This window comes from Hydractinia symbiolongicarpus, chromosome 13 (assembly GCF_029227915.1).
Source record: "Hydractinia symbiolongicarpus strain clone_291-10 chromosome 13, HSymV2.1, whole genome shotgun sequence".
NCBI lineage: Eukaryota > Metazoa > Cnidaria > Hydrozoa > Anthoathecata > Hydractiniidae > Hydractinia > Hydractinia symbiolongicarpus.
This window is the reverse complement of record NC_079887.1, coordinates 8,959,332-9,103,510: the sequence shown is the minus strand read 5'-3', so window position 1 is coordinate 9,103,510 and position 144,179 is coordinate 8,959,332. Positions and strand designations below refer to the sequence as shown.

At 34.3% G+C, this 144,179-nt stretch overlaps 12 protein-coding genes across 14 annotated transcripts; 9 read left to right on the top strand and 3 right to left on the bottom strand.

The window, feature by feature from the left end:
- Positions 1–11,216: 11,216 nt before the first annotated feature.
- Positions 11,217–14,070, top strand: LOC130624038 (uncharacterized). Its single transcript, XM_057439605.1, has 2 exons — positions 11,217–11,492; positions 12,412–14,070. The coding sequence occupies exon 2, from the start codon at positions 12,424–12,426 to the stop codon at positions 13,702–13,704; it is 1,281 nt and encodes a 426-aa protein (XP_057295588.1). The 5' UTR covers positions 11,217–11,492; positions 12,412–12,423; the 3' UTR covers positions 13,705–14,070.
- A 6,216-nt stretch (positions 14,071–20,286) lies between these two features.
- On the top strand, positions 20,287–28,554 carry LOC130623590 (uncharacterized). Its single transcript, XM_057439094.1, has 7 exons — positions 20,287–20,519; positions 20,967–21,017; positions 21,180–21,368; positions 21,804–22,060; positions 22,429–22,478; positions 26,296–26,398; positions 27,002–28,554. The coding sequence occupies exons 1-7, from the start codon at positions 20,331–20,333 to the stop codon at positions 27,903–27,905; spliced, it is 1,743 nt and encodes a 580-aa protein (XP_057295077.1). The 5' UTR covers positions 20,287–20,330; the 3' UTR covers positions 27,906–28,554.
- A 3,448-nt stretch (positions 28,555–32,002) lies between these two features.
- Positions 32,003–37,109, top strand: LOC130623843 (malectin-A-like). The gene is made up of 4 exons (XM_057439371.1): positions 32,003–32,433; positions 34,724–34,903; positions 35,490–35,547; positions 36,491–37,109. The coding sequence occupies exons 1-4, from the start codon at positions 32,044–32,046 to the stop codon at positions 36,709–36,711; spliced, it is 849 nt and encodes a 282-aa protein (XP_057295354.1). The 5' UTR covers positions 32,003–32,043; the 3' UTR covers positions 36,712–37,109.
- A 4,403-nt stretch (positions 37,110–41,512) lies between these two features.
- LOC130623866 (uncharacterized) lies at positions 41,513–63,452 on the top strand. The gene is made up of 17 exons (XM_057439398.1): positions 41,513–41,638; positions 46,333–46,635; positions 47,059–47,361; positions 47,567–47,860; positions 48,021–48,329; positions 51,567–51,875; positions 52,396–52,484; positions 52,953–53,017; positions 53,967–54,124; positions 54,872–55,086; positions 56,457–56,645; positions 56,722–57,277; positions 57,906–58,122; positions 58,752–59,017; positions 59,238–59,304; positions 60,428–60,819; positions 61,669–63,452. Exons 1-17 carry the CDS (start codon positions 41,587–41,589, stop codon positions 61,722–61,724), a joined length of 3,840 nt encoding a protein of 1,279 aa, XP_057295381.1. The 5' UTR covers positions 41,513–41,586; the 3' UTR covers positions 61,725–63,452.
- A 19,071-nt stretch (positions 63,453–82,523) lies between these two features.
- On the top strand, positions 82,524–99,679 carry LOC130623737 (uncharacterized). Of its 2 annotated transcripts, none has more exons than XM_057439249.1 (9): positions 82,524–82,631; positions 85,771–86,011; positions 86,904–87,161; positions 91,379–91,540; positions 95,980–96,124; positions 96,765–97,027; positions 97,531–98,305; positions 98,668–98,784; positions 99,244–99,679. In XM_057439249.1, exons 2-9 carry the CDS (start codon positions 85,805–85,807, stop codon positions 99,417–99,419), a joined length of 2,103 nt encoding a protein of 700 aa, XP_057295232.1. In that variant the 5' UTR covers positions 82,524–82,631; positions 85,771–85,804; the 3' UTR covers positions 99,420–99,679. The 2 variants fall into 2 exon arrangements, with proteins under 2 accessions (XP_057295232.1, XP_057295233.1); XM_057439250.1 differs by lacking the exon at positions 82,524–82,631 and adding an exon at positions 85,036–85,158.
- LOC130623738 (uncharacterized) lies at positions 89,333–89,920 on the top strand. The gene has a single exon (XM_057439251.1). The coding sequence runs from the start codon at positions 89,341–89,343 to the stop codon at positions 89,854–89,856; it is 516 nt and encodes a 171-aa protein (XP_057295234.1). The 5' UTR covers positions 89,333–89,340; the 3' UTR covers positions 89,857–89,920.
- Positions 99,680–102,105: 2,426 nt separating the features above from the next.
- LOC130624329 (lipid droplet-associated hydrolase-like) lies at positions 102,106–105,087 on the top strand. Its single transcript, XM_057439916.1, has 2 exons — positions 102,106–102,870; positions 104,124–105,087. The coding sequence occupies exons 1-2, from the start codon at positions 102,357–102,359 to the stop codon at positions 104,969–104,971; spliced, it is 1,362 nt and encodes a 453-aa protein (XP_057295899.1). The 5' UTR covers positions 102,106–102,356; the 3' UTR covers positions 104,972–105,087.
- A 1,751-nt stretch (positions 105,088–106,838) lies between these two features.
- Positions 106,839–110,510, top strand: LOC130624325 (uncharacterized). The gene is made up of 7 exons (XM_057439912.1): positions 106,839–106,947; positions 107,192–107,359; positions 107,484–107,742; positions 108,108–108,254; positions 108,931–109,183; positions 109,484–109,721; positions 110,315–110,510. Exons 1-7 carry the CDS (start codon positions 106,854–106,856, stop codon positions 110,482–110,484), a joined length of 1,329 nt encoding a protein of 442 aa, XP_057295895.1. The 5' UTR covers positions 106,839–106,853; the 3' UTR covers positions 110,485–110,510.
- A 144-nt stretch (positions 110,511–110,654) lies between these two features.
- On the bottom strand, positions 110,655–112,324 carry LOC130624328 (uncharacterized). The gene has a single exon (XM_057439915.1). It carries the CDS (start codon positions 112,141–112,143, stop codon positions 111,430–111,432), a length of 714 nt encoding a protein of 237 aa, XP_057295898.1. The 5' UTR covers positions 112,144–112,324; the 3' UTR covers positions 110,655–111,429.
- A 63-nt stretch (positions 112,325–112,387) lies between these two features.
- On the bottom strand, positions 112,388–118,545 carry LOC130624326 (uncharacterized). The gene is made up of 9 exons (XM_057439913.1): positions 118,235–118,545; positions 116,527–116,602; positions 115,914–115,953; positions 115,225–115,294; positions 114,455–114,525; positions 114,306–114,339; positions 113,570–113,686; positions 113,048–113,153; positions 112,388–112,590 (listed from the first exon to the last, which is right to left on the bottom strand). The coding sequence occupies exons 1-9, from the start codon at positions 118,425–118,427 to the stop codon at positions 112,392–112,394; spliced, it is 906 nt and encodes a 301-aa protein (XP_057295896.1). The 5' UTR covers positions 118,428–118,545; the 3' UTR covers positions 112,388–112,391.
- Positions 118,546–118,560: 15 nt separating this feature from the next.
- Positions 118,561–125,596, top strand: LOC130624327 (protein NipSnap homolog 2-like). The gene is made up of 9 exons (XM_057439914.1): positions 118,561–118,858; positions 121,239–121,284; positions 121,742–121,836; positions 122,556–122,626; positions 123,486–123,626; positions 124,034–124,065; positions 124,515–124,603; positions 124,879–124,962; positions 125,095–125,596. The coding sequence occupies exons 1-9, from the start codon at positions 118,642–118,644 to the stop codon at positions 125,157–125,159; spliced, it is 840 nt and encodes a 279-aa protein (XP_057295897.1). The 5' UTR covers positions 118,561–118,641; the 3' UTR covers positions 125,160–125,596.
- Positions 125,597–126,970: 1,374 nt separating this feature from the next.
- LOC130624323 (oxysterol-binding protein 1-like) lies at positions 126,971–143,759 on the bottom strand. 2 transcript variants are annotated; one of them, XM_057439910.1, is made up of 10 exons: positions 143,436–143,759; positions 141,634–141,878; positions 139,265–139,536; positions 133,727–134,272; positions 132,958–133,101; positions 132,362–132,607; positions 129,246–129,467; positions 129,048–129,143; positions 128,243–128,445; positions 126,971–128,171 (listed from the first exon to the last, which is right to left on the bottom strand). In XM_057439910.1, exons 1-10 carry the CDS (start codon positions 143,555–143,557, stop codon positions 127,796–127,798), a joined length of 2,472 nt encoding a protein of 823 aa, XP_057295893.1. In that variant the 5' UTR covers positions 143,558–143,759; the 3' UTR covers positions 126,971–127,795. The 2 variants fall into 2 exon arrangements, with proteins under 2 accessions (XP_057295893.1, XP_057295894.1); XM_057439911.1 differs by having other exon boundaries at positions 141,676–141,878; positions 143,436–143,757.
- Positions 143,760–144,179: the final 420 nt, after the last annotated feature.

The window sequence follows — 144,179 nt, the reverse complement described above, 5'->3', positions numbered from 1 at the left end:
ATCCTGTTTCGGACTCCTTCTGCAGATACTTTTTCAATTGTTTAGGCTAACATCGACGACCCACTTTTAGCGCTCCTCCTCAGCTACCCCTTTAAAACCTATGACATCATTAACATAAATTATTCAAGCTCTTGTGATATCAGCAAAACATCACGTGGCTACTATATCGTTCATGCGCGTAAGCTATCGCAAGTACAGACGTAGAAACATTGGCGCAGACGTAAGGACTTTTGAAGGTTTCGGATCTCAGGCGTTGAAAGGGCTGTCGTTGATAGGTACATAGGAAAAGTTTCCAGGGTAGTTTCATATCATGTTTGCTCAGATAAAGAAGCATTGAGCGCACCCAGGTCTGCCACTGAGTAAGTTTAACACAAATAGGATCCTGTACTTGGATGTAGACTCTCATAGGTTGAAACTCACAAGAGGATCTGCGTAAATAGAACTATTTGCTTGGATCTCTAGAAGGAAAGCCATCATCAATCTTAAGACAAAGAGTGCTTCAAGTGAATCGTTATCACTGGACTACACCATAAACTGGCCAAGAAAAACGGGCAATGCTGCGTACTTAATGTGATTATGGAGTATCCAGAGGTGCTGCACAATAAACATAATGACCTACCGTTTCTACCAAAGCGCATGAAGATCAGTGGGGTAGAGAAGCTCATACCAAACTTGAAGGAAGAAAGAACTATTGGAATATGAAACCGATAACGAATTAGGAGTAGTAACTTTGGATGGTATCGAAGCCGAATTTTACCGTTTAGCGAGCATCTCATGGGTTTAGATATGGGGAAAACAGGGGTCAAAATGCTTTAGCCTGTATATCATGGACAAGCAATATTCAACCTCTCTAAACTGATCATGTACGACTACGACTATATGAAGCCAAAATATGGAACCACGATTCAACTTTGTTACATGGATACGTACAGCTTTGTGTATCGCATTAGAGCAAAAGATTTCTACAGTGATACAGCTGCAGATGTGGAAAAACGCTATTATACAAGCGCATATAGCAAAGAAGGCGCAAGTCTGTTTCTCACGGGTAAAAACAAAAAGGTTGTGAACTGATCAATTAAGAGTTGGACAGAAAAATTATGAGTTTATAGCACTAAAACGCAAACTGTTTGCATACAAGAGTTACATGGAGCCGGAAAGTAAACAAAATCAAATGGTGAATGGTGTGAAAAAAATCTATCGTTTTTGATGACTACAAACGATTCCTGAAAGATGGTATTGACTATACGCGAGCCAGGTGCTTATTCAGCAGAAGAAGCACCGAATTTGCTCTTAAGGGGTAAACAAGATAGCGCTAAATCCAGCTGATGAAAAGAGGCTTGTTCAGGCGGACCAAATTTGAACACTAGCTCGTGGCCATTATGCTCGAGGAAGAAATGATAGCATACGGATATGAAACAGTTCTGTGTATTGTATAACCCACGAAACTCTTCTCGAAATATGGTAATATGTCTGCTAATCGCCATAGCTCTAGCTTACATATTGTTCTCCTTTGTTCTCTGAGATATCGGAATCTGATAGGAAAGATGAGTGCAATCGCGAAAGTGTTTGGCGATTTCGGTACACTCGCAGAGGCCGTGAATACAATGAAAAAGCCTGTCAATTAACATCAGACTCTAGGAGAGGCCTTGCAGCAAGAACAGGTGCATTGTTTACTGAAGAAGTGTACTGAAGGGTGCCTCTTTAATGTACCAGATAAAGCGATAGAGAAAACTTATGCAGATTTTGTTCCGCGCGGGCTATACGAGAATGGAGAGAAACGACTAAAGCACTTTCTGCGCATGTAATAAGCATTTACGCGAAAGATATGGGCAAATTTGTTAAGCTCGACAGTGTGGAAGGTCTAAAGCAAGACATACAGGACGACCCTATCATCAATGATAATGTAGCATATCTAAGGTCCTTGTGTACTGTGCATTTCGTACATTTTTAGACCCCTTAATACTTACGGGGCATACGCTCAGTCATACGGAATTGTTCAAGAGGAAGGAAGACCCAAAGAAAGAAGATGGAAGACGTAAATGAAAGTGATAACTCGAATAAAGTTGAACAACTATGAAATACTACAAAATCCCGACCAGATCATCAAGAATTTGACAAATGAATAAAAGGCTTGGACTAGGTGAAAGTTGCATTAGATGAGTGTTTTAAATTAGGAGATTGGTTCAATGTCATTGAAGCACAAATGTCGTTTGAGATAATATCTTATCGAGGCGCCTTCCAAAGTTAAATCCTTGACCCTGGATGCAATAGGTTGTTTATTACGAGTATGATCAAGGGGTTGCTGTTATGAGGGTTTAACTTCATAAATTAGTTGTCTAGGAAAAAGATATAAAGGGGGTAGATGAAGAAGAGAAAGTGGGGAATTGTCAAAAGTACCTAAAGGATTGCACGTAAGTTACGATTTGGAGGTCTACGGGCACTATAGAATGGCAACAAGTTTTACGAAGGCGTGCAGCCTTAGTATAGATAATACTAGAAAGATCATTCTAATTTCATCACGTGTGCGAGTTGCAGTTAGGTATGGCAAGTAAGCGCGATCGCCAGCAAAAGTGAATGAGAAAAAGACAAAAATTCATGCAGAAGCCTCTTTCACAAAATTAGCCGGAAGCTCGGCTCATCGGTGCAAGCAACTTGAGGATGACATTTTTAGCATGCGTTGAGTATCATATGAGAAAGAAATAATTGACAAGCTAAAGGAGACTTTGTTAGTACTGTTTACCTTGAAATATGCCCCAGCAGGGAAGAAGATTTTAGGAATCACAAGACCATTCGCCAAAATGGACATGAAAGAAGTATTGATAATGTCAGGGTACTTTGCCGTGGGGAGAGCGGGTTAGAAGTTTACTGTAAAGAATAGGTGAATTCTGACTTCCATTGTGCCTAACAAGTAGGGAAAACATGTCCGGCGAAGTTGTACGTCTACCCCCGAGGCATACACAACGGACATGGAAAGGCTTTGCACGCGCTATAAACCTTCTTTATCTGTAGACAATTTCAGGGTCCAGGGTAATTAACACCAGATGAAATAATGCAGAAAGTGTCCTAATAGTACCAAGGTGTCAAATGAACGCACAAGATGCTAAGCCTTAAAGGGCAGTAGTTTCTTCGAACATGAGGGATATAGGACTCGATGTAAAGACTGCGATGGTGGTATATATGTATATATATTAGTATATATGCGAACATAATAAGATAAGATCCACGTGTTAGAATTGTGGAGGCGTCAGTATCTGTGCATATAACAGGGAAAGAAGTCGATGCCCCATATGCGGCTGTGCTGGACATCTTGCTAAATTTGTTCGAAACCGAACTAGCAAGGGTCTGCAGGGAAATAAGGAAATTAGTTCTCAAGAGTACTTAGGGTGCAATATGGATATGCTTCGAAGACCCATAAAGCGTCCTAGGGATGTCTTGGGACAATCGAGGCGATTGACATATCGATCACAAAATTCCTATCAACTATCTTGAAAACGGCGAGGAATCATTAATCGAGGCAGCAGCCAGAAGGCTGCATTGTACTAATACTTAGTCTATGTGGGAAAGTGAAAACATGATCAAGGGTAACCGCTATACTACAGAATAAGCATGGCTACAATCAGAGTTCTCTTCGCAGGATCAGGCATCAACGCACTTGCGTACTTTAGTACAAATTACCTATTCAGAAAACTTTCAGCGCATGGCGAAAAAGAACGCAAAATGCATGGTGAGGCTGTCAAACAACTACAGGCTGTTTAACAAACACACAGTGAAATAAAGATAGACAAGAAAAACTTGGTTCATTGAAGAAAGTGAACGATAGCGCAAGGCAGGCACAGACTTCTTTAAGCTGAAGGAGAATATGACAAAGTTCTGCATTTTTACGCTTAAGACGACTTCAAAGCTTTACGACTATTACGTTTTTTCTGAAGATCAGAAGAACGGGAGACTTACTTTCGTTGCTGGTTCCTTGGTTCTCCTAGGTTATGCCGTGTACAAGTCCGCCTTCCGTAAGTAGCGAAATATGAGTGCCATGCTAGAGAGCATGGGCATTGTGTTTGGAAACCAAAATATTAGAAACGGTGATTGTGTTGCTGTCTCAGCTGGGCAACGTAAGAGGTAACTTTCTTGCCGACCTTAAGCAATGTATATAGATGGTACCAAATCTTAGTCCTCGAAATTAAGAGAATCAAGAATTTATTGATCGTTTTGAATCCAGATAACGGATATTGCACAGCAGACTGTGCCTTCACACTCAAACATATCGTCCAAGACTCCTGCGCACGAAGAAACATCAGAAGTAGTTAATATGATCAAAAATATCTACAAAGCAGGACCTCCACACTTCCAAAGACCTTCCAATGTGATCACAAATCTGTGTGCAAGTCAGGTGCGGAAAGCTGCTAGAAGGCAAAAGTGTGAAAATAAATCGTTCTATGACCAAATATCATCATGCTGTTACAACGTTTGTTGATCCTTTAAACCAGGTCCTTGCGGAGAGACTATTCAAATCTCGAGTTGCGCAAGATTTGGTTATTGAGGAGACTAGTAATACATGCCGCTGGAGATACGTATAGCATTGCTCTAACTTGTTTGCCTGCTATACAAGCGGTTAAAGTACGCCGGAGTGGGGACTCGAACCTGAAACCTTAAGATTAAAAGTCGAATGCGTTACCACTACACCATCTCTGCTATAGACTGGATCGTATCGTAGCAGAGCTAAAGCGTATTTTATCTAAAAAAGGGTCCGAAACGCAGCTTCGTCTAGAAGAAACTCATTCTGAGAATCATCTTGTATTAATTTGCAAATTTTTGCAAAAATTAGGCTGCCTATCATATTGTGCACAATGTATCCATGGCTTGTTGCTATTATCAATTAGCATTTCCATGACCCCAGCAGGTACGGCGTTGAACAGGGTAAGTTGAGAAGAAGACATCTTTTGTTATATTTACAAGTTTAACTACAATTGTGTATGGAAAGCCCATACAAAAACCTAGACTTTTTTGTTTAATCAGCTAGCTGCAACAGGCGCTGGTATTTGTAGTTCCGACCAAGTTTATAATGTCTTAAACGATTATATTTGACCTCGATACAGCCACGCTCCCTAAGCAAATTCTGCTGAACTCTTGCATTTAAAGTCTCTGTGAGTACCATATTAACTCTTCATAAGGGTATTCTGTAATTATTACCTTACCGTTGTCTTTCTGAGGGTTTTCGTGAGAAAAAGACATTCTTTTGTAATACCCTTGGCGTACCATTGATTATTCTCCTCTGCCCTGGGTATCAACACGGGTCTTGTGGCGTTAGACAAGTGATTCAAAGTGGGCAGTCTACAAACTCGTCTTTCATGTCACCTTAAATTATTGCTATCTGGCTTACTGCTTCCTAGACCATGCAAGTGGCTCAAAATCGTCAGTTCTTCTTGCAGGCATAATAGTATAATCAAACCCACGATCTTTGACCACCACCTAGATCAGTGTACCGGGATCGCTTTAAAGTCGATGGGTCTTCGCCCTAAAAGGTTAATTATCTACAGCAACAACAACTTCACCATCAGGAAGGGGGAATCTGACCAAAATTTTATCCGTATCAAGACCATAAGCGGTTTGTACAGAGTCGAGGATCTGGTGACTATTATCAACAAGCAAGCCAATGGAAAAGGCATGGTCTTTGCGCTTAAGAATGGCCTCTGCTGAGTCATTGTCAGTAATGGATTAAAAGTAGTCATGCACTGACCACTGCAGGAACTTATGGGTCTGCCTGAGCCTCCAGCTTAAAAGATGTTCACAAAGGGAGACTGTGATGGATGGTACATGACCGATCCCTAAACTCGACTACGACTTGTTTGAGCCGAGCTGTATAAGCACGATTGCTTCCTTGGTGGCAAAAAGGCTAAGTTTCTAGCCATTATCTCTGCCAAAGAAACGGTTTGGGGAGATATGCTCACCTGCAATTTCGAGAACCCGATCAACCTTTCAAGATTATGTTAACCGACGAGTATCATAACGATAGAAATGTTGCTTTCACAGCACTTAAAAATGAAGGTGCTTTTAGAGTAAAGATCGAAGAAATTCAGCAGTACCTCAGCAAGGAGATCAAAGAGCGTAATGCACTTGCGAAGAAGTTTAGTTTAGGACGCATGGTACATGGGCAAGATATTGTGATCACGAAATACCGGGAGTTAGCGTCATAACTACTGGCTGCGGCCTGGTGCACTAGCCACAAGGCTTGGCGCGCCGCTGTGTATTGCTTTGGGAGATAAAGCCTTAGCGATTGGAATCAGCCAAGCAGATCTGAGGAATGCATCGAAATAATTGGGAGTAGATGTTGTGTCTTTACCAATAATATATATATATCAAAAATTTTAATCGGTGTTTGTGCATGTGTGTACCAGGTTATATTTGTGTCTAGCTCAATGTTAGTAAGCCAGTTATGTTTGTTGCTTGTAGAAACCATGTTCCATAATCTTTATTTTAGTTCTATTATGTAGTAATTGTTTATTTTTCTATTCATGTTTGTGCAGTCCCTTAGGAAATTCTATGTATCAATATGTGTCATTAGGGAATATTAATTGCTTGATAAGGCTATATATTTTATGGTTTGTGCTTTATTTTTATCACTTTACTTAACTTCTGACCATGAAGCTGTAAGTAGTAAAATGCTTCCATTTTACATGATATAGTGCCTTTAAACTTCACATTCTCAGTGTTTTACAGTGGCAGGCTGGTAAGCTTGTATTGTTTATAATGTTTCTTTGTTTTAAAATAATGTCAAATTTACGTTAATTTTATCTTTCACTTTGTGTTCAGTTTGAACTCAATCAATTAAAATGTTACGAAGACTGCCTTATTAATGTCCTGAATGGTACACATTACAGTAGATGCCCAGAAACATGAAAATATAAGACTAATCGAAGAATTCAAGCTAAAATTATTGACTTAATCTCCAAGGCTATCATGAATGACGTCGTAAACTACTACGAATTAAACCTGGTTATGCATGATAAGCAGCGCTATATGGTGCTAACAGACAAGATGAGACAAAGAGTGAAACGCATCGTGAACAACTTTGATAAAAAGGAGCGTTATGAGATAGACAAAAGCGTAAGGAACAGGTCTTGAAAAAAACTACAATGCAGATGGCTCTCTCCATTTCCTCTTTTGATATCTTTGATCTCCCTTTGATGCATAACATCGCTGCCTCCTGCCTAAGAACGTCTTTGTTTGTTTTGTAGGAATGCATAACCCACAAAACCTTACTTCAATTTGCTCTCATTACCATTATAGCTAATAACATGTTTTCACTTACACTTTTCCATATACTTCTGTGCACAATAGTTTTACCCCTGTCTATAGAGGCTCCCCAATTTGATGATTGATGTACATTTACAAGGTCCCTGGGGTACCTTTTTCTTGTAGAAGTTGGTTTTGATGTTTCCCTCTCACTCTTTCAGTTCAGTATTAATATGTACCTTTTTTCTTTAGATTCGTGTTGCTGAAGCTATGCCCTACCAGCGTCTCTACCTTGGTCCAGATCTGAATAATAATACTGAATATTTAGCCAAAAAACATGGGGTAGTCACCAAGATCTAATAACACGGTCAACGTAAAACCTCGCTATATTGTATTATACCATGGGGTAGATGATTTTGTAGTCTATATCAACAGCGGAAGTGGCTTTTTTAAACAAGATATCCAATCACATATTTATCGTCCTCAGGAAACTAAATTTTAACATTCTTCTTTTATTTTATGTTCTTCAAACTCCAACTAGCCTCGGGTAATATACAGACCTACATCATGGCATACGCAACTGCCCCCGTTATACGTGTTGCATTCCTGATAGCAAATTATTTTACTCATCCACCACAGTCTCCGACCACACTTGCATCGATCATATTCGTAATCGCACTGGTCTGGGAAATGTTCACTCAGCTAGTTGTACAACGTTTTAAGATTTATCCAGATCATGAAACAGTCCGGAACATATGAATTATCGGGATCATGTTTAACAGCCTTGTTGCACACGTCTTGAGAGTTAGACCTATGAAAAACATACTTGAGCAAGGAAGAATCTTCTACAACTGCCTTGTTGCACTGAGGTCTTGAACTCATCTGAGACGCACTTCAGCACATAGGATGAGCATCGACTGCCCTGCTGCATATAACTTTGGTCTTGACCTTATCTGGAACAGCCCTGCTACGCATTTCTGGGTCATAAAATTATCTAGCCCATAATCGAGCACATAGGGCGCAGCCCCAGCCCCTTGGCTGCACGTATATGCTTTAGAGTCCAAGGGTCCACTTGAACCGCCTTGTTGTTCATGTCTTGACTTGTGAGATGATATTACGAGATCATTTATACCTACACAAATCCCCAACTAGCATCGAATTTTCCAATAGGGGCCTTTCCTCTCTCCACTCAATTTCTGTACGATGTGGTTGGATTTCAGCCGGAACCTGTTTTTCGTATCAGCCAATAATATCGTGGATTTTATCGGATTTTTGCGCATGCGTAAGCATTCAACAATCTGTGTTAGACAATGTCAAAGCACTGTTGTCAACATCGATGTGCGCAGGTGTACATTAACGTCTGTACAAAACTTATGATATAGCCGGTGACCACGAAGTCGGTATGTGTTGATGTAGGTGGGGTAAGTGCTTGGAGGCAGCGTGTGTGGGGGGTAAATACTGGAGGAAGAGGGCGTGTTCATGTGTTGTTTAATTTTCCAGAAAACCGACAGCTTTCTTATAACTTTCTTGTCGCAGTATTTTGCATTACCTGAAAAAAAATTATTTGGGAAAGTTACGATTCCCAACAAAAATTGTTCACTAAGTTGATTTTCTTAAATAACTATTTCCCCGACAAATAATATTCCACGACTAATGTGCTTAACTGAAGGGAGTAGTCAACCTCATCGTCAGGTACGGAAGTGTCCCGTCTAAATATCATAGGTGTAGGAAAGAACTAGGGATGAGGTTGGGGATTATTGTGTGGCTATTTTTGTATTACTTCACAACCTTCATCTATTAACCATGAAATGCAAATTTGAAAAATTAATTTAATCAAAAATTTAAAAAAATAAAATATTCCCATGTTGCATACTACCCAGAAATATATTTTCTTCAATGTTGAGCATTCGTTGTGTTCTTGCGATTCTTAGGTTTCAAATGACATTAGGTTATAGGATCTCAAGTATGTAATTTTTTTAAGCCAAATTGATTGTACTGTAGAGAATACTTTTCTTCTCCGGGACTAAACTACAACTTTTTTGAAAAAAATAATACGAAACCGTTTTTAACCATCTTTTTAATTTTCGTGGATTAAGCAATAATGGATTGTATGACCAGCATCATTAATATAGCAGCGAAATCACGATACGTTGAATCAACAAGACAAATATGAAAACAATGTGTTTAAAGTATTAACATAACGTTGAAAAGAGTGACAAATCTTGCCTCGCTTTCCTTTTGGCATGCCGGTTACAGAGAAAAAGCAAATATTATTTTTGCAAACGGGTAAAAGAAATCAGCACATGTATATTTATGTGCTACAACTTTTATTTGGGATCCCCCATCACAGAGTAATTTTATTACTTCATGCGAACAGGCGAATAAGAATGCTCAAGTTAATGGAGCAGTAGTATGCACATATAAAGGAAAAAATGATTAATGTTGCTATTAAGGAATTACCTGCGCCGAAATGTGATATGTTTACTTTCATGCATGCGGAATTTCTTTCGGCAATAAAAAACGAAATATAAACTTGTCATTTAAATGAGTTAACATATATTAACATAACTTTTAAAAATAATGGATTAATTTATCTAATTCAAACTTAATATGAATAGCATATATTAACTTATTTCTTGCCAATTACAATCATCTCGGTTGCCGTATAAGTCCTTATTAGTCACCAGAGCGCGAAAACAATCCTTTTCAAAATGGTAGACAAAAATTATCGCGAAACTACATCCAACATAACAGATGAGCTAGATTCTTAGTTGTATTAAAATAAAATTGAAATTATATATAAAATTTAAATCTCAAAACAAAAAGACGAAAGCTAAGCCGAACTGATATAAGATAAGCTAAATCAAAAACTTGATTGCGATAAAGATTTTTGCACAGACTTGTTTCTTATTCCTCATCACGAAGAGTAAAGACAATAAACTACTTATACCTAAACAAGCCCACGTGATTGTCTTGCCCATTCATTGAAACAAGTGTTTTTCTTACTCATTTTACTGTTGATAATCTGTGATTTTTACAACTAATATATTTGGAACACAGGAGATTGAAAAAGTTGTATCCGTTTGAGCATAACGCTCTCTCCATCGCCGATAATTCACTTTCTCGCCAAGTCCAAGCCAGCTAGTACATCAAATATCTCTTTACCGTAGCACTTACTATTCAAGCTCTGCTCCTTATTCTTTTGTGACGTAGTTTTCGTTAATTTAGAGCTAAGAAAATAGTATTAAAAAAGTTTATGAAAATCCAACAACTTTTCTTGAAGAGCCTCGCTACAATCTCATGGCTTTCTCCAGAGTTCAGGTTATCAAGAACAACTCCTACATAACATTCGTAGCCGCGTGCACAATGAAGAAACTAAATACAAAATCAACATTGACATATCAACGGTAACCGAACGTAAATACAAGTCCCTCGACATGCTTTTAGGTCTGAGAGGTTCAATTAAAAATTTAAGTGCAAAAGTTACTTGCCTATGTTAAAAGTTTTAGATTTTAGTTTCTACATTGCAGGAAAATGGTTTTCAAAGCATTCTTTGTTTGTTTTTCCTTAGTCTAAAACCTTCAAGTTCCACATTGGTAAACCTTTCAAACTAGCTGCTATATATGGAAATGTTCACCATACATCCATGTTCAGCAGATTTTCATTCTCAAATCTTATACTGAAGGTTGAATTGACAACCAATATATCAACGCATTCCACCTCACTAATTGCTGTTATGAAGATTAATCTCTTTGACATCAAAACAGTGTGTCACATCCAAACGCCTATCTGTCTCCATAGCATTGTATTTAGGTTAACATTAAATTTGACTATAATAACCTAGATTAGTGAGAACTGTCTGAGAATTAGTTTCTATCAAATAACATCCCAATAACATTCTGACGGTGAAAACCTCATACACAAACCTCTTTAATTAATAAAAAAAATTATAAAAGAAAAAGACTAGGGATGGAGTGTTTCATATAAACATGAAATATAGTTAAAGTCAACTTTGTACGCAGATCTTTCATTATATGCATAAGTTTTAGATTAATCCCGGTATTCTATATAGAAGCGACATGGGGACAAGGTTTATTTGTATATGAAACTATATCCTGTCGCGCATACGCGTCAGAAATGCCGGGTCAACGGAAAGAAAGATTTTAATCTGATGATATGTAAAACAAAAAATTTGGATTGATACCTGTGCTGTGCAAAAAAACTGATCGTTGTCACTTGGAAAAAACAAGCCTGAGTAGAAGGTTAGTAGTATTCACTTCAACGTTGCGCTTTTAAAACAAAAACAAAACGCTAGTAGAGAGATTTTTTTTAAAGTGAAGAAGAACTACTGTCATTTAAACTCCTTTGTTATGCTTTCAAAGGAAAACAACCACATAGAAAACGGAACGAAAAGTACATTTCTCAACATTAAACAACAAAATATGAGCCTTCCTGGAAGAGAACAATGTACAAAATATCAATCTAGTCGCGATTTAAATGGATGAAACAACTGCACAAATTTATTGTCATTTTCCATGTTTGTCATTTGAGGCTGATCAATAAGATTTATTTATATATAAAAAATTTTATTGAATATGTTTTTATAATTCTCGATATTTACGCCTGCTATTATGAGGCACATACATCAAATTAGTCAGAGAAAGTTTGAAAACGAGGCCTCTAAAATATATCGAATTTTGTAACTACTCTCCATCAGAGATCGGATTCTCATTTCTAAGCACAAATATGTTTTTTCTGCAAAGGAGAGCATTTGACCTGCCCGATAATTGGCTAAATCTTACAATTTATCCCATGGGGTAATTTTGTTTGAAGCTAAGCAATAAAAATAAAGCTAGTTACACACCACAGAAAAAAAGGTTGCAACATAAAACTTGCAGAGAGAAAGGAGAATTGATTTATTTCACTTTCACAGAATACAACTTGATTATGCGACAAAAAACCTTATGACGAAGGTTTTTTTTAATTTTATATGGTGGTGTAAAAATATAATTTGTCTGTGTACACCAAGCCTTAACCTAAACATAACAAATCGGAATATCATTAAATATATTTTATTCACGGTTTACATGAAAAGTGTTATGCGAATCAATCCAAGCAAAGACAAAATTTTCAAAGAACAGAACGAAAAAAATCTAAATAACTTTCATCTTTCTTTTTTAGTTTCGAAAAAAAATGCATATCGTACGCGTGCATCGAAAAAAAGTGGCGCTTACATTGTTACTAACCATGCTTGTCGTAACAGCGATGTTTCAGTCGATACAAATGTCGCTACAAAAGCGAGTTACGAACGTTAGAATCGCTATTAAAGGAATGTCAGATGACACACTGAGAGAAAACGAAATTTTAAAACAACGCAGTGAGTTACATAAACAATCAGTTGAAGTTAGGAACGAAGATGTTACAGACCGCGAGTTTACTTCGCGACAAAAAACCAATTCGTTTACAAAAAATCAAATTGAGTTTAATCAAAGCGTCGACTCAACAACAACGCGGTACAAACTGCTGATATTAACGTTTGGAGGCATGGAACTAACAATGTCATTGGATGCCATAAACAACAACAATGACGTCATTTACTGGCATGAACCAATGAAAATTTGGGCAAGAATACATGAGCGGTGGTCAGGTAGTGACATAAAAATTTACGAAATTGACCCCCTGAGAAATTCTAAGTACTCTGATCGTAACGACAATGTTTATAACAGCACAGCCGAATTTTACAACGAACTTTTCTCATGTCAATTTTCATCAAAAATCGAACCCTTTATTTTCAAAGCTGCTAAGATATGTCCGGACTTGCTCATGCTGTCCGGTGCTATAAGAAAGCTATTGCGGTGTTCTCAACGACAAGCTCAATACACATGCGCAGTGTTTAATATTACGGCAACGAAAATAAACGAAATGTGTAGTATGAAAAAGCACAATGTTATTGTGAAGGAGAGCGAGGAGAGCTTACACAGTCTGCAGATATTATATCAAAATTTAAAAGACAACATCAGGCGTTCATTAAAAGTATTACATTTAGTCCGGGATCCGCGGGCTGTTTTATTCGACTTTTCGCATCATGGTCGTGTACCTACGAATGTTTTTAGAACTGATTTCCGCGAACAAGTGGAATTTGTCTGTAATCGTTTAATTAGCGATCTCGAATTTTGCGAGAAAGAGTTACGTTTTACGAACGAATACGCGTTGTATCGATATGAAGATTTCGAAATGAATTTCCAAAAAATAATTCGTAATGTGTTAAAAATAAAAACATCGTCATATGAGAATAGTCGTGAAACACGAAGAAACTATACAAAACTTAATGCAAACGGGTGGAGAAAAGATATACCAATGCAGTTCTCCGCCTCCGTTGAAAATATTTGTTGGGAAAGTATAACTACTTTACATTACGCATTTGTCGGCTTGCAAGAAGAACACATGCGGGGAAGTGCTCCACTGATAGACTAGCATATGTATGTTAATAAACTTTAATATATTAATTTCTTAGAAAAAAATAGGCAGTGGAGGGGGAACTTGCTCTCCTCCTATGTGAAAAATGTAAGAGAACTTTAAATGTCAAATTTGACTCAAAGAAACAACCAAGACTTATGCACGATTTGCACTGAACAACGATAATTGTTGAATTGTAACTTTCTGCTCCACGATAGAGGTTTTGCGCGCTTCATCGCGAGCGATTTTATTCGTCGTGTTGACACAATTAGGGCAGGTGATTTAACCAGTCACAAAATTTAAAAACACTTTAAAATCTTTATGTTTGATCACAAAGAATCAGAACTTACATACAAAACCATGCGTTTACTGAAAAAATTTGACAGACGAAGGAATTTCAAGGAATATCTCTGAAATGGAGAAAACGCTGCCCATTTTCGGTGGTTTTTTTGTTTTAAGCCGGTTTTCCTTTTGAGATGTTTTTTGTGCGGAATTATTGTTATTAATTATTGTTAAACGTTTTCTCTTTCAATGCATCTGCCATTAATCGATAATTACTGTTAAAAAGAAATTACTACTGCTTTATCGAAGAAAACTGATATGCAACTGGTACGTAAAATGTTTGGGGAGCGCCAGGGAAAGCAACCCTCGGAATGAGGTTGGCAAGAAAAAAAGTGTTGTTTAATATCCTATTTAAGGACCTTCGATTATTCGACGGAGAATAATTTTTTAAAAGCTTCAGAATGGACCCTTCGAGAATGTTTTATCGTGGGTTTTACCTCTAATACACCTTTCCCGAATTTATATTTTGTAAAATATTGCGTGCATGAAAACGAGGCAAATCTTGGTAAACATTATTCGCGTTCATATAAACATGGAGGAAGACAATACTATGAGAGATATTTTGCTTAAAATAATAGAGGAAAATATAGATTTAGTCTTCGATGAAACTGAAGAAAAAGCGTGAGGGAAAACATGGAGGGAATGCCACCGCTCACGATAAAAGAAATTGAAATGCATCGACAAAATAGTGGTAAACAGCACGGTGTGGCAATTATTAAGACTTTGGAGCGTGGCAGAAAGTTTAGGGATGAACTATACATATCTGCTGATAGCATTTTCACATCAACAACTACATTTGCTCCAAGTAAAAACGGAATTTTTAAAGACTTAGTTATGGTGAGCCCTGTAAAAAGTAATGCTGATAAAAAGGTATCCATCTAACGTTATATGATCCTAGAATTAATGATAGTTTGTGTAACATAAATCCAAGAATATTAAAACTGCAAGAAGATATGCTTATGGTTGACAAACGGGTTGGTTTTGCTCATTGTATTGACAGTACACGAAAATGAAAAAACAACATTAAATATGCGAACTTTCTTGTCCGATCTACATTGTCACACCAACTACTACCGTTAGAACATACCATCAAGATTGTTACTAATATTAATATATCAAATACTTCAAATAAATCAAAACATAACAAAACACAACCCTATGGGTTTATTGATGTAAATCCTGTATTAATCCCAAAAGATTGGGGTAAATTAAATCAACATTAGCTACACACACCTAGCTGTTCAGTAAAGTTGTTTATAGTATCATCAATTAGTTTTTCTTTTAACATTGAATTCTCAGTTTTGGTAGTTTCTAATTCATCAGGAGTAAAAAAACCCGGTTGTTCTTCAGTGATCTCAGCAGAATCAGATGAAGAACTTTCATATGTGCTTTCAGAATCTGTTTCGACTACTACTGGAAGGGCTCTTTCTTCGGACTTTTTCTTTTTTGTGTTGTATTATTTTGTTTGAACGTAAATATATATGGCACAGAGCCATTGATTAATGTTTTCCGTTCACAACCAAAACCTAATTTTACACAGTGTACTTCAAAGTGGACTTCGCATACTTTTGTGTTCTTGTTTACTGTGAACACATCACACCTCCCCTTCAACGATATCTTGAAATGATGCTTACCCAATGTTTTCTCAAACTTGGAATCGATGGAAATGAAAACATTCCAATGCCTGTTTAACTCTGGGTTTATTAACAGTAGAACTTTTGCATAACAGTACGCAACAAGAGTTACCAGGTCGAGAGGTCGATATACCTGGATAGATTAAATTATGATAAATTTCTTGCTGACCTTTCTGATTGCTACTCGCCATCACAAATACATATTCTTCTTTTACAAGACAAGTATATTTTTAAATACATTATAAGTAGTTTCGTTAAGAAAAACCTGCAATCCTTTAGAAAAATACACAATAAAAGATCATTTCACAACGCATAAAAGTGTCACACTCGCCAGCTGTATTTTTAATGTTTACAAAGTTTACTAAGAAGTGCCTCGTTTTCATGCGATGATGTAATCGATAATTTAAATTCGGGAAAGGTGTATTAACAAATCTAACTTGAGTGGCAACGTGCTGTTGTCTCTCCAGATAATAGATTGTCTGTTTTATTAGAAAAAGGATATCTAACTACACCGAAGTCAAAAGAAGATTAGTTGTCCAAAGTTTCCAAAGAGTTTTATAATGAATAGAACTTTCCACACTGCTTAGGAGCTCTGGATGGAAAACACATAGTTATGCAAGTTCCAGCTAGAAGTGCTCAACCTATTTTAATTCCAAAAAAACCTATAGCATTGTTTTATTAACAATGTGTAATTCGAAATAAGAGTTTACTTTGTTAGACATTGATGATGCAGGACGTTAAAGTGGTTGAGAGCAACAGCAAACTTGGAAATGTGATTGAAAGCAATTTCCTAGATCTTTCTAATCCTGAAGCATTATCTGGATATGATCAATCAAGTATATTCCTGTATATGTTTGTTGTAAATATAGCTTTTGCTATTCAACCTGATATGATGCGCCCATTTTCAAGAAGAAATAACTAAGCTGAAAGTAATTGAAAATCTGAGTTATAGGATCTCAAGCATCTACAGAAAAACATAATTGCGCTCCGTTGTTTGAACAACTCAAAAGTTACGTGAAACATTGCCGGCCTTTACTCAGCCTCGATCTCAGGGCTTTTTGTCTCTTTTTTGTAAAGGGACGGCGAGCCGGTTATAAAAGAAGATAAAGAGCCCTGGGATCAAGGTTGAACTTTAGGATTATCTATTTCAGCATCCAGGTGTACCAAATTTAACTCAAACCAACGTATCTGTTTTGTTAACATTATCATTCGAACGCCAAGGTTTCTGTATCTGTTTTATTGATGGGATCTCTTTTTGTTTTGAAAAGGTTCAAAAGGGAACGAAAGAACATAGCGAATATGATGGTGATCTCAAAATGTTGATTTGATCATGTAGATAACGCTATGGCAAAATTTATCATAAAATTTTTATTTTTGTCACCTAAGTACCAATTAAACCTTAATTTATTCCAGAATTTAAAAATGATTTTCAGACAAAATTAGAAACAATAAACAGAAAGAAAGCATGCCTTGCAAATGAAGTGGTATTAAAACGCTAAATTCTTCTACCTTGATGCGGTTTTTAGTCAAAATTTGTTTAAAAATCCTGTCTTTTCTTTACAATTTGGCAGACTGGTGATGGTAACGTTAACGATAGAAAGATGGTAACGCTAAAATTTGGTTTCTTATCACCTATATACCGTATTTGGGTCAAAAATGCTTTGTTTTCTACAACAACTGAAATAGTAAAAAACATAGCACGGTATAATAATATAATAATATTTTTTCCCAGTTATATACTTTTTGAAAGTAAAAAAAAAATTTAAAAGGAACTTTGCGGTATAAAGCTTAAAAAGCGGGCGATCAGTGCGGTTCTCTTGTAGACGAAAAAGGATATTTTTATTCGCTATTCAATCGATGCAGACAATAAGCTTCCCGACCTACCTACCTTATTTGTTTACACTTAACTTATTTTTAAATTCGAGCATATATTAAAGTCGTCAAGCAAAACCATCTGTCAAAAAACAATTTCATAACCTCGTAGTGCATACGTTATATCGAATATACGAAAATAGCAAATTAGCATTTTTTATTTATTTTTTATTACTGCTCCTTATAAGGACTGTTTTAATTACTCAGCAAAAATAAACAAGTGCGGACCTACATTTGATGGGTCTTTTCGACTTCCTGTGGTTTTAGTTATCAAGGCAACAGCATGACCGTTTTAAAAGCAAATTTCATTCTAAAAAAAGCAAATAGCAATATTATGAAGCATGGTTCCCACTAGGCGCTAATTAGCGCGAATTAACGTTAAAAATTAGCGCTGAGCATTCACACTACGTGTCTTGAGACTGACGCTGCTAAATTTCTTATTTGCATGTGGACTCAGAAGAAGAAAGAGATATTGTTTTAATGAGTCGTTTTGGAAACTGGTATAAATAAGGGCGTTAGAAAGTTGGAAAAATCCTTCATTTGATAAAAAAGGGTGCTTACTCAGTCCTTTGTGAATATCATACTAAGTTTTCGCAAAACATGACCTCTTTGGTAAAAACATAGAAAAAAGCCGTGACAATACAAATATTTTTTGCGTTTTTAAATATTATAAGTACTATAGTTCATACTTAGTTTTCGCTACAATATTTTGTATGTTCAAACATTTTTATGCGTTGATGGCTGCTGTGATAAATTATTCGTTGCGATTCGCGGACTTATCACAACATATTGATCGCTATGTTTGACTCTACTCGCTAATTATTTTTTATGTTCGAATTTATAAAATCGAAATATCGCTAAACTATTTTCTCGCGAAATTACAGAAAATTCTCCGTTGGCGAAAGATTTTTGCTATCATATCATCTTTTTTTAAATAAATACGACGCGATTGCAAAAACTTTTCCGATCTGGAGAAATTATTTGCGTAAATTCATTGACTCGAAATTTTCTGGTTTATCCTTTTCTCCCCCAGATCAAGGGGTCACAGAAGTAGAGAAATACAACCTCGTGTCCAGGTCGCTTGGCACAGAGACCCATCTATGAAATTGGGAACAATTACAAGCAACCTCGTCCCCAGTTCATGTTAAGCCTAACAAGCCCTGGGGAATTCTTTTTGATGCCTATATGTTTAAAATATATAAAATTAAAGCAACTCCGAATATATGCATGTCTTCTTAAACTTAAAATTAAAGTCAAGAAAAGATAACATGTTCTGGGTACGAGGTCCGCTATAATCAGTTTATAACCCAGTTGTAAAACGGTTTTTACAGGTCTTGCGGCGCGAAAACACAAAAACATTCGAAACTTTTTTATAAGGCACGTAGCTAATCGAGTCGTGGCTGATTTAATTTTAGATGAATTTTTTTGTTTCCCCTTCTCGTATTTTGAAAAACCTAAAAGTGAGAAAGCTAGCCAGCTAAGCTTCCTGAATCTGTTCACTTTTCCTGGCCTGGTTTGTCCTGCTAGGTATAGGTAGCTAGGTAGCCAGCTAGACTTCCTTTTTATATTTTACTCTTACAAAAAAGCTTGTTTCGTGTGGCTTATTGACTTGGTGGTGCAATGTAATGTTTTTATATCTTATAAATGTTTTATTAACTACTTCAAACCTGTTAAACAAATGTCTTTGGTTTTTAAATGGTATATACCACAAATTTGTCATTTGCTAGCTAGCTAACTAATATTTAATGAAGAGAATCCTGTTCACTTCTCTGAGAAAGATCTACTCGAAAAGAAAAAGTCTTCTGTGTGTGTGCAGGCATCACACTTCACCTAGTGCTCGCATCTTTTTGCCTGCCTTATGCGCCGCACTTGTTTAAGCCCAAAGGACTTACTGCGAAAAATGTAAGCATTCAAAAAGGTTTGTATTACTAAAGCTAGAGGGGGGGATGCTTATTTGAATACTTAAGTCAATACCAAATTTATCAGTCTAAATCATTCTAGCTGGTAAATTTCATTGTTTACATTTTCAGCTATTGCTTGACAGGAAAAAAGATGGTGGTGCTAGGTGAAGCAAAGTAATTAACAGTCCATGTCATCACATATGGAGGCATTCTTAGGACTTTAAATGAATTCAAATAAATTAGACGACATCAATCTATATATATACACTTGATAATATGGTTTATAACCTAAACAATGTTTTCGTGAGACGAAATCCTCAGGAAAAACTTCTCCTGCCACGAAAATTCCAGAGCCATAGAGCTTACCAGGGAAAAGTAAACAAATAACAGAATCCATTAAGAAAATGTTAGAAATGCGAATCACATGTTTTCATCAACCGTCACTTATATAATTGGTTATTTCTCTAATGCTTGTTATAAACAAACAAAGAATCAATGGCAGCAATTTTTTACAAACTGACTTGACATTTCCATAATTTAAACCAAATCTCTTTAGTTTTCCTTGATTTTTAATTCTCCTCTTCACAATTCATCTCAATTTTGATCTAAAAACTTTTGATTTGGGAACCATGCACATGCTCGAAATGATATCAACAACACTTGCAAAATGAAAATTTATGAGCACACCTAAAAGCTTCACTAAACACATCAAAATCTTACTGGCAATAATCCTAATTGTAGTATGTATCAAAGAAAGTGCCAAGCTGTGGATTATCCACTGGCTACTAGCTAGTTCTATATTAATCACTGGGTACAGAAATTCCTTAGCCTATTATACATTAGTAAACAAATAAATGTGTATTGCATTCTTTTCATAGATTTTCAACAAATATCAATGCGACCTATCAGAAAAGCAAAGCAAAGAGCAATTGATGAATATTCAGTGCATAAGAGAAGAAGATTGCGTCATGAAGATACAACTCCACAAACCTGCAGCATTTGTTTGGATTTGGTTTCAATTCGAGGCGTTTTAAGTCTCTGTGATCATTGGTATTGTTTTGCATGTATTTATGAGTGGTCCAAGGTATTTATGTTTTTGTATTATTATATGTTGTATATTTTGTTGAATTCAAATGGATAGATGCAATTTGTTATTGTTTATGTCTGAAATAATTTTTCCAAAATGTCTAAATTTAAACTTCTGGTGGGATATGTCACTTTCAATGTTTTTATTACCATCTTTAAAATTATTTAACTTATTTTTCAAAATACATTTTGGGGATGGGTCACAAATAAGATTATGGTCACTTTAGGATGGATATGTACATATATGTATATATCTATATTTTATATGATCATCGATATTTTCTTCATTTCATGGGAGTTTTTTTTTAGATCCTTATTGATGAAAATCAAAAATTGGTTGTTGTTGTTGTTATATTTATATACTCTGTAAAAAGCTATGAACAAAAAGGCAGGTGGGACTTGGTATAAAGCAAATGTTACCAATTCTATATAATAATTTCTTTAGAATACCAACACATGTCCATTATGTAAAGCTAAATTTCGCTGTATCACTAAAGTAAGTACCTGTTGACCATTTTTTAAGCAGTTTGATTTTATTTTATGCTTGAATTTCAAAATGACAGCATCTCTGTAGAAATTACAACACAAAAGTTTGTTTGTCTTTGTTGAAATACATAAGGAGTTCTTCAAAATTCAATTCATTATTGTTTACATTTAGATTCATGTAAATCAGATTGGGTCACCACCACAAAAATTCAGAATAAAGGATAAGGACTTGAGTAATGTAATGTACTATGAAGATGATTTCGAGGTAGCAATGGGTTTAGCTGATGAAAGCGAAGAAAGCGAAAGTGAAGAGGATCACAATGACGCTGATCTAACGTTTTTACCAGAAGTTGAAACAAGGGTATGTAGTATATAGATAGTGATGCTTTGGGCTTTGTTAGATAGTGCACAACATGCAAAGGTGTGTAATTTCAACAATGAGAACAATATCAATATGAAGTTTCTATTATTTCCATCACCTTTGTAAATTGCCTATTCATATATTCCCTCAATTTTTAACCTTTTGTTATTTTACTAAATTACATTTTCATGTATATATGTACAAACACGTAGCTACTTAGAGATCATTGTTATGTACTGATGATGGTGTAAGTCGAAAAGGTTTTACTTTTAATAAAATGAAATATATATTTTTTTAAATACATTTAAACATGGCGAATTTTATTACAATATCAAGTAGATTCTACTGTTGTCATTTGTTATAAAGTATTTTTGCTCCTAATTCATTCATTTTACTTATATTTTATCTATATTTATTTATATAATTCTTTCTCAGTTTGTGTCAAGTCGACCAACATCCTCTCGTTTGCGTCCCTTACATGTAGCCAATCAGTATGCTGGTAGGTTGAGACAGCATTCAATCGGACGAACCAGCAATAATTTATTAATGACGTCAGACGATGAAGAAGGTAGTCTAACAGCACCAGATCCATTAAATGATGAAACAGAGTCATTGTCAGAACTTGTTGAAACAGAACATGTTGGTGTACAAAGAAATGAAGAGTCATTTTCCAGTAACACAGAACAATTTATGTAAGTTATTTGTTTGCCTAAGTGGATAAATGTTCATGTTTCAGTCTGCTAATATTTACGTTAATGAAATATTTTTGTGTATGTATATGAATTAAGAGAATTACAGAGTTACATATACTGCACTAGCAGGACAAAATTTTAAAATCTTAAGATATTGTAAAAGAGTTTCATAAATGTTTGAGATCATGAGAATGTCATATTCTTAGCCTTATCCAATTAGTCACAGCTTCCATTTGCTTTTGTGAGAAGTCAAATTCTTTTAGATTTGTGTGTGCTTTTCTTTTTTGTAGCAAGATCTGCGTTATTTTGGTTGTTTTAGTTATATATATATGAAAACTGTTTTCACGATTTCCTTCATTCCCATATAGGTCACAAGAAGGGAATGGAAATGAGATACCAGTACAACGAAAAAGAAAAAGTGAGTTGTTGTCAAAGTTCTTATAACCTTTCAACTTAGCTTTTATGTCAGTCACTTAATAATTATATACTTGTCAGGTTTAATAATTATTTGTCAGGTTTTACTTTACCATTACCTTCACGATGTTGAATAATCCTAAAACTTCTAATATTTCCCCTGTATGCCTGGCTATTCATTTCCCTTAAAAAACCCTGCAAAATCTTTCAAGAATTTCAATACTTCCACCCCTCCTAAATTTTTAGGTAACGTCCATTTGTCAAAACCAATTTCTGTAATGAATTTTCTTTTCAAGGTCAAAATAAATATGGTCTGCATCAGCTAATGTAGAAACGAATCTGATCAATTCAATTTGTGTTTACCTTGTTCAATTTTCTTTAACATTCTTTTTTCTTGTGATTCTAAATTACACTCTACTAAACCAAATTTTCCTAAAGTTCCTTAAATTTTTGTGTGTGTTTTCCTGCTAATTAAAAAAATTTCCGAAAAAACAGCCAAAATCCTACTGAATTTCCCTAAGAATATCCCTAAAAATTCACAATGATCGAACTACTCTGGATATCTAGGTTAGCCGTATCTAGGTTAACCGTAGAATGATCTCTCTACGACTTAAAAATAACTTTACTCAGGTAGGAAACCCCACATTTACGCTAAAACTGATTTTTGTATTCGTTGTATTTTTGAGCAATACAAAACCTTCGTTCAAAAGTAGCTCACCCAACAACAACGAAATGAGTCGACTAGATAGGAGTTTCTTTTCTATCTCTTCACTTGATGCCTGCAATAGAGTTTCTGAAAGCCAGCTCACTCTCCAATTAAAATTAATGGCTTTATCAAAACTTAAGCCAAGCAGGCACAAGTATTTCTATTTTTTAATCCTCTTGTCAGGGGACATCTGCCTCAACCCAGGTCCTGTTAAGTATCCCTGTTCTTCATGCTTAAAACCTGTGGCAAAAACACACAAAGCACTTTCTTGTGACAAGTGTGGATTATGGGCTCATAAAAAATGTGAGCGTATTTCTGATAAAAAATATCAACAATTTATGAAGACTCCTGAAGATAAACTGTTTTTCGTTTGCAGTCCCTGTCTTTCTCGTAATTTGCCCTTTGCTAATGAGGAGTCATTTGGTGACGAAATTCCGGACAACATCAATATTACTATTGATGAAAACTTTGATTTTGAGGCAATCAGAAATGGGAAGGGCTTAAAAATGGCCCATCTCAACATTAATGGTCTGTCATCCAAACTAGACTATGTTAAACTTCTGCTACATCAAACAAAACTTGATGTAGCACTCTTATAGATTTGATACTTTCTAACAGTTCTTGTATTTCTAAAACTGGTGTCATGGATTTAGGCATCAGTGATCACAATTTAGTTTATGTGATCAGAAAATTCAAAAGGCCAAAATTTGAACCTAAAACATGCAAGGTTCGTAGCTACAAGAACTTCAGTGAAGAGGCTTTTCTGAAGGACCTCAGGAATTTAGACTGGTCATATTTTAATAATTATGATGACCTTGATAAAGCATGTGAGAAACTGAATAAAAATGTTAAAACAGTGGCTGACAAACATGCCCCTTTCAAAACACATAGATTTTCTGGCCGTGTTGAGGCATGGGTCACTGATGAATTAATAATAGCCATCAAAGAAAGAGACTTCTTGAAACGGAAAGCATCAAAAACAAAATCCATCATAGACTGGGAAGCTTTCAAACAAAAAAGGAACCAGGTAATAGGTCTCAAAAATCGACTCAAAAACGAGTACTATAATGACGTTTTGCAGGACTCTCAAAAACGGCCAAAACAACTTTGGAAAACCCTAAAAAAACTGGTTCCTGATAAGTCAGGCAATACTACCTCGATAAAGCGAGTAGTCCAAAACGATGGTACAGAAACTTCTCACCCAAAAGAAATTTCCAACACATTCAATTCATTTTTTGTCAGTGTTGGTGCCAAACTAGCCTCTAAATTTTCTTTTGACACTACTAATGTTAATCCACCTGTTAGCGGACACGATTTTCGGTGGGCTCGTATTGAGACCAAAAGTGTCGAAAAAATAATTAGATCACTAAAACTTAATAAAGCTACAGGCTTGGACGGAATTGGTTCACGACTGCTAAAAGCAGGTTCGTCAGTTTTAAGTATTTATTTATCAAGTCTTTTCAACAAATCTTTATTTACTGGTTATGTACCTAAATGTTGGAAGACTAAAAGGGTCTCGCCTATTTTTAAAAGTGGCAATAAAACAGATCCTACTAATTATCGGCCTATCTCCATTTTGCCAATTCCTATGAAAGTTTTTGAAAAGTTAGTGCATGAGCAAATGTCTCATTTTATTTCTGAGCACAACTTCCTGAATGACAGACAGTCCGGATTTCGAAAACTCTTTTCCACAGAAACTGCAGTAGTCGATGTCTCTGATTTTATTCTTACTGAGCTCGACCAACATAACTTTGTTTGTGCTGTGCTCATTGACCTTAAAAAAGCTTTTGACACTGTTGATCATAAAATTTTGTTAAAAAAACTATGGTGTTTTGGCATCAGAGATGCTGCCTTTGACTGGTTCGAGTCCTACTTAACGGACCGAATGCAGCTGACTCTTGTAAACGACACAGGATCAGATCTGCTTCATGAAGACGCTTTTGGGGTGCCGCAGGGATCTGTGTTGGGGCCCCTGCTCTTTCTTTTGTATATTGATGACTTAAAATCTGTCATCAATTCAAACTACCACCATCTATATGCGGATGATACAATAATTATTTCGTCTCATAAAAACTTGGATACCCTTGTCTCCCAGGTCGAGTTAGAACTTTCGCAAGTCGACCTCTGGCTGAATAATAACAAAATGACTATTAATACGGACAAAACTGAAACAATCTTTTTCGGCAACCACAGCCAGTTAAAAAAAGTTGAGAACAAAACTATCAACTATATGGGTATTCCTTTGAAGAGGAGCGAAAAAGTTAAATATCTTGGGGTAACATTTGATCAAAAAATGCAATGGGAAAAGCACATTAATGACATAAATAGAAAAATACTAATTAAATATTCTAAAATTAGAACCATTGCATCCTGTTTAACACCTCACACAAAAAACCTTTTAATTAATGCACTTGTCATGCCATATTTCAACTACTGCTCCTCGGCATGGGCTTGTGCCACCCAAGGTAGATTGGGAAAACTAGAAAAACGATTAAAATGTGTCCGTACCTTTCTTGGGAAAGAGAGGGAATATTCAATGAATAATTTACTCATCAAAAACGATGCCATATTAGTTTTCAAAGCCATGAATCACATTGCTCCTGATTACATGCGCTCAAAATTCCTTTTGACAAAAAACTGTCATAATCATCAAACAAGAGGAGCTTCAAAAAACAGGTTCACACTTCCCTTGGTCAACACGGAATTTGGCAAAAAAGCCTTCCCATTTAGAGCTGCAAAAGTGTGGAATAATCTTCCAGACCAAGTGACCTGTGATGGAAGTCTGCTTTCGTTTAAGACTTCCATCTCTAATGTATTTGGCAAATTCTAATGGAGATCACTTTTGAATTTTTTAATTTTTGTTTTTTTATTCTTTTTCTTTTCAATTTTCACAGATTATAAATGTTACTATGTTTGATTGAGCTGAGGCAGTCTAAGGTTTATCATTTTTTTGTTTCTTTTTTGTTCTAGTGGCCCCCAGTGGAAACAATCCACTAACTATAGGTTTTTGTGATTTTCTGGGCTAGCCACTTTAAATATTTATTATTATTATTATTATTATTATTATTATTATTATTATTAGCCAGATCGTAAAATTTGATGCATTATTTTATAGGGCGAAAATGTATTACTTTCCAACCAAAACGTCACAGTTCGAAATTCAAGCATCCCATTGCAAATGATTTAGGGTGGATAGACATGAGCCGCAAGTCATCAAGGCATGTCCTTTTTATTGTTTTATTATTTGTTTATTTTTTTGTATTTATTTGGTACAAACTTTTATCCTTTTTTGCTCTCACCTGCTACCAAAAAATATCAGTTGCCATTGGCAACATTTTTAATACTTAAGGAAATGATTTTGCTTGCTTTTAAAAAAAAAAAATTTAAATTTTTTCTACTTATATCTATATATATTTCTTTTTGCGAAATAAAAAGCGTCAATGTTTCTATGGTGTTTGTGTTGTCCTGTCATTTTGTTTAATGAATTATTAATTTTTAAAACTATAATTATTGTTGTTATGAGTATCACCCCACCTGCCACCAAAACCAACACCATATTAACTATAACCATTGCCACAGCCACCACAACAATCACAGTCACCACAACCATCACAGCCACCACAACCATCACAGCCACCACAATCATCACAGCCACCACTACTAACACCATCATGGTCACCATCACCATATAGTTGTTGTTAATATTTCATTATGTGTAATAGTTGATTTTAGAAAATTTTTGTTGACCGTTCAGCGAAAACTTTATACCATACTAAAATAGTCGCCACCTTTTTGAAATAACTCTTTTTTTTATGTTATAGCTCCCGTGATAGCGTCAGTTCGCCTTCAGTAGTTAGCAGTAACATGTCAACCAGGAGTAACTCCCCTGATTTCGCAGCAATACAGACAAGATCGTCTCTGCCACGGTTAGCAAAAAATCGAAATCAACGACGTAAATCTGAACGGTTAAGTTCTCTTGAAAATTCAAAAGAAAAATGTGAGAGAAAGAAATATAGTTTATCAGATTCTGAAGATGACGATGATCTTGGTGGGTACACGACAAGCACAATTCGTCATAAAAACACAATGCCGTCTTTTGTTAGCGACTTTAATGATTCCGCCGTTAAAATTACACGGCGTCGACGTAGGGCAAGACGTTTGTCGTCCGACAGTGAAGGCTTCACTGCGGAAGGGGAAAATGAAGTTGTCGATGAATTGACCACCGTTAAAAGGACCGGATCCAATAAGAGTACCGAAAATTTAAGCAGGAACCATACACTAAATTTGTCGATTGAAGATGAAGGCGTAGACTTTTTCTCTTCTCTGTTTTCTCCTTCGACCGCTTTGACTACACAATCACATAACGTTAAAGTGAGCGCTAGTACGTCATGTAAGACACCACATTGTGTTACTGGGACAGGTACATTTAATTCTCCCGACACGTCTTTGTCATCTCTAACAGATACTGTTTCGCCTTGTATATTCTCACGTGACTTTTGTGTAAACTTAAAACCGAGCAATCATATTCACAGAGACCATAAACAAACAACGCCGCAACGTACCAAAAATTGTGTTTCGCCTGTAGTGAGTAACAGGTTTTTAAGAGCAAGTATAACACCGAACAGAAGCAAGCTAGATATTTCTATGTCACGTAATCCTAGTGTAATTGAAACCACACCAGAAAAAACGAATTTAAAAAGAAAAAGATGGCATTTTAGGCGTTAACAAAGTGCGAAGCGAAAAGATAGTAATTCGAATGTTTGGAAGGTGAGAACGAAAAAGTCGGTATTTTGATGTTGTCGAAGTTTAAACGAAAAAGATGGTATCCTTAACGTTAACGAAATGCGGAACAAAAAAGATGGTGTCGTAGATCTTAGCTACATACCTTCTCGTTTGCTTTATTGGCGCTGCGTTTTGAAAATGTAGATTGATAGTTAAAATTATATAATTTTAATTCACTGTTTTTGAATGTGTATATAATAATTTCTTCGCGGGCCAACAGGCACCTTTTTCAAGCGCGCGCAACAGAAAAAAATTATATAAATAAAAATAAAATGTAAATTGATAACATTTGCTACAATTAAACCCGTAAGATAATCAGTTTTGCTTGCAGTCACTAGATTACAGGATTCTATAAACATTCGCATTACGATGTTTTTACGAATCATACAAAAGTCTTTCCAAATTTCCCTCGATATATATCATGTGCAGAAAGCTTTTTGAATTATTAATTGCTTTGTTAAATTTTTTGCATTTGAGTTTTTCGACGTGCCGTAGTTGGAGCTGAATAATTTTATTTTGGGTCTTTTAATTATATAAAAAAATAATCAGAAAATACTTTGTACAGCTATATTTAAAAATATTTTTTTGATCATTGTTTCTTCCTATTCGGCAAGTAGGGAATCATTCACAAATGACTTGTGTGCTTATGACAAACTTAAATAGTATGGCTTTGTTTTCTCATTATTCTTTTGCAGCAAAGCTTTTAAAAGACCCCTTGCGTTCCTGACCAAAAATTAAGCTTGTTCTCATCAGTTAAAACAGAATTCAATTTATATTCTCTATGCTCGAAAAATTAGCTGGTGTTCTGTGTTTTTGTTTGTTTTCTAATAGTGTAGTGCCTCCTGTAATTAACGCCCATCGTCCATTTTTTGGCAAAAATCAAACGCGGTCCGCCAAATTGGCGTAAAATATTATTTTCCCTTTTTCCACGCCTCCTCAAAACTCCTTAATTCTCCTTCAAAAGTAGATTTTTTAACAACTTTTTCCTTAAATCTTTTTTATTTAGCTTTAAAAACTACTTGGTTTTTCGCATTGGGAAGTGTCAAAAAAATTTTTCCTTACCCTACCGAAATATAAAAATCTCTTTTTTTTTAATGAAAAATCCTTTATCTCAAAAAAGGTTTCAATATGAGTCTACAAATAGATGACAACTTAAATTACTCAGTCGCTTATTTTTTAACATTTTATTACAGTCGACTAATATTCAAGAAAGCCCTGAAATCGTTTTTTCGCTTCTCTTATATTTGTATAGCTTTTTTATATTACTTTTATCATTTTAATAAAAAGAAATCATAGTTCTAAAAAAAATTAAAATTCATCCAAAATTTCTAATTATTTTCTGCGCTTAATTTTTTTCAGATGGGTTTTATATTTTCAATTACCAAGCACAACCTTGATCCCAGCGGGACTATCATTTTTTTGACATGAAGATGACAAGAAACGCTACTGACCCTGGGATCGTGGTTGTACTAAGCGCAGTTAGCTGTTTTAATGATATTCTATTTCGACTTCGCAAGGTTTTGAACACAAGTTAGGTGCTTATTTGTTGTCCGAAAAAATTTAAATTTAAATAAAAACTTTAATTAATTCCCTCAACCTCGCCCCAGGACATCCTGTATCTTTTCGTATCGCGGTCCCGAAAAACGCAAGATGACCAGGGACAACCTCGTCCCCAGGACTTGTTAGGCTTTTATATTTTTATGTTTGCACAACCTGCCTTGTTAGGCCGTCCAAATATAAACAGCCTAGCAAGTCCTTTAGACAAGGTTGGCACAGGAAACAAAGCTGATAGATTCTCATTTGATCTTTTTAAATAGTTTACATTAGGTTATTGCCGATCTTTAGTAAAGATATAAACATGCCGTCCTGTTTCCATCATGGCGTAGAGAAGAGCCTCAGCACAAAATTTAGGACGAAACCAGTTAGAAACTTTAAATCCTATGTCGGAGCGGAGATGGTGTTGTGGTAGCGCATTCGACTTGTAATCATAAGGTTTCAGGTTGGAGTCTCCACTCTGTCTCCCCTCTGGAGTCACACAACTTCATTCAATTCACGAGTGTCAAACTGCGAGTGTTTGATGAAATCGAATTTTTCATTTCCGTCAAAAGGGATACTTTAATAACATTTTTTGCACTCATCGCGGTTATTAAAAATGACTGTTTGATGAAATTCGACTTAAATACGTCAAACAGGCATTAACCCTATTCGGTCCGGGTTTTTTCGAACATACTATGACCGGGGGTGGGGGGGGGTGGATTCCGCCCCCCCTCAATAACTTTTCATAGGATTGATCAAATTGAATCAAACTTGGCACACTTATAGTACGTCATAAAAGGAACAAAATGGCAGCAATAAATTTTTGTTTGCGTCAGCACATTTTCTGTGACGTCATGAGAAGCTTGAAAATTGTTAAAAATACTATCTGCTTAAAATATAATTACTTTTCTTCTAGAGTGAATTTTTACATTCTGTTTGAAGTTTTTAAAAGCTAAATAAATTTTTTTTAACATATCTTCCGGTTTTTACATGGATCGGATAAAAAATTGCCAAAAATTGCCCGAGAATCCGTTTTTTTTCGATTTTCGGGTAAAACCCGATAAAATCGGGAAATCGGATAAGTCACGTGTCAAAATTATTCAAAATGATTCTTCTTGATGAAACAAAGTTGTGTTGCAAGTTTCAAGTTCTAAGGATAATCCTAACAGGAGTTATTATATTTTTCCCATTATAAGGATTTCATAGAGATTTTAGGGGTAGTTTCGAGTAATGGCCAATATCAAAGCCTCTGAAAGGTATGGGACCTAAAAATTTAGCATACAGGTGTCTAATAGATAAATGTTAAAACTCAGTAAGTATCATAGCTATATAGGAAAGCAATCAGGACTTATTAAAAAAAAACCGTCAGGGGGGGGCGGAAGTTTGATGAAAAGTTTGATTTCCATAAAAAGGAAAATGCATAACACGTTCCAGAATGTTCTTTTTTCTCCCAGCTTCACTACACTTAGTACGCATTAAAATGCGTTAACACGCGTTAAACTTAAAACACGACCTCAATACAACGCTAACGCAAAAAATTGGAGATAGGTACCATTACTATATTTGTCAAAATTTCCTAAACGCCAACGATGTTTTTGATGTCAGTAACAGTTCTTATTTATGTAAAAGTAAAGAACTAAACACAATCAGTCAAACAAAACTGTTTGTATATATAACCAATGATCTCAGAACCTATCATTTATTTTTTAGCAAACGCCAAATGCTTTACGCATGCTAAAACTGGTTACACAGTAATGGTGTAATAAAGTTTTGAGAAATTGAAATATTAAATTATATTTATTAATTAAATTAATATATATGTTCAGGGTCTGCGCGTTAAAGCAGGCGTTAAGCAACACCTTGGTGTTTTTGCTTCCATGTGGCGTTAAAACGCGGTAAATTTTTGCTCTCAGGAGATAATTATATTGAGTATTTATTAGCGCACAAGGATGTTTTTATTACAAATAAAATGAAAGCTGTTTTAATACTTTTTAATTTTTTTCGTTGATAAAAACGTCTAATAACATCGATGAGGACATTTCAATATGGATTTTTATTTATGATGCGAATTAAAAAAAATAAAAAAAAGCGGTCAAGGAGCTTAGATTCGTGATTTTTAACAACAAAACAAGAAAATGGAGAATATTACCATCTCCTGGAAAGAATTAATGTATAATCTTTTAAAAACAAATTTTTTTGTCCGCCGTTTTAAAGAAAGATGCTTTTGTAGAAATGGCTTTTGTATGCTCAATTTCTTTAAAAGTGTGTTTGCGCTAACTCCTGTTAAAATATCAAAAACATTAGTCCGCGCGCTAGTTTGAGTTTAAGGCAGGTGCGTTGATTAGTCATCGACGTTTCTATTATATAAAGCCAAGCGTTAAAAAATTAACTTCAATTAGCGCACCACATGCCCAACGCGAATTTAACGTTTTTGTGTTTGTGAGGCGTAAACTGCTCAAGCCGGGCAGGCTACTTTTTGTGTAATTATGAAACAAATATCTACTTTGCTGTACGGTAACGAATCGAAGGAAGAATCACGTTCAAGATGGCGACCTCGTTGCTGGTTTCTTTGTTAGGAAGAGAATGTTCAATTTGTAATTTCTTGCGATTCTATTTGTGCATTTATTTGATTTTTTCGAAATCCTATGTAGAATGTATTGGTGAAGTTGTATATGCTGTTAATTGTGGTGGTACTGGGCCACATACAGATTTAAATGGAGTACATTATCAAACAGATAAATTGTCAATAGGAACAGCTTCTGATTATGGTAAAAGCTTGCAAATAGACAGAGCAGCACCGTCAGATCAAATATTATATCAAACTGAACGCTATCATGTAGCTGATTTTGGATATACGATACCCATTAAGGATGAAGGAAATTTTGTTTTAGTCTTAAAGTTTTCTGAAGTGTACTTTCGTGGATCAAAAATGAAGGTAAAATTTCTCACAGAAAACTAATTATAAAGTAAATTCTATAATCAAGGTGTTGTGCCAGTCCATTCCATAGGCGACATGCAGGGACACTAAGATTATTTATCAAACTAGCTAGGTAGCTGGGGACTGACAACAAAAAAAGCGGATTTTGTACCTGGATGGACAGCGTACATACTAAAAAGGGGAACACCCTAGAACAAGTTAGAACAACCTAAGGACAACCTGGAACAATAAGGACAAGCGAGTCCTATCTGAAAACATTCTAAAAGATCAGGTTGCGTGTACAAAAAAAAATTCAAGCATAAGAAGCGCTGTCATTGTAACATCTGCTGAATGAATAACAAAAAGATATGTCAGTTGGACCGTCGAGGTAGACAACAAAGTTAATTATCTACCTTTAAAGTTTGGCTCCTGTACATAGCGCTTTGCCAAATGTTGAAATGAGTATCGAATGTGTGTTTCCTACATCTCGCTACAAAATGGGTGACCTGGTTTCTATTTTTTTTTTTAAACAACAGGTGTTTTTGAAGGTTTATTTACCCAAAGATAAAATTAGGTATAACTACCAGTTTCACAGAACAGTCAGATAGCTGACAGTAAACAAAGAGAACAACCGGACAACCGGCAGCAAATGAAATGGGAATTCTGTGCGGAATAGCGTAAACGCTCTGTGTTCTGAAAACTGATTTGAATAAAGAAAAAAATTTAATAGTTTTCCTTCTTTGCATTCATTTCAAACATTTTGAATGTGGCGAGACAGAAAGAAGTTGATTTCTTTGATGCAGTGAACTGTATCGTCGTAAGACCAGGGGTTCACTTAAAATGGTAAAATTCAATATAATAAAGAAATGCAATAACTAGCTATCGTTCTAGCTAAATGCTGATATTGGACTTTAGGGGTAAAAATACCTGGACAGTTAATGCTATTGTTGTACTAAACTAAGGGAATCCCCCATAACTTGGCGAGTGGGAAACATGGCGGAAATATTCTTGTTAGAAACCCAGATTTATTTACAGAATCGACATAGAGAGTATTATATTTTGGGTTGTTTTATTTCTTAGCTTGTTCTAGCTTGTTCTCAGGTTGTTCTAGCTTGTTCTAGATTGTTCCAGGTTATTCTAGTTTGTTCTAGGGTGTTACCCTTTTTAGTATGTACAGGATGGACAGACCCCAGAGAAATGCCCCGTATTTTGGGATTTACCATTCCATTCTGGGGTACATTTAAATTTAAAATATTCCGTAGCCCAGGGTGGGAGGGATTTCCTGGGCTGTCTAGAATCACGGTGGGGGCTATATCTGGGGTAAGTATTGTTTGATGAAGATAATTGAACCTTATCATGTAGCTTTCATGTTTATAAAATTTACCATAATTGCTAAATTCAGCTAATCTTTTTTTACATTTTTTACATTATTCCAGCCTAATTTTGAAAATGTAATTGATCACATGATTCATCCACTTGTCAATCATATCGAATTTCAACATATATATATAATGTTTTTGAATAGGTAGTGAATGCTTAAAGCTGTAGTTTACGCTTCTTCAATTATATATGTTTTTTTTTACCCTGGAACGATCTACCAGTGTAAAAGTGGAATTATAATGAAATCCGCAGAAAAGCACTGTAGTAAACTTTAGAATTCGGTGTCTGTCCATCCTTGTGATTTTGTCCATTGAGGGTGTGTAGTCAGTCAACTTGTTGGCAAATTTTCCTTTTTTGTCCCTATTTTATTATAAAAACTTAAAGATATAGATGAGAAAACATCCTGAAAATGTTATTGAGAACTGAAATTTTTTACTGAAATACCAAACTCACCGTAATTTATCTCCACCTATACAGCCACCATTGCAATTCATAGCACGATTTACACAACTATATACTCGCGGCAAAATCAACCACTGCTTCCTGCATACATGTCATCACCCAAAATTCAATCAACAATGGAGAACGTGTAGCTGCATCTCTATTGTAATGCTTTATATAAATATATTAACAAAATTCTGAGTCTGATAAAATAATCAAAGTTTCTGTATTATTCTGTATGAATTGCCAAAACTTTCCAAGTCCTGTAGTAGGAAAACCGATAAAAAATTTTCGAAAAAAAAAGAAAAGATTTCTGGACATCCTTAGCTTTTTTATACAAGTTCAACTTGTGTTTTAGCAAGTGGTTTGTTTCAATCAAACCTTGATGACCCCTGAAGAACATATTTTAAGAAACGTGTGTAGAACATAATGCTCATCGCTAAACCTTTAACCACATGTCTTGTCATCATTTGATTGTTTCCTACAGGTCTTCGATGTGAGATTAAACCACCAACATGTTGTGATAAAAGACCTTGATATATATGATCGTGTTGGATATGGTGTTGCACATGACGAGTATGTGCCCTTCAGTATAAAGCGTGGTGAACTTCAAGTTGGACCACATACATCTCCCTTTCCTGGTACTCTGTATGTGGAATTTGTAAAGGTAGGAAATTTTAAAATTCTATTTAATCGTGTAAAGGCCACAAGAAAAACACCTCTATGTTTGCCTTCGTGAACGAGGGTATCTGATCATTAATTCTCTCTAATTTACGCCAACACGAATACCGACATGCTAACAAGACATGCAGGTAAAAAGTATTTCACATCAGCCATTTTATTTGTCCACGTGAAAGAATTGAGCTGTAAATGACATTTCATTTCATTACATTGATCTTCTTGCATTACGTGTCGGTAGTTAAAGTCTATAGAGTGTCCGACTCAGAGGTCGTGTGTTCGGTCTCCAAATCAAGCAGTTATCTATAGTTGGGCAAAAATGTCAAAAGTTTTAGTAGTTCAAATGGATGCTTTTCTTCTGGAAATAATTGACAGAGTATATCTCACAAAACAAATAAGGCTAACACATAAAATTACATCACTACATATTGAAAAAAAGTGAATTGGCTTGATCTTTTACAAAAGATGAATACTTTACAGATTTGATTAATAAGTTAGGAAATTATGAAGTAGTATACGAGGTAAATACGTGGGTGACTGTATTTATGTTTTTTAGTTCTCCATCTTCTTTTTAGACTTATCATGACAACCCTAAAATAAATGCTATAGTAATATTCAAAGGAAAAGTTGAAGGTGGGTAGATTTCTTTGCAGACTAATTCTTGATCTTCGACTGTTCGTGCTTTTCTGAAAACCCGGCTATCAAGATAGAACTTTCTTACTATGTTTAATCACTTCATATCGATTTATATCGTTTGTTGTTTCATTAAGTCATTCCCACCTGCCAGAGCGCAGGTGATAAGGGTCTTTAGAAGAAATCTATAATGTAAACAACGCCAGATTTTTACTGTTATGTGTTAAGTCAAGAATTAAAAATAAAATTCAAAAAGCGATTTGTAAAGTCACTCGGTTGACGTAAAATTAGCCAGTTTCTCATGATGACTCGCATAAAAATTTTAATTACCCAAAAATCTTTTTAATTAAGTTTTAATTACAAAGTTCATAGAAATGAGATTTGGAATCTGTCCATTCAATTAATTGTGTGAGTCAACTTATCAGTTACCTTATCGGGGAAAAAAGTCGTGCAAAAGTGACTAAATTTTTGGCAAGTGACTTAATTTTTCCCCGACCAAAATTTTCCTTCATTATTTTTACCCTGTCTAGTACTTTTACCCGATTTTTTTATATCTGATTAAGAATTTTCCCCGACGTTTTTTTTAATGCTAAACTTGTTTTCTCATTGTTACCACCTTAATAAATTGGTAGGAAGATTACAAAAAAGGATCGGGGACATAATTGTTTTGGACTAGATTTTTGTACTTATTCTCGTAGTTGTATATGTATCAAACATACATAGATAAATAAAAAAAATTGATTCAAATTTCCTGGGGGTCATCTACAGGTATGTCAAAAATTAGTCAGGGAAAAGTGACTTATTTGAAAAATTAGTAGGGGAAAAGTGACTTCAAAAAAGTGACTTAATTTTTCCCCGACTAAATTTTAACCCGATTGAATTTTCCCCCGACTTTTTTTCCCATGATAAGGCATGACATTTTTGTGCTCTGTATGAATTTCAGATGTGCCCCGCCTTCAACCGTTAGAACAGCATGCAGAAGAACAACAGGAGCGAGACGAGGAGGCAGAAGAGGAAGTCCCAAAAGACAAAAAGAATCGTAAAACATCTGGTCCAAAAGTCCAAGATCCCTACGAATTAGAAGACAATACTTCCTACTTGTACCCAGTCCTCATCGCTTTAGGCTTGTTCATCCCAACCGTTTTATGTCTTTGCAAACTTTAAATAGGGTTGCGTGGTAAGGAATAGTTGTGCGTGGTGGTGCGAATGCGAGTCCTTTGAATTTTTTTTGTTCATATACATACGCCTAGTCAAAACTTTATTTAATTTTTTTAGAATTTTATTATTTTGGGGCTCATCGAGCTTTAATTTGTAGTTGCGATACTGAAAGTTGAATTTAAGGAAATTCGGACTTTAGTAAAATTGTAGTTGAATTTTATGACCCTATTTTTTTTTAAAAATCAAAACTAAACATGGATCGGCTAGGCTTGCGTCTGTTAAAGTGTTTTTTTCCTCTTTACTGAAAATGAGAAGTTGCTTAGCTAAGCATTGTTGAAGTTGAAATTTTGAGTTGTATGTAGTATGTGTAGACTTGTTACCTTGAAATATCAGCATCGAGATAATTAGCTGTTTTTCATTGAAGAAGATCTGGTCAATAGGATTGCAGGCTTCCAACGACTCCTTGATATCCTAAAACGTAAAATTCCTCAAAGAAAAAAGCAAATTAAAAACTTTCCAAAAAAAACTTTGTCAAAATCAATTTTTTAATGGATTTTTGTTTGGAAATTTTATAGAATATAGGTCCACAATATTTATATTCTGCCTCAGCTAGCTCTGAAATGAATAATGGCCAATTTAATTTGTTATCCTTCTTCTTTCTTTCTTTGAACATTATTCCTTCTTATGATAAAAGTTTCAATTTATTCTAATTTATATTTCCCTAAAATCTCTGTATGTGTTCAATAAAAAAACCCAGCTAAAATCCTCCTTCTAAACATCCTAATAAGTTGCAAAATAAGTGGGGACTCTGAATTGTCACGACTTGAACCCCCTTCCCTTAAAACTTTTCAAAATGGAAGATGTTGTTAGAGAAAAACTTCTGAAAAACATACAAAATGAAAGATTTTGGAGAATTTTTAGGAAGTAAGTTTTTTGAATCTATGGTTTTTTTGCTTCGTGATAGGATTATCAACTGCTTTTCCTGTTTTGTTTTTTTACTCCCTAAAATTTCTGTTTTTTTCGTACCACTCCTGGCTAAAGATCTGATAGAACTTGCTTTTAAGGTTTGAGTGACCACCCTGGATTAAATAATATATATTTTATCTTATCTCTGCCCCCTCCGTCATACTATCACGCTGTCGCTGTTGCTGTGACTCTTTTTGTCAGCGTCGTCGTTTTGTTGAATTGACGTAAACTTTTCATTTGTTATGTCCGTTATCATGTAACGATGAATCATGATAGTGTATTGCGACCACACATAACGATATAATTAGCTTTATAATACGAACGTTTTGTATAGTCAAATGAATTAGATGTTGTTAAGCCTTTCCGACATTTACGCTTCGTGATGCGAAACTCCATTACTTGAAATTTGATTTTTATTACAAAAGTTTAGAAACCAGTAAATTAAGGTATTATAACGAAAGCTTACTTCATAAACAATTACAATTAATTAAAGTCGCAAGTCGGTTGTGTCAGTCTTTTATTCTGAATGGTTCACTCATCAGTCCTTTCTAAATATTACATTTTTTGGAAAAATTGACATACTTGGTTTTCCCATGAGAATTTTAACTAGTGGCTACACTCATCAGGATTTGAAAAATCAATTTTCTTGTATTATTGTAAAAAATGTTTTTAAAAAGAAGCGTAGACCATTCTTTTTTTACTAAAGTCACAGCCTCGTCCCTCTCGGAAGTAGCCACAAACCTCTCAAAAGCAGCCTCGTCCCTCTCGAAAGTAGCCTCATGCCATTCGAAAGCAGCCTCGTCCCTCTCGAAAGTAGCCTTATACCTCTCGAAACTCTTCACAATGGGCTTGATTCGAACAAATTTTTTTATGATTCGCTTTCTGACATGACATTTGTCAACGTCCTCCCACTCACAAGCGCCAAATATTTGTGTGCTTATGTAACTTGACGTAAACATCTAACAACACCTTGCGTTTTAGATTGCAGTCGTGAAATTTCACGTACCCAAACTCTGCGGACATTTTTTCCTTCTTGAACGATGATCGTTTGAAAGTCCCCAATTCAGAATATGACTTAATAAACTCCTAATAACTAGAAGACACTTAGCTGAGTTTACAAAATATAAGTTCTGCTTGCCTAGGTCAACCACATAGATCAGGTAAAGCGTAAAACTATTTTTAAGTATCCATAGTTATTATCTGACCGATACAAAAAATGGTTAGCATGACAAAAATCCGATAATTTAATTAATTTACGACTTATTTTAACAGGTCTTTGTATGAAGCCATACTAACCGGTTTTGGAAGCCATTATTAAAATTGTAACGTAAAAACGTAAATAACGTCAAGGGCACAGGCTTCGCAAGATCGGTCTGTACTTTTAACCTCGCGCTTTGTATTTTACATTGCAGCATCAAAATCGGTCAGTATCCGTTGATTATTATCATGATACTTTGACAAAGCTTATAGTCGGTATAAAATGGTCTACTTTTGTACACACGGTTTTAGTAAGAATGTCCACCTTATCTTAGCCATGAATTCATCAAATTCAAAACCAGAAGCATTTATGTAGAGTAACAACAATGACTACCATAACAATCTATAACTATCGGCAGTAATAATAATTTCTTTTAGTTTAATAATTTTCCGTGTTTTTTTTTAAGTTTAGATGTATGTTAGCGTTAATGCATCAAGATTACATTTAATTGTTCATCTATGATTATCTACCCGAAATGTTCTTTTAGGTTTCCTTTGCTAGTACTGGTTTCAAAGAGGGTCATGCAATAGGATGTGCTATCTATGGTAAAAACGAACAAGTATTCCATTTTTCATAATGACAGCCTTAAAATAATAGCGCGTTATGACACGAAAGTATGTCAGCATATTCTTTGCAACTCGCGATACAATGATACAGCAATGTTTTTACTATAAGTAAATTGATCACACAATGCAACAAAAGGTGTTAACAATATTAAATACATAATTGAGAAACTTTTAACTTATTAATTTGGCAACTCTACCAGATAGTAGCAGAGACAATCCATCCACTTCTAATAACAATACAGAGCAATTTATGTATGGGATTAGATAGCGATGTCAAATTAATAAGTCAGCAAGCATAGTTTGATAAATCAATTTGTCATTGTCACCATCAATTTGAAGATCGATGACCAATGTCAATTTAACAACCCGTTTAAAATAGTGACATTTAAGTTATATTTCTTTCTTTGTTTTAAAGCTATTTTTCAGAGTATCTTCGATATTCCTTGCAAGGGCAATATTCCTTGGAAGGAGGTTGTGTAGGTCTGTAATTTATACCTCGTATCCAGCAATATTGCTGGATACGAGGTTGTGCAGGTCACAATATTACCAGGAACGAGTTGTATTTTATCGAGATTAAACACCAATTAAGCAACGATTTTGTCGAATCAAATTTATCTGACTCGACGAAATCTAATATTGCACACAGAAAAATTGGACGTTTTTTTGTTGTCAAATTTGTCGTCAAACACAATCTAAATAGTTGAAAATTTCAACTTTTCAGATTTTGTTTTGAAGAGAATTAACTAATGAAGTATGATATTATTGATTTGAAAATTTGTATGATTTCGAAAGCACGAAAGAAAAAAAAATCTTTTAAGAAATCACAATGACAAAAACAGAAAGTTTAATTGAACTTATGAAAGGGTAAGAAGCGCTATGAAATGTAAAAAATCCTCTGTACGAAGACAGGGATGAGAAAGCAAAGACAATTATCCGCTATTGCGACAAATTAGAATCAAAATCCTCCCATTCAGTTTATGTTGCTTTTTCCTTTTTCAGAAAAACAGCTATCACGATTGCGGGAGCAGCGCGCTTTCTCGCGTAAGAAACCATGTTAATAACAAAAAAAAAAAAAATCGACATTTGATAAAAACTTACACACAAGAATCCAATATGAACTATTAATGAGAAAACTTTAGACAAAACCTGTCAGACAAAATCCGATAATGTAAACGCTGATTTAAATATACTATGCGATTATCAAGAGCGAAGCAAAAAATGACTCAGCTATTTTTTTCTTGGTAATGTTCAAAGCTTTTTTAATTAAAAAATCCGGGTTATTCACGGCAACAACAAATCCCTTCGAGAATAATTATAATGGCAGAGATAGGTTAGGGAACCACAAGGCCTGCTAGCTTTAGTGACAAGGAAATAATTCTGTCGTTATAATCATTTATTCACTTGTAAGTAAATCATATTAAAACTCAGCAAATCTATATTATAATACCTGTATACGTCTGTCCGTCTGTCTATCTGTCACGCAAAATGGTAGCTTAGCTGTGCAAATAGCAAAACACACGCAATGCGGTATAAAAAGGACGGGCAAACCCGTGGATTTTTCCATGGGTTAACACCTAGTATAATTAATTTTTGAATTATTTAAGAAAGGAAAACGTGACCACTCCGACTTTGTGAAGATTTGGTTGGTTGTAATTAGGGCTTTGCTATAAGGTAGATTTAAATATTTGAGATTTGCCCTGACATTTGTCTGCACCTAAGCTTTTGTTTAAGGGAAACTGAATTTGATATCCTCGAAAAAAACTCAGTTCATTAGGCTATGTTCTGTATCTTGTTTCTTTACAACATGCTGCGGTATTAAAAAGTTTAACTCTCGCTTCAAATCACGTGACTATGTCTATTGTTTTATTGCGGGATTTTCGATGTTGACATCAGCATACTGAGACATTCATCGCTATACATGTTTGCATATTACCCATAACGCCTTTGTCTTGTAGTAATTCATTATATTAAATTAGATCTATTTTAAATGACCTATAATTTACTCCTGTTTTTTTAAGTTTATGCAGTAATTTAACTTTTGTCTGTAGGATAAAGACATACGAAGAGAAGTAATACATTTATGAAAAGAAGATGCCAAACTTATTGGTTTTAGTTGCGTTCCTAAAAATTGCAACAACTCAAGGTAATTGTTTTATTTTTGATGCCTAAGGTATCTTTGTTGAACAAATTCCACACCTAATTTACAAATACATGTCGAATTTGTCGGTGATGTATTGAGAGCAGATTACAACAACATATAAAAACGTTCATTCCTTATTTTATTACACCAAACTTGAGCGGTAGATATAACAATTTGTTTTTGTAAACACCTTGTTCTGTTAATCAATGGAGTTTAAGGTATAATCACTTATGTTGCTACTGCTAATGAATCAACATCAAAACTAATCCACAATTTCACCAACTCCTAAGGCATGTCGAATTTAAGGTATTTGGGCATAGTACTATCGTGCATTGGAAGAAGGGATTCAAGTTTTTATGGTGATATAGATCAATAGCCAACTTGTAGTTTTGTGGTAGAGCGCTTGTTCCTATTTCAAGATACTGTGGCCTCAACCGTCTAAAAGAAACTTTACACCTAGAAGACACTTAACTGACTTTACGATATGTAAGTTCTGCTCACCTAGGTCAACGACATAGGTCAGGTCAAGCGTAAATCTATTTTCTAATATCCATAGTTATTATCGTGCTATTTTGAGCAAGCTTATAGCCGGTATAACATAGTCGGTAGTAACGCGCCTTTGTGTGATCCACTGCTATTGAGTGACGACCTACTCGATATCTTTTTTCCGCGTGTTTATCATTTGACGTTCCACAATACCTGTATTATTTGGCGTTTTGAACATTCTAACCCTTAGACGCCACAGGTTTTTTAGGAAACGCTTAAAACTTCTGCTTCACTTTGCCGACTATCTGTTATCATTGTACGCGGGAATAGAGAACCGGAAGGGAAACTGAATTCTAGTTAATATTGAATCCCATTTTGATATCTGAAAGTAGACTAATCACAACTTATGGCTAGTGCATGTTATTCTGACGTAGTTGTGCGTCGTAGGGGACATTGTTTTATTGTATTATTGTTTGGTAAATACTTCAATAAGCGTTCCGGAAATTAGTTAATTCATGATCAACCTCGTTCCCAGGGCATTTTGCCTGGTTGATGAAGTGGATAGCAGCCATTTTTGGCCACTTCGTAGTAACGGCTCAGTGGCCACAAGACCCTAGGGACAAAGTTGCTCATGAATCAATTAATGGAACAAACCTTAGTTAACTTGCGTCATAATATATGCATCAATTTGCTCACAAAAATGGCAGACTTTTGTCACAACAATATTAAAACATATTTATATATCTAAAACATTATTGGTTAAAAATATGTCGGTTAGAAGTGACGAAATATTTTACAGGTGAGGAAATTTTTAACCGACGAAGTGAAAGTCTGACAAAAATTTTTATCCAGCGAATATTTTTACCTAAATTGTTTTTTAATTAAAATTTTGTTGGCTGGAAAACTGTTGGGCATGTACCAAGAGAAATATCCAGGTACATTTACTTCTTTATCAAAAGAAGAAGAAGAAGGAAGTGTCACTGGTGTTTTCAAATCAGTCAATTACAAGCCTTCGCCTATTCCCTCTGGAGGACTTGAGGTTCCATTACTGTTGAACTTTTCATATCCCCAGAAATAGGTTTGAGATCAAATGAAAAAATTCATCGAAGATTTTTATTCATTTGACTTTACGTGAGTAATTCACAATGACCTGAGTTCATCAGTTGAAGAGTGTGATATTGATGTCGACATAACATTGAAAAGTGTGGATGGAGTGGAACAGGTTGCTTAAACACATACTAGTAACGAATTAACAGCGAGAATGGTGGAGGTTATTTTAATAGATGAATGAAGCAGAAAAAAAGAATTGCATTTTTTTCTACTCGATTAAAACATTTCGTCGGTAAAAAATGACGAAATTTAAACCAGGTGACGGAATTTTTAACCGACGAAATATTATAACCAACGAAATAAAAGTCCGACATATTTTTAACCGATAAGGCATTTTGTTAGATATTTTTTTGTTGACATTGTAAATGAGAATGAAGGTTCTTTTTAAGCTTTTTTAAAAAACATGACTTGGCAATTTAGATAGCTAGATGAGAAAAGACATGTAGCTAGCTAGCTATCTTGATAACATGTGCACAGGCAGGTGTAATAACCTGTTATTAAAAAGTATTTGCAAATAAAAGATTCTACTTTAAAAAAACACGTAATTTTCTAGTTTTAGTCGAGCCATCTAAATTGAAACTTCCAATTCTAAACAACTGATGTGAATACAACAAGTTTAAAAATTTGTTGGTCTGTTATGTATAGCTAGCAGTCATATAACACTTGTGCAAAAATTAGCCACACAAATCATATGTAAGCTAGCTGGAAAAATGTCACGTTTTAAAAAAAATTGGGTCTAAAAACACCACATAAAGGATTTACAACTGAAATAAAATTTCTAAAAGACATATCTTGATAATGATCCGAAAAATGTACGAACCAAAGAAAAGAATGAAAGTAACTATCTATACAATATATGACATATTTAGATGATAAAGAAGAAGATTAATCTCTAACCTCTTGGGTCAGGCATTGCATTGCTAAAGCATTTTTTAGTCACAAGTTTTCTAGCTAGTTATTTTTTGCATCTATAATTATTTTACCAGCACAGTAATAAAAATGTGAACTTTTAACCTTTGGATTATGTTTATTAGTAGTGAATATATATCATGCTAAAGCTTCCTGGAAGACATTTGCTAAGTTCACCTAAGAAAGTTGCTAGCTAGGTGATGGGAAGGATCGTAGCCATGTGAGGCCTCAAAGGTTGATAAGGAAGTTGCTCAACATTTATGTTATTTTAAACCTAATTTTAACAAATTGGGTTCCTTATAAAAAATTATTCAGCTAAAACTTTTAGACGTTGAAAACATTTTTTGTTTAGTTTTTCTAGATGCCACAATCTATGACTTATATAAACGAATTGTTAAATTTAAAAGCTAGCCAGCTGACTTGATAGTTATGTTATATATTAGTATATCCCCCAAAATAATAAATAAAATAAAACTTTTAAAAGTAAAGCGCTAAAAACATGAACAACTAAGATCAATCGTCCTTCTCCACATGTGAAAGTGATAAACGATGACTTCATTAATTGTTTTTACTAGCCGCAGAAATTGTAACATGAGACAATTCATGAATTATTTATAGTAACCGATACTAGTTATGAAAAGCAGCTAGCGCCAGGGTCTTTTTAGTGGCTAAGTAAGCGCTAGCGTCTTTGACATCATGAAACAAACCCTTCTTCTTTAAATTTTTAACATTGTCTTTCCAAACAACGAAAACTTTTATTTCGATTTCCAAACCGCCTTGTAATAGAGGAGACCGCTTCACTACCGTGGATTCGACTGTTGACGTAATTTTTGCTTCGTGTGATATCGCATATTCTCAAATTCGCGTTAATTAAATGGATTTTTAAAAACAACCTCGCACAACCGCGTTAATTAAATGCCTTTTTCAAAATAATTTCATTGAACCGCGTTAATTTCATGACCGTTAATTTAATTCGCGTTAATTTCTTGACTTGTTAATTTCACGGAATAAGGTATTTATAATAAACGAATTTTAAGTAATAAATTGCTTACTCCGAAGGTTGAAAATATGTCAGGTAGCCAGTTTACAATATCTACACGTTTGCATAATTTAAATCACTTTAGAAAATTACCTGCTGGCTCAGTTTACTTATAAGTAAACAAAATGGTTTTATGGATAAATTAGTTTTGATGTTCTTTGTTGCATGTCTGTGTTGCATGTTTGTGTGCAGTGGTCTGTATTTAATATATGTCACGTGATATATATATTTAGCACTTTTTGATGTATGATGAAGTGGAAAGAAATGTGATTTCTTACCACACACGTGTTTTTATCAAGTCTACCACTTGCATCATCCAAGTGGAAATTGCCATGTGTTCGTTGTTGTTTTGGTAACATGCATTGTCTTGTAACGAATTTTTGTAAACATTACCCGGAGAAAACGGTTGAGTCATTCTTTGCTTTACCCCTATATAATCGCATATTTTTCCAAGTAACAACGATACTTGATTTTAAGACGATGAGTGAGACGATGCCGAGGAAATAAACGGAGGGGACGTACGCCATGTCTGTCAACCTTACCCCCCCCCCCAACCTCCTCCGCACTGGCGACGGCCCTGTTCCTTTATACTTTATTCCCCATTTTATTATTTTTTCTATGTTCCCGTCAAATAATAAATGTGAATTGCACAATAAAGAGAAAATACAACATGAGAATTACACTTGTTAAAACTGGACAAATAAGCCTCTCAAGCTTTGTAACGAATTTCTCTTTCGAAATGAATTTACGCGTGTGACCTTGGGACGAGAGTGTTGCATTTGTCAATGTTCAATTTTAATGTAACAAGGACTTCTTACTTCCCTTCGCCATTCATTATTCAACCGCTGGTACCATCTTCATGAGAATAGTTAAAGATTTGGTAAAAAAGTGGTTAGATTTCTGGTCCCAAAAAGTATGTACGCAAAACCCTAAAAAGTGATAGTGAATAAACAAGTTGACTTCATATGAAAGAAATTGAAAAGCTGTCTATTAATCTTTCTATATTTTTGAAAAATCTTAAGATTGTGCTCAAGATTTTGACCGAGAAGTTAATTAAGCTAATTTATGCATGCATTACTTACGTAAAAGGGGGGCTTTGAGTTTTCTGTTTTCTGTTTTCGAATATATGAACAATTTTATTGTATTTGTATAGATATCAAATTTTCACCAAGCATTGCAACAATACCAAATCTGGTTAAGACAAAAGCAGTAATCCCGGGGTGCAGATTCACATCAACTGGTAACATTTCAAATGATAACCTGCTGTGGTTCAAAAATGGTACGGCATTTCAAACTCATGTTACAGCATCACCAATCGTTGAAACCAATATATTCTCATTTTCGAATATTGTATTAAAATCAACGTCGTTCCAGGATGAAGGTGTTTACCAATGTGGCATTAAAGTTAATGATACGAGCATCATTTTATCGGATGGAATCCAGTTGGTGGTTAGAGGTAAGCAAAATAAAATTTTATTCCGTTTTTAGGTAGGCTAAAACTATCTCCCCAAGCTTCAAAAAATAAAAACTTCAGCAGATTTTGTTGATACATGGCGTTAGAAGTAGTAATTATAGCTAATAAAGTGAATATAAATGAATTTTTAGGTTCCACACCAATACAAGATGTATATTTGTTTTCTACACTTTTTAATGTTGTTCAAGACATTTTCTTTCATATTATATCACTTAAAAAGTATCCCTGCCTCCCTCGTTTCAGCGCCCTAACAAAAATAGGCGGTTCAGTATAAAACGTCTAAACATTTCAACCAAAATAACACATAGCATATTGCAGACTTTAGGAAACTAGGAAACATTAAGAACTGTGACGTGAATATAAGAATTTGTTTGATACACAATCATATTTTTCATTTGCTTTTAGAAATAGATGTCCGAATAACGTCTGTTCCAGTGGCATTGAAGCGTAAAGATAAAGGATCAATAACCAGCCTATCTGGTTGTGTCTTCACTTCAAGTGTAAGCCTAAAAGGTCATGCCTACTGGTTGGTTAACAATGACGATGAGAGAAAAAAATCCATTGATATATCGCTACTTAATTCAACACATTATGTATTATCGTCCATTGTGTTTTTTGAAGATGGTTTTTATCAATGTCGAGTGTTCGATCCTGAGCGGATGAAAACACCTGTTGATTCTAAAAACGCTACTACCATAAATATGGAAGGTAGGAAGTTTTATAGTTATTTTTTCCTTAACTGTTTTCAAAGAGTTTTTGACCATACCGTTTTACTCTAACCTTCTACTCTAAAGCTATAACCTCTAGTAAAAGCTGGAGGTCACACATTTGGAGATGATTATTGTGCAGCAGTGACTGCTAATAAAGGTTCAGGGCACCACTACAAAATCTACGCTTTGGCACTTTGTTTTAGCAAACATTGGAAATCCAACTGTATCTGTGCTGCCTATCTATGCTGGCGACGCCCTCGATCTTATTGGCTGTGTATATAACCACACACCAGGTGTTAACCTTCAAAGTTACTGGCTGGTAAACGGTGTGAATACCAGTTACGCTTCTAACACACATGGATCGCAATTTCAAATTCGTTCTTTAAAAATTCCTGTTACCAGTTTAAATGACCGTGGACGTTATCAATGTGCTATCTATTCAAAACAATGGATGAAAAAACCGATGTTATCTGATGTTATTAATGTTGATTTTAAAGGTAGGTGATGTTGAGGAAAAGCATCACAAACTAGTTCGGTTATTGCTTTCTCAGTTTCTTGTGTGCTTGTTTGTATGTTCGTTATTTGTTTGTTTGTTTTTTGTTTACTTAGCAGCAGAACTGTCTCTTATAACACAATTTGTTTCTCCTTTCATTTTAGCAATTACAGTCATTATAACAAGGCATCCAAAAGTTCTCACTGCAAACAAAGCCAACACTGTCTATGTAACTGGCTGTTCATATACTTCAACTCGAAGGTTAACAAAACCTTCATACTGGTTGCTTAACGGCAAACCGCTTGAACAAAGTATAAAAACTGTTGATGAGTTAGTTCAAAACGAATACGTCATGCCCTCTCTTCGTATTAATAGCTATAACATGAGTGGTATTTTCCAATGCGTGATATTCGACAGCGATTTAATGTCAAAGGAGGAAATTTCTGATGCCACTGTCGAGGTCGTTCTTGAAGGTATGCTTGAATTCTGTATATCACTAGAGTGGTATTTTTTTCTCGTGGCAAATAAAGTTCTTAAAAATTAGGGATCATTCAATAGTTACGATGGATGGGTGGGGAATGATCATTTTTGTTACTAAATGTTATTAAAACTGAGAAAGAGGGGTGGAGGGTGGGGGCAGAGCATATTGTTATGTAGCAGAGAATTTTTTGGTGGTACTAGATTTGTTACCATGCGTTACACGACGGGTGGGAGTGGTTTAAAATGGCGAATTTGGGTGTTACGTAATTATTGAATGCCCCCTTACCTTGCTGGACTAAGCACCCAGATGCTTACTTAAAGTTTCACTTTTCTAGAGGGGGTAAATCAAAAGGGGCTCCTTTAAAAATATCTCATTCTTCTGTTATGTTAAAGCTTTCTTTTAAGGAAGCTATAATGGCTGTAAAATATAAAAACAGAAGATAAGTAAAACTGAAATCATCATCATCATCATTATCATCATCATCATCATCATCATCATCATCATCATCATCATCATCATCATCATCATCATCATCATCATCATCATCATCATCATCATCATCATCATCATCATCATCATCATCATCATCATCATCATCATCATCATCATCATCATCATCATCATCATCATCATCATCATCATCATCATCATCATCATCATCATCATCATCATGATTACCATTCGTGCTTAGAAATATACCGTTTAAAATTGACAAAAGATTTTTCATTTCGTACAACCAAGTTCAGTGTATTGAACAATTGTGCACCATAGTAGCTCGTAGTCTTTCGGCCAGCTTCTGTTCTAACTTTTGGTAACCTTATCTGCGACTTGTTACCTCTCGTGTTGATATTATGATTCACCAGCTCGTATTGAATATAGCTAACGTTATCAATTTTATGGTGGATCTTGAAAACATCTGTGACAGCTTTTCTTTTACATTCGTTTTCAATAAGAATCGAATGTTTTCCAGTATAAAGAATGAAAGTGTTAGCACGATTATGAAGTCCTTTAAATTTCATTTTCCAATAATTACTTTGGTTGCAATATAAAGGATAACAGTAGTGAAATATTGGTTTGATCAACACGTTATATATGGAATTAGCTACTACAGGAGAAGTCTGATGTCGTAATTTCTTCAATAAGTATATACGAGAGCAAATCTTCTTATACACCTTGCTGTAGTGTTCGTTCAGGTTCAGATGAAAATCTAACGTTATACCAAGATATTCGTAACTATCAGACTGGTTGATGGTAGTAGATAAAATTTCAACATTACAATAATCCACATTTGACAATCTATTTTCATACATAACAAATTCGTTTTTTCCTTTTTTCATGTTGAGAATAAGATAATTATCTCTAATCCAAGATTGTACAACAGCAGCTTCTTTGTTAATAACGGATACAATGTGACGTTCGTTTTTATGACAGTAGTACAACACTGTGTCATCAGCGTATTTCAAAATAAAGCAGTTCTTTAATTGAAAATGCAAATCATTAGAAGAATGATGAACAAAAGAGGGCCAAGAATGGATGCCTGTGGAACACCATGAGTGATACTCTCCGTTCTAGAACTGGTATTTTCAAAATTTACTGATTGGGATCTATTGAATAAATAGTCACTTATCCATGATAGCTCATTCTCTGTTATACTGTAGTATGGTAATTTGCGAAGTAAACATGAATGGTTCACGGTGTCAAATGCTTTAGGAAAGTCCATATAAAGTACTCCAGTCTTGTTTCCTTTGTCCATGTTATTACGTATATGGTTGACTAGGTTGGTAACAGCATGCTGTGTGGATCTTTTCTTACGGAAGCCATATTGATAAGAACTGAAGAGGCCGTTCGATTCAAAGTACTGTGATAGTTGATCAAAGGCGATTTTTTCAACTACTTTCGATATCACGTTGAGGACGGATATTGGACGATAATTTGAGAGCAAATGTTTTGCTTCTGACTTGTATATAGGTGTTACTTTGGCAGTCTTTTCGATCGTTGGAAAAATTCCAGATTCGAAACTGTGATTAATCAAAAATGATAGCGGTGCTGCTAGTTCATCAGCTGTATCCTTTTATAAGTAAAGCTGGGAGATCGTCTATACCGGAAGCTTTTGATGAATTAATTTCCTTCAACACTTTGATCGTCTCTGAAATTTCAACATGATGGAATTTGAATGATAAATGTTGTGGATTATAGTTAGCTAGATAAAAGGATCCATCAAATGGCAACCATTCGTGATAGATGGGATGGAATTTACAAGTGTAGATCCTACTGTTGCAAAAAAGTAGCAGAATCCATCAGCTATTAGTTTCTTATCTGTGATAGTTTCATTTCCAATTCAAAATGATCTAGGTGCACTTTCATTGTTTTTTACAGGATGCGACTTTATGATTTGCTTCCAGAAGTTTTCGGGCTGGTACCGTTCTCCCGAAAAAGTGAGCGGATGTAATTTGCTTTTGCTTGTCGAATGTGATACGACACGAGATTTCGCACTCTTCTGTAACTTGATCAGTCATTTACACTATTTGTACGTTTTGCACAACGGAGATAATAATCACGAGTGTTCATTTTCGTTTTATTATCTCTCTACATCCAAGGATTCTGCATACCTCGAACTTGTACTTAATACCGAATTTCTTAAAAACATGAAATTCATACTGTAGATGATTTTGAGAAGTTGGCTGTTTTTGAGCAAAAGGTTAATTTTTTTCTCATTTCTAAATATTCGAATTAGCGCCTCTTTGGCTCTAGTAGTATATTCAGATAACGGCCCTTACACGCCTATTTCAGCGGTGCCTCATAAAACAAAATCGCAAAAATGGGTAATCGTCTATTTAAGAGAGGCGCTTTTTCGAGGGTGGGCGTTAATCGAGGCTGGGCGCTTAATCGAGCATTTACGGTAGTGACAGTTTTTTTGTTACCTTCTCTGATGAATTTAAGTACTGTGGTTTATTGTGTTTCTGTTGTTAATATTAGTAAATTCAATGAACTGCTATGTTGTCTAAAAAATTACGAAAAGGTACCAATCGATTCGCAAAAGTAATTGTTGGAAACAAATCTTGAAATTGTTTATTCCCGAAAAAACCCTTCTTGAAATATCTCAAAATGGCTGATTCACGAATGTTAAACTGTAAAGAAAAAAGCATTAAGTACAATACTTTTACCATGCACAAAATAAGGAATATTTTATTACGATGGTTTTCTAATATAACATGTTTCGTTCTTATAGAGCCACATATTCAAACAAATATATCAACAGTGAAAATACCCACAAGAAATAACGAATCACTATTTATCGAAGGATTCACAATATTTTCTTCGATACCGCATGACAATCTGCAAGCTTACTGGTTAAAAAATGGCGTCCATAAAATAAAAAGCGAACTTTTTGCGTTACCACAACAAAATTTGTTTAAACTTTCGCCCATAAATGAGAGTGCATTTAGCTATGACAATCAAGGCTTTTATCAAGCTGTAGTCGAAATTTCTGGTTATCCACGAAACATCACTTCACAGATTATTGATGTACAACTCAAAGGTAATGAGTCCATATTAGCTACTGTCTGTCTGTCTGTCTGTCTGTCTGTCTGTCTGTCTGTCTGTCTGTCTGTCTGTCTGTCTGTCTGTCTGTCTGTCTGTCTGTCTGCCTGTCTGTCTGTCTGTCTGTCTGTCTGTCTGTCTGTCTGTCTGTCTGTCTGTCTGTCTGTCTGTCTGTCTGTCTGTCTGTCTGTCTGTCTGTCTGTCTGTCTGTCTGTCTGTCTGTCTGTCTGTCTGTCTGTCTGTCTGTCTGTCTGTCTGTCTGTCTGTCTGTCTGTCTGTCTGTCTGTCTGTCTGTCTGTCTGTCTGTCTGTCTGTCTGTCTGTCTGTCTGTCTGTCTGTCTGTCTGTCTGTCTGTCTGTCTGTCTGTCTGTCTGTCTGTCTGTCTGTCTGTCTGTCTGTCTGTCTGTCTGTCTGTCTGTCTGTCTGTCTGTCTGTCTGTCTGTCTGTCTGTCTGTCTGTCTGTCTGTCTGTCTGTCTGTCTGTCTGTTATAAGAAAATTTACCTCATTTTCTACAAAGATGTCTCTCACACTGTTGTCACTCTTCTGATTGACGATACATTCAACAACGTGAATTCATCCGCAGAAAAACGTCGAATCGAAAATAAAGTAAGAGCATTTTATTTTAAATAAAGAAAGTGAATTTTAATATGACCTAAAAAACGAATGCTATAATGGAGATTATTGCCATAGAAATTAGGCACCAGCAAGCAACTCTCATGTTACAAATTAATAACTTATGCACTAATATATTTAACTAATAAACAAATTTTAATGAAATTACTATAAAATTAAAAAACTGGATAATGGATAATCACTTGGTAGATAGGAGGCTGACTAAAGTACTTCAGAACCTTTGGTGACTCACTGAGTGACTGTAAATTTTATTAAATATGTTGCGCAGAAATCACAACGCAGCAATTTTGCTGAATGATGTTGCATTTGCACAGATGTGGCGACACAATATATATTTCGGGCGATAGTAACAAAATTAAAGTTGTTACCATCGCCTGTAAAAATTGTCTCGTGTCCCCGTGGATTTAAAGCTACACTTCTTCAAAACAACGTTTTTTTCAGATCAAGTTATTGTTACCAAAAGCAGATAAACATGAAGATGTGGTTGTAAGCGTCACCCAACTAAGGTATGCTGTATATAGCAATTATGTCCCACAGATGATTAATGCAACATTTCATTCTCAATATAGTGTGCGGAATATGATCCGTGTAGATACATAACATTCAAAGTTGTATTAAATATTATGACTTATATTCGCCTTTATTAACTGATCACAACTTTCAACCGGTTTGTGCGGGAAATACGCTGCGCTGTTTGGATGAAAAGTCTTCACTACAGCCTTTATACAGCACGGTATAACTTTTAACCTCACTGCAAACTAAATTCTTGCTATCAATGTAAACAAACAGCTTCGTTAGAGAATTGGTAACATAGCTAGCTACATATAGCTAGACCTAAAAATCAAAGTTACAATAACTGCAATATCTCGAATCACTTCGCCAGAAAAACAGCAAGAAATGTGAATATTTTGAAAAAATTCACTGCGTTTTTTATGGAAACATTTATCAGCGCAATGAGCAACAAACACAATGGCGTCAAGTTTGTGTTGTAGACTTTTCTTTTCGGTTATTTAATGTTTTGTTTTTAAAATCAATCAATGAAATAAAAATCGAACGTTTTCTTTTTTAAACAAAACCTGGTTTTTACAACCTTGTCAAAATTAAATCTTTAGAAAATAATTTTGGTTGCTACGAACCCAAGCAAAATAGCTAGCAGTTAATAAATACAAATTAAACTGTTTTATTTATCTCTTCCAAGAAATATTACCCTCGGTCATAACAACCTCACAAGCTCGGACTATACTTTTGACCTAGGGAAATGTTGTTATAGATAGGCAAAACAGTTTATATTGTATTGGTGCATGCAATGTTTTTCTTTGTTGTTTGTTTAAGACTAAATAAGAAAAGAAACCCTTGATAATAAGGCTATTCTAGCGCAGCTGCTGGGGCAGTCAAAGTCTAAAATAAAATGTGATTCGTAATTGTTTCAACGCGGATCTCTTTTTTTATTTTCAGTCCAACGCAGCAAGATAAAGTCGAACTTGTGTGTCGCATACTGTATACAAACATATCTCCAGTGAAGCGTTTAATACTCTGTGATGCATTTGGTGATAAAATAAACGTGGGAACGCTGAAAGAGATAAAAGTTACAACGGTGGAACTTCAAAGTTTAGGTAAATGTTAGGGGTGTTAAGCTCTAGAATGTCAAATAATCATTTCTTTCTGTGATCAAATTGAAAAAAAACGTATGGAAAGAGAAAATCTTTTGATTTTGACAGCTCGACAATTCTTGGTCAAGTCACTTGCATTTTTGCAGAAATAAAAGGTGAAGAGAAATAGTGAAATTAGTGATTGTCATCGGCAAAAAACATTTTTTTTGCATCACAAAATAGTATTTAGGTCAATGTATGGAGATTTTTCTCACAACAGTTTGATCTGGTCTAGATATTGAACGTAATTTCTAAAGCTACCTTAAGGGTAGGGACTAGAAATTTTCGCGAAATATATTTTTGCAAATCGTGTTCAAGAGAATAGCAATTTTAGCGGAAGTTATTTTTGCGAAGGGCAGAAAGATTATTTCACGGAAGATATTTCACGATTCAAATAAAATACATTTATTTTGTCGTTGAAGTTAAATGAGAATTCCTTTTAAAGTGCTTCAACCCTACCCACTTAGTGCTATTATTCAACATTGTGCTTGTTATTAAAGTATAAACAGAACTTTTGGTTGACCAAATTTAGAATTTTCAAATTTGTCGTTATCTTAACATTTTTTCAATTTGAAAAAAAAAATTCAGAAAAAAGAAATTAATTTTTATGAATTGAAAATTTCACTTAAATTTTGTTGAAGATATTTTCGCTAATCTCCAGCTTTAAAAAATTCTTTTTTTCTTTTCTACTGCTGAATGCGTTTATTTCAGATTGCTGTCCATCAAGTAATAATGATGTCTTATACGAAAACAATAAAACGTTGGTTGGTACTTTTGCACTCTTCAAGTGTAAACACAATCTAACAAATACCATATACAGGACATGTATGCCAAGTCTTCAGTTTGGTCCAAGATGGTCAGATGTAGATATGAGCAAATGCTTATCAGCAAGAGCTGTCAGTCAGGAGTTGCAAGACTTACAAAATGTGAGCGCACCTGGGTGATATCGACTTTAATTAAGCTGGATTTTCACTGAAACAAATTTTGTGGCAGGAAATTTGTGTAACAAAATTTCTGTAACAAAATTTCTGAAGCTAAGTTGGTTGATTCGGTTTTTTGTCTCACTTCCGAAAGAAATTTAGAATCCTTTCAAATTGCCTGGCACACAGCAAGAAAAATTTTTGTCAGAGAAACAAAATACCTTGTTAAAATGTTTAATTTTTTGTTGTTGTACATAACACTTTAGGACTACTTATCCTTCTCAGAACGTCAACATAATCTTCATGCTGGAACAACCATATTACCTAAATGACATAAATTTTAGCAGGAATTAAATTTTGCGATTTCGCAAATTTTTGCGCTTTGAGAAATGCTTTAGTTGACACTTTTGCCATTTGCGAATTTTTTTCAGTTTCGTTATAGAGAAAGTAAGTTCTCGCGAGATTATTTTTTTTCAAGAACCTTGTTTAAGCAAAATTTGAGAACAATAAGTCATTGTGTTTGTGAAAATTTACTAATTTTTGACACGGCCTGCCATGACAGTTTGTTTATATATCTTAGTAACAGAAAAAGTATTTTCTTTCGCTAAAATTTCGCAAGCTAACGTACTGTCCGAGAGTTCTCGCGTTAATGCCAGAGATGACGATTCCTGATGAATCTGATTGAGACAGAAACCTTGGTGTTGATAAAGGACAAAGTGCCTTCAACTATTTGTTGCATAACTGTAAACTTACGCTATACGCTACACGCTTTTCCTTATATAAAAATATGCTTTTTAAGAATCAACTTTGCCCTGTACATAAAAGAAAGTTCTAGATAAATAAATTGCATATATTAGCAATTCATAAACAAAAGAGACAATAAACTATTGCTCAATTAGAATGTTTGAAGTAATTCTCCAATGATCGAAAATCTTCGTGGAACGTGCATTAGCTAGCGAGATATATTTTCAAAATGTTCACACCATGATCTAGCATTTGTTAAACAAGCCTGGAATTTAAGGTTAAAAACAATAATTCTATTCTTTAGAAAACAACAGAAAATGATGACCACCTTGGATATAAAATTTGATATTCTTATAAAAAAGTGTGTAGAATAAAAACATTAAACATGCTAAATTATGTAATAGAAATTAGCAATTCGCGAAAATAAATTCTCGCAAAATTTGTTATTACAAATTATCCATTTGCGAAATTTAATACCTGCGAAAATATATTCCAATAGGGCAACGTTTTTTTTTTCGTAATGGGATTTTATTATTACATCTAGTGTTCCCATACTTTAGGTGACCCAGCATAATTTTTCTTACCATTGGGAATTGTTTCTATTCTAAATAACGTTACTATTCTCTGTTTAGGTTAAAATTTGTGGTGCAAAAAACGAAACAAATTGTCTTAGTGCTGCAGAAGTTTCCAAAAACCTGACGCGTACCGTTACCAACTCAGATTCTAAACGTGTAAATTCAAAAGAAGTGTCAGCAATAGGTGACGTCATCTCAAATATTGTCACTGAATTGCAGACATTGAATGCAAGCAGTCAAAAAGAGGTAATTTCTTTGTGTTACACTTTTAAAATTTAGCAAGATATAGTATATTTAAACTCTTTACTACCATTTTCATTAGGTTTTGAATGATATTGTTAATATCGCAGACAGCTTAATCGATGTAGAACCACGTACATTGGTGCAATCTCAAAGAAACCATAACACGTCAACTTCTATTTTAAACAGTTTGGACATTTTAGCTGAAACAATAAGCGATATATCAAATGCATCCAACATAGCCATCAACATTTCCACCAAAAATGTCGGATTCAGTGTTGTCAAAAGTACCAGGACTAATATTACCATACAATCGAGAGAAAGAAATGGGACTATGGATGTTGTTATTGGTGACACAACGCAAAAATTGGGCAAATTGTTGGTGACTATTGCTATTCCAGAGGAAGCATTTAAAGAGGAAGAAGGAATGGTATATTCCTATTCCTTCAAAAAAAATAGTTTCTTCTTGCGAGAAAAGAAAAACAACAAATTAATCGTGCAAAGTGTAATATTGTCAGCGTCTATAAGAAACACTAAAGTAGATAACTTGATAACACCAGTGGAGTTGAAATTTAAAAAGATAAAATTGCCTTCCCATGATGGAAATCATTCGTGTCAATTTTGGGATTTTAACAAAGGTTATATGTTTTTTCTTTAAATGTCCCTGTCGTTTCTTTAAAATTATAAGCCGAAAGTAACTGCATGTATCTTAGTTGTGTTTGTGTAAGCAATGTTTGTTATATACATTAATAAAAGCGCATGAGTAAGACTTTTTTAAAGTTTACAACTCTTGTTACATTCGTGGACAAAATTAATAAAGAAAAGGATGTTCTTCCGTCATTTTTCGCCAAAACTCGCTACTTTTGCGCATACTTAGGTCAGGTAGACAGCGTTGAAAATTTGTTATTGGCATTATATGACACAGCCGCACAACGAAAGAATCTACGTCGGGGGTTACAGATGTCGCAAAATTTGTGAAAATGGCCATGCTGACGTTAGTTTAGGCTATTTTAAGAGCGTGAATAATAAATATTAAATAACCGGAGCCCTGTGTCCGTTGTGAACATTTCTAAGTTTAAAATGCGCAACTCTAATAAAGAAATAACCAATTTAATAACTTGTGGCGCCGAAATTCGAAATTATCTCTCCTATTTTATTATATTTTGTCCATGCTTATTGAGCTAACTGTAAGTGTTTAAAACACCAGCTTTATTGCTTTATGTTTAAAAACAAAATCATTTACAACTTAATTGAGCCTCAATATAGGTACGGCTGGTGACTGGTCTTCTGTCGGATGCCGGTTGGTAAGTAAAGATCGGATTTACATCACCTGCTTGTGTGACCATCTAACAAATTTTGCGCTTTTACTCGATGTTGGTCAATCTGGTTACAATCCTGTTGAGTTACAAATTATCACATGGATCGGCTGTGGATTATCATTAGCTGGATTAATGCTTACAGTAATGATATACATGTTCTTTAGGTAATTTGATTTTTTTTAAAAAAATAACTTGGTGTGGATACAACATACAATACAATACGTTATTTCTTATCAGGCTTGCGATAGGTCGTAGCTTTGTACACATGCGCAATTACTTTTAACACATGCGCAATAGCTTCGTACACCTGCGCAATTACTTTTTAAACATGGACAATAACTTTTTACACATGCGCTATAGCTTTTTACACATGCGCAATAGTTTCATTTACCGGTAAATCGTGTTTACATAAATATTATGAGCGTTAAACAAAACTAGCACCGAAATGAATTCCATTTCGCCCAAAATCATGTAAACATTTATAAAGGCTAGACAAGAGACTGAAGTGAAATTTTCATTTCGCCCTTGAAATTTTAATTTAAGGAGCGAAGTCATGTACAGGCTGCCTCGATTTATTTGTCCTATTCTCTTTTTTATAATACAAAATATTTTCGAGGCCCTGGCTGTGGCATATTTCGCAGGTATTTAGTTCAGGAATTTTACAGAAATAGGGACACTATTAGCGTTTTTCTGGTTCTGTTATTCCTCAAATTTGGTATCCAAATTGTCTCCTAAAAAGACACAAAGAGACTTTGTTGTTTTAATTTCAACATTGTCAATTGTGTTTCTTTAGAGAATTACGCAAAAAACTCCCACCGAGAATACTAATCTGCCTTTGCATCTCAATGATGGCTTTGCTAACCACATTTCTCATCGGTGCGGAACGAACATCCTCACGAGTTGGCTGTCAAGTCGTGGCAGCACTACTTCAATATTTCATGCTCACAACTTTTTGCTGGATGTTTGTTGAAGGAATTAACTTATATAGATGCTTCGTTAAAGTTTTTGTTGACGCGTCAAAAAAGAAGTTTATTTACAAAGCTAGTCTATTTGCATGGGGTAAGACTAAAAGAAATTTCAACAAACGTAGACTAGATGTTTGAGTTCCTGTTTGTAATGCATTAAGAAGAATGTGTTTAATTTTCACTTAAAACTTACCTTTGGCATTACAAGCGAGTAGGCAGTGGATGTGAATGTCAACACATGTTTTTATAATTCGTCATTCTTTGCCCACATTTATTAGCGGTGAGGTACCTTTCTTTAATTTGATTTTTTATAGGATTACCAGTTATGGTAGTTGTTGTAACAGTAGGTATTGAACCTAACAATCTTGGAAACGACAGAATGTAAGTCTAACGTAATTAATCTGATTGAATAAACATGCATAACGCAATTTTTTTAAAACGATGAAGAATTCTTATCTGAACCTACTACAGTAATTATATATTATTTAATTAAGGAATACTTTGTGTTCTGCCCTAAAACATCTTATTAGAAAAATTGGGCACAATTTCTTCGAGAACAAGTGTTTTAAGCAATAGTTAGCTTAAAGTGAGTAGATAAAAAAAGAGAAAAAAGAGCAAATAAACAAGTAACATCATCAGCTTCTGATACTTGAGTTTTATCCACCACAACAGAGTTTCATACACCACAACAGAGGTTCATACACCACAACAAAATTTTATACACCACAACAGCGTTTCCTACACCACAACAGAGTTTCATACACCACAACACAGTTGCATACACCACAACAGAGTTGCATGCACCACAACAGAGTTTCATACACCACAACAACATTTTATACACCACAACAGATTTTCATACACCATAACAGAGGTTCACACGCCACAACAGAGTTTCATACACCACAACAAAATTTTATACACCACAACAGAGTTTCATACACCATAACAGAGGTTTATACACCACAACAGAATTTCATACACCACAACAGCGTTTTATGCACCATAATAGAGTTTCATACACCACAACAGAGTTTTATACACCACAACAGAGTTTTATACACCATAATAGAGTTTCATACACAACAACAGAGTTTTATACACCACAACAGAGTTTTATACACCATAATAGAGTTTCATACACCACAACAGAGTTTCATACACCACAACAGAGTTTTATACACCATAATAGAATTCCATGCACCACAACAGAGTTTTATACAGCACAGCAAACATGATTAAACAGAACTTTGATTTCAATCGATGCACCAGCTTGACAAGCAAACACGTGAATTTTGTTGTTCTAAGCAGATAAACAACAATCAACATCAAACCTCAGCCAAAAGTTTGAGTTCCCTGTAAAAAAAACATGTAGACACAAAGATTTGACAGCGTCAATTTTTACGTTCCCCTTACAAGTTGTTTCCGCCTTATTTATTTTATTTTCAGTTTGGAGACAAAACCACAGCTTGTTATAATGTCTTCCCATATGTTTATTTTTAAGATGCATTATTCATGGTTATTCATTCTACTTTGGTGTACTACTCCCTATCTGTCTAATACTGCTGGTCAATACAGGACTTTTGATCTGTGTTATTTTTAAATTGTCATATGGAAAAGCAGGACAAGGAAAGCCAGGAAAGACGAAAATCGCGCTACTTGGTCAAGCAAAGGTGGCTCTCATGTGTATCATACTTGTGGGTGTAGCGTGGGCGTTTGGAGTGGTGGCTGTTGGAAAGGCAACGCCCTTTTTCCAATGGTTGTTCTGCATCTTTAATTCCTTCCAAGGATTTTGCATATTCGTGTTTTATACAATCAAAAACACAGCAGCAAGAAGAGAAATACGAAAATTCATCAACATCAAAATTTTGAGACCTTGGTCTAAAGCCTGCCAAGGTACGAAGTTAAAGTATTTGTTTTAAAACAAAAATCGGGACATCGGACTAGTAGTAAGGTTTTTGAGGTCTTTTTACTAGAAAACGTTTCTAAAGTAGTTTAATTTTAATATCTTTAAGATATCAAAAACCGGGCTTTGACACAACAAAAATTTTGATGAGAGTTAATGAGGGACTTTTACAAAAGATATTTTTTGGTTGTTATTTTATTTACTACTTACGTTATGAAAACAACATTTAATTTTCGATTGCTCACATAAGCGATGGCTGTATAAGAAATTTCATGCTTAGGCTTGTCCGCCATTGGAAATCAAACGTTTCCTTCAGTATGGCTATTACTCAGTTGTTTCGTGGTTAATTTTTTTTTGAAAAAATTGAGTGTCATGTGGCTTATAAAATGTTAGTAAGACAGTGTAGTGTAAACTAGACATAAAAAAGTTACATCTCACGCTTTATAGAAGTCATCTCCACAAACACAAGACAGTATATCACTTTCTGCAAACTAAAGTAACCTATTATTTTTCAGTAATCATTGAAAAATGTTAGTGCATGACTGCCGTAAAGTCCACAAAAACCAGCCTTTGTTTTTCTTAACTTTTTAAAGGCTAAACACAACACCTTTTTATACACACAAGAATCTTCGTCTTGTTGTCTTATATATCACCATTTTCCTGTGGGAAAGCTATTTCACTGAACGTTTTTCAAGTAAATATATTCTCTTTAAACTCATCTGGATAATAATAAGAAAAGGGGAAGCCTTTTTTTATCAAGGGGTGACAAATTAAAAACCAATTGTTGTATGTTTCTTCCAGTAACAGTAATGGTATAGTTATTTGTTTACATTTCATAGGACCTAAGGACAGAGATAGGAGCCGTACAATCACCAGCACACGGGTCACATCGTAATCAACATAACGGAATATCGATAACAACAATGTGGATTTGGTTAAAGGAAACATATTGTGATCCAACATGGGACAGACAGACAGATCGATCAATTATTTTTCAATGATGTGTAAAAAAGGAGAGTACGGAATAACCATCCTCCATCTCCCATACTATTAATTTTAAATAAAGTTAAAGAAAGGTGTTTTCAGATCATTTGTACCACCCATCCAAAAAAAATTAAGAGCGTTTCATGACATTTTATAAATCTTTATTTGACGAGCTGAAGTAGAGCTCTTTGATTAAGCTTTGGATACTATTACTCATTGACTTTCTAAACACATCTGTGCGTTTTAAGGCGTGAGTATACAAAAAAAATGTGATATTTTAAAATGCTTTTAATTCACCAAAACTTTATTTTGATATATTATTGTATATAATTTTAGAAAGCCTATCTGATTACCTATATATGGTATAAAATTATTAAGAAAAAATAAAATTTAAAGGTTTAATAGACACGAAAAAAAAATGACCCCTCTCCTATCAATCTTTTTTACAAAACTACTAATTTCTCAAGTTTGCTGTTTGCTTTTTTGTGATCACAAGACATTGATCTAAAAACTCTTTTTTAATTTCCTAATGTTTTTAACTTTTGGAGTTATTTAGTATTAAAATTTTTCCACAATTTTTAACCTCTAATTGTCAAAAAACTCGTCATAACTCGCGTTCTAAGAATTAAAGAAAGCGTTTTTAGATCAAACATTCCTCTCCACGCTAAGCGTGCTCTCCATCCCACATCCTTTATAGTTTTGTAAAAGAGATTTAAAACCTAAGTGATACTCTCTTAAAAACGCTGTGAAAAAGAGAACAGGTTTTTTTCACATCTTCTGCTTATGCTGCACGTGTTCGCTCACATTCGCAATTATACACAGTTGAGTATGGGTAAAACAAAAACAAACTCTAGAAAAAAAATCATCTTTTCGACTAGTGCTAGCTTGGGGATCGGCAGTAGACACCTTTTGCTTTAATCTTCTTTTAGTTGGCGAGTCAAATATTTTTGTTTTGGATTTTCTTCTTTTTTTTGATGATATAAAAGCTTTATAACGATTTATGACGATTTTTATTCGCTGTTAAATTATAAAATGGTTTTGCCATGTATTTCACAGTAAAATATATTCAACTTCGGAAGGCAAAAAAGAAAATATCCTTATGGGAAATAGGAGAAAAACTTTAAAAGAATCTTTTAACTACACACGAATATCATTTTCGTCTTTGAGTCGGCTATCATTTATAACCTTGAACATACTTGAGTAGTAAAAATTAATACCCAAGATGATTACGCGTGAACAAATATTTGATCTTTATCGCATAACAAAAAAATAATTTATAAAAAAAGTAATTTTTTTTTTTTTTTTTTGGGGGGGGGATAATAATCTATCTTAAATACATTTTTTAAAAATATTCTTTAAGCCCAGATCTTTTTCTATCTAACCACTGAAAATTTTTTTTTTTAAAAAAACCCCATTTTTTTCGTATACTCACGCCTTAAGAATTGATTGTACTATTGCGGACGTATTAATTATGTACATTATTTTCGTAGTTTTTGTATTTTTTTAACAGTTAGATCACATTTTTAAAATATACTAGATAAATCTTATTAATAATATTTTTGTAAGGCAGAACATAAAATTTAATGTTAGCCTCCATGATGTAAGTTAAAAACATTATTACATTGCAACATTATCTTTTTTTTTTTTATAATTGTTCGATGAGAGTGGAGTGTGTATTGTCGTAGTTGTTTTTACGTCCACCGGTTAAAAAATTAAAAATTGAAAAATGGCGATTTTAAGGATACGGAAAACCCCCTCAGACACATACACAGTATATTTAAAATATCTCCTCTGCTCGCTGTAACAAATATATATTCTGAAAGCTAAATAAATTCTCTAGAGTGATGATAAAATCTATATAACAATACGCCAGTTCAGTGTGTCTGCAACAGGCAAAGTGGATGTGTTTATTTTCCTTTGATATTACCGAAAAATGCATGTCTAATATGTTAAAATTTCTGAGTTCTAAGATCTATACCACGAAGGTAACGGGTATACCAGTTTCTGAAAACTTTTGTGCTTTTGCGGGTCTTTGCTGACGTCAGTTAATTTTTTAAACCTTTATATCTTCTTAGGCGTTCGTCGAAAACAAATGATCCTATACCTTATTTTGATCAACGTTTCAACCTCTACACAATACACGCAACGAATAAACTAAATTTCGCCAATATTGTTTTAAATCTGCACTGCTGACGTCAGCAAAGCACTTAAAACAACTTATCTTTTCCATTATGCCTTTGCCTAAGTGGATTTTTCCACGGGCCTTATCGACTAAAAAAGTATTAAAAAAATTCTGATTATTTTCACAAGCTTTCTCTAATAAAGTTTACAAACAATCGCGATTGTTTCAGCGATAGTTAATCAAAGTTTATTCATTCATACATCACCAAAAAGCATTTTTAAATAGTGGTATAAAAATAATTTGAAACTTTTTAACTCGTGAAAAGTACAGAGACATTTTTGAAACACACCCTGTCTTCAAGAACGTGACTTCATTTACAAAACTACTTCGTTTCCAAACTTCATTGGATGTTCTATAGAATCGTGAGATGTATGTAAAAACGATCTTTTAATTATTTTCCACAAAGTCCCTGTTTTTGATTTATTTTTCGTCTTTAAGATATAATATCTAGAGAATCGTTGATTTTTTGAAAATGAAAAAAGTCGCTTTTAGATGAACACGTTGGCTACAGCACGGTAGCACTCTCCTTTGTAGATCTTCTGTACTTTTGTAAAAGAAATTTGAAATGTAATAGATGGTATACGAAAAAACCAACACTACGAAAAAGTGTTTTAAAGATTTTTTAAAATATCACACCTTTCAAGCATACTCATAATGATGGTGATACTTTCACACTTCCGAAGCGATGAATATTCAGAAGGTTGTCCTTTTAAATTTTATTATTCGCAAAGACGTGACTGAGAATACCATAGAAATAGAACTTTCTAAGTCGTTTATTCTTCTGTGAGTTGCAGAAACAGAACAGGATGGCATACATTTTTAGAAATGAAAGTGTTTTTTTTTTAAGATGTAATGGTCATTTTCTTTCGAAAAGGAAATATAATTTATTTTTAAAAATTATACTCAAGAGGATGATAAAACATTCATTTCTAACTCTTATTCAATTTAAGGTGTGAAAGACCGATCAGAAAAAAAGTTAGTTATTTGGATAAAGTCAATATTCCCCTTCGAAAAATAAATAGTTTCACCATTGGGAAGATCGTCGTTTTTGATACAATAAAAGGTATACCTTAAATAAAATACAGGAAAATGCTTGTTGTTACACTGTCCAGTTAAAATATCACTCAGCCATTTAATTTTGCAGAATAAGTTTTCATGACAGTAATAAAAGGTGTAGCTAGCTACCTAACTGCATTTAGCATAATAATTTTGTTGTACCTAGCTAAAAACTGCATTTGGCTACTTTCACTTTTTGCCAGAGATAGCTATGAAGACCTAGCCACAACCAAAACATAAAAAAATATTTATATACCAAACTGAATAAAAACATCAAAGAATGGAAATGAATAAGGCTACCTATAGCTTCCTAGCAGAATGCTGCCTTGAAATCTGAAAATTGGTTTGCTTAAGATTTATACATTGCTAGAAAACGTGACAATATATTCATCTTAACATGTAAAAACTTCAAAATAAATATTCCCATAGATACAAAGTATTTAGAAGAGAAAAAAGTCAAAAGGAGACTTACTAACGGGACAACATCACCCCCAAACTAAAATGGCGAGCATGTTTCCGCTGTTTATCAGATTCTGGCGTGATTCCGAAATTATGCTGCGTGCAACCGAAAAAGAGGGGGACTGTAAAAATCGGCCCCCGCGATAATTTTCCGAAAAATGTTGCACGCAATAATTTTGAACAGAATACGGCTATTATTATAGAGACTAGCCGGGAAAGCCGGCGTCGAAACACCGGGGTAAGCCACAAGTAACTGTGTTAACTGACGTTGAACACCCGAATTACTGATTAATAACCGTCAACTGTGCAACACATTCAGGCAAGTATGTAATAAATCAAGTGAAGCGCACACAATTTATGGTGTTTCCGGTGTAATAAATTTTGCAAAAAATAACTTTCAACATTTTAAGCTGAAATAAAAACACAGATTAAAATCTGTTGTTAACTCATCACAGCAGTAACAATTATATATTCAATATAATTTTTTAAAAACACACGAAACAGCCCGTTGTTTACACTGGACTGAGCGCTTTGTACAGATACACTGTGTCGCACAGAAGTATAGGTGTAACACCATTTTTCAAAATTATTTATCGCAACTTTGGTTTTAAAAGAAATCAGTTAACAGCCTGGCGTTAACACAGGGGTTAGTTAAAAGTTGGCTACACAGCAAATTATATTTTGCAGAATAAATCTTTACAACAGTAGCTGTAGCAAGCCACCTGACTGTATTTAGCTAGCATAATTATTATTTTTTAGTTAGAGGTAGCTAAAGAGCTCATTAGATAGCCACAACACAAAATACGAATGAATAATAGTATACCAAACTGAATAAAAACGTCAAAAGAACAGGAATAAGTAAAGATAAGTTAGCTAGCTAGCTAGCTCGCCAAGCCAAATCAAAATTTACGTTCCTTGCCAAACTCTTAAAATCGATGATTTAAGATTTGTACGTTTAAAAACGTAAAAATATATGTGCCTTAACATGTGAAAACAAATACTATAAAATTAAAAAGCTTAGGGCAGATAAAAAGGTCAAACAGATTTCCAAACTTGGCACCCTCACTTTCAAACTGAAATGGTCTCCGTAGCATGTTGTTTATCCGCTTCTGACGTGATTCCGAAATTATTCCGAAATTAAGCTGCGTCCAACCGAAAAAAGGAGGTCCGTAAAAATCGGGGCCCGCGCTATTTCTCCGAAAAAGCTGCGCGCAACCATTTTGAAGAGACAGAATACGGCTATTATTAAAGAGACTAGTCGATAAGGCTCGTGGAAAAATCCACTTAGGCAGGATAACAGAGAAAAACAACCGCCATTTAAATTTTGATGACGTCAGCAGAGACATGACAGAACACAAAATTTTTTTTTTCAGAAATGTGTATGCCTGCCTTCATCGCATAGATCTTGAAACGTTGATCAAGAGGGTAATAGGATCGTGTACTTGTGACAAACGGATGCAGAGATATTAGGGTTTAAAGGTTTTTTTATGACGTCGATAACCCGACCATTCCGAAACGGATTTGGTGACCTAGGTTTGGAAAGCTTACCCAAATTGGTCCCAGGTAGTCCCTAGTTACCCACGCAGGAGATGACGTCAGTTATTTCCACCCGTTTCCAAGTTATTTAGCCTTAAATTTAAAAGTGCAATGCAATGGCTTCACTAATCTTTATATTCTTTCCTTTGACGTCAATATTGCTCTAACGTCAAAGTTTGCTAATTTACAAAACAAATTTATAGGCGATGTTTTATAGACTTTATCAAAGAAATTTTATCCACTTTGCAAAAGTCACAGACAGAACTGGCGTATTATTATATAGACTAGTCGATAAAGCCCGTGGAAATATCAACTGAGGCAGGATAAAAATGAAAAAGAAGCGTTATTTGAATTTTGATGACGTCAGCAACCCATCCACACAAAATAAATTAGAACCTTGTTTTTACGTTGCCTTTATTGTGTAGACCTCTTAAAGCGCTGATCAAGAAAATGTGTATAATCACGTGCTTTTGATGAATGGTTAATGAGATTTACGGGTTTAAAAAATTTGCTGACGTCAGCAAAGTGCCTAATAAAAAAACAGAAAATTATTTTTTCGAAATTTGTATACCCGTTGCCTTCATGTTATAGCTCTTGAAACGCTGATCAAGAAAGTGTATAGGATCATGTACTTTTGACCAACTTTTACTACGGAAATATTGTGGTTTAAAGGTTTTTTGATGACGTCATAAACCCGTTCATTCCGAAACGGATTTAGGGACCCAGGTTTGGAAACTTACCAAAATTGGTCCCAGGTGGTCCCTAGTTACCCACGCGGTGAAAAAGCATTGACGTCACCAACTCGTTTCAAAGTTATTTGGCCTCAAAATTTTAGGTGCACTGTAATGGCTTCATTAATTTAGTATAGGATATTGGCGTTAAAGTAGTGTTATTTTCGTCGCGCCTTAACGTCAAAAAATTTAACACATTAGACATAACTTTTTCGACAACATCAAAGGAAAATGAAGTCATCCACTTTGCCTGTTACAAACAGACACAGTCTCTGTATTATTATAAGAGACTAGTCGATAAGGCCCGTGGAGAAGTCTACTTATTCAGAAGGATGATGGAAAAAATAGGTTGTTTTAGATTTTTGCTGACGTCAGCAGTGCATATACAAAAAAAATTGCCGAAATTTAGTTTGTTTCCTGTAATGTACAGAGATTGAAACGCTGATGAGAAAAATATATATCATCATGTGCTGTTGACGAACGGTTAGGAATATATAAAGGTTTAAAAGTTTTGCTGACGTCAGCAATGGCCCGTCAAAACCTTAAAATTTTTTTTAAAAAATTTGTATACCTGCTGCCTTCATCGTATAAATCTTAAAACGCTGAGCAACAAAATGTATAGGATCATGTACTTGTGTCAAACGGATGCAGAGATATTAGAATTTAAATTACGTCATTAACCCGTCCATTCCGAAACGGATTCGGTGACCCGGGTTTGAAAAACTTACCCAAATTGGTCCCAGGTGGTCCCTAGTTACCCACGCAGGAGATGACGTCAGTTATTTCCACCCGTTTCCAAGTTATTTAGCCTTAAATTTAAAAATGCAATACAATGGCTTCACTAATCTTAATAATTTCCGTTGACGTCAATATTGCTCTAACGTCAAAGTTTGCTAATTTACAGAACAATTATATAGGCGATGTTTTATAGACTTTATCAAAGAAATTTTATCCACTTTGCAAAAGTCACAGACAGAACTGGCGTATTATTATATAGAAGTCGATAAAGTCCGTGGAATAATCTTAGATCTTGAAAAGCTAATCAAAAAAATGTATAGGATATCATGTACTTTTGACAAATGGATGCAGAGATATTAGGGTTTAAAAGTTTTTGATGACACAGACAGACAGACAGACAGACAGACAGACAGACAGAACTGACGTATTATTATAGAGATTGTAGCTGCCTTTTTCACAATTTTTTTGCACCATTTCAAGGAAATTCTTCTTGTAGTTTGTCGTCTTATTAGTTAAGTGTGTGTAACGGACGAAACGTGACAGACGGACGGACGGACAAAAAAGTCACTTTTAAGTTATTCTTATCGACATCTCAGCGATTTTAGCTCATTTTATACCCACTTGTATCTGTTATCCATCTCTATCTTTTATGAAACCATAATTCAAATAGTTGTGACAGAAATCAAGGAAACAATAATACTGTCCGTCCGTCACGATTTTCGGAAATTTCAAGAAAGATATAAATTACAATGATATAAATGTGGGAATCACATTTAAGAGCTTCGTTATTGAAAATATATATATATTTATTATATACCCGTAAGCAAAAACAGCCATTGAATAAATAATCGTATTCCACCCGTATTATTCAATGCTTGTGACGTAACAATAGTTTTGACAAAACATTCGTAAACGCATGTTTTGATTTTATCCTTTCCGCCTCATTAATTTTTATCGTAATTAACTGTGATTGGTTGTTTCTTAGTGGTCCGTTTTAAAAAAGAAATGAACTCTTTGTCTCTTTGTACCGTGTCGATTTCAACAACATTTCGAAAACATGTCGATTTCACAAAAAAATGTTTCGATCTACACTATAAAATGAAACGAAAACAAAACAAACACAAAACAAAATAAGTAATATTAATTAAAACAATCTCTTTTGGGTATATAATAAAACATATATACAATAGGTAAACATAGGTTATTGGATTTATTAACCCTCGGTGATATTATATTCAACTCCGCTGCGCGTCGTTGAATATAACTCACCTCGGGTTAATAAATCTCAATAACCTATGTTTACCTATTGTATATCTACTTAATATCCAGTAGTATTTGAGACGGTATACCGCTCCAAAAACCTCGATAGCATTAGATATATGTTTTTGGACTCAGCAAAAAAAAGTAAATTTTCGATCCAATAAAGAAAAGGTAAAATATGCTCTTCGGTCGTAACAAAACCATTTTCTTTTAGTCCTAAATTCGGTGCAATTTGTTACAGTGAAATTAGTAATAAAAAATGTTAATTTAGGGTGATATTATTCGAGTCCGTCCGTCACGAATTTACCTGATACTATCAATACTAAAATTTTAATCATGTCAATATTAAAGTACATGGAACAAGGACAAGAGAAAAATTATATTTTTTTATAAAAGCAATCTTCTTGAAACCACTGATGACAAAGATGTCATTCCATCCATTCTTCACTTTTGCTGTTAACACCGCGGCATTTGAGCGCAAGTGTCACTCGGGTTAGGATTCAATAGTAATTTTAAATGACCACACACATCTGGGTCGCCATCCTTCTTGTACCATTGTTCATGGAAAGGTGATTCGTCGGTCGTGGTATATAAAAACTGTAATTTACAAACACCATCTCCATTGAACGACCGCTCTATCATGTGGATCTCTGCAGTTCTTGAAATCTTTGGCGCATTGGCGACATTCTTCGGTTCTGTTAGCACTATTTCTACAAGCATTCACAGCCATGTAATTCCATTTAAGATTGAATTTGCAAAATGTTTCGCATCTCTGATATTACCCTTCTCAGATTTAAAATCGCGAAAAGCACAGTGCTTGATGGTCCCACATATGCCATCCATTGGGCCCTTGCCGCGATGACGTCGTTGTAGTACCAAAAAATATTGTGTTCAGTGGCGAATTGCGACAGGAGGCATAAAACGAATATTGATCTAAACTGTCCTGCACACCCATCGCTCCAAATATGCAAGGTCAACGAATCCAGTAAACATGGGTATTTTTCGCGAATACAAGACAGTACACGCAACTAACACGACAGAGCTGCAATTCTCCAAAAGTCACTTGCTTCAGATGGGACTGTTATATTTTCATTAACAGAATTTTCTTCTATATTTAGGTAGTAGCAAGCGGTAAAGACAGAAAAACACTGCTGCCCAAAATAAGCACTTTGGATTTAGTTTTGATAAGTGTTTGCGTAGTTTTCGCTATTATTAACTTGAATTAGAATCATAGATGTGACGTTTCAAATTTTAATGTGAAAATTAAAACGAGAAGATATTTCTTTAGCATTAACTGCAAACTTTTGAACTCTATCGTTGACTTTCTTCTATTCATTAAATACTACGTTCTTCGTGTCAAACTCTTCAATGCATAATATTTCATCGACTTGTTCAGTTATGTCACACACATGACATTCTGAAGGCATGCGCCTTTCTTCAGCAGAGTTGCAAGCAAATCTTTTAACCATATCATGGGGAAAGGTTGGTATTTGTGAATCTTTTGGAAACCACTGACTGTACCCTTTCATAAAATAAACCGCATTTTCGCATATTTCACACAGGCAGATCGCATGCGGAATGTTCTTATTGAAAATGTATTTTATATTAAGTTTTAATAGCCCTTGTTAATAGCCCACACTAGAACCATATTTAAAAATTTGTATGTAGCCGATTCTTTAGTAATCTAGAGACATAAAATATTAAAACTTGATTTAGAAAAGAATGCATGAAGGTTTTTTACTAGCTCAATGACGAAGCTCTGCAACACAACCGGATATTTCTAAAAGGGTCTTTGCTAGAAAGCCAAATCACTAACAACTCTTTTGCAGCTAGAAGGATTGCTCTACGTTACAGCCAAGTGACGTAGTGTACAGATTAGTTGGTATGTAAGATTTAAGAGACCTATTTCCATACCCTATTTCGTCCCACGGAATATACACACCAAAATGCCGAATAACATGAAAACGAGATTAGTTATGAGCCAATTCAAAAGTATATGCTTTTAACCTAGCTTACTGTTAGTCAGTTGGAAACATTTCAGCAGTTTCAGTCATTCCTTTCAGAAAAAATAATTGTAAACTGTCTTGAAAACTTTACGTGTAACCGATTTAAAAAATTGTACTTTTCGTTTATATAAAGTAAAAACATCAGGTACAAAAGCAGCCCTGATTCTTTGCACCTATGCTATATACTGTCGCATAGTAAACAGTTTAACCCCATCTGAGGCCCCAGTAACGTCCACAGAGGATAATTGTAATACTTATGGCATAATCAAGGGTAAGTGTGCAAACGTGCCATGGAGTCAAGACCTTAGAATAACGCCCCCTTTTACGATTATTCACCTTTATGCTTCCTTGTTACAAGTTAAATACAAACGACTTAAACCGCTTCAATTTTTTCAGAAAGGGTTTAATTCAAGACAATAAATATTGCATAACAGCATCGAACTTTTACATAGCATGCAGGAGTACAATAGAACCATCGTGAAAGTTAAAATCAATGTTTTAGATTACATTTATATAACAACTCATTGTTAATTTTGACAACACTGTTCTGTAACAAACAGATTTTATTAGAAAGTTGCTTAATTTTCATTTACACATCCTCCTGAAGAATATAAATATTGACTAAAATATTTTGTGTTTAATGGACACATGAGTATGAATGATCATTAAGCGTATCAAACTCGTTATCTTCTACAGCATAAAAAGGATCATGGACAAAGGAAAAATCAGTCTGGGTTCCAACATCAACAGAAAAATATTCCATCTTCTCTGAAGCGTAAATGGCGAAGACGTGTATTTTTGTTTACAGAACATCCATTTCTACCATCATGTCGCTTAATCAAATTACACCACACCTTTTTCCCGGGATTATTTAAGGAAAATTTTAAAAAATGAAACGGAGTTTTTTTCTTTGTTGCTATAATAAAAGTGCTACCACATCCAAAGGCTGCACACTTAAAACCACGGAAACTTTTCTTTTTTTTTTGTTACACTCTTACCACTACTAGCAGCACTGACTTCTCCTCTGTTCATGGTTTTTTTAAATATCCAAATGTTCACAAAAAGTATTTCGGGAAAATGATAGTTCCACTTCCTTTTTTGCCGTAAAGTTCTCTCAGAATATTTGAGCACAGAACTTTAGCACCATAAAACTTATTATTTAGGGAAATGAGGAGTATGAAATGGTTAACACAATTGCGATGGTTTAATATAAACATTTTTCTTGAAAACTCTTTTTATTGTCGACCAACACAAAGACAGCAATGCATTGCACCAGGGGCCGATTCAGACGTTTTTCAGACTTAGTCCAAATATTGCTAAATTTTGCAAGTTGGGGTCTGTAAGCCCCCCCAGGTGGGGTCAGAATCTTTCGCTAATTAAGCTTTGCGGGTACAAAAATCGCCGAAAATTGGCTTCCGATTTATCTATTTATTAATAAAATTGACCAAAAGAAACGCTAAGCTATAACAAAATCTCCTAAGGACATCTTTTATAAGAATCAAATCTCCGTCTTACACGTCTTATTTTAGATAGATAAGACCACTAAAATAAACAGGGATTAACTACAATAAAGTGAGACAATTGTGAATATATTTCATTATTTATAAACTCTTGCTGTTTCTGCCAATATCAGGCTTCATCAGCATGACTAGGTGAATCAAATGATCACACCAGCCATGGACAGCAAATTAAAACACAATAATAACAAAAACAATAAGGGTATGGAAAGATCAGGATAATGAAGATGAAATATACATACATGTGATATGATACAAACACACCTCAACCTCAACTTATTCATAGGGCTAAACTCAAGTTTCGTTTGAACTTTAAAAGAAGAATTAAGAAGGGCTTTTTACTGCTTTTTGCATGCTGAAATAGGAAAATGCAACTTTCAGTTAAAAAAGTTGCAACCTGGAACAAGGGGAACGTAATGATTTGGCTTGAAGTCTACATCAGATTGGAATAAAAGGAAGGATGCAAGAAAATTTCTATGAATGTCAAGATTTTCAAAACATCAACAAGAGAATGATCACCTATACCAATACCAACAATGCTGAGCTGTACAGACAGTCTCCTGATGGATTGGATCTAAGAATAATATTTTTTACCATGACCTTTCACTCAACAAACTTTGTTTTCTAATAGCCATTCAAAGAGTTGTTTATTTTCATCACCAACCTTACTTATCCAGATGTCAAGTTCTTGCTTCTAATAACAACACAAATATTAATTGAGAAAGAACTCCTCCACAATGCTGAAAATTCTGTTCAAAGCTCATATTACAAAAACAATTAGCCAGCTAGCTAGCTAGCTATAGCTAATTAAATCTTTTTGTATTTGTTTTTAATAGTTTATTGTAAAAAGCTCTTCCTCAACCAGCTTTTCGTAGCAAATATACTGAAAACCTTTAAATAAATACAAGGTGTGTTGGAGAGTAAAAAACATACTTCTCACCTTAAAACAATAATTCCTTTATCTTCACACCTCGCCTCAGATGGAATGTATACATATGCACCTGAATTCCGATGAAGACTTTTACCAACCAAGGGATAAATATCCCCAGACAACAAAAATGTCCGAGATTAAAAGTTCTTTTTGAATTTTATGAACAGATTCAACATTATCACACTTTAAATCAGTAAGCACCCGCGCCAACATGTCTGCAGTAGCCACAATAGTACGTAAAGAATCCAAGCCAAAAGCGTGAGTTTTTGACTAATCCTGACGGATGGCAGTTCAAACTATAGCCTAACAGGTTATAAGTAACCATGCAGTACGGAACCTAAATTTCCTACAGCGGCTGCGGGCCACATATTGTACACATAGAGTGTGAAAATTACGTCACGATTTTGACGTCACATGCCCCTTAGGTGAGATGATGAGGATTGCGGGCCATAGCTATTTGATTTTTGACTGACTAAGTGACTGATTAGTCAAAATGGATCAGTCAAAATCCATAAGCTATAATTTGCAACCCTCTCAGTCTATATGGTAGCAACGTCACAACTTTGACGTCAACATCCCCATAGGCGAAATGGAGAGGGCTGTGAACCATGGCTTTTTGCCGTAAATAAATTACAATCCGATTTTTTAACGCACTCTGTCTGCAACACCTGGATCGTCTACATTATTCGCTTTGCTAACATTTTTGCGACTTATCAGACTAACCCTGGATCCGCGCCTGCCGCACATACATTGAATACCAGCGGTGCTATCAAATTTTCAGTCCCCATGATAAAAATTACCTCAGGACAAGTTTCACATGCATAGGACCAGGATTTGTTTCAATATCATCGCTGCATATTAAATGCAGCTGGGCAATGTATAAGCAAATACAGTATGGGAAAGAAATACTTAAACAGGGTATTGAGTTGCAAGTCGTCTGTGAGCTTCAGAAATATATTTGAATGTCAGTTTTTACAAGATCTGAACACAGCTGGAAGGACTAGCGTGAATTTACTACTTGCAAATTGCTTTAAAATCAGCCCTTGAAATAAAAATTCTGATGGTTTTCAGGCTCAGAAATGATAGCAAACAACTATATAATAAAAGTAGCCAGGAAACCCGGCGTCGGGATGAGCCACAAGTAACTGTTGTTGAACGCCCTAATGAGCGCTTAAAAAGAACTGCAAACTGTGCGACACAGTCAGGTGGAGCGCTTTAGTACAGGTATGCAGTATGTCGTAAATCAAGTGATGCGCACACACCATTATAGTGTTGCGACTGTAACATATTTTTCAAAAAATAATTTTCCTGCAACAAAGGCTGAAATAAAAACACAGGTTACAACCGTTGTGACTCTGTCATAGGAAAAGCTATTGGTCAATATTATTATTTTTTTGCGGAATAAGTTTTTGTAAAAGTTAAAAAATTAATTGTGACACCGGATTGAGCGCTTAGTACAGTTAAATGTTACACAGGTGTATAGGGATAATACCCTTTTGAAAAAAAACTTTCTTGCAGACTCTATTTAAATGAAAACACAAGAAACAGTCCTTCGCTTCTTGCACAGCGCTAATCGGTTAGCCCAGGTAAACATTGTTGGACATTCGAACAGGCGTGATTCCTAAGAAAGTTTAAAAATTAATTGTCACAGTGGGCGTAACAGCCTCTTCAAAAAACAGGCTATTGTTAACACTGAGCTGATCGCTTAGTACAGTTAAACAGACTTAAACAGTACCCTTCTCCAAAAAAACTTTATCACAACTTCGGTTTAAATGACAACACAAGAAACAGCCTGTGGTTACCCCTCCAGCTAAAGCAATTGTTCAGCCATTTTATTTGCAAAAAAAAAAATTAAGAAAATACTTAAAGATGTATAGCTACCTAGCTAAACTGCATTTAGCCTAAGATTTATTGCTGAGAATACTGCAATATTGATAGCCAAACTGAATTTTTGAATCACTTTTTAGGTAAATATATGAGATAGCTAAATGGCTATATCCTCAACATAAGAATAAATGTTGGGTTGGAGAAAAACCTCTTATATCAAACAAAATTAGTAAAAAGTAAGGCTATTAGCTAGTAGCCTTACTTTTTCAAAATATTCGTTCCTAGCCAAAAATCCTAAAACTGGTGCGTTTAAGATCTGCACCTAGCTAAAAAACATGACAATATATTTATCTTCACATTTTAGAACATAAAAAAAAACAAATATTACAAATATAAAAACCTTATAGAAGATAAAAAGGTGAAACAGACTTAGAAACAACACTGACCACCATTACTTTTTAAAAACTAAAATGGCCATCATGTTTCTTCGTTGGCATGTCTAGGCCGCGAAAGTCTTGATTGGTTTTTCAATGAATCAGGCGTTTTGATTGGTACACATGTGCGAGTGGTCAAAACAAAGTCAGTTAAACTGTCAGTAAAACCATCCTATTTGTTCTCTGTGGCTCCCGGGCGGAATCGGCGATTAAGGTCACGGGGGTAAATTTTTATTAAAAACTAGTCGATAAGGCCCGTGGAAAAATCCACTTAGGCAGGATAACAGAGAAAAACAACCGTCATTTAAATTTTGATGACGTCAGCAGAGACATGTCAGAACACAAAATGTTTTTTTTCAGAAATGTGTATGCCTGTTGCCTTCATCGTATAGATCTTGAAACGCTGAGCAAGAAAATGTATAGGATTATGTACTTTTGACGAACGGTTGCAGAGATATTAGGGTTTAAAGGTTTTTTAATGACGTCATCAACCCGTCTATTCCGAAACGACTTTGAGGACCCAGGTTTGGGAAAATAACCCAAATTTGCCCTAGGTGGTCCCTAGTTACCCACGCAGTGAAAAATCATTGACATCACCCCTCGTTTCCAAGTTATTTGCCCTTAAAGTATTAAGTGCACTGTAATGGCTTCATTAATTTAATATAGGATATTGACGTTAAAGTAGTGTTATTGACGTCGCGCCGTAAAGTCAGAAAATTTAGCATATTAGACATGCATTTTTCGGCAACATCAAAGGAAAATGAACACATCCACTTTGCCTGTCACAGACACACAGACAGACACACTTAGCGTATTATTATATAGACTAGTCGATAAAGCCCGTGGAAAAATCCACTTAGGCAGGAGGACAATGAAGAGGAAAAGATAAAACTAAAATATCAAACTACAGGCCTGTCAGTGTTTTAAATGTTTTTTCTAAATTTTACGAAAGGGTTATGAAAGAACAAATAACCGCTTATATGGAATCAAAATTGTCGACCTTTCTCTCCGCCTATAGGAAATGCTATAGTACCCAACAAGTACTAATTCGCTTAATAGAGGAATGGAAGAGTAAACTTGATAAGAATTATGTGGTGGGTGCGATCTTGATGGATCTTTCAAAAGCTTTTGACTGTGTACCACATGACTTACTAATTGCGAAACTAGCTGCTTATGGATTTGACAATAAGTCTCTTCAATTCATTCTATCTTATCTTACTGATAGAGAGCAAGCCACTCGAATAAATGGGATCTATAGTCTATTTCAAATTATCTTATCTGGTGTACCACAAGGTTCTATTTTGGGACCTATCATATTCAATATATTTATAAATGATTTGTTTCTTTTTATAGAAAAATATAAGCTACATAATTACGCTGATGATAACACAATATCCAACTTCTCAAATTCTATTCCTAATTTGATAAATACTTTAGAAAACGAAGCTAAAGCTGCCCTCTCCTGGTTAAAAGAGAATAAAATGATTGCAAACCCTGAAAAGTTTCACTCGATAATTCTGACAAAGAATAAGGCAGATAATTTAGGTCTAAAATTTAATATAGGAAATAAAACTATTGAAAGTGAAAATTACGTGAAATTACTAGGTGTGACTATAGACAATAAATTAAATTTTGACAGACACGTTAGTGATTTGTGTCGCAAAGCATCAGCCCAACTAAATGCCTTATTTCGATTTAGAAGTTTCTTATCCTTTCAAGCAAAATATATTTTAGTTCAAAGTTTTATCTACGCAAATTTCAATTATTGTTCCCTTATATGGCATTTTTCTTCTTCTAAATCTTTATCTAAAGTCGAAATGATACAAAAACGAGCATTAAGATTTCTGTATAATGATACGGTAAGTACATACGAAAATTTACTTAAAAATTCCAGCAAGAGTCACATGAATGTAAATCGCCTACGGTCATTGTGTATAGAAATCTCTAAAACTATAAATAACAGCAGCCCTCTTTTTATGAAAGATATATTTTGTTTAAATGATAACGGTAGGACAGTCAGAGAACAAAATACAAATAATTTGGTAGTCTCAAGGAAAAGGACCGCGACTTTTGGAACTAATAGCTTATCAGCCCTGGGACCAAAGATTTGGAATAACCTACCATCACATTTGAAACGATGTGACAACCTTAAAGTTTTTAAAAGCATGATTAAAATGTGGGACGGATCTAAATGTAACTGTGATGAATGTAAGGTCCCTTTATAGAACTTTGTTGTTATTATTGTTTATATATATAAAAAAAATGATTTTATTTAATTGTAAACATAAAAAAAATTTAGTCGATTTAGATTAGTTTTCTTAATTACTTTTTTTTTTGGAAACTATTGTAAATATGTGAATAATCGACTTTAAATAAATTGAAAAGAAAAAAGAAAAGAATGTAAAAATTGATTATTTTAGACTTTTTGCTGACGTCAGCAGTGCAGATACAAAAAAGAATTAGCGAAGTTTAGTTTATTGGTTGCCTGTAATGTGTAGAGGCTAAAACCCTCGTGAGAAAAATGTATAGGATCATGGGTTTTCGACGAACGTATAAGAAAATATAAGGGTTTGAAAATTTGGCTGATGTCAGCAAGGACCCGCAATCACACATAAAAGTTTTTTCCAGAATTTTATATATCTAATGTCTTCATTGTATAGATCTTGAAAAGCTGATCAAGAAAATGTATAGGATTATGTACTTTTGACAAACAGTTTCAGAGATATTAAGGTTTGAAGATTTTTTGATGACGTCATCAACCCGTCCATTCCGAAACGGATTCGGGGACCCAGGTTTGGGAAAATAACCCAAATTGGTCCTAGGTGGTCCCTAGTTACCCACGCGGTGAAAAATCATTGACGTCACCACCTCGTTTCCTAGTTATTTGGCCTCAAAGTTTTAGGTGCACTGTGATGGCTTCATTAATTTAATATAGGATATTGACGTTAAAGTAGTGTTATTTTCGTCGCGCCGTAACGTCAGAAAATTTGACATATTAGAGTTGCATTTTTCGGCAACATCAAAGGAAAATGACGATATCAACTTTGCCTGTTACAGACACACAAACAGACACACTCTCCGTATTATTATAAGAGACTAGTCGATTAGGCCCGTGGAAAAATCCACTTAGGCAGAAAAACAATTGAAAAGTTCTGTCATTTGAATTTTGATGACATCAGCAAATATTTCAGTATATTGAATATGCCTTTTACTAAGAAAAATAATCTGAAAATGCATAAAAAGAAAGTATATAAGTCATAATTTAACAAAAAAGTTCTTAAAATCTAACACAAAATATCAAATGTCAAATCGCATGAAATCCTCCCAACAAAACTTCAGACAAAATTTGAAAAACAACGGCGTGCAAGGTGTAAAATCTAGTTAGTAGAAAGTTACAACATTGACAGTCACAACCCAGACAGTTACGACAACAATAATAATAATGTCAGAAATAACACATATCTCAAATATGTATACATCTTATTATGTGATTATGTTGAAAACCTTCAATATTTTAATCTAAAGTGTCGAAAAGAAAGGCTTGCAACAGTAAGCACAGATCTATGAAATAAGTTCTTTACGCATTTTAAACAATATCAAAAAGCCAAACTTAAACAAACACAAAACACCTAAAAACAAAAAGTTAAACTTTGAAAAATCATTTATTTGGTTGCATACCATCCTCTCCCGCAAAAATATGCACAAAATGTAAAAATTAACCGGTTAACAAAACAATTTTTTGTCTAATGATCCGTACTGACTTTACCAAACATTTTAACCTGAAATGTCGAAAAAGCAATATGCAAGGAGTAAATTTCAAATCAACAAAAATCATTATTTTGAAAACATTGTATATATATATGGTCCTTCCTCACAAAAGTTTACAATAAATGTAGAACACAAAGGTTTATGAGGAGCAAATCAAAATATGAACAAAAATCAGTTCAATTGGCATGTTCTATATTGTCTTCAGCCATAAAATCTTCCACAAAATTGATATGAAACCCATCAAATTCAACTCAGAAAAGCAGTCATTTAAGTGCATACAAAAATACAACTTGTAGAATATCAAATTATTATTTTTAGTATATATAATTGCATATGGTCCTCCCTCACAACAGTTAAATTTTTGCACTAAATTTGCAACACAAAATACAAATTCTAAATAATTCCTATGGTTTTCCTCAAAAGTTTAATCAAAATATAAAAGATGAGAGGTGAACGACAGAATCAAAGTTTGCAGAATTTAATTATTTTGGTATATATATGTCTATTGATATATGCCCTTTATAACAATATTTCAATCCAAAATTTGAAAAAGAAAAACAGTTTGCAACAAAATCAGTTTTTTTGATGATATCGCATACACTTTTTCTCCACAAAAGTGTAAAAAAAGAATGGTTGTAGGAAATACTTCTGATTCAACAAAAATCAGTATTTGCATCTTGTACTCATTAAATATTACCCAAAATTTCAAAAAACTGTGATTTGGAACGCATCAATTTTATAAATAGAGAGGGATCAGTCATTTCGGTATGTTGTACAGAGTCCTGCCTGGTAAGAATTTAAACAAAATATAAAAAAAACACAAGTTTTTTCGGTGTTGTACTCCCTCAAAAAAGTTGAAACTTTTCTTAATTGAGACAAAATGCCATAAACAAAAACATTTTAGTCAGAACATCTAGAACAACAAAAATCACTACACTTAAGGTACCAGAATTACTACACGTTAAATAAAAATCGTTTCGTCATATTGCATGTAACCGATGTATATAAGTTTAGTTACACAAAATGTGAAAAATACATTATTTGCATACACAAATTGTGAAAAATACATTATTTGCTTAAAAACAGTCCTTAAACTCTTCTTAAATATTATGTAATACTTTTTTAAAAGTTGTTGTGGCTTGTTAATTTAAGCTTAAAATGTCAATTAAAATAAGTTACAGTCACATTCTTAGCAAAGACCACTAAGATTAGCTTACATGTAAAAAGCAACATAAAACTAAAGCTAACATAAGGTAGCTACAGCAGCTAATAGCTGGTCACTTAAATATAAACTGGAGACTTAGCTAAGTATAAAGAACATGGCTACATATTTATAAATTCCTAGCTACCTAGCTAGTTGTTGGTGTGGTTGATGCTAGCTAACAAACATGTCTCGCATCAATAATATCATCAAAACTTTAAAAAACATAAACAAACCTTACAGAAACCTTTCTATACTTCATTTATATACCATGCCCCTTTTTAAATGCTTTTGTAAAGATTTATTTTGAAGGCAAGAGAAGACAAATGCTTAAAAAGAACAGCCATCTTTTTTGCAAACACAATTTCCGTTACTTTGTGCTAGAACTTCATTTAACAAACCACACAAAACTCGCGGCTTTTCACGACAAAGAAGACATATTTTTTTCGGCAACATCAAAGATTTTTTTCGGCAACATCAAAGGAAAATGAACATATCCACTTTGCCTGTTACAGACACACGGAACTGGCGTATTATTATATAGATGGCGCATTTAAATAATGAATTCATTTTAATCACTTAATTTGTTTTTTAAATTAGAGGCTTATCAATTAAATTGTGTAAGGAAATAAAATAATTTCTATAATTTATTTTGATAAATCATAAGATTTCCAATTAAACAACCCCCTGGTTTCAAAAAATTCGCGGAAAGATCAAAGGAATATCGGTAACCCTTTTGAACAGACAAAATACGGCTACTATTCTATAAAGATAAGGTAGTAAGAACAACAAACACCATGCAAGATAAAATGTGACCAGAGCACAAGCGATTACATCATTAAAAAGGGCGCTATAACTGTCAAAAATAAATTTCGTAAAAAAATAGACAAATAACCATCAAAATATCCGTAACGACGCCGTAATAACATTTGTTTGTCGACAGAACTCTCGTTGCATTTTAAACATTCTCACCCACGGGTGAGGGTGAATAAAAACTTAAGCTTTCTGAATTGATTCATAACGTCATGAGACTTTTTTTATATTGTTTCTTTGTTTGTTTTACTGGACCTTTGAAAATATGATTTTTCTAAGTAAGTAAACGGATACAGGAAACTTATGTCACGAAAGAAAAACTGCACAAATTTTACCTTCGTATGAAACAGTGTTTACTCGTAAGTATATATCTGTTTGACTTAAAAAATCACGCCAGGAATTATAATTATGAGACAATGTAAGTGTAGGAAAAATATCAAAGAAGATGTAACTTTAATTTTTGACTGTAGGAGAAAGAATTATATATAACATGAAATATATTACAACCATTTAGCGTGATAATGGTACTTCTTAAGTGACTACACAAACCATATTTTATTAATCAATATTTTAAGCATGCTTTTTTATTTACTATTACTAGTCGTTAGCCTATGGAAAAATCCACGAGTTCGCCCGTCCTTGTTATACCGCATATTGCGTGCGTCTGGCTACTTGCGCAGCTAAGCTACCATTTTGCGTGACAGATAGACGGACAGAGGTATACGGGTATTATAATATAGACTAGTCGTTAACCTGTGGGTAGATCTACAGGGTTCACCCATCCTTTAAAATAACCCGTTGCAACAAAGTGGACAGAAATATATCGCATTTGGTATTGGTGCGCATTTTAAAAATTTCGTGTTTCCGTTACGGGACACGGCTTTCGCGGACACACAGACAGACAGACGACGGTTATTATTTAAGAGATTAGTCGTTAACCCGTGGAAAATCCACGGGGTCGCCCGTCCTTTATATATCGCATTTCGTGTTTCTGTAACAGGACGCAGTTTTCGCGGACAGACAGACAAAATACGGCTATTATTAAAGAGACTAGCCGGGAAAGCCGGCGTCGAATCGCCGGGATGAGCCACAAGTAACTGTTGTTGAGCGCCCTAAGGAGCGCTTAAAAAGAACTGCAAACTGTGCGACACAGTCAGGTGGAGCGCTTTAGTACAGGTATGCAGTATGTCGTAAATCAAATGATGCGCACACACCATTATAGTGTTGCGACTGTAATATATTTTTCAAAAAATAACTTTCCCGCAACAAAGGCTGAAATAAAAACACAGGTTACAACCGTTGTGACTCCGTCATAGCAAAAACAATTGGTCAATATTATTTTTTTTTTTTGCGGAATAAGTTTTTGTAAAAGTTAAAATATTAATCGTGACACCGGACTAAGCCCTTAGTACAGTTAAATGGTGTTACACAGGTGTATAGGGATAATACCCTTTTAAAAAAAACTTTCTTGCAGACTCTATTTATATGAAAACACAAGAAACAGTCCTATTATTAACACTATTGTTAACACTGAGCTGACCGCTTAGTACAGTTAAACAGACTTAAACAGTACCCTTCTCCAAAAAAACTTTATCACAACTTCGGTTTAAATGACAACACAGGAAACAGCCTGCGGTTACCCCTCCAGCTAAATCAATTGCTCAGCCATTTTATTTGCAAAAAAATCTTTAAGAAAATAATTAAAGATGTATAGCTACCTAGCTAAACTGCATTTAGCCTCAGATTTATTGCTGAGAATATTGCAATATTGATAGCCAAACTGAATTTTTGTACTATCACTTTTTAGGTAAATATATGAGATAGCTAAATAGCTATATCCTCAACATAAAAATAAATGTTGGGTTGGAGAAAAACCTTTATGCCAAACAAAATTAGTAAAAAGTAAGGCTATTAGCTAGTAGCCTTCAAAATACTCGTTCCTAGCCAAAAATCCTAAAACTGGTGCGTTTAAGATCTGCACGTAGCTAAAAAAACCTGACAATATATTTATCTTCACATTTTAGAACATAAAAAAAACAAATATTACAAATATAAAAACCTTATAGAAGACAAAAATGTGAAACAGACTTAGAAACAACACTGACCACCATTACTTTTCAAAAACTGAGATGGTCATCATGTTTCTTCGTTGGCATGTCTAGGCCGCGAAAGTCTTGATTGGTTTTTCAAAGAATCAGGCGTTTTGATTGGTATACATGTGCGAGCGGTCAAAGCAAAGTCAGTTAAACTGTCAGTAAAACCATGCTATTTGTTTTTTGTGGCTCCTGAGCGGAATCGGCGATTAAGGTCACGGGGGTAAATTATTATTAAAAATGGCGCATTTAAATAATGAATTCATTTTAATCACTTAATTTGTTTTTTAAATTCAAGGTTTATCAATTAAATTAATTAAATTATGTAAGGAAATAAATTAATTTCTGTAATTTATTTTGATAAATCATAGGATTTCCAATTAAACAACCCCCTGGTTTCTAAAAATTCGCGGAAAGATCAAAGGAATATCGGTAACCTTTTTGAACAGACAAAATACGGCTACTATTATAGAGATGTTTCACTACGACTACGTTTATTTTTGTTAGAAAAAGTCTTTTTAAAATTTATTTTGCTTCTTATCACAAAAATGTTTGTTAGCAATTTCATTAAGAAGGCTGAAAGAAAGTTTTAAAGGAAAACCCCTGAAGGAATCCATTCAAAAACATATAAAATTTATTTATATTTTATATCACAAAGTGATTTGTTGTCAGTTTCAATAAAAAAGTACGAACAATGAATTAAAACTTTTGAACGAAAAGGACAACAATAATATCAACGTTAATTGCCTGTGGCTTTATCTGCAAAATAATTCATCACAAAGCACTCGTCAAGGTAAATTTATATTAACATATAGGGGATATGTTATAGACGTTTTTAAAGAAAATTGTAAAAAATATAATTCATTTTTCCTGTTACAGACAGACACACGCACATTCATTGTATTGTTATATAGATAAGTTCATGTTGTCTTCGTAATTTATACTTTTTAAGTTACATGCCACGAAGGATAAAAAGAATTACTGTTAACTATTACGTATATTGAAGGAAAAATACATCAATAGATTTCCTATTTTAAAGATCTGAGATAGAATAAATAACACCGACAATATTGTAACAAATATAACATATACCTAGGGAATATCAATAGAGAAGGAAAACATATTTTAAATAGCTATCATGCTAGCCTCGTCTCTTATGTCTAAAAGTTTGTATATTCCCGCGCATATTCATTCAGAATTTGAAATACGGCCCGCTTAAGTGCTTGTGTTTTAATAGAGTACCGATATCTAAAAATTATATTATTTGCTTTTTTATTTTTAAGCAGGGAAGGGAAGGTTGGGAAGAAGGGAGAGGGGAGTAGGGAGAGAGTAAAACTAAACGTCTGATTAACTTTAGCGTGTACTTTTCAATTCGTCAATCATTTCCCAAAATTTAATTTTTTAGACATCATAAAGGAATTAGATAGATAGCAGAAAGAATGTCCCTCCATTTTAAATGCATTTGGATTGTATGCATCGTAATTGGTATAGCAAACGTTTATAGCAAGGAATGCTCCCCATCTGAGAGTGTTTGTGAGTATTGGTTGACTATTGATGAAAGGCTTACGATGACGTGGAAAAATGTTCGTGTTGTTGCTGAAAATGGAAGTTTGTTTAAATTTGACGATGTTGCCAAAGAAGCACCGGTTTGTTAATTGTATTTCTATTTCGGGAAAACCGTGTGATCTTGTTTTAATTATCTTTATAACTTAATGTATGATACCAGAGAATTATGTAAATCAATAGCAGATGCCAACGAAACAAATTTGACGAAGATACGTGTCTGGGGAGTAGGCGTGAAAAATCAGTTTGTGTCAAGTTTCTTGCATTGTTATTGTTTTTAATTTGATTTTAAATAATTCCCTTGCAGAAAATTTAAACCACTTTTTACTTTTGTGACTAAAAAATTCAACCAATCAGACTGTACGCAATAGTGTCCTTTTCAAAGTAACCGAAACTATATATTAATTAACATTTAAAAGTTCAAAATGAAGGTAAGTTGTTAAGTGGTGCCCTTAGCTAATTAAAAAAAGACAAAAAATGCAGTATGTGGAGAAAAGCTTAGCGTAAATAGAGATATCTGTGAAAGAAACCGCGTTCAGGTAAAATAATAATCAGTGAAAATTTTAGGCATCAACGCATAGAAACAGTAATTAGTTATTATTATTAATTTAAGTAAAAAAAAAATACATATCCAATTGTTTAGAAAGAAGATTTTAGTGTGTATTTTTTTCCTTGTCATTTTTCTCTCCCCCTTCATCATCATCATTTATAATAACAACAAATTGATTTGACTTAAGTAGGAACAAAGTTGAAACATTTTAATGACCAACAGGCTAATGATAAAGTTCTTGGAACATTTACCGTCGGGGAAAACCTTTACCTAAGGTAGATTTAAATGGCCAACACAAAGTTACTCACTTTCCCCGTTTTTGTCCACCGATAAAGTAATATGAAACAAAAATGGCAGAAAGAAAACAAAGAAATAAAAAATTAGAAAATTAAATTGCAGTTATCGGTATCTAAATCTACCTTTAGGTACCAATGGAGGAGGTGATTACAATGGACGGTTACCATAGATCTGTCATAGCTGTCAATAAAACTATACCAGGTCCACCCATAATCGTGTATGAAGGCCAACAATTGATTATACACGTGCGTAACCATTTACTAAGTGAATCTATTACAATTCATTGGCATGGTTTACATCAACGAAATACACCTTTTATGGATGGCGTGGCGTTCATCACACAATGCCCTATTGGACCTGGACAGAAATTTACTTATAATTTCAAGGTATGTATCTGTATTTTTTGCTTCAAGTCTTAGACCGGTGCATAACGCCAGGCTAAAATGAGGAAGAATCGACCTGAAAATTTACACAGTTTCATTTATATACTATTATTTTCTGCGCTCAAAAGTAAAATATATATAATCATTTCAGTATCTTCATTGTAAAGCTATATAAATACCTACAAGTGTTTTCTTTAAAAAAATTTCCATAAAAGTTTTTCTCTTGAAAGTGTTCCTCTTAAATGTGTTTCCCTTAAAAGTGTTTCCCTCAAAATTTGCTCCTCTTAAAGGGGCCCCTTTAAAGGCGTTGTAATTAAAAGTACTCTTCTATTAAAAGTGTTCCACTTAAAAGTATTTCCCTTAAAAGTGTTCCTTATAAAGATGTTCTCCATAGAAGTATCGTAATTTAAAAGTACTCTCTTTAAATTGCTTTTATTAAAAGCGTTCCCCTCAAAATTGTTCCCCTCAAAAGTGTTTCTCTGGAAAAATTGTGTGTTGAATAAACACCATCGTTTGAATAATTTCTGCAAATTTTTTTTAAAAAATTCGTATTACAAATGATATAAATGTCTATCAAAGTTTAGGATTGTTACTGTTTTTTTCAAACGGCGCCATCTTTTTGTTGTTATCATCAAGGTCTGGGCTCTAATGTTTATCGTGACGTAATTTATGACAACAGCTTTCTGCACGCCGGAATACTTCAGTTGTCGATTACAGCACTTCAAAAAAGTCATAAATATACCATTGATTTTACTGTTATCATGGTTATTTGTGGTGCTTTAAATTGTGGTAACTCTTCCACCAAAAAATCGGTAGTTGATGTAAAAGGGTGGCATAACGTTCCCACCGAAAAAGAAAATAAACAACGTCGTAAGAAATGGCTAGCAGCTATGAAGCGAGATCCACCATATCCAGCAGACGCGAATTTCGTTCTTTGTGGTATGCATTTCACGTCCGAATGTTTTCAACGCGATCTCAAGGTATTTCTTGCACTTCTTAAATTTTTCTTGACTTCTTTTCACATAATTTCTTTTGTAAATAAGCTTGTTGCGAAACTTTATTCACCTTCAATAATTTTCTGAACACCTGTCTTTCGATCTTTTTGTCCATGAATAACCAGGGGGTAAAATACATTTTTAAATTTTAATATTTAGGCGGAGCTCTGTGGCTCTGAGAAAGTTTAAATTATTACCAAACGCTATTTCATCGGTATTTTCATTCTCGAAACCGCTACCTGCAAAGCGTTCTGCATCCATCGCAAGAAACGAAAGAAAAACAAAACGCCAGGTAACCCAGCAGGCCAATCATGGTTAAACATATTTGTACACGTTTTTTATAAGAACATCTAAATTTTACCTCAGTCTGGTTGTTCTTTTTTTTTTACACTTTTTCAGCCTTGAATGTCTTTTTTATGTGCTCATCCAAAAAAATGATCAGATTTAAAAATCTTGGAGTTGGAAAAAATATTTGTTCTTTTAAGGAATAAAAATTTCTTAATGTGTTCATAACTTTTGATTGTGGATGAAGCTTGTACGGCAGAAGAAAACTCAGGTGGCCCAGAAGCACCTTCCCTAGAAGCCGAGCCCCATTTTAAGGATGCTATTACGCAAACTGATGAGTCCAACTTTGTCTTCGACGAACACGCAAACTGTTATATTAACTCAACATGCTAGCGTTTCCACAGTCAACCTTATTGCGAAAGAGGGAGATGAAATTGGAGATTGCTCTTCATTTTGCGCAAGTGAAGTAGAAGATCGCGCTGATCCAGATGCATCTTTCAATGTCAGTAGCGATGTTGATACGGTCGATAGTAGTGCCGATACGGCTGATACTGATGTTAATGAGCAAGATGTCGATGTTAGGGAAGGTACGCAGTCGATTGCACCTTCAACAATGTTTCTAGTGCACTTTGAAATGCTTAAGTCGCTCTTCAAATTCTGTTTTGTATGAGGTGAGAAAGCTGCTATCAAAAAATATATAACTAAGGGTAGTATGCTTATTGTGAAATTGGTTTGCACCGGTAACCACGAAGTGACTTGGAGATCACAACCTTACTTAAATCGAATTGCGGAAGGAACGGTAAGGCTGTCTGCTGGAATATTGTTCAACGGGTTAACATTTCAAGGTGTGAAAGAAGCATTTGAAACTGCCAATGTTAACTTTATAAGTAGGTCGCAGTTCCATGAACTTCAGCGAAGAAAACTCTACTTACATCGCCCTGGAGAAAATTGTTAATGAAAAACAGCTACTAAACGATTTAAAATACGTAGCTGATTTCAAGCACACTGGACAGCTCGAGGTTTACCATTCCCTGTTGAATAAGTACTGTCCCAAACGCTTAGCATTCTCGTACGCTGGGATGGCTGCTAGGACGCAACTAGCTGTGCTTGACCACAACTCGGCTGTAAAACGACAACAAGCCACTACATCCGATGGGAGGTTGAAGTTCAAAGTTTCTTTCACCAAAATTACGAAGGAGTGGGTGGCAAAAAAGTTAATGGATCCGAAAGAAAAAAAATACCAAGAGGACTTGATGAAGGAAGTGTTTGATTTGGTTCAAAAAATCAAAGCTCCTATATTTTTTAAGTTGCCTGAAACACCCAGAAATATTGCATTAAAAATAAACCTGAGAAGGAAGTTGTTGTCTCGAATATGCGTTCAAGATTTACCTAAAAGTAACCCCCTGGTTTATAAATGATATTTAGCATTACATCAAGAAACGCTTATTTTACAATTCCGGGGGACATTTGTTATATTTTGAAAACATATATTGTAAAAGATCTTTACAATTATACATGTTCTTATATACTTTATTTGTCTAAATCCATTCCTAATTCTGTGTATGGCACGTATACCCCATCGGGCTGCGGGTATTCATTACGGATTACCCACACAACACATGATGGTATAGGCTTTCGATAACCTATGCCCAGTCTTCCATTCACCCACCATATATATTGTTTATAAGCAGCAAACCAATAGGATCTGTTGCAAAGTTCATGACGAATCCCTCTCATGTTGTGAATAGCACCTAGTGCTGTCCGTAACACGGGTTGCGGCAAACAAACCATTTTGAATTCATCCGAATTTGTAACACACGGATGACCTAAGCGAAAAAAGAAAAAAGATCTTCAAAAAGGCGTACCCCCGTGTGTCAATAAACAACGTTTAGCTTTCTAAAACTTTGTTGTGACAGTACAGAAAGTGATTGATGTAGCAAACAAGGAAGTTAAATACACGATCAGTGACCATAGTTTTACACTTTTTGAACTGGCACCACTCAACGTTTCCAACACTATCTCCAGCTTCAACATTGCAGTTTTTAGCACCAACGTTGCTTTCCAAAGCTTCTAAAGCTGCAGCCACTTTACTTTGACTCCGTTCCGGTTCGAACATGAAGGGAGATAAACCAAATTCTTCATCTTCATTAAATTCAACATCGCTTACATCAGAAGAGGAAGATGACATAACTACTTCAAGATAAGTTTACTACTGCAAGAAAGTAACACACCGAATATTGTTGTTGTTACGAATGACGTCAGAAGAATGTTAGTGTCCAGACTACTCGTTGCGGAAATATATCATGAAATGAAAGTAGAAATGATATGAGGCAAAATTGCTTTTTTTATGACTTTTAGAACCTTTTAGCTTAAAAATATTTTTTGGCTGTTATACAGACATGTTATATTGTGATTTTAAAAATTTTGAAAATTTACCGGACTTCCTCTTTAAAGGTGTTTTTCTTAAAAGAGTCCTCTTTAAAAACGTTGTAATTAAAAGTACTTTTCTTTCAAAGTGTTTTTCCAAAAGTGTTCCACTTAATAGTGTTTTCCTTAAAAGTGTTCCTCTTAAAAGCGTTCTCCGTAAAAGCATTGTGATTAAAAGTACTCTCCTTTTAAAATATTCTCCTTAAAAATGTTTACCCCACAAGTGTCCCTCTTAAAAGTGTTCCCCCTAAAAGTGTTCTTCATAAAAGCACTCTTCTTAAATTGCTTTTATTAAAAGTATTCCCCTGAAAATTCCTCCCTTTTAAATGCTTCTCCTTGAATGTCTTCTTCTTATAATTGGTCCCTTTAATAGTGTTGTTATTGAAAGAATTCTTGTTAAAAGCAGTCTCCTTCAAGTTGTTTTTCTTAGAAATGTTTTCCTTTAATGCGTTCTCAGCAAAGTATTCCCGTTAAAAAGTGCTATCCTTGTGAATGTGCTTTTTTATTTTATAGGCATATCCGCAAGGTACGTTTTGGTACCATTCGCATATTGGAGGACAACGTGTAGACGGCTTGTATGGTGCACTTATCATAAAACCTAAAAATAATCCAGCCAATAATATCGAAGATAAAATTATGCATGTTTCTGATTGGTTTCACGCACATTCTACCGAGGTAATAAAGTCGCATCATTTGGCACTAAGTCTCGCCACCCTAAAATCTTTAGCGTCTTAAGGGTTAGATTTACTGCACTGACCGGCTTGGTCAAGTTCACTGAAGACATCATCTGGCTGCCTTGTGTAAATGTTAGTACACATCTAGTTATGCGTAAAAGTAGATAAAATGAAGTAATAAACTTGCAGTTCCTAATAGTAGATATAAAAAATGAATATACAAGCGTAAAATAAATTAATTTTATCAAGCCAAGCTAGAACTATTTTTTTAAGTTTTAAGTTAAGTTCTTTATAAGAGTTTTTATTATCCTAACCAACTTTATTTTTTTGTGTGTTTTATATGTCAGCGCCAATTTAATTTTTACTCAGCTGCAGCTGGGGTTGTGGCAGCCGTTAGCTAGCTACCTCTGGCTGAAGCGTGAAAATAGCCAAACAGTTCAATTAGTCTTTACTATAATTCCCGACTGTAGCATATGTTACTGCATTAGAAACGAAAATTTTCGGCCGAAAAAACTTTGGGATTTTTTTCGTCCGAAAAAAATCCCAAAATTTTTTCGTCTGAAATTTTTTTGTCCGAATTTTTTTTTTTTTTTTTTTTAATTTTTACAAAAAAGGAACAGTCCATAGAAATTTTATATAGGGTAATCAGGAAATCAATAAAAACTGAAGTTTTTGAACTTATTATTTTCGTTATTTTCACGTTTGGCTGAGGCTCTATCTATAAAGTTGGATCAGGGATACCCTTTTGATTGAATCTTGATTAAATATATGTACACTTTAAGGCTGCTTTCCACTTAGTTGGATCGGACCGGACTGGATTGCGGTCCGTTGCGTTTCTGAATTTCCACTCACGAAACAGGATCTTGGCGCGCATACTTATTTATCCTATGTAAACAAATATGGCTGCCTCGAATATTCCTACATTGTTTCTTACTTTACTGATTAGAAAATACATACAAAGAAGACGAAGAAAACTAAAATTAAAAAAAGATTTTGGGTACGTCAACTTTTGAAAGAGCGTAAACAAAAAGGAGAATACAATTTACTTGTTCAAGACATGAGATTGTTTGATCACGAGTACTTTTTTCAACAATTCCAAATGTTGCCACAAAAGTACGAGAAATTTTTATCATACGGTGCTCCACTCATAACAAAGTCATAATTACGAAGAGAGAGTGTATCAGCAGATCAACACTTATGTATTACACTAAGGTATCTAGTGACTGGTAATGCTAAAACTACCATTGCCAGTAGTTATCGTGTTGGCCTTTCTACAGTTGGTAGAATAGTCAGCGAGACATGTGGAGCAATTTGGGAAAAAATTTTTGAAAGCAAGCTATTTAAAATATCCAACAACGTGGACACAAGAGTGGACAGAAATAGCTCGTAGATTTGAAAAGTTTTGGCAATTTCTCAACTGCGTTGGTGCTATTTATGGCAAGCATGTTGTCATGCAAGCCCCTGCCCGAACTGGTTCTTCCTTTTTCAACTACAAGAAAACCTGCAGCATTGTTTTAATGGCCATTTTTGATACTGATTACAAATTTTTGCTTGTTGATATTGGTGACAGTGGGCGTCAAAGTGACAGGGGTGTGTTTTCGAATGGAAATATAGGACATACAATCAACGAACAACTGTCAAATCTTCCTGAAGCAACACATCTACCTGGTGATACTACGACATGATGCCCCTTTGTATTTCTAGGAGACGAAGCCTTCCCTTTGAAAACTGACCTAGTAAAGCCATATTCACGGAACGTTTTGACAGATCACAAAACGTATTTTCAATTATCGTTAATCATGAGCTTAAAGAGTCATTGAAAATACATTTGGAATTTGTGCTTCCAGGTTTTGCATACTTCGTAGATCAATGGTTTGGAAAGTCCAAAATATCACTGAAGTAACCAAGGCAGTAGTAGCTCTGCACAGCTATTTAATGGACGATGGAAAATTGTACTGCCCACGTGGGTTTGCTGATGATACAAGAAATGGCTTTCTTAGGGAAGATAGCTGGAGCAATGATGTAAAAAGCTCTGACGGTGCATTACTTCACATTGGCAGAGTCGGTTCTAATAACTTTTCACTTGAAGCAACTTATTTTATGATCACCCAAGGGTCAGTACCTTGGCAGCAAAAAGTTGTACATTCTGCTTTGGATGTGTTTGATAGATAGTAAACATAATACGTTTTACGAGTTTTATTACGATACTTACAGTATCTATGGTGTATGTATACAATAGTAAAACACATGTAAAATAACTAAAAGTCAATCTTGGAATTGAATGTCAAATAAAACTTGTTGGATTTTTATTTTAGCCAAACCTTTTTTTTCGCGTCAAGTCCTTTTAATCTCCTGACTAAACTCAAAGAAAATAACCTGTCATCATCCTCTTCGTCAATTGATAGCTGATTTGGTGGAACACTTGATAAATGTTTATCTAAAGTTTGAATTAAAAGCATATCTGTTTCATCATTGTTTGAAGCTCTTTTTTTTTTATTCATTGTGTGCACTTCGACTTTCGTTTGCAATACTACTTATATATTTGTATGGTGGGGATGCAAATAAAGAATCGTCTGAAATCTCATCGTCTGCATCGTCTGGATCGTTTATAGTACATAATCTATTAGAAACGCTTTTGTGTAAAAATGATAATTCTGCAAAAAAGTTACATGTTGGAAGTTTCTTATTCCCAGCACCATAACGTGTAGCTTTATCTCGTTTGCCTAATGTTTTTCTGTAGTTATCTTTCAACTTTCCCTAAATTCTTTCTTTTAACACGTCGACTAAAAAAGCAAAAATACTTTAATTGTTAATTTTTCATCAACTTATACAGTATGCTAAATTTTACACACTTTTGAGTACCATTGCAAAAGAGAGAGTGTGAGTAAGTTAGCTAGTTAAGGAAAAAATAACACTCTTTTGAAATTTTTAGTTTGTTGGTAATCTCCTTCCATGGTGCCCATGGTCATTTCCCGTTATTGTTATTTTCAAAATTTAATTAAAATTCGTTCAAAAGACTTACCCATACATTTTTTGACTTTGTAAATCTTGTCCGAAAATTTTTCTGCTTAAATAAAAAATTGTGTCCGAAAGTTTTACCACCAAAGTTTTTGCGGCGAAAATTTTAGTTCTTAATGTATGATCTTCCAAAAAAATTTCCTGTTAATGATTGCATCATAAAGGTGAAAATGCTTGGTAAACGATGCGAGTGGCAGCCATTTTTAACCTTTTTTGAACCTTTTCCTTCTACATGGTGTGTAATCCGGAAACAGTTTATTTTCATATACTAGTTGTTAGCCACGGGTTCGCCTATCCTTTTTATACTGCATTGCGTGCTTCTCGCTACTTGCGCAGCTAAGCTACCATTTTGCTTGACAGACAGTCGTATACGGTTATTATAATACAGATTTTAACACGTTTTATAGCCGTTTATCAACCTTAAACAAACTAATTTAGAGATTTTGGCTACAAGCGTAAACTTGGAAGGTAGTTAGCTAGCTAACCTGATATTCATTTACGCATAGGAGCGTTTTGTCTTAAACAGTATTATTTCTTGCTTTGTTTGTCTTTACCAATCTGATTTCACGCAGCTGCATGTAGTGAAAGAGTCAAACAAAGTTGACTGCAACAACGTTTGCAAATAATCTTTCTTATACTAATTGCAATTAGGTAGGTACTGGAATGTAAACTTTCGCAAAACCTAAAGTTCATGAAGCTGTGATACTTGTAGTTAATTTTTTCATCGCAATAATTTTGTAATGACAGGCTTTTTACGACAATTACACAAGTTTCACAGAAAGTTATTCCGCAAAATAAAAGTGCTGAATCATTTTTTTAGCTGGGCGATTAATTTTTTGGTGAAGGGGATACGCCTGATAAAGTGCACTCGCTATGCTTGAGCCCAATAATTTACTTGTAAAAAATGCTCAACTTAGTGCCTATCCCAATTAATATTTTAGGCACAACGCATACCTGTACCTGCACCCATGAACCTGGTTGTACAGCATAGTCTACCTGCACTGAAGTGCTAAACACGGCGCTAAACACTTGATCACTGGTAGCCTAACCCGTCGTTTCGATTGTCACTCCCAAATTTAAATGCCTCTTTTACTACCTTTGTCATCTTTAAGCTTCTTTTGAGAGTTTGATATAAAACATAATTCCTAAAAAACCCAGCGCTGTAAGGTGCAGCGTTTATTACAGGGCGGTCAAGCGTCTACTAGAGGACGAAAGATATCGGGGGCGGAGAATATTGGGGCGGAGAATATTGAAGAGGAGAGTAATGGAAGCGGAAAATAATAGGGGCGAAAATTTTGGGAGTCGGAAAGTAGGGATGGAAAGCGGAATTAATATCATAAATTTGATCTCTTTATACATATTTATTTATATTATATGTGACTGCTTGTTGGTGTTTTCTTTACATTAAAGTATTATTTTTAGTTGCATGCAAAGATGATCTACGCAAATTTTAAAAGTCAGCCTGGTTTTGTGCATCCTAAAACGTTGGACGGTGTATTTTTCGCGCCACTTATATATAAATCTACTTTGATCGAAGGAAGAGGGAGGTACAAAGACGAACACACGGGTATGGCTAGTTATGCATTTTTTTACTACCCAAGGTGAATTATGAACTCTAGAATTGCTCAAATAATGATAATTTATTTGAGTTCCACAAGTTTAAGGTTCAGATAAGGAGGGACGCATATGCTCCTTCTGATGTGTGTTTTTTCTTGTGGCTTGTGGGATGTGAGTATTCTAGTCTTATACCCTTAGTTTTTTGCTGTTCTTTGAAAGCCAAAAACAAGACCATTCCATTTTATCCATATAGCTCATAACTCAAAGCTTGATTGTGTTTTTCGCATAAGCATATCCCAGCCTGATTTTCACTTGCTGATAATAAAGCATATGTTACGTGACGTAGTTAATGTTAAAGGCGAAAAATGAAATTTTCCGTCATTTGGATAAATAAACTTGTTTAGAACCCACTTTTCTTGGCTTTCCAGAATCACGTTGTTTCCACTATGGAAAATGGAAGGGCGAGAAAATTAACACATCAATTATACCAAGTACAAATATTTTACCCGATATTTTATAACAAAGTTACAAATTCAACCTTTTCACAGGTGTATGCTGTTGTCGATAATCTGCCGTAGGTAGAAATTACATCGACCTAACCAAGCATTGGTCCTGCTAGAGTTTTACTATTTGAGTTTGTATTGTTGTAGGTAAATGGCTGCAACCACCATTGATGACTTACAATGTCACCCAGGGCAGAAAATACAGGTTTCGGGTAATCGGCTCCGGTATGATTTACCCGTATCGGGTATCCATTGACAATCATATATTGACGGTGGTAGCTAGCGATGGATTTGAAGTGGAAGCGAGAAACTTTGAATCAATTATTATCAATCCTGGTGAGAGATTTGACTTTATTATCACCGCTAATCAGACTGTTGGAGACTACTGGATACGAGCAGATGGAATGGATGTGGGTTGATTTTTTCTTTAAGTGAGCTTAAATAGTTGATAGTGAAAGTTAAACTTATTTTCCTTCAGATCTAACATCAATAAAAATGTAATCACTTTCAATTACAGAATTTAGTTTTTTGTATTTTTTTTTGGTTAGTTACTGATGTCTTTTCTCGACTTTTATCATGATATGGTTCTACGACCTCAAAACTTGTGCGTTTTTGCGCACGATTATAAACATCTGAATGCGTATAAAACTTTTTTCTTTTTAAATAAACGCTCTGAATATTTAAATAATGCAAAACAACGTGGAATCGCTTAGATAGGGGATTGTTGCATTTTTCAGAAGGTCCAAACTTAAAGAATCATACTATAATCTTACTGAAAAAAACAACGTTAAAACTATACCTTCCACAACCAAAAGTACTACAGCGTATTAATTGCAGTATATCAGAACTGCAGAATATGCATAGACGTCTTAAAATCTAATGATGCAAACGTTTGTTTTATTTTCTTATATAGGTAGACTTCACCGACCATTATGGAAAGGCGATATTACGGTATGATGCATCCTCTACCAAGGAACCTGCTACAAATCGCACGAAATGTACTGCTGCAAAGAAATGCGATGTTTTGAATTGTCAATTTTCTTATTACCCTAAAGAGTCCAATACCCAATGTGTTCGCATAGACCAGTTGAGCTCCAAAGGAGGAGAGAAAATTCCAGCGTTCGAGGGAAGTTCGAAAGAACATTTTTTAAATTTTGTTCAGGGAGGCGGGATGAACATTAACGGAAAAGTATTCGAGCATCCAGGTGTCAGCTCGCTGACCCAGTCTGAAGATGTCGATGTACATCTCGATTGCGATCAAGCATCGTGTGGTGTGGATAAAATTTGCTATTGTCAGCATGAGATCGACATTCCGTTTGACAAAACAATACAAATGGTATGGACCAATCACGGCAAAGGAGCTACAAGGCATCATCCAATCCATTTGCATGGTCATAGTTTTCACGTGCTAAAGATGGGATATGGCAGTTACAACTTAACGACAGGTCAGCTTCTCTCGCAAAATCACGACATTGATTGCGGGGGAACACCCGAAAACTTTTGCAACAATCCTACGTGGAAAAACAAATCGTGGGGGTATGGCAACGTTCCCGGATTAAATCTTGTAAACCCCCCACAGAAAGATACGCTGATGATTCCAGTCGGAGCTTACGCTGTTATTCGGTTTAGATCAAACAATCCGGGAAAATGGTTTTTACATTGTCATATTGAATTTCATTCAATGCAAGGTTGGAGAAATATTTTTATTACTTATATAATTACTTTTTAATTTATACTAAAATTAAAACTAGAGCTTTCATCTTTAGTCTTTTTAGTGTTACGTTCAAAATTACATTCCTTTTCGTGAAAAACTAAAGTTATCTTTAAAGGCTGTACACCTTTTCTGCATGTGCAAAAGTCGCGATTCTACAGCCTGCCGACTGTAAAGAATTAACCGTTGGACACCAAAAATAAAAGTTAAATCGTCAGTGATGCTTGAGAAATTGGGAAAAAAGCCGTATTTGTAGTTTAAATCTTAAATTTTGCGGGACATTTAAATATGCTTGACAGCCAAAAATAATTCAATTTATGCTGGCTATTATTTTTTTAGGAATGGCAATGACTATAAACGAAGCACAGGAAAAACATCTAGAACCACCAAAAGGATTTCCAATATGTCAACACTTTAGAAATGATCCAAACCTTGACGTGGAATACACTAAATATGGTGAGTCGACACGTGGATTGTTCCCAGACCATTACAATTACGTCGTTAATCTCTTTAATAATAGCCATCGTCTGTCTATGTGTTATTGTCTATGTGTTATTCCGGAAACACGGAATGCGATACGTAAAGTACGGGCGACCCCGTGGATATTTCACGGGTTAACGACTAGTCTCTTTAATAATAGCATTCCGTCTGTCTGTCTCTGCGCAGACCCCTGCTGAGTTAGAAAATCGTGCTACGGAAACACGAATATCAAATCCGATATATTTTTATCCACTTTGTTGCGACGGGTGAATTGTATAGACGGGCCGAAAGTAGCAAGACGCTCACAATACGGTACAAAAATGACAGGTGAACCCGAGGTTTTTGCCATAGGCTACTAGTTTAAAATAATTCTTGCAATTGTAAAATTTTTGAAGTTAACAAATAAGCCAGCTGATAACAAATTTTTTATTTTAGTTCCAAGTGCAGATGACGATGACGATAAAGAACGGAATCTGTTAATCATTATTGTCGTACTTGCTGTAATTCTTGTTCTGGAAAATATAATTCTATCTCGATATTGTTGTTCGGCGCAACAACGAAACAACAACGCCAAGACAAACAATGTTGTAATGAAGAATGTTTCATCATAACAGAATTGATTTTTTTCACAGCATAAGATGAACGCACCACACGGGTACTACAACAGCACCAACAACAATAATAGCGATAGCTACAATAATAATCACGCCGGCGACGGCAATAACTACGTCGACAACTATAGGTGACAAAAACAATGATGAACGCGTTGTTTTTAAGCGTTTTTGTTGTGTATATTTTAATATTGCACGAAGTTATTCACATTTCATAGCATACAGCATTGTAAATAATTTTTCCATAATCAACTATGACACATTTTTATTTCCATTGACTCTAACCCCTGTCCGATGGCACTATCTGCTGGGTGAATGATCAAAATAAACCAATTTTTAAAGTAAATTTGCTCAGATTTGTGACGCACCGGGCTCTTCTTTTCATAAAATCCACAGCAGCTTTTTTTGGCTAATAACATTATTGTTTTTTAAATATATAAAAAAAACCGTTGATTTCATACTAGAAAAGCTGGATAATATTTTCCAGGCGTGAAGTGGCGATCTATATTTTTGTTTTTCGTAGGATGCATTCAAATACGTTTAGAAAAAATCCATCTGTGCATTGTTGCAAAAATTCCATTATAACTACCAATAGGAAAGAAATTATTTATTGAGAAAAATTTAAAAAAAAGAGAAAAAGTAACCTTAGCTATATATTATGTATTTAATTCTTTCCAATTTAGTAATTCTTAGTTAATTCATATCAAATTTTTGCGAATATCTTAAAGATAATATGCGATTATGTGTGGGTAAAGCAAATAAATTCCACAACTTTCTTTTTTATTCAACTATGCGCGTTACACACGATAAATACGATTCCCGTCAAGAGAAAAGCGGAATGGTAGACACATGTGAGCTCACCATGCTTTATAAGTAAAATGAAAACACTGTATACCCTGTTGTTAAAAATTAAATTATATTTATATTCAGTATATAACCTTCTTTATCAATACGTAACTTCCTAAAGTAACTAAAAGATGCTAAATATATGTACAGTAGACGTCCGTTAATTCGAACACGCAAGGGACTAAATTATTTGTTAGAATTAACGAATGTTCGGATTATCGGAAGTTCAGAAAAAACAAGAATTTTAATAAACATTTAAAGGTTTTATGCTAATATAACTTTATTACAACTTTACTACAAATTCATATAAAAATCTTTTAACGTTGTTTGCTTGGCGATGGCAAAGCCTCCGAATCCCTTGTAAATTTCATTTTATTAGAAATGCTAATTTAATTGATAAAGCGAAAGAAATTTTGCCACCATTGATGCAATAAAAATGAATAAGAATGAAAACTTTTTTTATTTTCATATAAGATTTTATTTATTGATACACAAAAGTTCGAAATACCGAGCATAATGTAGCCTTGGGCCTAAAAAATTGTTCGAATTAGCGGAGTTCGAATTAAGCAGCTCCAAACATAAGATTTTATTAAACCAAACTCAAGGGACTTGGCAATTTGTTTGAAATAACAGAAAGTTTGAATTAAGCAGCATTTTAATAAACGGACGTCTACTGTACATGGCCAATAAGCTGCAGTTGTGATTTTTAAACTTCTTTTATACTAAATATTTTCTAAATGCAAAGTTATACTACGTTGATAGTATGATGCATTCATGTTTTCTGCGTAATTGCTCAACAAATAATGCTTTGTGACAGCATGCTGCTATTTTTAAATTTCCAATTCTCGCCTCAAATCACGTGACTATATCTATTGTTTTTAAAAGATTTCTGCTGCCGATTTGAACATAATGAGACCTTCATCGTTATATATTATCGCATATTATCTTTAAGGGCAGAAATTATTTCAGGAAGAAGTGGTTGCGGATATGCCAAAATGCTTCATTTTGCGGAGTATATTTTTTATGGATGATTAAATTTTCCTGAAAATAATGGAATTACTTTCTGCGAATGTTGAACATTTAGTGAATGTTAGCAAAAATCAGTATCCTGCCTAACATATTTTTTCAGAAGTATTTTCAAATGAACAACGAAGAACTCAATGCCTTGGGTCTAGCAAAGTACGAAGAAATATGAAATTTTGCGGTAGAAATTTTTGTGGATAAAAGAAATGAAACGTTTTTTAGAAAAACTTTTTGCAGATTGGACCATAGATAATTTGTACCCTTACTTATGAAAATGACTTGAGCGGCAATCAAAAACATTTGAGATCTTTACAAGCAGCAAATAATACGTTGCAAGAAATAACCAAATTCTTAAGTGAAAAGTGTAGGAATCATGTGATTCGCGATTAATTGTCATTTTACCACATTCCTGCCCCTGTTAATAATACAAGGAATATGATTTTTTGCAAGTCATTCGTAGTTGAATTTTGATCCAATATCATGCCTACTATTTTTACATTCCTGTTAAGTAACGAAAGTATTACCGACTCTTTTTTCTTTTATCTTTTTTTAAGTTTATGTTAATTTTCAAAACTTTTCCGTTTATGTCCCTAGCAATTCTAAACATTTCATAATCATGACAGTACAGCAATGAGACAAAATTTTCCTTTTTCTGAAAATAATTATCAGTTAATTAGTAATTCATTTGTATTGATGCTAAGTGTCAATTACAAAGTTGAACAGCCACCTATAATCTTTTAATCTGCTTATTGACGTTTCTTTCATCACTTTAATACTTAAACAAAATAACAGAAACTTTATTTGAACAACATTAAAATTGAAAGCAGTTCTGAACACATGCCTTTATAAAAGTTGGTTACCGATACTTTACAGAGGTTACAAGAATTACTGAAGGTTATAAAACACGAGGATATAGTAACTGCAATCAACTTTTATATGGTGGTTTGCAAACACTTTGTAAGGGAGTGATAACACGGAAAAAGAGCATTATTATAATAGACTATACTAGACCATCTAGGCCATATAACTAGTCTGTTATAATAATACGCTGTCCATATATTGAAACATATGCGATATATATTTCCATCAAGTATGACTGATAGAGTATCCGACAAAGTCCAAACTAAAAAACATAAATGTCAACCAAAAGAGCCATATGGCATGCTCGAGGAAGAAGCAGCAAATAAGGTCAAAATAGAGGTATGTACAGAGGACCAGTTTAAAATCGAAGACAACGCAGAAAAGAAAAATACTCATAATCTCAACACAAAAGATCATACAAATGATGTATTCTCAATCTCGTCAGTTTTTCGTGACTACCTAGGCGTCACGCAACCTCTCGTGCGACAGGCGCACAGCGATACGAGTATTGACTGTTATTCTAAACAATCTATAAGACACTGTGCTGTGAATGTAGAAAATATCATTACATGGGTTTCTTATATCCAACCAGAGTGTAATAAAAGCAATCTAGTTATATTGTTTATACCAGGAAATCCAGGAGCTATCGAGCTGTACGATAAATTCTTGGAATGCTTATACAAAGAAGTACAGATACCAATTTTTGGAATCTCGCATGCAGGTAAATCTGAATGCATTCTAGTATCATTTTACTTACACATGTGCAAAAAATAAGAGATGTTTTTTGGTGTCCATTTATCGTCTGTTTACAAAAGTTGCATGTCTTGAACACAAACTTCCTCTTACAGTGCCTAGACTCATTGACGTTTCTAACTGACATATATATCAATCAAATCCATAATCAATTTTTAATTAATATTTGTTTATACTAACAGGAACATAAAATTTTTTAAATCCACTTAAAAAATGACTCAACCATAAAAGATAGCATCCATACTAAAGTAGTTTTTCTAATAAACCATGAAAACATAAAGCGAAGACTCCAGCTCCCAAACTCGTAATAAGGGCTCTTCTACGCCTATTATAATCTGAAGAGACGATCGTAGGCATAGAAGAATCAGGGTACGAGGTTGTCTAGCTCCAGAATTTCAACTTTTTTGGTTCTACAGTAACGTACAGAAACTCTTTCTTTTTTGCTTTGTTTCTGTTTCAATAATATTATTTAATTTATGTGATTTAAAAAACGTTTTTAATACCTTCAGTCAGTGTCTACCAAAAAAAGGCTTCTACTTTTTTTACCTTTTTTACTTTTAGTTGTTATTGTTCAATTGTCTTTTCTTTTACTTTTAATTGTCATTAAATTTCGTTGTTTTCAAGTTTTTTTTACACATTTAACGCCGACAGTTATAACAGTTGGAAGGTATATGGCAAAGGTTATGCATATGAATGATAAATGCTAAACATCTTCATTTCAAAAATCATTGTAGTGCTCTTTTCATAAAAGGCGCCGCGTTTGTAAGTGCATAATAACCCTTCTAAGGCCAGACTTTTTTGACCTCCTATTGTCACAATTAGCACAAATTGTGAGCACATTCGAGGGATTTGGTTTAAAAAATTTCGATGACGTCATTCAGTCCAAGATTACATTTTCAAATATTTTGGAAACAGTTTTCCAAAACAGTATAATTACTTAAAAGATGCATAAAAAATGACTTTGTAACTTTATAAGAATAATCAAAGAAAAAACGGTTGTGATATTTTTTTCGTGTAAAGTTATCATGACAACACACGTGGCCTTGTATATTTTTTTGAAGCTAACTAAAAATGATGAAAAGTCAAATCTCAACACCTAAAACGGTATGTTCAGAAGTTATTACAAAAAAGGGAAGTGGTAGGGGCCACGAATATGGTTGAAATGGGTTCAAATGAGATCTGTACTATTTAAATAAAATATATCGTGCTTCTTTTTTTAAGGTCACGATCTCATCCCGCAGAACAGTTGTCTATCCAAAAGGGTTGCCAAAGAACGGTTTCCAGAAATAAAACCAAGTCATAAACACACATTTACCTTGGAAGAACAAATCTCGCATAAGCTTGCCTTTATTCGGCAATATATTAAATCTGATCGAAGAATAATCATCGTAGCTCATTCACTGGGGTCGTACGTCACATTAAAAATGTTGAACCAGATGACGGATACGAGTCAAATATTACTAGCGGTGTTATTATTTCCAGTATTTGAAAGAACCATGGAAACGACAAGTGGAAGATTTTGGGTTCCCATGACGCAAATCATGAAGAATCCACTTGTAACGACCACATCAGTGATGGAAAGGTTGCCACCTTTCGTCAAAAAAACATTAATTGATGCCTTAGCTTCGAGACGTAAGTGTAGTTGCGGTTCAGTGGATGCGATAACAGAGGGGATAAGATCTGTAATCAGTCCGAATGGACTACGTAACATTGCACAAATAGCAAAAGACTTATCGAAGATTGGTCATCATGATTTATTGAAGGATGTAATCAAAAAGCATGCAGATAAACTGACGTTTTATTATGGAGCCAGTGACGCTTGGACACCGCTGTCATTTTATGCTGACATGAAAAAGACATTTCCAGATGTCGACATCAGATTAGATGCAAACGGAATCGGTCATGCTTTTATTTTTAATACAAGTAAGAAAGTAGCTGCTATTGTTGTGGAGATTATCAATAAAAAGATTATGGAGAAGTCTAGCGCTTGCGCAATAGTTAGGAATATGACTTTTTCTTTAAAAAGATCAAAGTCTTATATGTGTGGAAGACCTCATTCTTTTTCATAATGGATTTTAATGTCGAACTTTTACTGGCATGAACTCTTTTGTATAGAAAAAACATTTTTAAGTGAACATGACAAAGCGGGTTTTTCTTAATTTAGAAATATTGCCACTCTTGTTCAGTCATTGTTGTTAAATAATTTTAATATTACCATGTCATGAACCATGAACAAGCATGCTTATTTTACAAAAAAGAGAGAAAGATTTTAATCAATCTATTGCTTGCATTCAGTTCTTTAAAAACATTTTTAATTATTGTTGTTATCTGACTGGGTGATTTAGATCCTCTAATTATCTCCTTAACTAATTAATAACCAAAAAATGATTATGATCCTTGCTTAAATCCAAAACAGAAGCAGACGTGTTTGCTATAAAGTACGAAAGTAAAACATATATACGATTTTAAAACATGTTTGTTTTATATTTCAGCTCTGTTACTTCTATTTTTTAAGGAAATTATGTTAATTCTAATATAAGACTAGTCGTTAACCTATGGAAAAATCTACGGGTTCGCCTGTCAACAAATTAGCTACCCAGTGGGGGCCCCGAAATAAAGCTGCGTGCAGCCATTTTGAACACACAAAATGCAGCTATAATAATAAAGATAGTCGTTAGCCCGTGGAAATATGTGACAACATCAAGTCTTTTGTATATTCATTTAAATATTCGCGATTAGAATAAAAAAACGAGAGTTGATTCGGGATACTAGAAAATATTGTGACACGATATCTTGTATCTTGCCTAAGCATAATTCTCGATGTGCATTAATTTGTTAAAAGGGTGTTACATAAAAACGACAACATTTATGGGTTCCTAATTAAATCCTGTATTTTCAGAGTAAATTGTCTTAGACGGGCTAGCTAAGTACAACAACTCTGATAAATAGTCGCCAGCAGAAACAGGTGTTGTTTTTGAGTAAAAAAAGGTTAAAAAATGATGACGTTACAGTTTCTGAAATGACGACATTGTGCATAAGCATAGTCACAAGAGCCGGAAATTGTCTGGAGGCGCGGTTTAATTTGACCGCTTTTGGTCGGTCATGAAATTAATTAGGCATTATTGGCGACAACGTTTGCACCCTGGCGACATAAGGTGCTACGAATACAAAGAATTGAATGTTTAATATCAAAGCCTTTTATAGTACTATAAGAGTAAAAAAGTTCTATAAGTCCAAAAAAAATATTTCTATTTCTGTTTTTTAGAGTGTTGACATTCGGTAAAAAACCGTAACACCCTGTTCAAGTTCTAAAATCGTGATCAGTTTTGAATGGTCCTTATGCTTGCATGGCTTCCACAATAAAAACTGGAGCTTTAAAAGCATAATTAGTAATCACAGGGCCCTCACGCTGATAGTAATTCTCGCAGAAACTCGAAAGTTCATTTTTGCTAAATAATCATGAACAAATAAAAAAGAAAAAAAGAAAGAAAAAGAAAGAAAGCAGAAACACAACTTTGGGTACAAGTTTGAAACTTGACTAAACAATGTTTGTAGTTATTGTAGGATTTTTGTTCTACCTGGATCAATGTTTTTTAAAACAGCCAACCAGGTAGGTGTCCATCTACCTTCATGATAGCTTACCATATATTAATCCTGGATGCTAAGTTGTTTTTATAAACGATGATATGTGTGGACACTTGCTAAGTCAACAGGCAAAAAAAAAATAGGCTAAAATGAAATACCTGAATCAACACGATGTAACTGATCTTTTCTGCTGGTTACATATGCAAGATATATTATCCCCAGTTTTAACGAAGTTGTTTAAATAACCGTTCAATCTCCTCCGTATTATGATAGTCTGTTTTATTCTTTCAATAGAATTTGTTTTATTTTGTTTGTTTTTCATGCAGGAGGAGAGAGCTATCAAACTTAGGCATAAATACCGAAGCTATGTTTTTCTGTTTTATTCAACTTGACATTGAAAAAGCCAGAATGGATGCGAAAATATTTTTTCTTTTGTTCGGTCTAGCTGTCTGCGTTTCAGGTAAACTTTTTACCATGTTTTTATGAAGTTGTCACAACAGGACTATTTCAAGATTTTAATAATGTAAAATAAGATGCCAACATACCAGAGTTTAACATTTTCAACAATTTTGCACTGATTATCATGTAAGTTTTACTCTTGTCAACAACAGGAGGTTATGAAAACACGTCTTGTACTAACTGCGTCATTGTCAAGGGATTTTAAAATCTGGCGTTATTCTGATTTACTTCCATCTGTCTTCTAGCGTCTAACAGACACAAGATTGTTGCCTACTGGGGACAAAATGCCGTCTACAACAGCTTGAAGCCACGCCAGTATTGGGAAAAAGATCTTGTCGACTTTTGTCGGGATTACAACTACGACATTATCGTCTTATCATTTTTAAACGTATTTTTTGACCGGAAAAATAAAGGTTAGTTTCTTCTTCTTCCTCTTCTTCTTCTTCTTTTTTCTTCTTCTTCTTCTTCTTCTTCTTTTTCATATCCACTAGCAATAGCCATATCCACTGTGTTTTTACCACTTTTGTTTTCATGCAGATCGCATGCCTGGCTTCAACTTCGCCTTTCATTGTGAAACTCCCGTCGCGCCTGAGTATCCAAAAATGTTTCGATGTCCAAAAATAGAAGCAGGAATTAAAGAGTGTCAAAAGAATGGTAAACAAGTCTTGATGTCTCTGGGTGGAGCAGTAGGCCGGGTCGGATTTTCTGGTGTTGATGAAGCTAAACTTTTCGCCTACCGTGTCTACCACTTACTGTTAGAAGGTACGGACCTTCAAGCTATTCGACCTTTTGGAAGGTAAGTACGGCACTATAGCTTTAGAGATATATTTAAATTTATTATTTTGTTCTTTATTGAATATTGAATGTTTATTCTGTTTTTAAGAGAATAAACAAGAGCAATATTTTAGAACCGATGTTACTATTTTCTGCACTGTCCCTCAAGTTTCACAATTTTGTTTTAACGATTAGTAGCTCAACTTTACCCCTCGTCTTTTTCATACCTACAGTTCTTTGAGGCACACAGCTCTGGGGACAATAATGATTTCCTTATCGTTTCAAAAAGCGCCAATTTTGTCCTATAGCGTAACATAGCACCTTGAAATTGCGTTTAAAAAAGTCGAGGTCCTTTCTTCAAATATACAGCAATATCCTTTTCTTCAGCGCCATCATGGATGGTATCGATCTTGATATCGAGAATGGCTATTATTCATATTACACGGATTTCGTAAAAGAATTGAGGCGTCTTGAAAAAGCTGGAAGTCAAAAGATTTTGATTGGTGCAGCACCACAATGTCCATTCCCAGACAGGTAGGTCTTCTTATTAAAAAAAAAGTTGACCAACTGTTGCTGCACACCACAAAGCAACCTCGTTATCAGGGAATTTCGCCTTTTTTGTTTAATTTGATAGTGGCAATATATCAATATTGGCCGCTCCAAAATAATGGCTCAGGGGCCAAGGAAACCTGGGGACGAGTACGCCCGTAGAGCTATGATAACGATTATAACAGGATATATTATTTCCGTTAAAGTTAAGTAATTATTTAAAATTTATTAATATTGGCGACTAGCAAATGTTTTTTATTTAACTTGGCGAATGTTAAAAATAGTTAATTTTGTAGGGAGTTTAATGTAACGGAATTTTTGGTCAATTGGACAACTAGTTTATATGGGTATCACGCCCAACACCTTTAGGAGGTGAGTCGAACGCTTTACAGACTGGGCTAAAATGTTGTTTTATTTTTGCAAGGAGGGAGAGAAAAGGTGAAGTCTTAAGTTCATACGATTGAATGTGTGGGAGGGGGGGGGAAGGGTAAAACTGGCGCATATTTACTACTTTCTTAAATGCTTTTTGCAACGCAAACCTTAACGGAATTTTCATTCTTTACTATCAATATTATCAGGCACCTATTTATAGCTAACCCCGCTTCGGACCTTGTTTCAGTGTTTTCAATAGCTGATGAAAGGCCTTGATCCCTCTCCATAGACTTCTTGGTCCATCAGCTGGTCGTGTTCTTGGTGATGTTCCAAAGCTTGTTGATGAAATTTACATCCAATTCTACAACAACTGGTGCCACACAGGAAACGAGCGCGTCTTCTACGATCACGTCAAAAAATGGGTGGACTACTCCAAGAAAACCGATGGACCGATGATTTTTGTTGGTGTACCGGGAAATAAAAAAGCTTCGGGAAATCCACTTCATTACCGTACCCCTAGTGAGTTGGCTAAGATTTATCAGGTATATAATATTTGTATTTACTTTAGACAAAAGAAAATTGACCCACAGAATAAATTATGTTTTGAAGTAAAAGAGAAATACATTAAAAAATTCCTTGTTCTTTCATCCATTTTATAATAAATAAGAAAAATAGTCACGTTTTGGGTCCCCGACCTCAGTTAACTAAATTTAAATATGATTTGCTTAGAATTATATTCATAAAAGGATTATTGCGGTTGACAAAAATAAAGAAACACTTTTTATTTAGTTTTTAAAAACTACGAAATGTACTCAAGTTATTTTTGACTACTCACATTCCAGAATTTAAAAGATGAGCCTCGCTTTGGTGGTATCATGTTTTGGGATGCATCATTCGACCAAAACAATGTGATCGATGGAAAACATTACAGTGAACACATCGCCGCTATGTTCAAAAATGGACCAATCCCGTCAGGAAAACCGAATACTTTGCCACCCTACACCGGACCAACGAAAGCGACACCATCCAAAGGAAGCACTGCTGCACCCACTGACCCACCCAAACCACCAACCAGACCAAGTACGGTTTCAAAATTGTTGATTTAAACGTGTAGTGCAACCTCATTCCCATGACTCCTTTTTGCTTTTTCTATATATTGGAGAAGGTGCAAAGAAGTCCAAGCAAACAAGGTTTTAATAGGCATTTGAAATTTTTCAGATTCGATATTATTATACCTTAAGGAAATTAATTCTCAAATGATAGAATTAACTAATTTTTACAAGAAATGTTTTGATTTGAAATTTAATTTTCGCGAAGTTAGCAAGTCCTAATATTTCACGAAAATTAAATCTGACGGATTTTGCGTAAAAGAATTTGATAACATTTTATTTCTTAATTTATACTGTTTTTTCAATGGCGTTTACGCAGGGGACATTAAAATAAAGGTTGCTGAAGTTGAAATTTACATATAAGTTATAATGTAGTTCTACGTAAATCGAAATAATAAATATAAAAAAAAATAGTGTAAATCTTTTTCAAAAAAGAACAAATCCAATTTCGTTGGAATTAGTTTTCGCTAAGAGTTTTCCAATAAATTTCGTGAAATTGACAAAAACTCGTGAAAATTAATTCTATATTTGTATTTAAAGTTCTCTTTTCCTTTTTATTTGTAGCATCTGTGTCATGCCAAGGGTTATCTGATGGTATCTATGCACACCCGAAGGATTGTTCAAAATTCTTCCACTGTCTGCGAGGTATTGCAAGCGTGAAATCATGTCAAGCTGGTTTGAAATTTAACCCAGTCGCGAAGTACTGTGACTGGCCACAAAATGTGAAATGTTAGTTTTACAGAATATATATTGTCTCAAATTGAGTATTTTTTTCTTGTTTCATCTAACTTTCCGAAACACGCTTCGTCCGAAATTTCGACGATCCTGAAAATATTTCACGCGGAACCTTATGGATCGATTGTTTTTCTATTTTCGAAGAAGGTGACAGAATGAAAGCATTGGGTTTATATTATATATTTATTTAATTTTTTGGCCTTCCCTTTGGAAATAATTTATGCCACAATCTATTGGGAATCTTGTTAAAAAATAAATAATTTAATAAACCTACTTTTGCTTCGTCAAATCGTTGCCCTCATTTCTTACAGAATCAAAACTCGTGATAATTTATGCGCGCGTCATAAGAAAAATAAATTGCGTTATTGTCTTTTTAACAGCCTGAGTTTTCACTGTGAGATTCTTCATTAAGATTCTTCATATTGCAACATAAGGTATAATCACTTGCATTTATTTAGCTCAAAGAAGTCTAGAAACTGCAAAATTTGAGGAGTGAGATTTCACGTAATAAATTTCGAGCATTTTCTTAATATTAGAAACGTAAACTCAAGGAGTCAGAAATATAGGAAACATGTTCTGATTTTATTTAAAAGCTAATTCGAAACTAGGTAACTTTGCAGAAAAAATTATCAGGGCTACACAGATTGAATTTGGACTAAATCTACGTAATGTTGCGAAAATTGCTCCCTGTGGATATTCCTATATCTATCTATATTTTCTCGTCACCTTTTCGTGAGTATCAAGTGTTTGTGAGCTACGCATTTTTATAATTCGGTAATTAATTATGTAGCTAACAAACATATCATTAGGAGCTCATCGATTCATACCGTTGTTTAAGCATAGCTTAATATTCTTTAAAGGGGTGGATACTTGCAGGCGTTTCTTCACAGTTGACTCAATCAAAAATTATACTCTGTTAGCTATGCTTGGAGTACCTTTCTATGTTAGCTATGCTTGGAGTATCTTTCATACGCATTAATAGCGCGTTTACTGGGTACGACAGTGTCACTCAAACCAACCCGCCTTTTTCGCTTGTTGTTTTCACTGCCTTCCCATAATACATCGTCGGTATCATCAACAGTGGCTCCAGCTACGTCCGTGCATTCATTTTGGACATAAGCAACATTACAAACGCGTTCGGACTTCTTTTTCAACGTGTTCGAAACCGAGGGTTGTTTTGTGACAGAAGAGTTTTCAATGTTCTGGGAATAACACGTGTTTTTCTCAACTCTGCAGTTCGTCGTATCGTCTGTGTGAGAAGTCTCAGTCTTTGCTATAGAATGTAAAAACTTACACGCATCTCCATATTTACAAGTACCTTTTTTAAAAAAATGAAGACATAATTTCGTCGGCTCCTTCTCTTTCTTTTTCTTCTGTCTCTTATTAAATCTTTTTTCTTGCTCGCTCTCCTCCTTTGTGTTCACAAGAGGACCATGCTTCGTTAGGATAGATATCTTACGTTCTTCCGATTGCAGATAGGGATTTGAATACACAGAATTTGAAGATAATTTCCGATCCTGTAGAAACAAGGAACTTTTTCCTGTCGTCTTGGAAACGAAAGTCAATGAGGGCAGAGGAAGTTTCTTTGTGCTTTTACTTTCACTTTCGTTTTCCGAGGAAGATTCTTCTGAAGAATTGTAATCAGCAACAAGTGACATTATCTAATCTAAAAATAACTATGACATAATAATTCTACAATGATATTTTGTTTAAGAAGGTAACAAAATTGCGTTTCGTAGTAGAAAAGTGCTCAATTTTATGGAAGTTTACATCAATAAAAATGATAAAGGTAAAGATGAAATTCACCGAGCAGAGCCAACAATAAAAGCATTTTATATGCACAGTTACCTACACACCCAAATAAAAACCACTTATTTAATATATTATTTCAACATTTCCACATTTGTTAGGATATTTCTTTTTCTTTAGAATAAAATTTATATTTTACATAATCATTCATGTCTACTATGGTCCAATCTAGCAAAGTGCCATCGTTATAAATCTCGTTCACAGGAGATTCGAACGTCCATTTGTGATAACATACTTTTACATCAGCTTCATCATGATCCTTTGACTCGATATATTTTTCAGTACCAATTAACATGCTAAAAAGATCAACATACCAAAAATTGGTGCATAAAGGCATGGTTACAAATGCTAAGCGATGCTGTGTGTGATGTGTGTTAAACAGTCAATGCACTGCAGCCGGCAGTCTGCAAAGTCGCTACTTTTGCACACACTTAGGCCAGACAGACAGCGTTAAGAAGTTCCAGTCACATTCTCTAGCACGCCCGCGGACCGAAATAATTCACGTCACGAAGCCCCCGAAATTCGTGATAGCCATGCTGACATCAGCAACAATTAGCACATTTTAACAGTTTAGACTTAACCAAACGGCCTAAGATTAAAGTCCTTCGTCCATTCTGAACATTCGCACAAGTTTAAAATGTGTGAATTTAATATAGAAATAGCCTACGCGATTACTTCGAAACTAGCTGTCTTGTCTAACTCATTTTGACCAAGGTATTCGAGCAAGAAATACATGCGTATGTAAAACTATACCTTTCTTTAGTTTGAAACTTCACATCAAATTGAAAACGAACTTGTTTTGCAATTGCTCCCTCTCCAAACCGTTTTCCATATTTAAAACCAGCTAGTACACCATCACCTAGTACCAAGAAAAGAAAAAAATGGAAATGATATTAATATATATTAGATAAAAGAAATAATAAATGGATAGAAAAGGTTTATAACGGCTCGTGTTAGGCCTCAAATTTATATAGTTTCTAGCAAAATTTCGCCTTTATAAAAACTTCGAGTAACACATTGTCTTTTATGTGGTAACTATTGCCTTTTTAACGGATTAAGTTACACCGACCTTCAGTTAAGTATCGCCTATAAATTAGTTCAAACCAGGTATAGCCTTCACAAGATACGTGTTACCCGAGAACTTTATAATGTTCAAACACCAGCATATATTTAAGCTGGAAATAATACAGATGAAAATTCCCAAAAATCTCGGTTATTTTGACTACTTTGGTGTATAACGAAAATAAATAAATATACGCAACAATAAAGTTTTACCAGGGTGTTCTTCTTCAAATTCTTCAACTTCACTTTTACTTAGGATGATTTTCTGACCCATAGTTTCAAAGACGTACTCATCTCCAGGATCAGCATTTCCAAGTAAAAATCGAGCTCCTTAAAAAAGAGTTTTTTTATCAAGGTCTGAGATTTTTAAAAAAACACAAATTTTCTGGTAACTGTTTTATTACAAAAGGACAAGTAGTAATGTCTTCTTCGAAAGCAGGGTTTGAAATTCGACTTAAGTTTAGTCAATGGCTCTGCATTACATTTGTATTATTTTAAAAAAATACTTAATTCCTATATCCGCGTAAGAATTTTTTTCTCCTTGCCCAATGTTTATTTGGTTTAATGCCATCTAGTACGAGTCGCAAGCGGTTAGACTTTACGGTCACCCTTTCAATATGACTGCCAGAGGCAGGGACATTGTTGAAAGAGGTGGACTCACATTAGAAGTATTACTTGTTACAAAATACAGATTTATTTATGGGTTAATTAAACACTGCATTCGTAAAACTGCAGCGTAAATTATGTTGGTACTAAACGTAGTAGTACAAATCCTAAGGCGGTAAAAGAACGCAAGATCTATCTGTAGGGTAGATCTTGGTACAAAACACTCCACCGTAGACGTTCTGTCATATTTTATAAAAGAAGACACTGATGACCGTTAACTAGTCTTACTTCACTTCGTGTAAACTGAAGGAACATTTCTTGCATTTATTTAACTTTCACTCACCTGCAATTTGAAGATTAGCAATAGCAACAACTCTCTATAAAAAATTGTGCTGTTCTTACTAATGCAACATATTGAGTCACGTATCCTTTTAAATAACCTTTAGTAAGAATGACAATATTACTTTAAATTAAAAAAATAAATAAAAATACTAGGTATAAGTCTTTATTTTCTTGCTTGAGTTGTCCATAGCCAATTTTAAATTGGCGGCATAACACAGAACCTGCAAAGAAAAATGTTATGATAAAATTTACAGAACGAATTATTGTCGTACCCATGTATAGTATTTCTGCGCATTTTGACAATAAAAAGATATGACCGGCTATATATTTGTAAAATTGAAATTGTGGATATTTGAGGAGAAAGTTTGTTTGTTTATTTATTTATTTATTTATTTATTTATTTATTTATTTATTTATTTATTTATTTATTTAACTAATATTTATACAGGATATTTACATATCAACATATAATGCTGTTTTCCATATGTGTCCTGTGTAATATAAAAACAAAAGCAAATATAAATATAAATATGAGGAATGAAAATGCATAAAACTGTAAAAACAAAAGACTGAAACTAAAACTGTCACAATAGCTAAAAACAGACAGAACCAAAATGTTGTGTATGTCAAAATGTAGTTGTTTAAAAAATTTACTTTTAGAGGAGATTTTAGGAAGTTTGAAGAGACTTTTCAAAATTAAGGAGAATTGAGGAACCATGTTCGTTTTGAGACACTATAACTTTCTTAAAGCATGCTGATTTTAAGACATCATAAGTTTGATATACAACTTTTATTTTGAGACAGCATCAGTTCTCCCATACCTCTGAATAAACACAGACCACATAATTCCATATATAACAGAATTAATAAAGCATGACACAAACTCTAGCAGTTTATGTCTCGCAATAGAATAACTTTACCCAAAAATGATTGCAATGAACTATCCACATCTTTGTTACATATACACACTGATACAACCTTTACTGCCTCCTAAAATAATATTTTTTAGGCAACGAAAATAATTTCTGTTCTACAAACTGGATTAACAGTCTGGCTAACAATGCTGAGTCACCTGGCAGAGTTGCCGCTCCTTTTTAAAGAGACAAATTGCCGGAGATTTGAGGGGGTTAAATGAGAAATTGCCAGGTTTTTTTAGAAGATACTGGTATTTTCATAAAATGAAATTAAGGAGATTTGAGGAAATTTTCATATTTTTCTTAACAAATTAAAATAATTAAGGAGATTGCAAAGGTAACAACACAAATCTGATTTCTGTACCCATGTCGCAATTCTATGCATTTTGAAAATAAAAACAAGTGACAAACTATATATAAATAGTTTTGTTAAAGGAAAATTGGGCATATTTTTAAAGAAAAACATCAATAGGTATACTGTTGGAAAATTTAAGGACTATGGAGGAGACTCTTCAAACTTGAGGAGATTTGAGAAATTTTGAGCAAGACGTTTACTCACCCACCTATTACAAAACAGACCTGGAGAGGCAAAATTATTTCTTTATGGAGAAAATTTATTTAATTCTTAAAAACTTGCTTTTCTTGACATAAATACTTCAAGTTGGAATACATGTATAAATAAATACAATTCTCACCCTGACACCAGCAGCAAATTCATTTAAGTCAAATGATATCCTAGAAGAATATTAACAAGGGGGAAAACAATGAGATACTTAACACTTGAATGGTTTGTAAATTCATTTAAAAACTAACTTTTTCAAATCAAGGAATATTTAATTTATCTTGATTTTAGTGCTATAACTTTTATTTCTAGTTGGAAAGTTGGATAATACTACTGGAAGGTCCTTGTATATGATTACAGCTCTATTTCTCTACAGACTCTTTTCTTCAGCAAGTTTGAGAAAAGAAATCAACAAAATATCGAGTCACTCTGATCGTATTTTGTATATAATTTCTGTATTTTTTTACTAAAACTTTTTACCTATGAATTAAATTTGACTGAAAACTTAAAAAAAGTAAGAACAACAAAGCTTTCAAACTAAAAACAATTTAGGATGATGTATATAAAAAGGAATATGAATGCAACATGACAACACCAAAATGACAGAATGGAGAATGGGACTATAGTATGAGACATCATGTTGATATTAGTCATAAGGCAACTATTCCTGACTGACTAATGTGTTGTGGTCTTGCTACAAACACAATATAGAATAAATATACTGAAATAATTAAATTATATATTACCTTGCATGTTTCAGCATGCGTCGGAAAAGAAACATTCCAATAAGTCGATGAAATAAACGATCTTTTGGAAAGACATCTAAAAACAAAAACATTTTAATCAAACCTTACTTTTTATCAAAAATTTTAATACACTTCATCTAAAGTACAAATTGTTTAGATTTCTTGCAGCTTTCATCATTACTTGTTTCAATTTAAATACTGGCTGTGTAAAGTGTGATGGTTCATGATAACTAGCACACAACAGTATATAAAAGTATTCACACACATCCCATATCCATACTACTCGAATGCAGTGCTAATGATCAGAGTGTATTTCACTTGCAATGGCAAACTGAGGTGTAGTTAGCTATCTAGAATCAATATAAATTGTCAATCAGTCAAGTTAGGGAGGTTTAGCAATCATCAGTTAGTTTCCTGTGACATATATGTTGGCTTGTTAATATGGTGATCGCAGTTGTCTGAAAATGAAATTTTTGATTTAATATATAGCTAACGTATATATTTTGAAATTCTTGCCATCTCCTTCTGTTTGCTTTGACATAATATTCTTGACCTTGAGTCTAGAAGCTAGTACAGCAAAATGTTGAGGTCATTCAACAAAGACAAACTTTTTTTGTACACCTAATTGCATATACTATCAACGTAAAGAATGTTTATATATGTTCTATCTGAAAATGTTTAGCATTTAGTTTGGTCCTAGCTTTATGTCGCTCTCCTAAACCTGCACATTCTTTCTCCATAGCAAAATCTACAGAAAGTGCTAAAATGGAGTGGCTCTTTTATTTACAGTTTACCTTGAGATGTTTTTGCTTATTTTTATACATCAGCATTGTATTTTAAGCCTCTTTTACCTTGTTTTGTAGCAAAATTATACAAGGTTCTGAAACATACCAAATCCAAGGTATTTTGAAAATCCACGAATTACAACACTACAAATAAGGTCTTGGGTCTAGGATTTAATTCTGGTGCCCAAATATAAACAAAGACATGCTAAAGATAGGTGATAAAAATCCCAAAAGAGCCTTTCATGTTTAGTACTTCCTGTATGCTTCGTTCCCAAGAACAGAGGGTTTAAAGTCTAACTTGCACCACTTGCGCTGCGGTAAATCCAAAAAATAGTTTTGGGTTTCAGTAGCTAAAAATTAAATATTGAATACTCTAAGAATCCCCATCTGAGACATTTCCCTTCTTGAAAAAATAGACCGGTTATATCCCTCGAAATTTCTGAGGCTAGCCATAAAATATGCGCGTCTATGTACATGTATACAGCCTCTAAAAGCCGTGTTGTCGTTGTTGTCGTGTGTTTGTCAGAGAAACAAAATTCAAAATATTCTTTAAACAAAATATTTTGTGGCGCCGTAGATTAGTGGTTATAGCTCTCGTACTCTGTGCGGGAGACCGGGGTTCGATTCCTCTTGACGGCGATTCAACATGGGCGAGTGAATGTTACCATAGCCCCGGGTTAACCCAAGCCATGTGAGGGAAATTGGGGAGATGGCACACTGTGTGAGCCGTTGGATGTTGCCGGGAGTTGTCTAGTAGAGCGTGGGCCCTACTAATTGGGTCTGTGTAGCTCAAAATGAGCATTAAATACTCTAGGACTCTCCATCTAAGCCATGGCCCCTCCTGGAAATAATAGACAGGGTATATCCCTCGATATTTGTGAGGCTAGCCATGTAAAATATGCACATCTATCTAAAATATTTACCTTTATAGTGTTGTTTCCATGGAAAACTTTCTTTTATTTCAGGTCTAGAGGTAGAAACGAACCTTATTGGGACCCTGAAAAATTGATTATTATCTCCGACATGAACCGTTTGCATATATTTTCGAAAGCAAAAGCGTCCAGCGGCCATATTCCTGGAAATTAATGCCACAAAAGAAACGGCAGCCGATGACATAGGTACTAAGTTTTCGTTTCTAAAAAAGACCTTTAAATAAATCCAAGTGTATTTAAATGTAACCTATATAGCTGTCTAATGAGGTGTTAAAATAATTTTTTTTCTGCTAACTTAATGCATATGCCTTTTTTAAATTTAGTACGGATCGCTTATGGTAGACCAATGTTGCACATGCGTCTACCGTTGAAATTAGACCAAAACAAACTTTATCAAGATGGCGACTGCACTGCAATGTTCTGTGCGATCACTGCTTTCCAAGTGTAATGGTTCTGTTCTAATCAGATCTCTATCGACCACTATTCCGAAAGGAAAAGATCAAGAAAAGAAACAGGGAATACTACAAAAGTTGCTTGATTTTAGTGATGTTTCTCCTATTATGGACGCCCATTCTAAAACTTTGACGGCAAACCCAGCAACTTACGAGCTTCAATGTGAGTAATTTTTTATTTATTATTTTAGCTAGCCGTTGTTTGTATTGTAGCTATCATATAGCTATCATATGTGTGTTGCACCCTACAGTTTGTACAGTCTGTAAAAAGTACAACACTTTTCTTAAAACAGTCTTAGTATTCAAAAATGTTTGCAAATATGAAGGTGAAGTGTAAAGCTATACATTTGTCTTCAAATACAGAAAAATATTAGGACATTTTTTGATGTTTTTTAACTAGCATACCTAGAGATGATAGCTAGCTAGCTCCCTGTGAAAGTACAGTAGTAAAATTTCACTTAGGTGGATATCACTAATATCTGGTATTAGAGTCATTTGAGCACCAAAAATAGAGTGGATCGGTCAGTCGGCGAATGATAACTCAAAAATTCGAAACATTGTATCCATTAACGCGCGCCATTAAATTGCTGACATTTAATGATAACTTTGGCACCTCGTTTAAATAGAGTTTCCACCCGCCGTTTTCAACTACCTAGTTCTCAGAACCTTTTTCACATTTTAAAGCGAAGCACAACAATAATTGTAAGTGAGGAAACAACAAGCGTATAATATTTTTTGTCATTTTAGTTTTTTGGACTCAGTATATCAAAAATTTCGATCAAAAATTAGGGTCGGTCGGGTGACTCTAACATCAAATATTTTTGACGCTTGCCATAGGTACAATTTCGCCACACAGAAATAAATACCATTCACCCTATTGTGCATGAGGTGTTTGTACTTGGTTTTAATGCCTCTTCTATAAATCCATCTTTAATAAAAAAGACAAATATTTCAATAAGCAAAGAAAATTTCACTGGATCTCTGCTTCATATCTCTTCCACACCCATGTTTTCTTGATTTTTATTTTCCTTGTGAGGTTGGTACAACTTCGCCAGATTTTAATTTGATGGATGTGAAAATCTTCTACTTCAAATTTTTTAAAAAATGTCAGTAACAAATTGCTTAAAAATAGTATTGAGCTAGAGTTGCTTTGATTACCTGCCGGGCATATCTTCCCTCTTTTTCTGGTCCAAAACCTGACTAGCGAAATTATACCTTCGCTGTCAAAATTGCGCCTTTTCAGGCTTTTTCAGTCCAGCCTATGCGTGACACATGAGTGGTTAGGATTAAAATATATTTTTAACCATGGGTGCCTAGCAATATTTTATTTTAGAAAAAGCAGTTAGGATACCATCTTAATTTTCTATCGCTGTGGGACAGTTTAGGCTTGAATTCTCTGTTCTTAGTAGTGGAGCATGTATAATTTATGATGGTGTTCAGCTGCAAGAAAGTGAAGTCGTTAATCCTATTTACAACGGCAATTGTCAATGTTTTTTAACCATTGTGAAGAAAAATCATACACATATTTCATGGAAACAAAATAATCACGCAACAAGATATCTGGGAAAAATATTAAAAAACAATTTTTAACCCTGCACTAATTATTATATATAATTATTGCAAAAGGAAGTACAGCAATATTTGTATGTTCCGTTAACTAATGAATTTTATGACCCATCCTTAGCCTTTTAATGTTAAAGATTGTTATGAGCTGTTGTTTAACTGTCCGTAACCTAATTTATATATTGTTTCACAAGTAGTTACAAAGTTTAATTAATGACTTCACCTACAATTTTTTCTACATATAAGATTAGTTTCCTGGCTGTGAACTTTGATGGAACTTGTGTACAAGAATAAAGAAATTTAGTTTTGATTTTGCTTCTTGAAAATTCAATTTCTTTAAGATTGCATGCGTGGATCCACTGTTTGAAAAATCAACAAATCGTACATTTTTGTGTAGGCTGCCATGTATGTTCACAAAAATGTAAACAGGTTTTATCAAGGAAACTTTCTGATTTGCAAAATTAAAAATTGCTCTCTTCATTTTAACTTTGTAGCCTACATTATGTTTTTTTAGCCGGCTATCCTTTTATTTTATGCATTTTTAGCATTCCTTTTTCCAAAGAACTGAATTTGTTTTAACAGTATTTTAATAATGGGGGATATAACAAATGTGATTTGTCAATTAATCTGAAATTGTTAAGACATTTTTGAATACAAAGACTGTCTCTATTTTTGGAAAAGAGACATACTGACAGGATCCAGGGAATCAAGATCCTTCTTGTTACAAGTGAGAATTAACTGGAGGACACTTTAGAGTCATTATAATGATTTTTACCATAAAACTACTCAACTGGGTGAGTCTACAATTCCCCCACATGAGAACCTGGAAAAAATGTCTAAATTTTCAGTAATATTATAATGATTTTATGCAGAATAGGAAACAGAACATTTGCACGCTATTGTAAATTTGACTATAAATTTGTAAATAAGACTAAATTTAGAACTATACTATATTTAACACTATATTTCTTATATTTTAGTTGAATATGTGAAACCAGGGTATATGGAGCAGTACTTAAATGACACGTAAGTCACATAGTTTTAAAGTTGAATATAATGATAATCAAATGCACAAGAGGAAGAACAATGTGTGTTTTTGGACAAAACAAATCAGCAATTTAGAAAAGTTCTGTTTTCAAAATTTTCTTGACTGCATTACAGCAATAATATTGGCTTAGGTGTTTTTTATACTTTGATTATACAGTTCTAACCCCCTCACTTTTAAAGTTCTTACTCTCCTTCCTGGTTACCTTTTTCCATCAAAGGCTTTATGTAGTAAACATACATGGGTATAAACCATAGTATGTAAAAAACACAGGGTCACATTAGGATTTATTTCTAAACTCTAGAACAGTTTTACTTTAAATACAGCAGAAAACATGTCTCCCTTTCTTCAACAATATGTAAAATGAAGCGCCTCCATATAATTATCCTGTTTGGTAGCTATACTCTGCTTTCTAAATTTTCTTTCTTTATTTTTTAGGTCTAAAATGTACTCAGAGCTAGATAAGAGTGAAGCATACCCAGGAAATTTAATAGGTAGTTGGACAACTTTGTACGGTGATTGTGATGCTGCTGGTATGTACGTTTTTTGACAGTATTGTTCATTTCAGCCTCATTTTCAGTGGTGAAGTATTAAAACTTGTGTACATTGTTATGCGTCATTTTAATATAATGATCTTATGATCTGTATAGTGTCCCTTAAGGTCAAAATAAGCTATAAGCAATCAAATCATTGAAAACTTATTTGAATAACCATGTTATGTGATAATTGCTGGTTTCTACATTTAACATGTAGCCTTAAAAACACCTTCTTGTTAGATGTGCAAATTTTTTTATAGTCTATGTGGCCAAACCTGTATTTCAAACATGCACTATCTCTAAATACGTGCAGTGATGGTTTTTGTTCGAAAAGTTTAATTAAATTCCCAATTTTAACTTATTCAAAATTTCGGTCTTCCAAATTTATAAAAATGTATGTATTTTGTTTCATGCGTACAGATTAATCAGGTTAACGGATTATAACTTTTTGCATCAAGTAGTAATTATGGTTGATAATTGTAATAAACCTGCATTAGCTTTCCAATTACTCTGAAGATGATTAGTCGAGTGAAACTTAAACCCACAAACTTGTACAAAAGGGAGGTACTCATTTAAGAAAGGGGGCTCTATACAGCATTGGTGCTCATTCCAGTAAATTTCTTACCTTACGTATACTCCATTGTTAGAAGTTATTTCTTTAGTTTTCTTGTAATTACCTTGAATCATGTCTCCCCTGATTTTCTCTTTTATTTCAGTTCATCTCTGGGTTTATAAGGACGGATATAAAGGCGCTTCGAAAAAAATTGATTACTTGCGCGAAAACAAAGTAAGTTCATATGATACTAAAAATATTAGCTTAAGCAAAATAAGTTGTCTGCCTATCAAGCATAGACATTAAATCTGAAAATTACTGCCAAATATGTTTGAAGTATTGCTGTAGCTATTTTGCCTACCACACAAGCTGGCTATCATTCATGCTAAATTTGAATTGAGCTGGAAATTGGCCTAACAGGAAAAAAATACCTATAATTGATAAAAACTTGTCTATAATATCATTTTTAACTTCAGGTAAAAAATCTTTCAAAGGCATAATAAGCATCATGTTTTTTCAATAATGCTTCTCAAGTATTTGTAAAAAGGCATCCTAAAAATACGCATCATATAAAGGGAGACAGAAAGATTTGAAGAAATCTCTGGGTTTTCCTGTTTCTGTAAATTCAATCTCTTTCTTATAGAAGAAGATAATATGCATATTTCTCATGTAACAGATGTTTTTATTTACAGTATTTTAAAATATATTTATTTTTGAATTAATATTTGTACATGTTTTTAAATATTTTATAAGCAATTGAAGCATTATAAGCAATGTTTAAAAATACAATCAGGTTTAGAGTATGCCTATGTTAGGCTTATTTGAAAAACAAGGGTCCTGATTTGACTCTAAAACTAAAGGTAGAATTACACAAGGCCAACTCCAGACAGTGCAGAGGTGTTAATCAACTCTTATTATGTTTAAGCCGTATAGAAGTCTAATTGAAATATCCATAACACCTAATTACACATTAGAAGAATTCACCAAGGCTCGGCAATATGCTTAGCATTATGCTTGACCTTTACCCCCTCTCCCCCCTTTAAGCCTGAATGTGCGCTAAGGGTTATGCTTGTAAAAGCATGTATGTTCCTAGGAAATGCAAGAATTCACTGCTGAAAAAGGTAAGTGGTTACGAAGAAGAAGATATCAGCTTTGTCATGAATTTTCATATTGGGGAGAACCGAAGCCTAGAAAACCATCTCATATATATGAACTTAGGACATACAACTTAAAGGTGAGTTCCGCGCGCTCTCTCTCTTATGTAGTGGGCAGCGTTTGTGTTTACAGGGTGACTATTACTGTTGTAATCTACTTGAAATTAAACTCATAGTTAAAATTTTCTGGTGAATTACAAGATTTACGAATACTGACAAAACTGTTTTTGAGATATAAAGATTTGCTTACAAATTGTCTTTTCTATTGAAATCCCTTTTTTTTTTTAAAAAAAAAAAACATTTTAATTTGGAAAACACGTGCACACCCAAACTATGGAAACTTCTTGAAATAAATTCTGGACAAACTTTAATATCAACCAGTAAATGAAAACACAGTAATAGTAATTGTATGCGTAAGCATTTTAACAGCCAGCGTTACAAGTTAATAAGTGGAAGATTTCGTAAAATTATGTTGTTGTCTTTGCAGCCTGGAACGTTGATTGAATGGGGAAACAAATGGTAAGAAAATATGTTGCTAGAGAGAGAGAGAGAGAGAGAAGCAGATATTTTTTTTGCATTTTTTACATCGTATCAGTTCAAAAATTTTTTTAAAGCCGGAAAATTAATAAAAAATCGTTTAAATTAATCATTTTATTGTTGTGTGTTTTTATTTCAAATGTTGCTTTTAAGAGGCATTAAAGTCGCTTAAATATATATTATATCAGTTATACACATTTTTATTTCAACTTTTCAAAAAAATTATCTCTATTTTTATTTTGCTAAACAAAGTAACTAATTGCCATTAAGTGCCACATAGTGGCCTCACCTACGTTACAGTAACTCCCAGATTAAACTCCTAATTGTAGAGCGTTAGGCATTGTGCAGTGAGTCCACCATTTTGAATTAGCTTGTAGCTTTCTGTCAGAGATCTAAAAGTTTTCAATTTATTGTGTAGTTACCTGTTTTAGGGGTCAAGCAATTCAAATACGAAGAAAAGACGCTGTGGGAGGTTTCTTTTCACAAGTAGGAGATTTATACCAAGTCCATCACATTTGGGGTAAGCACATTACATCTCGGGTAAGCCGAGGTGATTCATAACCGCCTGAAGGGCTAGTATTATGTCACATTCCGGTTGTCTTTGGTTACCAGCGAAATTTTATTTTCTCGCCACAAAAAGTCAAGAAGGAATATTTTTACTAAGACTTCAAACATAAAACTTTAATTAAGCAAAGTGTGGACAACACGAGTAAAATATCAAAAAATCAGCCCATAAACTCCTATAGATTTAAGGAAGCCATGACCATTCACCTCCTTATTGATGTTTTTTTGTAGCATACAACGATTTAAACCATCGTAGAATTGAACGAGAAAACATGTGGCAGATACCAGGCTGGGATGACTGTGTAGCATCTACGGGTGAGTGTAATTTATGGTAAAAACTTGTGCGGGTAAGAAGATTTACCTATAAAATTATTATAAATCTAAATTTCTAAATGTATTCTAGTGTGACGGCATACTTGGTTTGTTAATCTTTTCTTTTTTTTTTAGTTCCGCTTATTACAAGCATGCGAGCGAACATCCTCCAACCGACATCATTTTCACCAATGCAATGATTGTAACACAAATCGGCGCCTCATGCAAAGAAACCATGGTGAATATATTTGCCGTTTAAAACATCGAGAACATACATAATGTGTATTTATATATCTCAGTAGACATTTTTTTCTAAAGAATTTATTACGTGATGTATTTTACCTGTTTTTACAGAACAGCATTAAATAGCTCTTAATTTTATTCTGTGTTGGTCGTGCATACGTGAAGTGAGTCTTGTGTTTATTTTGTTTGCGTTGAGTTGATGAAACTTTCATAGAACGTTTTTTGCCTGCATGATTTTGCGAGTATTCATCGCTTTATTATTGCGAGTTTATTTTTCGAGTTGGTTGACATTACGTGTAGCATCTACTCGGCTGGTAATAATTTTGTAGATAGTTTATAAAATACAAAAATATAAAATTGAGAATTCTGTTTAACACAAGGAGTTAAAATCCAATACGTAGCTTTGTACTTCGCCATTGGTTCACCTTCCACCATTTAATCTGCCAACATTTTCTAAGTAAATAAAATTTTCTGTCGGTCTGCGAAAACTGGGTCGTGTTAATCCATGCACGAAATCCCTTAATTGAAAATAACGAATACGATATGAAGGAAGTCTTATATTATTAGCTCTTTTCAATTTGAAGCATTAAAACTTTTATTCTTTTTAATTTTCCTCTTATTTTCTGATTTTTGAAGTTTAAAGGAACATTTCAATTCTTCTTGATATTGTCGAAGAAATTGTTATTAACATATTCTATTGCTTTAGATCTCTGAAGCCATCATGAAGCCAAGTTCTCACATAATTTGTTTTTAAAGAAAAGGTGTGAGCCTTGAAAGACAATATCATTATTATTTTATTTGTTATGTGAATCCATTCGATTGTAGATACCTACGCCGTCCGAGATGTCAGAAAAGATACAAGATGCCCTATGAACGAATTTGATAAAATTAAAAAAATTGAAACCTCATCCTCAGGGCATTGTAGGTTTTTTTTACATTGGGAAGGAACTAATGTAAAAAAACCTAAAAAGCTCTCTGATGACTAGGTTTAAGGTACTGAATTTAAGCTTTTTTGTGAAAGTATTTATTGCTTTATAAAAATATCGGGGGGATGGGGGTCGGTGCCACATTCCGGCAATCATTTTGGTCAGTGTTTTATCAGGTCGAATCATAGAAACAGCGGCCAAAATGACCGCCGACGTCACGTAGCAGCGCCGAAAACCGATTGCGGGTCCTCGAAACGTCCGCCGAAACGCCCGCCAACCTGATAAAAAGGCCGTCAAAATGCTTGCAGGAATGTGGCACCGACCCCCTCCCCCCCTGCTATAAAAATTACCTAAATTTCGAAACTCACTGGACAAGAATATTTTACCTGGCTTCTAGTCGTTATGAAATCTAGTTTGGAGATCAGTGATGGATACTAACTTTGATTTCATTGCAAGCTATCGAAAACTTGTAAAGGTTTCGCACTAAGTTGTTGCTTCTGGTCTTCGCCGACAGAACGAATATCAATACTGCAATTACTACGCCTTTCGGCAGCCGTAACTACTGACGACGAATTTAAGTTCTTATTAACGGACCGAATCCATAGATATTGAAAACAGGTTTTAAATTAACCTGACCATTCAAAAATAAAATATATTTCACTCGCGAAAATCGAATATATGCACAAATAAAAATTTACCCTTGCGAGTACACAAAAGTAAGCAAGACAAAATCGAGGTAACAAAAATACGGGATCAACAACCTTGGTACATACACCGTCAACTTTTCCTTCCGTTGGAAAAATAGCAAAGAGACCTGAAACCGAGATAAAGTACACAATCAGTCAGTTACAATTTTAGTCTTTTTTTTATATATATACAAATAAATTCTCCATTCGTTAGAAATATATAATCTATATTGACCTGTTTTATAGCACCGATCCATTCTACCTAACTACAGAAAAAAATTCAAAAAGACGTATTAACGAAACGTTATAACATTGGAAAATATTCAACAACTTCAGCATAAAGTCGAACTTGTATAGAAATACTGTTTCAAATGAAATTATAATAAAAATAGTCTTGGTGAGAAAGACAGTTTTTTTCTTATTAAATTTACGAGAGGGGAAACATTTATGCGAGAACTAATTTTCTCGAAATACTTTTCAAAGGAAGTCCTGATATCGCGATAAAAAATGTTTTTGTGATATATACCATTTTTCAGGACCTTTCTGTGCCAAAAATGTATTAAAACTGCCTCAGTGTACCGTCCTTTAAATAAGAAAAAAATTAAAACTTGCTAGTATTCATTTTTTAAATTTTGCGAATAGTGAGTTTTCGGTTCCCTAAAATTTATTCTCTGAAAGTACAACCCTCACCCCGCGCAAACATAAACTAGTGATTTCTTGCAGAAAATCTTTTTTCCTATACTTGAGGATAAAGACTATAGTTTCAAGATTGTATGTAAAGTAAAGAGTTTTTTATATACAGAAAAAGCCTCAATACGTGATAATACAGTACGAAGGTATTGGTATAAAACATAGCAAAAATTTCATCGTGAAACTAAACGTTATACGAAAATCCTCTACGTTGGGGAATTTTTCATGCTTTGCATCTCCGTAAACATTTTTGCTTTGACAGTGTCACCTAAATTAAAAAATAAATCGTCATTACGGTGGCTGTAAATAAATATCTGGGCAATTTCCCCAATCTTGTTTCTCTTTGGCCTCCCAATATCCGCCCTTGTAGACGTATATGCCCAGATCACTATGTTCATCCTCAGTATATTCGAACCAGGTTGGCTTGTAACCTGCGTACACTCTTCCAGCTTCAACAGCCATTTGCGCTTCCTGTTCGCGCGCTCGACGAACTCCGCGTTGTTTCTCTTCCAGTTGCAATTTAACTCGGTTCGCTTCATCGAAATTTTGTTCTTCCATTTTTCTTATATCTGGTCTTAATCTGGAATCGGTCGGGCAAACATCAGGTTCCATTTCGTTTAAGGAACAAGTGAATTCAGAAAAATAATACATCTGTTTTGCACCAGCTCTAAAACAAAACAAAACGAATCAATCAATCAATCAACCAATTAATCAATCAACCAAAAAACAGCAACTTACAACAATGCTTTTTTCGACCACAACAACTGAGCTGGCAAAGTTTGAGGATTCCCTGATTTCGACGTGGGCATTCCTTGAGGTGCTTTAGAACCGCCCAAGTGGGGCTCTTTGTAAATAACTTTTCCACATTCTACTTTTTGGTCCCAGATACCAGATAAAACATAACGCGTTACGTTATTAACATCTGCTACAAAACCAGTAACCTAAATAAAATATAAAGTTTGGTACAGCCCAAGTTTTTGTGTAAAGAGATGCTTAATACAACTGTGAACAGAAACAAGAAATTGCAGTATTATTAGAAAAAAACACCAGTTCAATAATTCCTATGGACAGGTCTTTTAAATTTCAATGTAGCCCAATAACTTTTCAAGATTGCTGGACATTTACTTGTGAATTTTGAAGTGGTTTCGCAGAATTTCGTTAATGTGTAAATGCATGACTACTCGCGAAAACTTGTTCCTATGAAATGACTATAAATTTTAAAATCAAATACTTTATTTTTTTACGAAAAATTGAAAAAAACGAGGAAAGAAAGTTGTCAGTATTTTTTTATTATTCTGTTGTTACTTATTTTATTCCAGATTTCCAGGATGATATAATTCATCACTTAATGATTATGTAACGAAATTCTCAGTTCCGTACATCGTTTATAACTTTACGCCCACTTTAGTTATTATAATATTTCCGCCCACTTTACTATTATAATAACCCGTTGTATTAGTTTCCGCCCACTTTACTTATGATAACAACCCTTTGTATTGGGCATGTCATATTAACTCGTTAAAAAACTTAATAAACCCCGTACCTTCTTAGCAGCGTCTCTTGAGAAATAACTGTACGCGTGGTATTTAAGATGACATTTTTCACCAGTTGTATGGTTTCTTATATCCATCTCACCAGACTAAAAATCAATTTTTCCTCTTTGTAGCACATATATTGTAAAATAGGCAGTTTTTATATTCTTTTGGGTACATAAGAAACCCGAACGCGCCATTTTTCATACCTGGTCTATCCAAAGTTTGCCAACAATAATGTTATTTACAGAGGTTGTAACTTTCTTCCATGTGTAATGATTTCCTGATTTCGCGAATTTACAGTGTGCTGTGCCGAGTGGTGATACTAACAAATACTTTCCACGAAATTTACTGCTCATAGTGAAGTTCTGCCATAACGTCCATCCTCGTCCTTCCACATGATGAGCTACTGAGGGAGGATGGTGGCTAACCTAGAAAGCAGTTTAAAAATTCTCATTCGCTGTGTACTGGCTTTAAAGTGAAGATTTGGGAAGGCTAAAAAGAAGTTACGTAAAAACAAACTCGATACTCGAGATTGCTAAATAACGAAGACCCATGACCAACCTTAAAATACTGTTTCCATTTAATAACAGGCAAACTTAAATTCAGCATTTGACAAACAACGACAAGTATTTGATAAAGAAGGTCAAGCATTCGACAAACAAGGACAAGCATTCGATAAACAAGGACAAGTATTCGACAAACAAAGAGAAGCATTCGACAAACAAGGAAAAGCATTCGACAAAGAAGGACAAGTATTCGATAAACAAGGACAAGTAATCGATAAAAAAATCAAGTATTCGATAAACAAGGACAAGTATTCGATAAACAAGGACAAGCATTCGACAAACAAAGAGAAGCATTCGACAAACAAGGACAAGCATTCGATAAACAAGGACAAGTATTCGATAAACAAGGACAAGTAATCGATAAAAAAAATCAAGTATTCGATAAACAAGGACAAGTATTCGATAAACAAGGACAAGTAATCGATAAAAAAGTCAAGTATTCGATAAACAAGGACAAGTAATCGATAAAAAAGTCAAGTATTCGATAAACAAGGTCAACCATTCGATAAACAAGGACAAGCATTCGACAAACAAGGACAAGCATTCGACAAACAAGGACAAGTATTCGATAAACAAGGACAAGTAATCGATAAAAAAAGTCAAGTATTCGACAAACAAAGAGAAGCATTCGACAAACAAGGTCAACCATTCGATAAAACAAGGACAATCATTCGACAAACAAGGTCAAGCATTCGACAAACAAGAACAAGCATTCGACAAACAAGGACAAGTATTCGATAAACAAGGACAAGTAATCGATAAAAAAAGTCAAGTATTCGACAAACAAAGAGAAGCATTCGACAAACAAGGTCAACCATTCGATAAAACAAGGACAAGCATTCGACAAACAAGGTCAAGCATTCGACAAACAAAGAGAAGCATTCGACAAACAAGGACAAGCATTCGATAAACAAGGACAAGTATTCGATAAACAAGGACAAGTAATCGATAAAAAAAATCAAGTATTCGATAAACAAGGACAAGTATTCGATAAACAAGGACAAGTAATCGATAAAAAAGTCAAGTATTCGATAAACAAGGACAAGTAATCGATAAAAAAGTCAAGCATTCGATAAACAAGGACAAGTATTCGATAAACAAGGACAAGTATTCGACAAACAAGGACAAGCATTCGATAAACAAGGACAAGTAATCGATAAAAAAGTCAAGCATTCGATAAACAAGGACAAGTATTCGATAAACAAGGACAAGTATTCGACAAACAAGGACAAGCATTCGATAAACAAGGACAAGTATTCGATAAACAAGGACAAGTATTCGACAAACAAGGTCAACCATTCCATAAACAAGGACAAGTAATCGATAAACAAGGACAAGTAATCGATAAAAAAAATCAAGTATTCGATAAACAAGGACAAGTATTCGACAAACCAGGACAAGCATTCGACAAAGAAAGGTTAAGTATTTGACAATCAAGAAAAAATATTTGACAAGCAAGGACAAGCATTTGACAAGCCAAGACAAGCATTCAATAAACATGGGCAAGCATTTTGTAAACAAGGTCAAGTACTCGATAAATAAGGACAAGTTTTCGACAAACAAGGACAACCAATGGAAATGTTTTATTTCTTATCTAATAATACTTTAAGCCATAATGTTTCTATAAGACCATTGTAATAAGGAGGCATCAAGGTTATTAGCCATTGCATAGCAGGACAAGACCTCGGGGGTTAATATTCTAAAAATACAACTTTTTTTGAATTTTAAATGAGAGAGTGAGAACAAAAAGCATGCTAAAAATAACAGTGGCAGTCCAATTTTGGGTTTTTGTCATGTAAATACAGTTTTAGGCCCAAAATTTGTTTGGAAAACTTAAACTAATTTCTGTTTGAAAAAATAATTGACGTTAAAAACCCTAGGTCCAGAAATTCAAAATGTCACAGTCCAACTGTGTTAAAGAAAACATCATACTTAACGTAATGTTAATAACAAAATGAATATTTTCTTGGCCTAAACGGTGCAAATACTTTACAAAGACGTTAAAAAAATAAAAAAAGGAGCGACTAAAAACGCGTACTAAAAAGAAGGCAGAATATTGAACATTATAACCACAAGCAATTCCAAAAGCTGTTTCAACCTTAGTATCACATACTGACTTTTCAATGTCCACAATGGACTTATGAGTTAGGATCTTCGATTATTTGGTCTAGATCTTAAACAGTTCTAATTCTTGCTGACGTCATCACGCCCTAATTCTTCAATTTCTCAGAACATTTTTTTGACGTTGCTCATTTGGATTAACGCTCTGCCAAAGTGAAACTTTTGCAGCCTACCAGCCTTAGATTTAAATGGAGAGAAAATTTGAATGAATTTTTCTTTTGACGTCTAAGGGATGTATTCTGCATTGTGTAGAATAATTAAAACCGTTTGTCCATGTTTTAGACTTATAAATGTTTTTTCCATAGCCTCTATAAAAAGACTTTATGTCGGGTGGGGATTGCACCCTAATGTTACGCATTAGCTTACTTCTCATGATTTCAGAAATATAAGACCTGTGCAATAAATATAAAACAAAATAGCAATACCAGTGTCAACTTACGTATTTGTTTAGGTAAGTAAGATTCTACATCCATGCTATTAACGTTTACTTGAATTTAGTGACATGCAAAAGAACAAAATCAGGTAATCGAACAATTACGGCAGTGCTCAACTTTAAGTTAAATGGTTGAAAATAGAGCTGTTCCTTCCAAGTCAAGAAAATTTGAATAATAATAGTAATAAATTATGTGAAATACCTGTTCAGCAAGAGATGTCCAACCCATATCTGCTGATCGATCACATTCGTAAGTCTCTCCTAGTAAAGGGTTGAATGGTTTTCCAGTTCTGATGGCTGTAGAAGCATAACACGATATAGAGAAAGCAGCAATATAACATATTTGTTCGAGAGAGTTTTCACAACATGCAGCACGGTCGAGTAAGTCAGAGTATTCTAATTCTTCAGTTAAACGCTGCGTCATTGAAAGTGGTTCATTAAAGTTTACCTAAAAAAATAATTTTGAAAATTATTTGCTCTGTTTGTGGTCTGAAATTTACTTAGGCAAGTTAAAATTCAGAGTTAGAGAATCAAAGGAAAACAAAATAAACAAACAAATAAAAAAAGAAACAAAACGAAGCAAAACAAAGCAAAAAATATCGAAACTAACAAAAACAAAGTTAAATTGCACAAAAAACACTCTGATTAAACAATGGTTTTTAGAGAGATTTTGAAGGTCCCTTGAATTATTTTGGAGATAAGAGGGCCAATTGTTATTTTAAAAAGAAATATGTAAAGTGTTGGTTTAGTTGCTGTTGGCCATCAACTCAAAAGTTTAAAAAAAGCTTAAATACATACTGGCATAGGTATTTTAGTTAATTCTTTTCCAATACAGTTTTTCATAATACTCCATAAATTAAGGTTAGCGTTCGGTCGATTTGGTATATGCCGTCTGTGATGTTTGTATGGTTTATCAACCGGTATGTCTTCTCGTTGGATCAGCTATGTGAAAAAGAAGATTATGAAAATCAATTATGAATTGGAGTCAATCTTCACCTGACCCTCCTCCATAGGTTACATGTATGTCTAAGATGCAACTTCTAAGTGGGTGTGTAAGTTAACCATGCAGGAGCTTTATAAAACATAATATTCAAACTTTACTGGGTTTATGGGTGGATCTTATTGAAATGTAGGCACTTGTATTGAATGTAGAAAAAACTGATATTCTTAAACTTATGCATTAAAAACTTCAGATGCACAAAATCATCCTTTCAGTATCACAAACTAGAGTCAGATTTTGCAATAGATAAAAATTTGAACATTTTTTTTAAACCCTACATTTTACAAGTATATGGAACAACTACAAATTAAATAAATCATTACATTCATGACAGGCCTAACAAAACATAATAAAAGAGATTAAACTTTCTCCCTTACAGTTTCGAAAGCAACACACAGAAGATCTACCTTTCTTACAAACAGTTTTTATTATTACATACATTTTTTAATATGTTGACATGACGCTGGTAAAATAAAGATATTGATCTATCAATCGATATATCGATCTATAACATCGTCAATCAAGCAGTCAAGAAAAAAAATACTTAATGACTAAAAAATTACATACTGCACCAAAAGTTCCACCAGTTACATCCTCTGATAGCCATCTACGATGACCAGAATCCTTTTGTTGTGTCAGTACTTGTTCTGAGTTAGATCTCTTAATGTCAAAATTTGCAGTAGTGTTTTCATTCAAACATTGCATAGAAATTTCCCCAGAAGCGACAGACGAGTCATCATTTAATGAAGTGGACTCTTCAAAGTCCCGGTATATATTTAACTGCTCTTTTTCAGGGGAAGTGTGACCAGGAAATGCCTCAGGAAAGTCTGACATTGCATCTTCAAACAAATCATCATCGGACTCATTTTCATTTTCAACAGTATCGTGTTCAGCCATTTCAAATGTTTTTATGGTAGGACTTTCAACCGTTGTTGAGGACTTTTGCTTCTCTTTGACTTTTTCAATTTCACAGGCTCTCTCCAATTGTATATGCTGCTTGGCAAGTGTTTCAACTGTCTCTTCCAGTCTCATTCTCTTTCCTCGCTCAGTATTAAGAAGGCGAGAAAACTTTCTCTCGTATGACTGTGCTAGTTCTAGGAAATCTGCACATGCCTACAAAACAGAAGATAAAGTATGTATTACAAATACACTGTTTCTATTAGATAACAAACGCCAGATATTTCACAAGAAAGTCAATTTATTAGATGAAAAATTCAGTAAATTTGTAAACGCTAAAATTACATGACTATTTATGTAACATACCAATGACGTATTACAACTACATGATTCAGCTTAGCTCACCTACTTTATTAGATTACTAAGACCATTTTAACATCTTTGATAAAATACAACATACACAAAAACACTTTATAATTTAACCTTGCTTTTTACTTTTTGGCGCTGAGAGGAAACTAAGGGACAAAGTATTTATTTAGGAGAGCTAATAACACTAGTTTTCAGATGATTAAAAGAAGAGAGTAAACACCTTCCAGGATTTACTTGTTACATGGTTCTGCTATATACCTTACAACTTCTATTGCTGATTTATATTTTTTATGGAAGAATTTGTATTCGCAAATAAAAACCATGCTACATTGTTGTACCATGGCTAAAATAATGACACAGAATTGTCAGCATGATCTACCAACCAATGAAAAGACAAATTTAAATTCCGATTAAAAAAGTTGCATACACCTTTCCTTGGTCACCATGAAGATCCGCCTGTGTCTGATAATAAACAAACAAACAAATACCATTCTTAAACTTGACATTTTACATAAAACAGCAGAAAAATTGATTATACGTTACAGAATTTACGAATTTTTTGTAAATATATTTTTAAACTAACAAAAATTTTTTTTAATAATTCAGATTTATTGTTATCACAAATATGTGGATATCGCTAATGTAAAAGTATTGATAATTATGTTTTTTTTATAGCTACCATCAATTTCACTTTCTTTTCAACACTAACCCAACAAAACATTAATATGTAACTGAAAATTGAAAGTCCATTAGAGAGAGAATATAACATTTTTTCTCATGACATGAACTTTTACCCATGCTGACAGACAGAATGTGGGATTTCTATGAAATCAATTAGTGAAATTTAGTACAAAGGCTGTTTGAAAGAATAGATAACACAGTAGAGTAGTTTATACAGGGCCTCAAACTGAATGTCATACTTAAGAGTAAAAGCCTTCAGTAAATTCCACTATGTCCACTTCTCTCAATAATAACAGAGGGATAAGCAATGTGGAGTCTCTAGACTAAGATCTTTAGCCTTCACGGGGGAGGTTTGTCAACTAAATTGGATGACTTTAGGAAAAATAGGGGGTATTGCAAATACCATACGGTGTTGCATTGTCTCTAAAAAGCCAATTAACATCCACACACTATATGTGCCAAACTTTTTATCATTTTCAAGGTTTTCTTCTTTTTCTTGTTGTTGTTTTCCAAATTTTTTTCCTATAATTTTTTTATGTTCGAAGTTTTTAAGCACGCAGATACAAGAAATTTATGTTGATATGATAAAAGATAAGATGAAAAAGACAAAAAGATGGCTTTATCAAATATTTTAACTGAGGGAAAGGAAAGTATTTAAAAAATAGTAACATATTGGTACAATATCTAAAATGGAGAACATTAAATATCTTTAAGGTCTTCTAGGCTGATTTCAAAGAAAAACAAGAAGCCCTGGGGGCTCTAAGAATTTCCGCTCGCTACCAAAACATTTGATGACAACCTGCTAATTTGTTGTGTTATCGTGCCAAACATTCGAAGAGGTTTGGTGCATGAAGCTCTGAAGATAAAGGACACGAGTGACATTATATCTTACAACAAACGCAAACAAAACGAAACGTGTCATAATAAACTCACATTTTAAAAGAAATTGCTAACAAAAAATACAGCCTATCATTCATGGTTGAAAGTCTTGCGATTGAAACGTTTATGGTCTTAAATGGCATTTAGTTGACAAAAAATCAAAATTTTGATGTGACCATCATTTTCAGCATACTTTTTTTATTAACTGTGCCAATTTTTGTTGAAAATGAAGTAGTTTTAATTTTTGGACCAATTTTAGCCTAAAATGACATTTAAGGTGGCAAAAAATCAAAATTTTGATCTCATCATCACGTTCAGCATACTTTATTTGTTTACTGTGCCAAATTTTGTTAAAAATAAAGTAGTTTTAATTTTTGGACCAATTTTGGCCTAAAATGACATTTAGGTAACAAGAAATCAAAATTTTGATGTCATACTTTGTTTGTTAACTGTGCCAAATTTTGTTGAAAATAAGGTAGTTTTAATTTTTGGACCAATTCTGGCCTAACATGACATTTAGGTGACAAAAATCAAAATTATTATGTCACCATTATGTTCAGCATACTTTTTTCGTTAACTGTGCCAAATTTTGTAGAAAACAAATACCAATTTTGGCCTGAAACGTCATTTAGATGACTTCCCAGTACTTAAGGAGCTTAATTACGAAGTTTAAATCTGTGACATTGCAATTGACCATTTGGGACAGGGTTAGTTAGTTAGTTAGTCAGTTATCTCTCAGAGGAATGTGAAATCCCAGGGTCGATTTTTTCTCAAAAAATGCTCCGAAAGAAAAAAAAAAGACGGTTTTAAACACCTAATTTGCATCAGGATTTTGCATGATAGTTTTTACTGTGGGATATGCTGAAGCAAAACAAAAAGTCATATTGAAGAAGAACTACTTTGTTCATCACTAACATACTGCCAAGCAGTGAGCGGGATTCGATCCGCGGTCCCCAGAACTGGGAGCCGCAGACGAACCCACTACACTACGTGCGGAATATGTTAGTGATGAACTCAGATAGTTTATCCGGATGGTGTATATACATATAGGTGAATATTTATCATAGCACATCCGTATTTCATTCTCAACAGAGAATGGTTCACCCCGATCAGACCTCTGATCATGACGGGCGAGTATAATGCGTGTAAGTCATATTGATGAAGAACTACTTTGTTCATCACTAACATACTGCCAAGCAGTGAGCGGGATTCGATCCGCGGTCCCCAGAACTGGGAGCACACCATACGGATAAACTATCTGAGTTCATCACTAACATATTCCGCACGTAGTCATGATCAGAGGTCTGATCGGGGCGAACCATTCTCTGTTGAGAATGAAATACGGATGTGCTATGATAAATATTCACCTATATGCAAAACAAAAAGGTTTTGAATCACACATTAGTTCAAGCTGTTTGTGATTAAATCCTGAGAATATAATAAATAATTGATATAAAAAATAAATAAAAGCAATAAGAAATTAGAAGCAAGGGAAATATATAATAATCAGAAATACAACTGTGTTTGTTAATCCATACAAAGAAAAATGGAGAGAGTGGAAAGGGTATTAAAAATGATATTGTAAAGCTGTCATCACATTAGAGCTTGTGTGATGATATAGTAACAAACGTTGACACAGTTTGTCTCAAGGAATATAACTAACATTGTGCCAGATAGTAGATAAGTAAAATATTAATTTTTGCAGAAGTTGGAAAAAGATGACCAATTAAAGGCAGAGGTGTGTGATGTGTGATCAAACCTGCACTGCCTCCACATTCCACAAAAGATCAGTATTGTAGTAAACACATAAATGTGTAGACACTTCTTTATTGTGTCACATATGTTTTACATTCTCTAACCACCAATTTAATTTAAACAGACAAAATGGAATAAATTAACTTTCGTTTCCTTTGAATAAAGTTTTCTACGAAAACAATTTTTATGCAGTGTTTGTAATGCAACAATGCAAGCAATGTTAGTTCCCCCTAAAAAATTCTACAAATACCACACTATGTTTGTTCACAGCCCGGACCTTCAATGAATTTGCAAAATATGAGAAAATAATTTGATAAGGAGCAGTGCATTTAGAAATCCTAAAGGTTGGAATTATGAACATGAAACTTTCACCTTTTCTAAGGTCTACACCTATATTTCAAATGTCTATCTTTCTGCATACAAATTAAATCTATTATTTTTTCTTTTTATTCCTTTACTTACAGTAATGTTTTTTTTCGTTTTTGCAAATAAATCTCATCACGTTTTTTCAAAATATATACTGTATTCAAAATATATGAACAAGCTTCCCTCAAACACATCACTTGTATTATGATGTACTTCTCTTAAGTAAGTTTATAAATAATGAATAACATTTTACACATCTGAATTAATATCAATCACATCAAATTATTAAACACCTAATACACCGGAGAACAGCTTTTTTTTATTATTTATACATTGTTTGAAAATGTAAAATGAAAGAAAGCATGATAAGGATTTGCAAAAGAGTTGAAAAAAGAAATATCACATTCAAGATTTCTGTTAAATGTTTTGAATCTTTTCTAGTTTGGTCATCACACTTGCTACAAAGGAGGAAATTTGAAGGTTATACAAATTTGCAATAAAGTGTCACAGAAACATATACAAAATTTATGAAAAATTATTCTGCTATGTCTGTTCAGTATTCATATTCTTGTAGAAAGTTTACCATTTCTTGAACAGGATAGAACATGATATACAATGACTCACATTGATTTTCTTGTTTACAAAAAAGATTTTTCTTTGTGAAATCAGTGTTTGCCCAAAATCTTTAGGGAAATTTAAAAAAATCCTAAATGGAAAAGCCTTGAGTATGTTTATCAATTAATAAACCAGCAGTAGAAAAGAGCATTCCGGCTTTACTATGACTCATGGAAAACACATCACAACTATCCTTTAAAAAGCTTATTGTCTGCAATGACAGATTTAACGTAAATTAATAATCTTTACCTGTTGTAGACAGAACTATTAGTTTAGTACTAGTTAGTGACCCATGGAAATAACCAAAGACTCACCCGTCCTTTTTATACCGCATTGTGTATGTCTCTCTACTTGTGTGAAACCTAACACTACTTGTGGTACTATTTTACATGACAGATGTTCACGGGTATTATAATATAGACTAGCCGTTAACTCGCCCGTCCTTTATATATCGCATTTCGTGTTTCTGTAACAGGACGTGGTTTTCACGGACAGACAGACAAAATACGGCTATTATTAAAGGGATTACATAGGATGACTTACGTTAATCATGGCATTCGATGTAATTCGAAATAGTTGTGCTTTCTCATTAACCAAACGCATGTTCTGTGCAGCCACATCTTTGATATCTTTTTGCGTTTTTTCAAGAGGTGTTGCTGCTCGAGATGGATCCTTATCAACAAGATCACCTATAGCTTTTTGCAATGCTCCTCCATGGTTGTTAACTAGATTGTGGCATGTGTTAAGGTCGTCTAACTTTGTGCTGATCATTTTAATGGTAATTTCATCTTCACTGTCACTATCACTGTCATCATCTAGAAAAAAACAATAACAGTCAAGGCTGCAGTCTTTAAAGTATACATGTATTAACTCGAACTTGCAGAAGACCAAACACTTTTTTCTGAAATACCAAGCATGTGGAGATTGTGAGAATTTTTTAGTCAGTGAAGAAATCTCGAATTCTATAATGAAAATTTGCATTAAAATTAAAACACCAAAACAAACTTGGGTGGGTTACTTAAAATAAGAATATCGTCCAGATTGTCTAATCTAATTCACATGATAATTAAAGAAAATGCTGACTGCCAAAATAAACTTAACTGCCAAAATTGAGTTAAAAGTATATCTTATTCTTTATTGTCAATAAAAATAAATTTTAAAGATAATTTTTTATTGTTGACTGTGCAGCAAAAAAATTGAAATGATATGGAGCTAAACACAGTTTAGCTCATGTTAATTGCAGTTCCCAATACTTGATAGTTGCTAAGCAGATGCATCATTAAGGGTACACAAGGTTGTCTTGCTCACCCAAGGCATCTTTGTCTCAATTAACCAAATCAAAGCTATGTGTCATAACTTGAAGCAACTTTCTTGTTGATACTTTAGAGTAGGGGACTAAAGGTTTGGGTATAGTCTGTCCATATTAGGAGGTTCTAAATTAGCCAATCTACAATCCAGGGGCCCTATAAATAGGAGGGAGTTACTCTGATTTAGCTTCTCACCAGTAGTAGCAATAACTTGCTTAACTGAAATAATTTTCCCACCCACCCACCCACCCATATATTTGGTTAATTTTATTTTATTTTTCTCTTTATGTGACACACCTGCATCATCGCCCCACTATGTTGGAACGATAACGGATTATCTACAATCGAACTGGTTCATCGAGGCTACATAACGTCATCGAGCATAAAGAAATTTCCAATTGCTTTAGCTACACGGTTTCCTTGAATTGGCGCAGTTTGGCTTAGTACGACCAACAAGGTTTTAGTCCAGTGGTGGAAGCAATATGCAACTTTACTCAATTATGTCAATGTGTTAAATTTAACTGGTGGGGGTGCTGGGCTGCCCTGGGCAGCCACAAAGTGTAGAGATGTGCGTGTACCCCTAGAAGAGTATGGTGAATTAAGTACAGGTGCGAGGAGATGAACGACGGTGCACCACGCGAGCAGGACAGATGACTGGGGAAATAACAGCAAGGGGATGCGGCGCTGACAGTCAGAGGTGGTGCACCAAGAGGTTAATAACAGGTGTGAAATGCAAAAGAGCTAGAGCTCATAAAGAGTAGGGTCTTGTGAGGTATGATAGTGGAAATGGAATCACAGGAGAGGACCTCCGGATGTGATTGAGAGATTAGTTAAGCCAGAAAACACTACTAGGAGAAGAGTTCCGGATGTAGTGGAGAAGAGCGAATTTATTGGGAACAGCTTGAGACAATATCTTCTCTTCAGCCTAGCATCCTCACCCGATTCCGCCAAATTATCCTCAGTTTATTCTTACAAAATTGAAATAAATTTTCTACTCCAAGTTTGTGTTTTTATTGGGAACTACAGCAGTTAATTGCATATTATAATAAGTATCTTTTCTGCGAAATGCATGTTTCATTGAATGTATTGATTCAAACATACTGATACAAAGAAGGAGCTAAATTTTGCAATAATATAATAAAGAGCAAGGCAAGCCTGTATTTTCTAATGAATTCTTTTGCAATTCTCTCTAAGCTATACAGATAATTGTTTTTCTTGTGAATATAAATAAATACAACATACCATATACTGTATTATTTTGGTTTAAAATAACTATTGTTTATTATTCTTTTGTTTTTTTATAATTTTTAATAGGTGTACTATGAGAAAAATGTTGAATTAAATCCAATTTTTCTTGTATCGACACATATCGAAAATCAAGCTTGTCTAATCAGATCAACTGATTTTGTTACATTTTTTAAAATGAAAATCTGGCTTTACAGTAACTGTAAATAGTATTCCCATTGGTGTGATTGTGAATGATCCTGATTATAGAGCTGCATCCTTAACAAAACAACGAAATCCATAAAGAACAAAATGAGGTCAAATACTAGTAATGTTCTTATAGTCAAGAACAAAGTAAAAACTCAGGAAGATATCACTTGCCTTTATAAGAAGGCATCAATCCATTGAAAACATAGCACCAACCTGAAGCTAAACTTTTAATAGCTTTAACTTTAGCTAACTCAAGTGCTGTAACCCATCTTTGTCGTTCAACTTCAGAACCAGCCCTTAAATGCCACACTTGGCTTCCTCCGTTGGTTACAAACGAACACGAATCAACTGTATCTATATATGCACCAGCCAGATTGATTGTACCACGACATGTGTGATTCATCTCAGCAGGAGATCTAATAAAAAGCATTTTTAAAAACAAAGATTCTTATTCTATATTTTATATCTTTCACATCTGAATTATGTTGAATTAAATATAGCTTACACATAAAAAGAGCAGGAGATCTAATAAAAAGCATTTTTAAAAACAAAGATTCTTATTCTATATTTTATATCTTTCACATCTGAATTATGTTGAATTAAATATAGCTTACACATAAACAGTGCATCAAGTAAAAGGCAATGACCAATCAATGATCAGCAGAAGCTTTAAATTTTTAGCAATACTTTGTATTTTAAAAATCTTGATTAAGTTAATAAATTGTTTTTGTTTCTGTAGATTGTTTATTCATTTGTAGAATATATTTTTACCAACAATCTACAGTGAATCTCGTGTTAGGCCTAGGCCTAAGAATACAAATTTATTTATATGCAGATTCAAGAAATCGTGAAAATCGTCATAACTACTGCCAGTATTTTTATGTGAAAAAATACTAAAAGCTGCTTCTTCTTTTCTCAAATCGTTTACACGGAAGTCTCTATTAATATCTGTGTTCAAAATATTATCCAGTTAAAAGAGCTTACCTTAAGACGCACATTACCTACAGTACTGGAATCAGGACACCTAACATAGTGGATCGTGTATCGATGTTTGGCCGGAAAAATCTTCTAGTTAGGCCATAAAAAGCTAATTAGACTATGCGCAAAATATTTTGCCGATTTTGGTCAACATCATTTAGTTCTGTCATACAAATGCGACGATTTTTTCAAATATCAAAGTTTTGAAATTTGGTTGCACAAAGAGAGTGAAATAAAAATGCCACCACGTTAGGGGCCTTCTAAAATTTTTTTCGGGCCCCGTTAGCGGGATATGGCCGCTAAGGGGGGGAGGGAGGGGTCTGAAGCTTGAAAAAAAAATCTGCTAAGGATTGAGAAATTTTAAAAATTTGTTTGTGGCCTGAACATTCTTCGTCGTCCGTGAGCATAATTTCTCTTTTCATCAATTCCGATAACTTTTATCTACAAAACACGCCCCTGAGCCTTCCAAAAATTTATCCGAATGTGTGTATTTCACAGACGGAAATCCGCTAAAAGAGAGGGGCAGGGGGTCTGAATCTTAGCAGCGATATCCCGCTAACGGGGCTCGAAAAAATATTTTGAAGGCCCCTTAATGGTGATTTTTTTGCTTTTAAAAAATTTTATAGCCCAATTAGGATAGCATAGCCAAGTTAGGTTAGGAATTCCTCTCTTAATATGGCAATTAGTCTAATTAGTTTATGATATCCCAATTTGCTGTGCTATCTGACTGATTGTAAGATGTTGTGTCTGGTAGAGCGCTGACCCTAATTAAGTTTGCGTAGCTCAAAGAAAGCATTAAATACTCCAGGACTCCCCATCAAAGCCATGGCCAATCCTGGAAATAATATGCAGGGTATATCCCTTAATATTTGCAAGGCTAGCCAAGTAAAATATGCACATCTATCTATTTAATATGATGGAAGGTATGGTATAGCTAGCTAGCTATTATGCCCCCAGCAGCCTTTTTCTTTTAAATTAAATGCAAAAATGATTACCTGTAATATGATAACAAGCCATTAGATAGGACAAACCATCGCTTTTGGTATCCCTTAATATAATTTGTCCATTTCCATAAGTGTCCCCTGAATTGATCAGGGCAAACACGACCATCAGGCATCTTTCCTCTAAAGTTTTCTCAGCCTAACTTGTCATTTTAAAAAAATATAAATTGCTAGCTGTACTCTGGAATGTTCACCTACAGCTAAGATGACTGATTTCCGGTTAAAGAACACGAACAGAATATGACAAGCACAAGCACAACTTTTGTTTTGTGGTTTTGTTTATTTCAACCCAAAGGTTCTCCGCTTGCAGTAAGATTTTACGTTAAACGAGAAAAAAATAACAACGAGAGTGGCGGTCGGCAACCCAAATAAAACTTTCTTTTCGCGCGCGAATATTTAAGAAGAAAAGAAATAAATTTATTTCTTTGGAATTTTATATATCAAAATTGTACAGGTGAATCTTTATCATATCCTTGTGTCCATGTTTTAACAGGAAATGTGGTCCGATTCGAGGTGAAATATTCTCTGTTGAGAATGTTTCTCCCTGGATTTTTCAAACGGATGTGCCATAATAAAGATTCGCATGCTCGTCTGGTACTTTCTTGCCGCCCGCTGGGAGGATGGGCGTTCGGGTATATTACACCACCCGTGAAACTTACACATGGCACAATTTCAGTGAAACTTTTACACGTGCGCTGTTGGTTGCTCCTTCAACATGTTTTGCACCTAATTCTGATT

What these genes read in the sequence shown, in the direction of transcription:
- LOC130624038 (XM_057439605.1), top strand. Translation starts at nt 12,424, where the DNA reads ATGCATATCGTACGCGTGCATCGAAAAAAAGTGGCGCTTACATTGTTA.
- LOC130623590 (XM_057439094.1), top strand. Translation starts at nt 20,331, where the DNA reads ATGCGACCTATCAGAAAAGCAAAGCAAAGAGCAATTGATGAATATTCA. An exon ending in GTATTTATGAGTGGTCCAAG is followed by an intron (nt 20,520 to 20,966) that starts GTATTTATGTTT and finishes TAATTTCTTTAG; the next exon opens with AATACCAACACATGTCCATT. An exon ending in AATTTCGCTGTATCACTAAA is followed by an intron (nt 21,018 to 21,179) that starts GTAAGTACCTGT and finishes GTTTACATTTAG; the next exon opens with ATTCATGTAAATCAGATTGG.
- LOC130623843 (XM_057439371.1), top strand. Translation starts at nt 32,044, where the DNA reads ATGGCGACCTCGTTGCTGGTTTCTTTGTTAGGAAGAGAATGTTCAATT. An exon ending in TTCGTGGATCAAAAATGAAG is followed by an intron (nt 32,434 to 34,723) that starts GTAAAATTTCTC and finishes TGTTTCCTACAG; the next exon opens with GTCTTCGATGTGAGATTAAA. An exon ending in TGTATGTGGAATTTGTAAAG is followed by an intron (nt 34,904 to 35,489) that starts GTAGGAAATTTT and finishes TCTTCTTTTTAG; the next exon opens with ACTTATCATGACAACCCTAA.
- LOC130623866 (XM_057439398.1), top strand. Translation starts at nt 41,587, where the DNA reads ATGCCAAACTTATTGGTTTTAGTTGCGTTCCTAAAAATTGCAACAACT. An exon ending in AATCCAGTTGGTGGTTAGAG is followed by an intron (nt 46,636 to 47,058) that starts GTAAGCAAAATA and finishes ATTTGCTTTTAG; the next exon opens with AAATAGATGTCCGAATAACG. An exon ending in TACTACCATAAATATGGAAG is followed by an intron (nt 47,362 to 47,566) that starts GTAGGAAGTTTT and finishes ACTTTGTTTTAG; the next exon opens with CAAACATTGGAAATCCAACT.
- LOC130623737 (XM_057439249.1), top strand. Translation starts at nt 85,805, where the DNA reads ATGTCCCTCCATTTTAAATGCATTTGGATTGTATGCATCGTAATTGGT. An exon ending in GTACAAAGACGAACACACGG is followed by an intron (nt 96,125 to 96,764) that starts GTATGGCTAGTT and finishes GTATTGTTGTAG; the next exon opens with GTAAATGGCTGCAACCACCA. An exon ending in TACGAGCAGATGGAATGGAT is followed by an intron (nt 97,028 to 97,530) that starts GTGGGTTGATTT and finishes TTTCTTATATAG; the next exon opens with GTAGACTTCACCGACCATTA.
- LOC130623738 (XM_057439251.1), top strand. Translation starts at nt 89,341, where the DNA reads ATGAACTTCAGCGAAGAAAACTCTACTTACATCGCCCTGGAGAAAATT.
- LOC130624329 (XM_057439916.1), top strand. Translation starts at nt 102,357, where the DNA reads ATGCGATATATATTTCCATCAAGTATGACTGATAGAGTATCCGACAAA. An exon ending in TTTTGGAATCTCGCATGCAG is followed by an intron (nt 102,871 to 104,123) that starts GTAAATCTGAAT and finishes TCTTTTTTTAAG; the next exon opens with GTCACGATCTCATCCCGCAG.
- LOC130624325 (XM_057439912.1), top strand. Translation starts at nt 106,854, where the DNA reads ATGTTTTTCTGTTTTATTCAACTTGACATTGAAAAAGCCAGAATGGAT. An exon ending in TTTTGACCGGAAAAATAAAG is followed by an intron (nt 107,360 to 107,483) that starts GTTAGTTTCTTC and finishes GTTTTCATGCAG; the next exon opens with ATCGCATGCCTGGCTTCAAC. An exon ending in GCTATTCGACCTTTTGGAAG is followed by an intron (nt 107,743 to 108,107) that starts GTAAGTACGGCA and finishes CCTTTTCTTCAG; the next exon opens with CGCCATCATGGATGGTATCG.
- LOC130624328 (XM_057439915.1), bottom strand. Translation starts at nt 112,143, where the DNA reads ATGTCACTTGTTGCTGATTACAATTCTTCAGAAGAATCTTCCTCGGAA.
- LOC130624326 (XM_057439913.1), bottom strand. Translation starts at nt 118,427, where the DNA reads ATGTCATCGGCTGCCGTTTCTTTTGTGGCATTAATTTCCAGGAATATG. An exon ending in CGCATGCTGAAACATGCAAG is followed by an intron (nt 115,954 to 116,526) that starts GTAATATATAAT and finishes ATATTCTTCTAG; the next exon opens with GATATCATTTGACTTAAATG. An exon ending in TGCTAATCTTCAAATTGCAG is followed by an intron (nt 113,687 to 114,305) that starts GTGAGTGAAAGT and finishes CTCTTTTTTAAG; the next exon opens with GAGCTCGATTTTTACTTGGA.
- LOC130624327 (XM_057439914.1), top strand. Translation starts at nt 118,642, where the DNA reads ATGGCGACTGCACTGCAATGTTCTGTGCGATCACTGCTTTCCAAGTGT. An exon ending in AGCAACTTACGAGCTTCAAT is followed by an intron (nt 118,859 to 121,238) that starts GTGAGTAATTTT and finishes CTTATATTTTAG; the next exon opens with TTGAATATGTGAAACCAGGG. An exon ending in TGACTGTGTAGCATCTACGG is followed by an intron (nt 124,963 to 125,094) that starts GTGAGTGTAATT and finishes TTTTTTTTTTAG; the next exon opens with TTCCGCTTATTACAAGCATG.
- LOC130624323 (XM_057439910.1), bottom strand. Translation starts at nt 143,557, where the DNA reads ATGCCTGATGGTCGTGTTTGCCCTGATCAATTCAGGGGACACTTATGG. An exon ending in TAACTAAAATACCTATGCCA is followed by an intron (nt 132,608 to 132,957) that starts GTATGTATTTAA and finishes TTATTTTTTTAG; the next exon opens with GTAAACTTTAATGAACCACT. An exon ending in TGGTCGAAAAAAGCATTGTT is followed by an intron (nt 128,172 to 128,242) that starts GTAAGTTGCTGT and finishes GTTTTGTTTTAG; the next exon opens with AGCTGGTGCAAAACAGATGT.